The sequence below is a fragment of the Dryobates pubescens genome, chromosome 10 (genome assembly GCF_014839835.1).
Source record: "Dryobates pubescens isolate bDryPub1 chromosome 10, bDryPub1.pri, whole genome shotgun sequence".
Classification (NCBI taxonomy): domain Eukaryota; kingdom Metazoa; phylum Chordata; class Aves; order Piciformes; family Picidae; genus Dryobates; species Dryobates pubescens.
Genome location: NC_071621.1, coordinates 25,585,273 through 25,729,451, shown reverse-complemented (window position 1 = coordinate 25,729,451; position 144,179 = coordinate 25,585,273). Strand labels below are relative to the sequence as shown.

The following is a 144,179-nucleotide window of genomic DNA, read 5'->3' as shown; positions in this document are numbered from 1 at the left end:
GAAACAATTCAGGTGAATCAATCGCTTTGTGTTACTCATCCATCTATACCTACAGACATACACACACACACACAGAGTTATAAAAACACCTCACAAAATCTAAATTAAGCACTCAGAACATTTGAAGTTACAGGTGCCAAGTATTACTACTGATAATGAGCTACTGGCCCACAACACTGCTCATGCCAAGAATCATCAGGGAGCCCTATCAAATCATGAAAATAGAAGCACAAATTCCTTAACTGTGAAATCATCAGATTACACTACAGCCTGGCTTTTTTAAAGCTGGACCAGTATTACCAGGCATTACTCACAGACAAGAGGAAGATACAGAGCAGGGCGTTAAGTACATCACCAAGAGGAGAAGAAAGCTCCTGGAAGGACTGTGAATACAACTTAAAGTCGACATTCCTGTAAGCTATTAGGTCATCACATAGTCCACCTCTCTACAGTGAGCTCTCTGCTGATGCTGGGGACTGATCTGTTTACATCCCTCTATTTCATCATTCTCCTCAAAACCCCTTGTTTTCCTCTCACAATAAAGGCTTACAGTTTGTCCTGTATCCTTTCCAATGTGTTGGACACAGAGTATCCCCTCATATTACTCATCTTCCATCTGCTTGGAAGGCAAACCCTTCAGGGCGTCAACATGTTAATCTTAGTTTGAAGAATGTGCAGAGACAAGATAGCAGCATTCCTACACTCAAGTGCTAATAGCACTTTTCATCAGTTCTTTGATCTGAGGACAAATTGCAGGTGAATAAAGCACTGGCTGTGCTAAAAAGACAAGGGATACTCTGTGCTGTCACTGTTTTTTTGTTCCTCTTCTGGTTCTTTAGCTTTCACAAATAACAGAACTTGGCTCATTGATGCCTAAACCATTTCCTTTTATCATTTTGACTTCACAAGGTCTGCAAGAATAGTTGTATTGAGCTAGCAGGCTTGGACCCTGTATGGCAAGCTTTCCCAGTTATTTGCATTACAGCATGTCTCAGATGAGCCAGGTGCAGCACACCTGAGCACAGCTGTCGTCTTCTCGCCTTGACACACCAGCCCTGCTATACACAGACACACAGGGACGTGCACATAACTAACACAGGTCTACGCACTCTCCCTGCACACTGAAGAGGCTGCCCACACACTAAAGGACACTTTCATAAACAATGCAGTGTGGAATGCAGTATGCTTTAAAGTGAAATATATAATCGTCAGTGCTTCTTCCTCTGAGAACACACGGCTGTGCATGCCGAGGCTGTACTTCCAACAGCATGCCCTGGTAGCTCATCTGATGGGACACAGAGAGATGCACTGATGAGGCTGCAGCAATCCAAAGCATTCTAAGAAGTGGTTACTCTGTCCTGGAGGCGGGAGGCAGCCATAATATTCATTTGTCATCTCTGTCAGTATGATTCATGCTGAGCCTCAAGGGCAAACTCTTTGCTATCAGAAGCCACAAAGGAAAGTAGCAGCAATAACTGTCCCCCTTTGGGACACATACCTCAGCTCTGTAAGGAATCTTGCTGATGTCAAGAGAGATATGAAGTCCACCTCCTAGATTTGTATACTAGGTAAGTCTGTTCTGGTCTGATGAAGGAGTATTTGAATGTGTAAAGACACCAAACATGGTAGCTGTAAATGATTTTTTCTTCACATGTTCCTAGACAACACTGTAACTGCTATGACTATCTCTTGCCTGTGAGGGTTTTAGATCAGAATGTGTTCTTAAGAACACTCATGGGATCATCTGGTTTCATACATACATAACTCTCTGTTGCACAGTAATAGCTTCTAAGTTTTGAGTCTTGCCAGTATGATGAAATTCTTGATAATGTTACCACTGAAGTTAAAGCAGAAGGAAAAGGATATTTGAAAATCTATTTCCATACACTGATATACAGAATTCAAACCCAGATTTTATTAAATTCTCAAACTGCAACTGAAAAGTTCCCCAGCAGCTTTACATGCTTCCTAATGAACCAGAGCAGACCTACTCTATCGTAGAACAAACAGTATGACTTTGTGGCACCTCAGGGAGGCAAACATCAATTGCATGATAAGCTTATGTTCTGTGTACCCTAAAAGCAAGGGTGAATCTTCAGCTTGAATGGCAAAGTGTTCAAAACAGATGCATGCATTGGAATGTTAAGAAAGCAAAACCAACCAAACAAGAAAGACAACTGAGTAATTAAAATGTTAGCCCAGCAATAATTTTCAGCCCTTTCAGCTCCTCAGGACTCGATGTTTTCTTTCACTTTAAGGAATTAAATCTTTGCTATCCAAAGCAAAATACAGTTCAGTGATTCGGTGGCAGTTCTTTTAAATTCTCCTTAAGGCCCAGTTGAGGCCACAGGTACATTTCTGCATGTTTTAGGACAGAGCTCTTCAAATGGCAAACTGGCCAGTACTACTTTGTCTGTCAGGTGGTCATCCTGGAAGGCAACACTATGGGAAATGCCTTCTTAGGGTTTTTGATAATAAAACAGGAAGACGGATAGAAAATGGCAGATGAGCTATTCCTTACACAAGACCATCACCATTTCCCACCACATCTGAAGCATTCCTGAGAGTAACCACCTGGAAAATGATGTCCATTCATCTTTCTGTCTTCCTTATATGTGGCTACCCTCAGAGTCTCCCAGGAAAGAATGGACTTTATTGAAGACCTCCTTCCTGTCCAAGGATTTCTCTTGTGTAAACTGAATGAGCTTTCTCTTCCTCAGCTTTCCTCATCTCTGGACATGCCTCTCTATCAACTATGCCAGATTTAACATCCTTCCCAACAAAGTTCTTCAATTTGAGCTAGAAGGAAGGTGCTGCTAAGGTGGCTGAGAAATTTGTGATGTGAAAATCATTTGCACTCAGTAAACTCAATTAATGACCACACTTAGAGATCTATACTACTGTAATCAGATTGACTGAACAGATTTCTTAAGCCTAACATTGACAAGACCTTTAAAGTCTAAATGTTGTCAGTGACACAAGAGAAATTCCTTGTCCAATGAAACAGGCCCCTGGCAACAGCTCACCAATCCATTCAACTCTTTGTCCACTAACCCCTCTGCAGCCTGTGATAGCACCGTGTGATTAAGCAGGTTCAGCCAGTCAGAGGATGGTTATTTGTCTGCTTAGCCAATTTTTGAAACTGAAAGAAGATAAAAGCAAGAAACTCTAGCCAAACCAGAGTATATCCTGATCCCAGATCAAACACATTCTGCAGTGCTGGTAAGTGCCAGTATCTGAATAGAAACAACTCTTGCAATGCCTCTTGTCAGCTGTGGTCTGATGTTTGCTGACGAGGCATACACAGGGCTCAACTCCTCCAATTTGCTAATTTACATGAAACAGAGTTGAAGCAGACTCGTGGGGAGGAGTGAATAAACTTCTTCTATCTTGTCCCAAGCTACTTCTGCAGTGTACTTAAACACAGATGAATTCTTAGGAAGTGAGTTATCTCACAACTCCATAGCAATTACCTATGAACAAGCTTTTCCCTCACAGTAGACTTGAGATGGCTGAGCTGACTTGCACAGAAGGATAAACACCGCTGTGCACAAGGACAACTTCTGCAAAGTAGGTGAGCTGCGTTCAGCTTCCGGCCCACCTCATCTTGCTGGGCCATATTCACAATACTGCCAGTCCACTACTTCTTACCAGCAAGGACTCTACTTTCAAAAGCAGATCATTGCAACCAAAGCCACAATTTCATAAAATAAAAAAGCTCCTGCTCACCTGGTGAGGTCTGCTTAATTACACGCACGATCTGCTCATTTCTGGGATCCAAGTAGCTCATCTTACTGATATACTCCAGAGCTGCCTCAATGCTTCTGCTGCCCGTCTGCTTCAGTGCTCGGACAGCCATCTCCTGTGCAAAACAAACAAGAATTGAATCACATCAAGACAAAACCCAAGCACTGGACTGCAGGCTAGAAAGCAGTGATCATTCTCACATTTATAGAAACATTTTATAATTCAATACACAGAATTCAATACATAGAATAAACCAGGTTGGAAGAGACCTTCAAGATCATCGCGTCCAACCCATCAACCAATCCAACACCACCCAAACAACTAACCCACAGCACCAAGCACCCCAACAAGTCTTCCCCTGAAAACCTCCAATGATGGTGACTCCACCACCTCCCCAGGCAGCCCATTCCAATGGGCAATCACTCTTTCTGTATAGAACTTTTTCCTAACATCTAGCCTGAACCTCCCCTAGCGCAGCCTGAGACTGTGTCCTCTTGTCCTGGTACTGGCTGCCTGGGAGAAGAGACCAACATCCTATTCACAATTCACACCAGATCACAGCAGTCTGAAGCCAAGTGGACTCATATTTTGCAAACATTTGCATGCCTTATACAAATCAGAAATTAAAAGAATAAAAGAGCAAAAGCCACGACCTACCCAAACTCTGGCAACTATAGAAGTGTCAAATGGAAATGTGTACCTTAAATGTCCTTAAAATAAGTTCTGAATCAGGTCTGTCAGAGGCAGCATGGTTTGACATAAGATGAAACAGAATGGAAATTTTAGCTTTTGGTATTTGAGAGCATGTCTCTTAGTCATACCTGAACACTTTGAAAGCTTTACCCTTTCAGAGATGCCACAAGAAGCCGATAAGGCAGGGGTTGATCTCTGTTTACTAAAGTCAATGGAGAAGAAAGACTGTTTTCACTACAGCTGGGATATCATTCACTACCTGTTTGGAGAATGACTCTAGGCACAGTGGACTGCATGTCACTGGTTAGTCTTTTTAGTTGTATTTTATTGGGTACAAATGGATCACTGAAAAGTTGATATGAGTGCCAGACCTACAACCTGTAAACTAAAACTGGGGCAAACATGAATGTTCCAGTTAAACTACTCTAATACAACCATGGTTATCATCCCCTGCTCTACAACCAGCAAGACACACACTCCTGCAGATTGTTTATACTTCTACTTATGGCTCAAGTATATAGGATGCCTCTCAACAACAACTCCAGCCTTCAGTTGCAAAGCAAAACTCATGAATCCTCAAACAAGGCTGTATGGCCTTTTCTGAAACGATGGAGGAACTGACATTCAGAGCTTTAGTGTTGAATTCAACTAACTGAACTTTACTCATCAAAAATTAAAACATAAAATAGATATAACAGGAACTAAACTGATCTTTGGTGACAGAAGATTGGAGGACTGATTTGAACTGGACTCCTAGCTCTTAGAGGGCAAAAGTTGGATGAAATGAACATAAGCATCAAAGACTCGCCTGCAAATGTCAGATATCGTATCATCTTGCCACTTTATTGCCATTTTTAGGGATGGGCCATCTGTCATCACAACCTGCCCACTGAGTGCTGAATCAGATGGAGTTTATGACTTCTTGGCTTGGTTTACTGATTGCAGATGTGTTGGCTGGGTTGGCACAAATGCACTGCTCTCCCACAGGTCAGTTCTGCGCACTGGCTAACAGTCAGGTAGCCTCAACATGTATGTCCTTTCTCCATGCCATCAGCAGCAAAGAGCAACATTGCTCAGCTGAACTGCAATTATTGCAAGTATCACTAATTGCTTACTTAGAAAGGGAGGATCATGTCAGATGACATTAATTCACATTTAGAACAGAGCCACACGCTGGCACTTGGCATTTTGCTTTGCTTAGCTCAGTCCCCTCCTACTCCCCTCAAAATGGCAGCATTTTCTCCATTACTCAGAGGTTCTGCTTGGGGAATAGCTATAGCAAGTCTGAATATTTTTCATACAATTTATGACTCATAATTCATAGAAAGGCAGTAGTTGGTTTCACATTTCCTATAGCTGAAATATTTCACTGGCATCAACACATTACTAAGGGCAATTTTAAGTCAACAGAAAACTATTATGTATGAAGGAAAGAATTTCCCAGAATGTGTTTTTCCCCTCTTTCTTTTTTCTTCTTCTGGTTAAATTTCTAAAGTATTAACAAATTCACATCCTAGTGCTCAGCATTCTCATCACCCAGGGACTCTGGGCTTTACAGCCCAGTTCCACAGGGCTGCTAACACACTCTGCCCATTTACACCAGCTAGATCTAGTCTTAGGTCACAAGTCTTAAAGTTTCCTCAATCGAATGCGCTCCATATGCACATTTGGACTAGCTTGGATGTTGTTTGGGCCTTTTATGCTTTGTCTGCTGTGGAGTACCAAGAGTACAAATACTTGGTATTCATACTAAATACTTGGTATTTAATGGTACTTAATGATTAATAAAATAGCCCATAAAATAACCCATAAAATGTGTTTCTCCTGTTCTTAGCTTTGTTGGCTGTAAACAATTCCAAAGGGCTAAAATAGGTCAGCACCATAGTGACAGCTCTGAAAACATTCCTCTCACCTCAGTACTGTTGCACTACTTTCTCCTTTTTTGCCTGTCAGAAACACAGAATAGACGTGACACTGTTGATGAAGCTGCACATCCTACGTTCAGTAGATATTGTAGGGGATTCATATTTAAGCTCCAGTGGGAATAATAGGAGAGGAAAACCCCAGGTACATCTCACAGTGGTCTGTACAATAACCTAAGGGGGTCAGCAAGAGCTTGGGACCTACAGATGTGTCTCCCACAATCTCACCCCTGCAAGCCCCCAGTGCTGCAGCAGCCCTGTGCTCCAGATTACTGCCTCTCATCTTTCATCAGGTCAGCTCCCACCCTCCAAAGGGTTTGCTCATTACATACCCTGTTTGCTTAGCATTTACATTATTGCTGGAAAAAATGAAGCAAGTTTTTTGCAGTTCAAAAGAACACCTGTGATTCCCTGTACGCCCTCCCATACCACTGGCCATTTCTCTCACAGCTAACTTGAGATACACATAAAGACCCAGTTTCTCATGCCAGTGGGCAAAGCCTTGCATCACTTCCATGCACATGGAGAGTGACCAACAAAAGATAAACATTTCGTATGCAAAAAGAAAGGGCTTTTCTCAGAATCAAATCACATACAATTCTCCACCCAGGAAGCAAACTCCCTCTGGAAGCATGCAATACTCCAGGACAGTAGAGGTCAACAAGAAGCTCCAGCACTGCTACAGAATCACTTTGGTTGGAAGAGAACTGGCTTCTGCCTCCTCTGCATTGGTCTTCCAATCACCATCCTTGGTGCCTACAGCCCTCTCCTCTCTGGTAGCCGCATGAATAGAGCTCTACTCGCTCCAGCATCTTTTCATTAGGGATGAGGGACAAGATGACGTATGGCTGAGGCTCACAGAGGGTGTGCTCTGTGCTCAAGGCAGCTACTGACTAATGGGGCATGATGGCCCTGTCCTTTCTATAAGAAATGCAGTGATCTGCTGAGCAAGAGAGCATGGCTGGGATGAGGCAGTGAGAAGGGCAGGCCTCCAGAAGCCTGATGAAGGGGAAGCTGGCTCCCTGCTGGCAGCAGGGGCCAGAGGCTGGGCTGCATTTGCAGAAAACTGAAATAAGGACTGTTTTGAAGGATGGGAAGAAGGGTATGAGGTGGATTAAGCACTGACAGCAATTACCCTTGTTGGAGAGCAGAAGCTTAAGTGAGATGGAGGGTGTTTGTGAGAAGCAGCAAATGTCTTAAGGAGAAGAGAAATCAAAGCTGACATCTTTCAGACTGATAATGTAGACAGTAGACAGGCTGAGGAAACAAGAGGACAGACACTGGGCAAGGATAAAAGCATGCAGCTACACAGCTAGAGCTGTAGTGATTTTACACCACTCTAACATAAGTACGTTTGAGAAAGAGATAGGAAAAAAGACCAGAAACGAGACCTGGAAAAAAGAAAATCTGCTCAGAGCAGTATCCAACACCAAAGCATTCAAATAGGCACAGGATCAAATCCAGCTCCCATTGAGGTCAACAAAGATTTCTCCATTAACTGCAAGGTACACTGCACCAGGCCCTCCGCTTCAGACCGTTTCCTTTTCACCAGGCCAAAGCCTGTCAGCTGCAGTATGGTTTGAGAAACCTGGCCACTGGCTGCGCTCTGCTAACCCCACAGCCAGCTGTCAGGCCGCAGGGAGAAACACAAGCTGCTGGCAGCACGCACAGAAATCACAAGGGAACAGAGCGGTCCTGGCCCCAACTCATTCTTTGCATTCTGTGTATTCCCTGCAGAGGATTCAAACATCTCTTTTTGCAGAGCTTTTATGCACCTTTTTTGCTTTGAGACATCACTAGTGGTTGGTGCAAAAAAAAGACAAACCAGAAAAAGTAAAGGTGAAAGGCTGCAAGGGGAAAACATGCTGTTACAATTAACTCTAATAATTTAGCAATTAATGTTACAGCTGCAATATTAAAATGAGGTTTTAATGGTCAGCTGTAGTTCTGAACAGATCTAATGGAAAACCAAAGTCAGGCCATGAACCATAAAGCAGTTTGAGGCAGCTCTGCAGGATCCCAAATGTCTGGGTTCTCAGTGAAAAATGGGGAGGGGGCTGTTTCCCAGTTGGTTCCTACAGTGGGCTACCTGAACCAGACAGCTGCATGGTCAACACGCTCTACATTATTTCCCCAGCCTTGCACTGATAAAAGGCAGCTTTCCATGAGATTTCAAGCTTTTGCTAGAAGGAAGGACACCTTTGTGCTCAGATGCTCAACAGGGAAAATCCTTGTTTGATGGTAAACAGATATTTGGATGTGTGCACATACAGACTTCATCTCGCTCTGCAGGCAATGTGAAAGGCTTTCCCCACGTTACCCTCTCGCCTGGCTGTACTCCACCAGCGTTGGCAGAGGCTTGCGTTCTTGCTGTACTACAGGGTTGTCCAGCAACATTTTTCATTCAGAAAGCTCCTTGTTGCCAAGATGCATTTATCATCCAAGTGAAGATTGCACAAGAGGTTACAATAAGTAAGACTTTTTCCCAAGAACATTGTGTCTGAAGGACACAATAGGTCCTCCAAGATTTGGCAAGAGCAATTAATTGCTAACAACAACAAAAATTAATTGCTTGCTTTCCATTCACAAACAAGGATGGGCGACAGATGCAGGAAACAGATATAAGTCCCCTGCGGAAGGGAAAAAAAACCAAAGTTCATGCCGGAAGAGATGATCCAGAATTGATTACAAACCTTTCTATGATAGCCCACCATTGCAGGAATTTTCATTCATTATTTTAGACATGCAAAGCCTAAGACATTCCGGAAGGTATATATCCAATACGCTCCGTCAGGACTGCTGCAGCCCCCAGGAACAGAAACAGTTATTTTGTAATATTCTCTCTCTCTGCCTATTTTCTAATTGGATGCTTCATGCAATTCTGTGCTCCTCCTTTGCCTGTTTTCAGGTTACTGACACCAGGGGCTAAATTTTGCCCACAACTTCCCATGCCTAACTATAAGCCTGATTAAAATGTTCTAGCCACATAATTAAGAAACTATCCTGAGAATCATTAGTGCTCATCTGTTTTGGTGTATCAAAGAAGCAGGAAACCTAATGAGTGACCATTTGTTTTCTGCAGGACCACTTAGTCCATTCATAAACCACATAACCCACTCAGAATGGAGATCTACCCCAAGGCTAGTTAAAAGTTTTCTGCCCCCACTGCTCCTGTTATGAAGCTCCTCCAAAGTTATACTGCTCTGGCAGTGATAAAACTCCCTCTTACTTTCATCCCAAACTACACAAGGGCATTTTATTCCCTCAACCTTTAGTTTTGATTCCTTTTAACTTTAGCACAGCTCTGCTAAGGGATGCTTTCAGCTTGGCCTTCTGGGCTAAACAAAACACATTCTTTTTCACCCCTTGTGAAATAGGCTCTTAATTCTCTTTATGGCTATAGTAATCCATCTCTGTATTGAGAAAGATCAGACTGGGACATGGCTTTGATATGAACTGTACACACCATCTTGATGACATGCAAACACTAGTGGAAGAGTTACCGTTGTGGTAAAGTCATCCCTTTCCTTTGTTGATTTCAGCAGAGGAAGTTTGACTTTGGAGCTTTAATTCTGGCTTTTAGCCCTTGCTTACAGCATTTCTACCCTTTATGCTCCTGAATTTCTTTTCAGTTCCGGTAGCACTCCAGCCCTGGAGGTCATTGTTTTGGTCAGTCGCTCCAGCCCAGCTTTGCACTGACTCTCCATTCACACTGTACATTGTCAAGGTGCTTCCTCTTTTTTTTTTTTTTCCCTTTCTTTGGTGGTGTTTGTTTTTGTTTTTATTTTGTTTTCTTTTAAAATTTTAATACCAGACTTATGTTTTTAGTATCTTTATCAATGATCTGGACAAGGGGATTGAATGCATCCTCAGTAAGTTTAGAGATGACACTAAGCTGGGAGGGAGCGTTGATCTGCTTGAGAGTAGGAGGGCTCTCAAGGGATGTGGACAGACTGGATCCATGGGCTGTGGACAGTTGTGTAAGATTCAACAAGCCCCAGTGACAGGTCCTGCACTTGGGTCAAACAGTCCCATGCAACTATACAGGTTTGAGGAAGAGTGGATGGAAAGCTACCCGGGGAAGACCTGGGGGTGTTGATGGAATACAAGCCAGCAGTGTGCCCAGGTGGCCAAGAAGCATCCCGGCCTGTATTGGGAACAGCACGACAAGCAGGACCAAGGGAGAGATTGTATCCTTTGTACTCAGTGCTGGTGAGGCCACACCTTGAATATTGTGTCAGTTTTGTGCTCCTCACTACAAGAAGGACATTGAGGTGCCGATGCATGTCCAGAGAATGGCAAAGTTGGTGAAGGGCCTAGAGAACAAGCCTGAGGAGAAGCAGCTGAGGGAAATGGGATGGTTTAGTCTGTAGAAAAAGGAAGCTGAAGGGAGACCTTACTGATCTCTACAACTACCTGAAAGGAGATTGTAGCAAGGTAGGTGTCAGTCTCTTCTCCCTTAGTAACAAGTGACAGGACAAAAGGAAATGGCCTCAAATTGCACCAGTGAAGGTTTGGATTGGATATTAGGAAAAATTTCTTCACTGTAAGGGTTATCAGACACTGGATTAGGCTCCTCCAGGGAGATGGCTGAATCCCCATCACTGGAGGTGTTTAGAAGATGCAGAGATGTGGTACTATGGGACGTGGTAGACTTCGTAGAGTTAGGTAACGATTGGACTCAATGATCATAAAGGTCTTTTCCAGATGACATGCTTCTGTGATTCTGCTAATGGAAAAAGTATGCAGAAGAGACACCCTGTAGCACATAAAGTTGGGGCACACAGAAAGAGAATCCGGAGAGGTGATGAAATGAGAGACTCACTAAGTTAAATCACCAATAAACAACTGAGTGTAAATTAGGAATTGGGAATTACAGGTAAGGAGCAACTTTAACCAGAAGGCTTTTATGCAACATTTTCAAGGGATATTTGAAGAACTAACAAAGGGAGTATGCCCAAAAGGTAGAGGGAGGTTTTTGGAAATGACACAATGTTCTGGTAAATGTCCTATCAGAAGAATAACACATACAAACAAAACCCACATGACATTTCCTGCTATGCCACTGCTTATTCTGCTTGCCTCCAAACTCTTTTAGTCCCCTGCAGAAGGCAGGTGTATTTACTGTTCTGTGTTTGTGCAGCATCCAGTACAATGGGGTCCTGCTGTTGTGTTTATGGCAGTATGACAGCTTATTATTGAAGTAAGATAACCAAGTCCAGTCCAAGATATTCAACTTGGAGTAGTAGGCAAAAAGATATTTGGCAGGATAAAATGTAAATTCTCCTTGGTCCCAGGATAGAAACTCTTGTACTGCTAACACCACAAATCAGTCCTGAAAGAAGGTAGCCATAACCCTCTAAGCCACAGGACATGGTGCATTTCCTATAGCTTACAGAAGAAATGAGGCAAAATAAAATAATAGTAGCTAGAGGCTGAGAGGTATATTTTGATGATCAAGATGATAGCTGTTCAAAATATTTATGGTATCTTTTCAGATTAAAACCAGCTCTGGATGATTAAAAAGCAAACAAATGACACAGGAAGATGAAGCCAACATTTGGAATTCATCATGTTAGGTTTTGTATTTTACTACCCCTAGAACTAATACAAAGTTCTTTGTAAGTATCACCAAAAAATCAAAATAAATGGGCCATCATGATGCTTCTCTACTGGTTTTCCTTAGATTCATGACTAATCAAAGCTACTGAAGTTCTTCCAAAAGAAGAAAAACTACTCCATAGGCTTAGGAGCAGAGTATTTATAAAGAACAACCACCATAACACCTTCACCAGCTTGGAAAGGGCAAGACAGAAAAAAACCAACCAAGAGCTAAGAACCATAACTGGAAACATGACATAGCTCCTTCATAGGTGCCTCAAAAGGCATCAGTTACCTCAGAATACTTTTGAGCACTATGCAATTTTTACCAAGAAGCAGTATGTAACTTATTTTGGGGGGCTTTGTTTGGGTTTTTCTGCTCTTGTTAATGTTCCCCCACTGCAGCTCTCTGAAAGATACCCTGTGTTTGGCCACGGGCATCTCGCAGAGGACGCATGCCATTCCGCCATGGTGCATTACAGCCCTTGTGCTCCACGAGTTGTTCAAATATGGCTCTTTGCATGGAAAGGAGAGATACAGGCTTCAGGCTATAAGCCAATCCAAGGACCCAAAGTTAAGACATTTGGAAATAAACCAAGCATGGCTGCTCAACATATTTCCAAACAAATGCTTGCAAAACGAGGGAGTATTTATAACAAGGCATCTTCAGACAAAGAGCATGTACGTAAACACTTCAAAAAGCTCTGATGAACTATTCGAGAGATGCAATCTGTTTGAAAGAAAAAACATGCATGCAATGTCAATTTTCAGATCCAACTGAAACATTTAACCAGACAACTCCTGTTGATGTCCCAGAGTCCACATGTGTAGGTACAGAAATAGAGATGTATGTGTGCATGTCTGTGCATGTGATTTTGTTGAAATTAACCCAATTTCAAGAAAGACTGTGGGCCATTCAAAAGCAATGTATTGAAAAAGATGTGACACTTTCTTTCATGAAGAAATAAGGCTCTTAACTGGATCTCCAGCCAGCCAGGACAAGTAATTGCATTATATATATGTACATCTATTATAGCATTTCCGGAAGCACATCAGGCTTTATGGAAAGGAGTTGGAAAGAGGAAGGCCTGCTGGAAGAGGTCCTGCCCTAGGCAACAAACCTGTGTTCTGCATGAAGCTCAACTGGAGCAGTTGCAAACAGGCAAGGAAAGAGAGACCACAGCATTAACAACAATAATGGAAAAAGAGTGAAAATAATCAAAAGCCATCCTGCATGCCCTCCCCCCCTGCCCTTTTTCTTTTCTCTCCAAGCAGACTGGGAAGCAAGAACAAAACTGAGCAGCTCTGTCCCAATCGGGACACAGGCATAACAGGAAGAGGAGCAGAGAGCCCCATCACAAAAGAAGCTTAATGGATAGACCTGAAGAACAGTGACAATGAGCCTGTTGGGTCCAACTCATCTGGCCTTAGAAAAAGCACATCTGTGGCTGAAAAGCTGGTGGTAGAAGCCTAGTTTCCACAGGTATTTGGTGGAGAGAGTGACACTGTTGGCACCCAAGATACATCATGCTGCTTAACCCAGAGGCTCTAACACCTCCTTCTGAATGCACCCACTCTTTCCCTCAATTTTTGAAGGAGCACAGGCTCCTAAGTTAGCAATCAAACTTGGCCAACACTAGCAGGCAGCAGTAGTATCTCCCCGAGTACAGAAAGACCCCAATCTGGAAAACACATGCTTTGCTCCAGATCTCACTTCAGAACAGAGGTGTAAGGAGTGAGTACACAGCATTCAGTTTTTAACACATTCAGTAGTCCAGGACTATTTATATACCAAAATTCAAGGGCTTGGTTTGCATTAATGGCGAAATAAAGGAGAGGGGGGGAAATGTGTATTTGTACATCTTCACTGCTCGCTTGTGCAGGGCTTGTACACTAGCTGCACAAATCCTTTCTAACATGAAGCCACCTGAAGCCTTCTGCAGCGTGCTGTGCCCTACACAAACACCAGGAAAGAATTCTATTCCAAAAAGCATTTCTTATTTAAAGCAGCACAAACAGTTGCATATACAGCCATAATTGTTCCTCATTATTTTTTAAGCCTGTTCACTGGAGAGCTATTTAAACTATTTAGAACTCAGCCTAACCAGATGACCCACAGTGGCTGCATCAACAGATAGAAAGTTGTACAAATCTCTCCTAATCTTTCTTCAGCATGGAAGCAGAGGGAACTCAAACCAGGAGCACTATTATGTGCAGGTTCAGAAATCTTATACTGAAGCCAGATCATGCTATATAAACAGCATTTATTAATCACTGCATTGTCAGGTTTATGTTACAGAGTAGCAAGGAAGGGCTTTAGTTACGTCGTGCATGTCTGAATGCACCTGCACATGCAAGTGTGTACATAGCAGCTTTCCAAAGGTGCTCTTTTACTTCCCTGAAATCCCCTCATGTTGGTTATAGGAACAACGAACTTTTCCCTCTCTGGACATTGTTTGTTAGCAGGTTCAGTCTGAGCTCCAGTTCTCTCCTGTCCCTCCTGACGGGCAGCCACTGTGATGACCTGTACTCTGCATTAAATAGGGAGGCTTGAGAGTTTCTGGTGTTCCCACAAGCCAAGCCAAAGCACGCCATGGCACTATTCATCAATATGTTTAATATTACTAAGGTAACATAACATCCCACAATAGCTTTTGAACTCTGAAGAAGAGGAAACAGTAATTAGGAAACAAATGAGTTGTCCCATATCAAGAATCATTATCTTTCTGTAATGTTCACTGAAAACCTCTTTCAAATTCCTGTTTATATTATTCAATAACTAGACACGTTAATCAAACACACCATCCCTTTTCCATACCAAGCCTTAACACTGGGCAAGCTCTGAGGCTTACCTTTTTAACTCAAAGAACAAGCGCTGCCCATCTCGTCCTCCAAATCAAATCCTTTCTACAGAGCAGAGAATCTAAGCCAGGGAAGAGCTTGTTACCAAGCCTCTGTATTTGATCCAAGTTGCTTAAATCTTGAATACAATACCTCCCCATCTCCCTGTCTTCCGCTCAGAGTAAAGCAGTCAAGTTGATGCAGCACTGAGTGGCAGGCTTTGCCAAAAGCTATTAGCAGGCAGTATCAGGTGTTACCACCTTTATAAATAGGAGGAAGACATGCATGGGACAAGAATCTTCAAATACTCAGTCACCATCTGGCTTGAAACCTTCCTCTGGATTGGAATGATTTGCATCCAGAAAGCAATAACGGATCCAGAAACTCAGTTCAGAATTAAGCTTGAAAAGACAAGAACAGGAAGCATTTCCCTGTTACTTCTTCATAAGGTACACTGAAATCATTAGGGGAGCAAGAGAGGTGCTGTGCATTTCACCAATGCAATCAGTATCACCCAACAAAATGGGCAGATTTCAGCCACACTAATTTCTCCTTACTCTACTCCTAGCCTTGTCTGACACAAATGAGTAAAACGTGCAAGTTTTGCCAACAGTGCTGACATTAATACCAATATAAGTATTAAAGGTCAGTTTAACAATAATAATATACACTACAGCAGCCAGTATGCAATCAATACAAGCTCTCAGGGGGAAAAAAAATCCTAGCAAGTTGCCTTCTGGAATTTATTGATTCCACTGAAATCTTGCAAACTCTCAACAGACTTAGAACACAGAAAGCATCTTCAGAGTTGAGGCAGAACTGGACACAATCGTGTGGGGGGAAAAAGCATTGCTGTTTTAAGAAAGACACCCCATTATAGCTGCCTTTCCAACTGTGCACCAGGATCCTCATACATGAAATCCAGCCACAAAAAAAAAGGCATCTGCTACTCTGCACTCTGGGGGTCCAGGAGAGTGCCTCTACACTCAAGGTGTGCAATCTTAAAAACCCAGAACTAAAACCCATCCTGATCCTGACAGAATGCATCTTAAATTATTAAATATATGAAGATGGCAGTTCCAGCAAAAGCATCACCTTTCAGTGTGAAGTCCACTTGCCATTTTAAAAGCACTATTTAAACTCTTATTTATTCCCTTGGAATCAGGTTCTTTCAGGTTATTTTGCCCAGGTGGGATGTTTTGTAGTCTTAGTTTTACACTTATTAGTAATCACGGCACATTTTCTGCAAGAGTAGCACACCATCCCTGCTGGCCCCCAGACCCACTTTTCACATACTGAACTGTCTGACCACATCCTTTTTTGAGACAGCAGCTTCTTACTCTATCAGAGCAAGTAAATCAAGCTGGATAGAATAGCAGCTCAGTGAAGGTTTCACGATGAGCTTATTCCTCTTCATTAGCAACAAGTGATGTGTTTGCTAATTTTATTGCACATGGGTTAGCCAAAAATGCACTTGGCTGGCATTACATTTACAATAACACTATTTGTGTATCAAAGCATGTTTTCCCAGTGGCTGAGGACACTACGATGAGGGTATCCCATTGCTCTTCCATCTACTATAAAGATGCACATATATTGAGTTATGTATAACAGAAGGTTTTTTTAACGCATATGCACAGAGCTTGCAAATGATTTCTTAGCCAGACTGGATACAAGGGACTTGTAAACTGTATTCAGATTCATCAAGAAGAGTTATGAATTTTGTTGTCCAGGAATAAAGCCCCAAAGCAAAGAATTGTGTCAAGGACTAGAAGAGCTTTTTGTGCTGCCAAAATCAGCCATTCCCTAGAAAGTTGCAGGGTGCTGCAAATTTGCAATGCTTTAGTACTGTTTAGTGCATTTCTCCACATCCAACTCTACAAACAGAAGTTTGCATCTATTTCTGTTACGTGTGCCTCTGTCATTTTTACAGAGCACTGCCTTCTTAGGGTATTACAACTTTTCTTACATTTCCTAAGATGTTAACATTTTAGGAGTGATACTCCTGTGCTTGTGGGTTGGTTTTGTTTCGTTTTGTTTTCCCTTAGGGGGTTTGGTTTGGTTTGGGTTTTTTTTTTAGTTTTAAAGCACTAGAACTTTCAAGTGTTGCTTTAAAGCCTCTTCTTCAAGGCAAGAAAAATTCAAATAAAGACAGTACAATTAAGTTGCCCGTGCATTTTCAGGGTCAAACACTAATATAATTTCCAAACAAGGTTCAAGCATATTCCTAACATGGCCTTCAGAAGTTCAGGAGAGCTGTGTTCCCCTTAATTTTCCTTTGGCACGTACTTGAATAGAACTATAAAACCTCCATGATATCTGGTTGGAATGCATTACCACTCAACTGTTCTCTCCCTTGAGTATTTATACCACAATGGGACCCCAACTGACATCAAGCAGAAATGCAGAGTCAAAAAGAAAAAAAAAATCTGCAAAATACAGCTCCTCTGTGAGACAAATGAAGGCTACTTCTCTCTCAGCTCACAGTCCAACATAACATGTCTCACGTGACTGGAGGAACATCTGGGTTTTATCTTGAGATTCCTAGTATTTTTCAGTACAGACACATACACAAGCAGAATGCAAGTGTGCTGAGCAAGACAACTTGGCATATTTATTGCTCAAAAAGCAGGAAGATGCAGAACATTTAGGTACAGTATTACTTTAACAGTTGGCATTTTTTAATGTTATGTATTAGCTACGATGCTGTATATATACTTTAAATTATCATTCAAAACTATAATAAAAAGGCATTTACCTTTTAACATTTTTAATCAATATGTTCAACCTTGTAACACAATACACTCAAACTCTGCAGCACTAGGGATCTCATTAGACATTTTCCAGAGGTCTCCATGCAGAGCTTAGTTCCATTAACTCTATCAAATACACATGTATAACTACAGGTTCAAAAATAAGAATTCCTAAACACCACCCACTGCCACTTAATGATTTTTAATACTACAAAAGTACCCCTTTGTACCGAATGCTTGATACTACTGCTAGTCACTGCAGCATTCTGCAGTTGCAAGATAAAACTCTCAAATCTACCAGTGCTAGAGGCAAAAAAAAAAAAAAACAAACCAGAAAAAGAGAAAGAAAACCCCAGCTGGATAAAATATCTTAAGGTCAGGCTTTTTACATGTAAAGCAGCCGCAGCAAAATTATTCACATTCTTAGCACATAGCTGACCGGGACAAGATTCCACAGAGAGGTAAACAATTCCCCCGAGAGAGCAGCTGCATCTTCCTCAGCTTGGGAGCTACAAAGGGGAGGGAGAAATGCCCACTGGGGTGCCCAAAACTAGCCAGAAGTGGGAAGAAAATGAAAGACTGCTGCTGCTTTATGGTAATGCGTCAGATGGCCTTTCTTTTTCTGTGTTCAGTAAGAACACAAAAGTGTAAAGAGAATTATTAAAAACAAACAACAAAACCAATAAAAAAAAAATCAGTTGATAACACATACTTTGATCTATGTCCTAGAAGAACCTTGTAAGAGCAGTCATCCATGTCCAGTTCAACATAAAAGAACAGGAGGAGAAATATTAGATAATATTGAACAGAACAACTAAAGAATACAGTCATCTATCTGGCTTTGCTTTTTATTGTGTAATTATTTTCAAAAGTATATTTTGAAAATACAGTAACATTCCTTTCTAGGTTTCCATAATATCTCCCTTAAATTGGCCTTGTTTTATCTGGAATTTCCTTAACAGCATCTTTACTCAGTTCACCCTGATGTTATTTCTGTTGGCTGCCAGCCAAGCAGCACACTTTAACAGTCAAGACACACAGTACTGAAGAAATATCTTTCTTGCTCCTCTCCATTTATGTGCAAAGGCTGTGATAGGTATTTTAGGTTGTAAGAAAATAAATCCTCTTTCAAGATCCTCTTTAATGCCATCCCCTTAATGTTAGTATCTTCACGCAAGCCTACCATTATCCATCAATGAGACCAGCTGCAACATGAAAAATTACTTAACACTAGTTTCAGCATTCATAACTTAACAGTAATTACATATCATTCACCTGCAAGTGTGCCAGCAGAAAACTACTGCATGTCCCTGACTGCCTCTCACTGTTCCCTGTGCCAGAGATATGACCTGTTTCCCTCTTGCTTGACCACACTGCAGTTCACTCACTGACGGAGACAACTGGGTTAGTATAAACCTATGAATTAGCTGTGGAAGCTAACTCAGCTCATTTTTACCCAACTGAGGTGGGGTTAACTCCAGCAGCAGCTCGGCTCGGGCAGTAAGACCTGGGTGAGGGGAAGAGTAAGAAGAGACCTCACTGAGCAGATGGCTGTCTCTGAAGCACAGCTGGAAGCAGAAGAACACGCGAGCGCAGGCTGAGCTTTCTCTCAGCATTTCCTCTGATGGTGGTTGACAGCCAAGGCAGCTGCTACGCTCTCAACTTCTCTTTTCTTTTCTGTGCCCCCTTGTGATACCCCCAAATTGTTCCTGTGTCACTCCCACCTTCCCCAAAAAGTTATTTTTAACCTGGATTAACTCCCTGATTGGTCTCTGCTCAGCTCCGCAAACACTGTGCTGGCACAGCTTGTGGGAATGAACCAGAGAGGAATGAGTAGGAAGACAGGACCTCTTGGAGCCCCAGCCCAGAAGTCTCCTCATATCAACCTACAAACTTCCTATGTGAATGGAATAAAGTTGTGATATCTCAGATCATAAGGTTTCTCTCTCTCTTCCCCTCTCCCACCCTGTTCTGCTGCCTTAAGACAGTGTTTAATTGAAGGATTTTGTGTGCTGGTGTCATATTAGGTTTAACCAGCTAATCCCTCTCTTTCTTGTGCAGTTATCACCTAATATTTCAAGGCAACAAAAGGACATTTTTCAGAAATACATTTGATCATCTTAACAAGATGTAGCCATGGGGAAACAGTCTTACATGGTGTGCTATAAATCAGCACATTAGACAAGTCATTTTAAACCGCAGGAGGAAGAAAAAAATATCTCACTGTACCGAGCCAGTAAAAACCCTGTTACACTGACTCTAGATGATATTGGACCTATTCCATAATAACTATATTTCTTTGGAAAATATATTTTGAACTGTAAAGAAGTCTGAACTTGATTAGACTAAAACGAAGAAGAGGGAGGAAAGCAGAGCAGAGGACATGATTCCACTTATCCTTCCTCCGCAGCTGAAGTCACAGAAGAAATCTTGAGAAAGCAGACAAAGAAACCAGTCCCTTGACCAAGTCACTCAGTGTTGACACGTTTACTTGTTGCCAGTAATCCTGGCAGTGGATCAGTGTTCCTCACAATGTTCCTCCCTCTTTCAAGCCTTTACTTAAACTTTCATGAGACTTGTTCCCCAGTGCTCTCAGCCTACATCACTTGATAGGAGAACAACTGGAAATTGTTTTTCAGGTTTCATTATTATTACAGCATATACTCAGCTGCATGAATACTGTTCAAAGACAGCAACGTGTTTCTTCTGAGATCTTTAAAGGTGCAAAATATTTGGAAACCAGTAAAATATGAGTAATCACTTTTCTTCCTTGAGAAAGCATTCTTAAGAGTCAGGTCTGCAGCAAAATCATGCTAGGCAAAATTCTTCTCAAGTATTTCAGACATGGCACGAAGCCTGCCCAGTGCTTTGAGAGGGTAACACCAACAGTAACAAGCACAATGCTACAGGATAGTGTGGAAGGAAGGCTTCAGAAACTAGGAGGCAGCAATATGCAGTAGTGCACCAGTGTATGTCTGTTTCTGGATGATGTAGAAAAAAAATATTTTCTCTGCACCTTTCTGACAAAACTGACAAAGATAAGGATACATGTCTGGTTAGGTAAATAAGTTCCAAGTTCCTAAAACTCTCCTGTGAGAACTGGGTGGAGACAGTACTCCTGCACTACAGGTTCATGAGCAGATCTGTGTTCATACTCTTTGAGCACACCAAGCCCAAACCAAAGCTAAGCATCTACAGTAATGACACATGGAAACGGTCCCTGTATTTTAATGATTGACTTCATGCTACATCAGTAAGGTCTGAAAGGTTGTCTTGGAGCTCCAGAGAAATGCTCTTTCCTCACTTCTATTATGCATGCATCTTCCTTGGGTTCCTGTGTATGTGCACACTGCCTTGGATAATGCTGTGAGACACAAAATTAGAGAGGCAACGATTCCTGAACAGCAGCATTCAAGAAGACACTCAGCTTCCAACATCAACATTCACTTCCTGTAACAAGCATTGCAATTGTCTATTCCTTTCCACTAAGGCATTCATCAGCTTTTAGAATTGTTGACATTGATTATTTTTCATCAAGCTTTCCAGTATCTGCCACCATCTTCACAGATTAACCTCAGAGGCCAATGATAAACAAGCTTAGAAGTACATAAACATTAGAGAACTATGTTTGAAAACCTAAAATTAGGCTTTTTTTTTTTTCCACAACTGAAATCTGTAGGATTTATGAACCAGAACATGCAATATCTGAGATGTTGGAACTATCCAAAGTACTGCCAAGCAAAGAAAACAGTAATATAGTAGTTCCATATGCAGCCTATTATTTGAGTGACTACAGTGATTCTTGTATATCAATTTTAATAGTCTTTTTTCAGCTTTCAGCTCATCTCTGCAAAGGGGTAGAACTAAGAATCTAGAGTAGAAGTAATCAAACCTATAATAATGACAGCCTACATCTTATTCCATTTCCTAAATGCCAAATGAGCTTCCAGCAAGTATTACAATGCTCCTAAGCATTGCTGCCAAGCAGCTTCTGCATTCTTTCTAACCTGAAGCATATGGGCTGGGACATCCCACAGTCTGACCCCTCATTTACTCCTGCTATAAATATTTAACCACATTTGCAATACAACTTCAAGCTCTCCTCTTGAAGAACATTAAGTAAGCAGACAGTAAGAACAGCAGAGATATATATGTGAACAACAGAAACACTAAATATGATTATGCTTTTCTCTTCTCCATGCTGTAACCTTCCTACATGTTTACCCAGGAACACCAGCCCAGGTTTTACCATCTTCTGGGAAAAGGCTTCATATTCTGCAGTGATGTTGCTACACACAGATTAACTGTGGCTTTGTATTTGATTATTGCTGTGATGGAGCAATGCAGATGTGAAACTCCAGGTGAACTCCAAAACCCTTGTTAGTAATTTTCACTGGGTACATGTTCCATACCACACCAAGCTTTTCTCCCATTCTAACATGCAGGTCATAGAGCAAAGATCCTATTCTGCCATGTTTTCTTATAATGCTATTACAAATGCTTGGAAAACTCTGTGGACACTAATCATAATTTAGAGAAGAAAGAAGGAAAATAATCAGATATGCTTCCAGTTACAGGAACACCTTAACTAGTTATTAATTGTCACATACAGTTGGGTTTAACTACCCGTGCAAGCTGAAAACCGAGATACTGATATTAAATAAGATTTGAACAGATTACCATTTCAGGCCAAAATTTGTGCCAAAACCTAAGCAAATGGACTTTGCATGTGTATGTACTGATGGAAATCAAGGGCTCTTAATGGTTGAAATCAGCAGCAAAGCTCCAGCTTGATGCAACCAATAGGAATTTTACTGTTGTTTACCATGAAGACAGAATTTCAGCCCAAAATTCTTCATATTCCAGCACAGTGGTGCTGAGGCTGTAGTCTCAGTCTAGGTATGCACCATTGATCTGCAATCCCAAAACACCACTCTTTCCAACTTTCTCATTCTGGGCCCCTCAGTTTAGGAAGGACATCGAGACACTTGAACATGTCCAGAGAAGGGCAACAAGGCTGGTGAGAGGCCTTGAGCACAAGCCCTATGAGGAGAGGCTGAGGGAGCTGGGGTTGTTTAGCCTGGAGAAGAGGAGGCTCAGGAGTGACCTCATTGCTCTCTACAATTACCTGAAAGGTGGTTGTAGCCAGGAAAGGGTTGGTCTCTTCTCCCAGGCAACCAGCACCAGAACAAGAGGACACAGTCTCAAGCTGCACAAGGGGAAGTTTAGGCTCGAGGTGAGGAGAAAGTTCTTCACTGAGTCATTCGTCATTGGAATGTGCTGCCCAGGGAGGTGGTGGAGTCACCATCCCTGGAGGTGTTCAAGAGGGGACTGGACGTGGCACTTGGTGCCATGGTCTAGTCATGAGGTCTGTGGTGACAGGTTGGACTCTATGATCTTTGAGGTTGCTTCCAACCTTAGTGATACTGTGATACTGTGATTTCATCACATTCTGCACAGCAGTGCCCAGAGATCGAAGTCAAGTTCTACCGCAATCTCAGTTTGTGCAAGATCTCCGCATTTTGCCTTCTGACCAACCATCCAAGGGATTTTGTTGTTGCAGGTGGAGTCTGAGGAAGAACACTGTTACTCAGTAGCTGATGAAATGAAAAGGCCTCCCCACCCCCCCTGCACTTCCTGCAATGCTCCATACACTGAAGTCATATACCACTACAAGCTGGATTGCAGCTCAGTGCATTCCACTGCACTTTGTCACGCTTCCCTGACCGATAGTATGCCAAAAAATGACTAGCTTTAACAGTTTTCTGCTGAATAAAAGAGCTTTTGCAACTCTGAAACAGAGCTAAGTTTTTAATTCATGTTAAATCTGCTTTTCTATTCTAAAGAAATATTTTAAATGTTGTCTGTTACTCCCCTTCTGTGCTTTTTTCTTACTTCTCTAGTGACTTTTATAAAGATAAAGGGAAAATGCAAGCCAACTAAAAAACCTTAAAGAGACTCTAAAACATGACTAAAGGAAGTAAAAACATGAACTAGCAAAATATGAAGATGAAAAAGATTCATGTGATGTTCATGTAAGTCTAGGAACACATGGCAATGAGCCAGAAGATTCACAAGACAGCTACTATAGAGCACAAAATCAAAGAACAGCTGGACTATATAAACAACCAAAGAGCAACATTGTCCAAGATTTGCACATTTACTATTTACTCAGTGCCCAATTGAGCACAATCTTGCAGAATAACACAGGCTGCTCCTGCTAACATCACTCTGAGCACTGGTAGTTCCAGACTATGCCTTAAGAAACTTCTATAATCTGTTATTCAAAATCCATGCCTACAGTTCGGGGACATGATTATGAGAAAACTGTAAAACTAACTTAAGTACTTAACAGTGTGAAGTGCTTTTTAACTCAATGCCTGGCTCCCCTCCGTAGCAGAAGAATACCATCATGTGGCATGTGCACCCAAAAAAGGGATCCCACTTCTCTCCAAGCCAGTTAGCTTGCTCAGCACATCAAGAACTGTTGGCGGTTCCAGCCCATTTTTGGAACAGAGGGTTTCACCATCCAACCCCATCTCCAGGCTGACCTGGAAATACGCCTGCCCCAATTGCTACTCATGTATGGAAATAATAAAGCTATTTTTACATGAAAAGCAAATCCTTTATTTTCCCAAAACCATGAGCAGCCATTGTAACAAGCACAGAAGCAAAAATTTAGAGTAGAGGAGACTGTTACCTACAAATACAAATAGCAATTAAGCCTTGTGAGCAGAGCATGTGGGCAGGATGAGGGGTTAAGCAAGCTTTAGAGAGCTAGTACACAAAAACACTGAAAAGAGGGAAGTGGAGAAGAGTAAAGCTGGAGCTTTTAAATTCAATAACCTAGGAAGGTGGTAAAGATGCCTCTCTTCCTCTGCACTGACTGCCAGCTAGAGCGAACAGCAGACATTTGCTGTGGTGGGGGCACTACTGGGAACCCCACGCTGCTCTCCCTGGTGTGCAGGAAGCAGTTTTGACTCAGGCTGCTGTTTCTTCCACACTGCAGAGCTGAAGAAAAGGAATTCCTTATGCCTGAGCATAAGCCCTTGCTAAACATGTATTGGTTTCAGCCATGGAGGCAGCTTGGGAGCTGAGAGACCAAAAGAGCATTTCAGTGTGCATGATTAGGATTTTCATCCTTAAAAAGTACATCCAATTTTCAAGGCAGATACTTCATTAGCACTAATGTTCTTTCAGTAAAAAAAAAAACCCACACAAACCAATTTTGTCACTAATGGCTGAACTCAGCACTACCAGTTCTGTGTCCTGATTGCCCTTTTCTCCAAGTAAATGCCAACCATCATTCTCTTTGCTTGCACATTCAGTTCCTGCTTTTTACCCAGGGCTTCATCCTTGTTATGCTTCCCATTTGCCCTCATGATTATCAGTTACCACTTTCCTGTCAGTGTTTAAACTTCAGTAGTAATACCTCTTCTACCCATTAGTTGCCTTCAGCTGAGTGGAAGTGGGGAAAACAAAAACAAAAACAAAACAAAACAAAAAAAACCCAACAACCACCAAAAAAAGTAAAAATTAATTCATTTGAGCTTCTTCCCAGACTGGGAAATGGTGAAACTACTATGCAAAAGTGGTAAACCAAACCAGATCTGTGGTCTAGTGGCAGGGTTCTCCCTAAATCCATGGGCTCAAAGGTTTGTATATAAGAAGGGTTGATGGTGCCCTGCTATTTTGTCACAGGGTTTTGTCTAGTGCTGAGCAATGGTCCTGTTTCAAGGTAGTGGAATAGGTGGAGAAAAAGAAGTTTTATGCATAGCTGAAAGTAAGATAACTGGCCTCCCCTACATGCTGTGCTAATGCTATGGATGCTGTTCAGCCCATGTAAGGCAGGGCAATGACTGAGATCATACTCCAGTAGACAGTGGCAAGCTTGGAAACCAAGAGGAAGTAAATGACTCTGCAAAAAACCAAGGAATCCTGTTGAACACATAGTGCTGCTATTTGCTCAAAATAGTGTTCCTGGAGATGCTGAACACACAGCAGGACGTTCTGACCTTCCCAGGAATTTGGAAGAAGGCAGCTCTGCCTCCAACACCAAAGCACTGTGACAAACTGTACTCTCCTTTGCCTCCTGAGCAGAGGTGTTCCAGGCTCAAGATGCAACAGCTTCTACCTGGCAGTAAATCTTACTCATTTCTGCATAAATGTAGAGCAGGGCCTGCAACAGCAAGTTCTCAACCTCCAGCAATTTCTAATACTTACAAAGCACTTGGAAAAGTGGAACTGATTTGTTACAGAAGGTTTTACAACACCAAAGCAGTACTGAAAAATACTTTTTCTAAGTTACTTTAATGTGGCTACAAACCCTGCAGGTTCACTCCTCAGTAAACAGGAGAGATGGGAGGTGGGAGGAGGCACACCAACGCAAATGAAAATTCTTGTGGCTTGCTTTTGAATTTGCTGGCACTTCCCAGTGTGATTTTGCTTTTGTAGTATGGGGAGTGGGCTTGCCACATACCCTGACAGTGACTAATGACATTTGCCTGTTCATAAACTCCTTGTAGGCTCTAGTTCTTTGATTTGCACCTCTGGTCACTGCATCCATGTCTTTGCTCCACCATTTGCATAACTGCAACACCACATGTGTTTCACAGGTTCTTCATAAAACACCTTGTAGAAAGCAGTCAATGAACTTAGTGCTCATAATGGAGAGTATAATAAAGATTTTAAGAACAGGAAGGATGGCCAAGGCGCAAGAAATGATCACAGGAAGGAGATGGAAGTGAGTGTCCAGCATAGTAACTGCTGGAGAACTTGAAAGAAAATTTGAATTCCACAGCCATCTGGTTGCTACCATATTTGAGCTACCATTACACAGGCAAACAGGGGATCATCTAAAAGATGCTGGACAATCAGAAAACCCAAGCTCTCAAAAGGTGGCATGCACATGGAGAAAATTATTCAGCAGCCATTTGGAGCCAGGGCAAAAATAGCCCAATATGGAGTGGATTTGTCTTGATTCAAAGATCTCTGTTATACGGCCACATATTTTTGTATTTTTAGTTAATATGCTACAGGGGCAATCAGAGATTTTGCTCTGTTTGGAAAACCAGGATATCCTGCACATACTAATATTTCCAAGGCTCTGGTTGCTTTCATTAATATATTTCATGCACCTTTATCAGGCTGACATCTGGCAGGAAGGTGGAATGAACACAGCGAGTGTGGCAAAACTAGAAGAAAAGCACAGATGGGACAGGTGGAGAGTTTAAGCACAGCCTATGAAGTTCTGACACTACACAAAAGACGTAGAAATGAAGATATATGGGATATGCTGTCAAAGTCACATTACAGTTGCATTTCTATTTCTTTAGAACACCACATCAAATTTAAAATTAAAAAAAAAGGTTGAAGTCTATAGAAGAGTTCTCTATTAATAGTTTGCAATTATTAGAAAAACTAACTCATTTAGGATATTCAGAGGCTCGGAGAAAAGCATGTAGGAAGTGTTGAGTATTGTCAGTGGAAAAAAAAATGCAATAGGACGACAGTTTAAGGAAGGTATGAACTTAAATAGCCTTGCAGATATTTAAGAGTTGATACAGTGGAAGAACACAATAAACAGGGGGAGAATGAAGCTGCAGAGCAGCAATAATGAGCTCTGAGTCTGCTGCTGTTTTAAAATAACCCCATTTCAAGAGATTCATAAATGGTGGATGTAACGCAAGGCTAACCATATAAAGACTTACACAGGAATAATTTTACACTGCTATCTGTTCTGATGGAGTCAACCTCTTTGAAGGACAAGAATTTAACTACGTTACCACGTAGCATCAGCAGTCTTATTTCCCACTTTAAATACATCTGAGAAGTAACACACCGCATCTTTGCATGCTTGTGCTGAAATCAGTCATTTACAAACGATGCATTAGAGCAACAGAGGATAGAAAAAACAGTTGCAAAATGCTTGGTCATTCAAGCAATCTACATTTAAATCTAATTATTTTTATGTTTACATTATGTTTATATTTAATAATAATAATAATAATAATAATAATAATAATAATAATAATAATAATAATAATAATAATAATAATAATAATACAACCAACCAGGTTGGAAGAGACTCTCAAGATCATCGCGTCCAACCCCTCAACCAATCCAACCCACCTAAACAACTAAACCATGGCACCAAGCACCCCATCAAGTCTCCTCCTGAACACCTCCAATGATGATGACTCCACCACCTCCCTGGGCAGCCCATTCCAATGGGCAATTACTCTCTCTGTATAGAACTTCTTCCTAACATCCAACCTAAACTTCCCCTGGCACAGCCTGAGACTGTGTCCTCTTGTTCTGGTACTGGCTGCCTGGGAGAAGAGACCAACCTCCGCCTGCCTACAACCTCCCTTCAGGTAGTTGAAGAGAGCAATAAGGTGCCCCCTGAGTCTCCTCTCCAGGCTAAGCAACCCCATCTCCCTCAGTCTCTCCTCACAGGGCTTATGTTCCAAACCCCTCACCAACTTTGTTGCCCTTCTCTGGACTCGTTCCAGCAAGTCAACATCCTTCCTAAACTGAGGGGCCCAGAACTGGACACAGTACTCGAGGTGCGGCCTAACCAGTGGGTAGAAGACAACAGATACCGCAGTAAGTTTCATATAAGCACACATATGCTGATAATAATTAAAAGACAAAGCAGCACAGAGCATAGTTATTTTCAAAGGCTGTCCCTGCCATAGGTGTTACCTGATTTACAAAGCTACAGGTACACAGTGTTCCTCAGCTTCAGCCTTTTGAAAATTACCTGACCTAGAAATAATTGTTTGTTTATTTTTAAAGCATTTTCATATCCTCTCCTGTTCTCTTCAACCTTTGCCTCCCTGGGGAAATATCATTAATTGCTTGGATTCAGTTAAAATTAATAGCACAAGTTTCTCATCAGAAAAAAAAAAACAATCTCCTACAGTTCAGGGAAGCAGAACACAGCCTCAAACGTCAGAATCTTGTTTACTCGGACTGAAAAAGAAATCTTCAGTGGATTCTATGGACTAAGTTCTTCAGAAACTGCTGACACCATGCAGACACTGCAGTTGTCACACTACATATATGCACACATGCATCTCTTGGATGAAACCTGACTTCTATGTGTCAATTGGTGTATGAGAATTTTCGCAGTCCAGATGGCAGGGTGTACTGGTTTCGGCTGGGATAGAGTTAATTTTCTTCACAGTAGCTAGAATGGGGCTATGTTTTGCATTTGTGATGAAAACAGTGTTGATAACACAGGGATGTTTTAGTTACTGCTGAGCAGCACTTAAACAGAGTCAAGGCCTTTTCTACTCCTCACACCATCCCACCAGTGAGTAGGCTGGGGGTGCCAAAATGTTAGGAGGGGACACAGCTGGGACAGCTGACCCCAGCTGACCAAAGGGATATTCTACACTATATGATGTCATGCTCAGCATATAGAGACAAAGGAAGAAGGAGGAAGGAATGTCAGGAGTGATGGTGTTTCTCTTCCCAAGTAACTGTTACACATGGAGTCCTGCTTTCCCTGTAACGCCTGAACACCTGCGTGCTGCAACAGTATTTTGGGTGATCAGCAGCAGATGGGTAGAGCAGGCAGACAGCAAGCTTACTTTCACCAGGCATGTAGTTAAGCACCTTCTCAAAATGGGAAATTGGGATCCCTCTCACGTCTGGACAATGACCCTGCTGCTGCTATGGTAGGATGACACCAAACACCACAATACCACAGCAACTTCAGCCTCTGTTTTGGTAATCAGAGGCATTTTAAAACTCAATTTCAATTTTTTCCAGAAAGTCTGGGAATCATGAATACCTAGAAACAAGGATAGGCATTTTCCACTCTAAGCCTCAGCTCCAAGCAATATATAAATGGCTGCTCTAAGCTACACTCACAATTAGGTCATGAAGATAGAAAAAATGAAAAAAGTGTAATGTGTTTCATAGGCTGTCCATGTGAGTTACATAAGGATAAGGCCCAAATTAACACAAACATCTGTAACTTTAAGCAAACAAGACTGCCTTTCATAGATTTTGCTAGTGTGAACTACCTTTGTTCCAGCAGTTCTTGATTGTAAAGCATCTACACAACTACCTGAAGGGGGGTTGTAGCCAGGAGGGAGTTGGTCTCTTCTGTCAAGCAACCAGCACCAGAACAAGAGGACACAGTCTCAAGCTGCACCAGGGGAAGTTTAGGCTCGAGGTGAGGAGAAAGTTCTTCACTGAGAGAGTCATTCGCCATTGGAATGGGCTGCCCAGGCAGGTGGTGGAGTCACCGTCCCTGGAGGTGTTCAAGAGGCAATTGGACATGGTACTTGGTGCCATGGTCTAGTCATGAGGTCTGTGGTGACAGGTTGGACTTCGTGATCTTTGAGGTCTCTTCCAACCTTGGTGATACTGTAATGCTGTGATACTCTAGAGTAGCTGCAATCCAGACAGAATTCTTTTCAAAGTCAAATACATGAAAAGCTGTTAATTAAGGGACATAATATGTGAGCAAACCAGAAGATGCAGTGACCAAGAAAGCAACTTGAAGGTCTCTTTCACACCTCTCCTTGCCTGTTTTAGATAGTGCTGTGCATATGCATTCTCAAGTCACAGAAGACAGCCAGTACCCGAGGAACAAAGAATGCGTGTGTTGGAGCCTTATTTACACTGTATCGAGGAAATACACAGACTACACACATGGGACATGGTCAGTCTATAGGAGTTGTCACCACCACTACAAGTAGCTGCTCAGCAAGATGTTGATGCTGTGCCCAGGGGAGCACCAACAAGCTGCGGTCTGCTGTACCACATGATCAACCTTGCAACTGAAAAGCACTTCTGCTGTGTTTTGTAGCACGTAACCTTCAGAGCAACAGCATCTGATCCTCAGTCCCTACCCTCCTGGGCATGACCATTCTGGTTACAGTTTCTCCTTCCAATAGTGGTCTGGAAAGAATTCAGCCAAGGTATCAAGTATTTCCAGAAAATAAGCACACATTTGTAAACACTACCATGCATTCAGAAAATGCAGTCACAGGAACTTCATTCTGCCCTTGTGCCAATATAACAATCCCTGACAATTATATGTTTTAAATAAAATGAAAGAAAAAGTAGTTTAGTTCCCTTCAGTTTATCAGATTATGCAAGTGAATGCCTGAGTAGCCTCTAGCAGTAAGCTCATGTACATGGTGATGGTACACAAAGTAAAGATGAAAGTCTCCTTTATTTTTATTTTTTCCTGTCAACTTAGTTTCAGTTCTGCTGATCAACTAATTCCAAAAAGTGTGTAAAATAATTTTTTCCCTAATGCTACAACATTAGGTGCCTTTGGCCATGCTTTAGGGTGGTGGTGAGGGAAGCAGCAAAACCCACAAACCCCACTCCATATGAGGCAAATACCTGTATATCACATAATATCACAAGAAGTAGTCATGATCTTTTGTTTGCATTCCACTGATATTCAATTAACAGCTTTATCATAAGCTTTTGTTTAGTTTAGCAACCATCAGAAAAGCATTCCTATCTTGAATTACACAAGTTCCAAGTGCACAGCTTGGATTACCTCTAAGGACTGCAGCATGCAAAAGCCTGGCCTCCAGTCCTTCTACTGACAAGGTAGTGTCATTCCAATTTTTGAAGGGAAAAAAACCCAAGAAAACAGACAAAAAAACCCACCAACCAAAAAAACCCACCACTTCCTCCCATGCAGAGATGGTATTTTTCAGTCTCCACATAAAATCACGTTGGTTCCTCTCAGACACAAACTGAAAAGAGCTGCAGAGATCTAGGCTTATAATAATGGGGAGAAAAAAAGGCAAAAGGAACAGTTACACCCTACTACTATTGTGATATCAACTTCCTGTTACAATAATGGCAATCTTTACTGCTGAGCTTTTTCTCTTGAAAGTTAATGCTGAAGTTTTAGTTGCTGTGATAAAGCCATTTCCTTTATTATTAAAAAAATAATCAAAAAATCCACAGCTCAACCTTCTGGCAATTACATTTTAATAAATAAAATTTAAGTACCCAATGCAAGCTTAATCCTGCAGCCTCTTAAAGCACTGAATCCTTTTAAGCTTTTATATTGACTCTCAAGCTTCTGGAATGTTATCTGACATGAGGACTAGGGCAACATTAGTTTAACACAACTCAAGACTTAGATTTCTATGACCAAAGTTTGGCATCTGATTCCTCTTCTGCTATTCCAAACATAATCCTACTACCAAACTGGTAAACTATAGAATAAATTGCAAAGAAAGAAAGGAGACTAACAAGAATAAAGAGCAGAGTTTGAAATATACTGCAGTCTTGCAGCATTACTGCCCACCTGTCAAGAAGCTACATCTTGTCCTGTGGAAGCATAGCCAACCACCTACTGCCAACAGACAGACCCAACTGCTGCAAAAACGCAAGTGTAAATACAAAATTATTTGTATTATTATGCAGGATAGGCATACTCCAAGCCACACGCATGCAGAACAAAGCCAAGGGACCTTCCCACTGCATGAACTGTGTCACAACAGAGATTTAATTCAATAAGACAGCATCATCAAGAAAAGAAAACAATAAAAGAACACAAGAGACAAGAAATAGGATACAAGAGAGGTGTTGGCAGGGATCAGCTCAAGAGCAATCCCTGAGTCTTGCTTTCAGCTCCTGGAAAGCTATAACTCACTGTTTTTTCTGAAATAGCTAAGAACTGAAATGACCTAAGGGGCTAACTTCAGGTGTGTTCGTGGGAAAACACATTCCCTTACATGCTTTGATGGAAGAATACTGGTTGATACTAGAAACTCCTCAAAAATGAGAAAAGTTGAAACAACAAAGAGAAGTTTGGAAGGAAAGAAAAAAACAAAACCAAAATTATAGAAGAAGGTTATAAAGCAAGTTCTCAAGACATCTAGCAAACAGAAGACATGACTGAAGATGTAAGTTGTTCACTTGAACACACAAGGGACTACTGGCCTGAATTATAAAATCTACTTCAGTTGCTAAAATAAAATCCTTCTCCTTGCAGTCAGTGAGTGTCCTCATTTGAAGGCCCCTTTTTTCTCTCCTTGTAACCCAAGAATACTTTTAACCTCCTAACCTGCAACATAGCTTGTGATATTTCTTGCCACCTTTAATACATCCCACAGAATAACCTAGGCAATCTCATGAAGGGCTTATTCTTCAGTCATTTTTCATTAACAAAACAATCTGGACCCAAAATACCCAGAAGATGACCAAGATGTTCATTGCGGAAGTTGCTGTGAATAGCTGGGCAAGTAGAACTCAGCACACATGGAAGTTTACCCAAGCAAAAGACAAAATTTTGTTACAGGACAGGACAATGTAATGAAACTCATTCCCCCATCTGCTCAGGGATATTGCAAAATTTGCTGCCCTTCACCTTAAAGGCAAACTGACTATTCAGAATTGCCCTCTTAGCAAAAACATCACAACACATATTTTATTACAAGCAAAACTAGAGTAATGAATTGTCTGTTACCAAACCAAAACTGCATTGTATCTGCTTCTTCTCTTCATTCCAACAATAGGATGTGAAGTTATATGGCTTAGTAACATACTGCTAGATGGCACACAGAGTATATGTGACCAAGCATAACCTACATAGAAAAGAAAAACCAGAATGCTAGTTCCATATATAAAATACAAAAAGAATCTTCTGCCCAAGCTGTTTGGCATAGCAGAATTTCCCTCACTTAAAGAAGTGTGAATGTTTGTTCAAATTGAAATAAACACTCTATTCCTTGTTCTCAGTGTCCCAACATCAAGCAACAATCCCAGATCAGGGCGGAATCTTTGCCAAATAGGTTGAATAGAAAGGATGGAATCTAAGATCATAGAATATAGAATCAACCAGGTTGGAAGAGACCTCCAAGATCATCCAGTCCAACCTATCACCCAGCCCTATCCAATCAATAAGACCATGGCACTAAGTGCCTCATCCAGTCTTTTCTTGAAGATCTCCAGGGACAGCAACTCACCACCTCCCTGGGCAGCTCATTCCAATGGCAAATCACTCTTTCTGTGAAGAACTTCTTCCTAATATCCATCCTGAACCTCCCCTGGCACAACTTGAGACTGTGTCCTCTTGTTCTGGTGCTGGTTGCCTGGGAGAACAGACTGACCCCCACCTGGCTACAACCTCCCTTGACTGGCTGCCAGATGGATGTGGCACCATTGACCACCACTCTCTGGGCCTGGCCCTCCAGCCAGTTCGTGACCCATTTCAGAATGAATCCATCTAAGCCACGAGCGGTCACCTTTGCCAAGAGTTTGTTGTGGCAGACAGTGTCAAAGGCTTTGCTGAAGTCCAGGCAGACTACATCCACAGCCTTCCCCACATTCACTAGGCAGGTAACCTGATCGTAAAAGGAGATCAGGTTGGTCAGGCAGGACCTGCCCCTCCTAAATGAAGAGATAGAAGGAATCTTGGAATGCAGGAAGAAGGAATTAGAAACAAAACCAAATCAAACAACAAAACCCATCTTGTTTCTACAAAGCGAATACCATGAGCTCAGTGTAACACAGATGACAAGATGGTCAGCTTGATATTCTTAGACACATTACAGTGCCTACAAACATCATTCCACTTCCTTGAAAGACACTATAATTAGTGTTCAAAGGACAGATCTGCCCCTTTGGAATGTTCTGATATTGGCACAGGTGCAGTGTACATGTTTTTTTACAGAGATATTTATAAAAGCACAAGGACTTCTCCACATATTCACAAAGTTATTCAGTGTACAGTACATGATGCATGTTCCTGGAGGTACCTGGCCTGTAAAAAATCCCAAACCATCACTTTTTCTTAAAAATAGCTGCCCCAACAATGTCTAGAAATCTTCACCCACAAAAGGAACCCTTGCTCAAAGAAAAGAAGTTCACTTGAGGGGGACAAAAAAAAAGTGTCCAGAGTGTAATGTTCCACAGTTCATCTAGAACTGCTGTAGCCCACTCTAAATTACAATGTCAGAGGCTGGTTTTGCCCTAAGGAAGTACAGTACATACAGTATGGCCCATTCAGGTTGCTGGAATGCCACTGATCATATGCTCAATTGCATCTATTCATTAGAAAAATTCAATCCACAACAGCAGCTGCATTTATCACCACACCCCAAACACCATCCAGTTGCCCCAGGTGATTCCAGCGGTTTACCAGCCCAGAAGACAGCCTCTCCATGCTCCTGTCCTTCTGCAGTGACTGCAAGTTACACTTCCAAGCCCAAGGAGTTCTATTTACTAAAGCACAGTATATTAGCAGTGCTTTTGGCTTCAAGTTGTTTCAACAAAAAAGGTCAGGTCTTTTGCTGGCATGTTCTACAAATTTCAAAACAGTTTATGCTGCCCTAATTATTTTTGATTGAAACTTACTAAATAATTACCGATGAAAAGATGACTTAAGCAAACAACAGGGAAGTTACTCTGTTTGTCTGAGAAGAACTATGACTAATTATGTGTGCAATTTTGTTTTGTATCTCGTAAAAAATATGTAATCCTGGCTTCTTTCAGGTCAACAGCAAAGCTGCCATTAAGTTTCATGGGCCAGATTTCACTACAAAACCATAAGCTACACAGTAGCTGAAAAGAAATCTTTGTGAAAGAACGTGGGTCATTTAAAAGGACACTGGCAACTTCCTAATAGTTTTTTTAAAAGCACAAAAGTTTTCATATGTAACATATGGTGACCTATGAAAGAGACAACAGTTTTGTATTTACTTCATTAATTACACTACATTTTATATAATCATTCCTACAGAACGATGTCCATGTAGTAGGCATTTAAAGGCTTTGATACACAAGCAGAGACAGGGTAGCTTGGGGTGGCTGATTTACTGCACATCACGCTCTGAAATAGTTTAGCATTTGATTAAAAACAGCTCAGGCACCAGGAGGAAAGGAAGAATCTAAAGGCAGTAATCAAGGCTGTCCCCCTACACCTTGCCATCCCCAGGACCAGGTACTAGTCACATCATCTCAGGAAGCTCCGTTTATTCACAACCCTCCAGGACAACCAACCTTCCTATGGCCTGGACTCACATTAGGAAACTCATAATTTTTAGCCACAAGACTCGAGTTCTGGAACTCTTATCTGGACTGCAGCCAAATGTGATGCTGCACACCAAACAAACCTAAAGGACAGGTCCAATAATGCAGTCTCCAGAGAACAGGACATAGCTAGTGAGCGAAGCCAAACGCAAGGATGGAATAAACACGGACAGTGAAGAAAAAAAAACCAACAAACCAACAACCAAAAATATGCAGCCACATTTAAGTAGGTAGCAAAAATCTCCACATCAGCCAGAACTGAGTCAATTCTCAGTGCTCTGTAAGAAGCAATACCACTGTATGAACACTGAGGTCAAAATAGCTGAAGATATTAAAAGCTTTGCATATATAGTACATTACACTGCCTTTATTACCAAGGCATTTTAACAGGTGCTTAGGTATTTCTGGTTTATATATTGGTTTAACATTTCTGTGCTGTAGTGTGCTCAAAGTACTTTCCAAGTTTTCAGTCCAACAAGCCTGTTCTGTGTGTGAACGACTTGTTCATGTAACCTACTAAATGCACATTTCCAATCCAGAATCCAGCTGTGCTCATTTAACCTTGGCTCATATGCACAGGGAGTGTTCTCATTCTAAACAGCTAGGGAAATTTAGAGGGTAGAGTTCTAAAAAACACTGTGTTTTCATGGCATGCTTAATATCAGAGAAATCCATGGTTCCTCCAGTTAAATAATTCAGTAGAGCATCTTTGTTCACTGGACTAGGAAGCATTTAGTTGTACTGAAGTATTTCTCACAGGATCTGCAGTCTTCTTTACCTCATACAGCATAAACCCTTTCAAATAGAAATGACACTAATTAATGTCTATAGAGCTCTAGAGAAATGCAGGCTGTTTATAACAATGTCTGATGTTTGTTTTGTTATAGAGATTCAGAATGTGGCCTTAGGAGAGTCAAAACTCACACTGCCATAAGTGAATGGAAGTTCTGAAGTCAAGGAAATTACTCTGAAAGCACTTCAGTTTTAAATCTCCAGTTTTTGTCAAGGACTGTGACAAGTGGAAACATTTGTGTTTGTCAACAGCTGCCATTCAATAGCATGGGGAAAAAGGTTATTTCCACAAAAATCAGAATCTGAACACAAAAGAGCATTTCATCTCTAAAGAAGCAAAATTCTGAACTACACATGGACAGAGGTGAAAGTCAATAGCAACAGTGGAAGCACATCCAAGATGAATGCAGCTTAACAGAAAAAGACCATGTTCTACACTATATGAATGGTCTTTGAATTAAGAATACATTCTACCATCTCAACTACAAAAGTAAGCATCTCTGTGCCAAGTCCCTCACCTGAGACAGGGCTACCACCTCTTGATAAAAGTAGGGAAGGTGAAGAAGAAAAGGGGTGCACCCAACTACTGCAATTTGCTGGACATCCAGCCTGTTCCACTAGCTTGTGACAAACAGCAAGTAAGCTTCCTCAAAGACCGTGTACTGTCTCTGCATTTCTTCTAGTTGCTTCTGACAGTGGATTGAGCTCAGATGAGGTTAACAAAATTCCACCCTATTACTCATAGCTAAGGCTTGTTCCAGTATAAGAGGGGGGAAAAAAAGGGGGGGGGAAGATGAGCTACCCTGTTCATCCTTATATATTAACTAAAGAAATCATAAGAGAATTCTAGAGGTCACCATAACCCCCTTTAACATGGCTCTGATAGTCATACAGCAACATGACTGCCAGAAGAATTGGTGCATTTTGTCAACTGGCAAGCTTGATAGCTTCCATCAAAATCCTTTTTTCAGTCCTGAGTATGAACTTGTTTTGAAGGCAGTGGCGATCCCCCCTCCAAACGCATACTTACCTGATCGCAACCCGCATTCACCAGTTCCTGGAGCATCTGCCTATTTACTTCAGCAGCTGCTGTAGTGCTTGACTCATTAGCAAAAGGCAGCAAAGAATATCTAATTTCTCGCAGAGCTTTCTGATATGGTCCAAACTTAGGTGTCTGTCTCATCTGCTGCTGCCTTGCAGCATCCTTCCCTATTACAATCTTAGGGTCCAGAGAAGTTTCACTGCCCGGTCCAATAGGTAGTCCCTGACCTGAAGATTTGGATGGTTGCTTTAAACCTTCTCGAATCTCTTGTAACCTTTGTCTGCTGTTTCCAGAGTATGTCGTAGCAGGAAAAGTCTTTGGCCTCATTGTTAATCCAGTTTTTTCTGAGCATAAATACAGCTTTATTCTTAGGTTTTTATATTCCTTTATTTCAAAGAAGTGTCACTTGATGGTATCAATTTCTTGTAAACCATAATCCTTTGAAGAGAAGAAAAGGCAAAATTCCCAAGAAATTTCTGCCAATGTTTTATTTCAGCTCACGATCTTCACGTTTTCTACAAAATATGAAAATCCTTGGAATCACCATTTTGCAGACTGACTCTGTCTGAAACAAAAGAAAACAGAAGTACATGCAATTAAGTTGATATTGTAAATGCCTCTGAAGGGACAGCGTGACATTTAATCAAATGAAAGTGAATCAGTTTAACCTATTAAGCTGTCACAGATGGATTCCCTTTAACAATTTTCACTTTATCTGTTTTCAAGAACAGGATTATGAAAGACTTGTCTCAACATTATCAATAAGCAATTCATTTTTGGTTTAAGTTTTATTATCAAAACAAATGAAAACAACCCCCTTTAAAGCTATGTTTAATAATTTTGCAGCACTTAATTGTGGCAAGTCTCCCACTCAATTGCATAACCAAATCTTGGACAAGTCTATCCTATTTCATAATTAGGGAAGAGTATGCTCACAAAATGTTTTTCCCCCGCTTAAGATTTTGTTTGTTTTACACTAGCTGAGCTCAGTTTCAGAAGTTTGTGAAAAAGATTTATAATGGAAATATTGATGACTCTAACCATAGCAACTTCTAGTATTTCAGTAACAAAATTAATAACAGAAAGACAAGGTATTTTGCCTTTCCACATGAATATCTTAGCAAAGCCTGAAGGTAAGAGTTCTCCCCAGAACTGGAAATGAGAAGAGGCCAGAGGGTGTACATAATATTTCATCAGCCATGCCTCATAAGGAAGAAAGGGGGGAAAGGGGTAGATGGAGCCCCTCAGCAGCAGTAGAAAATGCAGAACCAGCTCAGTTAGCATCCCAACACAGAAAAAAAGACTTTGAGACAGCTTTATGCACCTCTTCTGACATGCAGCAGAGAAAAACTAGGCAGCAGAGCTGAGCTACTGTGCAACCTGCAATTTTCATGCAGCATGAATTTACAGTAAGAAGCCTACTTTAACTAAGTCTTCATGGCATCACAGTAACAGAAACATTAAATAATGGTGCAACTGGAAGAGGATTAAAAAGATGGGTTACTCAGAAATGTCATCTCGCTATTGATGCTGCTTACACAAGTTTGCTTCTGCTGATGGTACTAGTACTTGCAAAGTGACTCCTGAATGGTGCTTGAGCTACTTTGTTGGCAAGGTTAGAATTTTGTTTAGTTGTTTTCAAATTGCAAATAGAGAAGATGGTAATACATTGTGTGTTCCTTTCACTCACTCAGAAGTCAACTGGATTCCTTTATTTTCTTTTTAGAAGGCACTTCACCTCTCATCATAGCACATTTATCATTGGAAGGAGTTTCTCCAGAAACTATTTTCTTTACTTTCATGTGTTCATACAAAAACTCAGCTTGTTGTGACAACTCTTCCTGTGATAGCTATAGTATTTCCCAACAAAACCACCATTCCTACATATTTACCATTACTTTTGATTGCCAAACGAACAGCTAAGAGAATATGGACACATTCAACTCTGAAGCCTATCACCTCTTCCACTTCAAGCTCTCCTCTACAACCATGAACTAACAAAGAGTTATGCTAGACCCCAGATTGTTTCATGATGGTTCACCAGTTTGAAATGCAAAAGCATAGATGAATCACTTGAGATTAATCCACAGATCCACCTCTTTTGCTAATATTTAAATGCTCAGTTAACTAAAAAGACATGTACAACGTATATAAGGTCTTGAACTCCTCCCCTTGGTACTCTCTAAGGATAGCCTGCAGCCCTCATAGAGGACCAAGAGCGAAATAAAGATCCATGTGCACACCAGCCAGGTTTGTCCCTTGTTTTAAGGGAAGTGATAAAGCTCTCCATCTAGATTTTGATATTTCCACAGACAACAAATCAGCTATGAGTCAATAACAGATCAAGTTTTCACTGCTTTCAATGAAGACAAAAGCAGCTGAAGGATATCAAGAACAGATTTTTTTTCTACTTAGAATATAGCAGAAGATAATACAGAGTCTTGTTAAAAAATACTACACAACAGAATTGCAGTCATTTTAGTATTACATCATAACTAGCTAGTGCTTAAAAGATACAGAGCAATTAATTGGTCTTTGACTGTTTTTCTTTTCCTGACAGCAGCAGGCACCATATGGCTGGGTTTAGGAATCTGAGTTGTTCTTCCTTTTCAGTCCCTGTGCCAACCCTCAGGCCTGGGACGTGCTGGAAAACCTTGCAACACCCCCCAACTTTTTTGCAGCAAAGGACTGCTTTCCTACTTACACACATGCTTCGCATAAAGAACTTCTCTGACCTTTAGCCTAAGCTTGAGTCTAATAATGCTAGGTCAAGCCAGCTGGCAACTTCCTCAGCTTACATTTACAATACTGCTAAACCAGAAAGAAATGTTGATCGTTTAGACAGCGTGAATGAGAACAGCAACAATGGTAAGTACTGGAGGTAACTGCAAACTTGTTTCAAATTTTACAGAAGAGTTTTTTAACTAAATATGTAAGATAAGCCCATAAATCGGAACATTCATTATTACAGATCATTTCTAAAGTAAGACAAACTGCCTGCTTTTTAAAATCCTCCCATGATTTTCATTTTAAGCAAAAAATAAAAGGGTTATATGCTTTAAAAGATAGGTAGTGTGTCTAATTCTGTCTAAGCATTTGTGGCTGTACATCTGGACTTGGGTAACTCCAAATCCTTCTAATCTGCACCTTGCCTACAGCTTGAATGTATCAATAGCCTTCCTGCCATCACAAGAAAAGATTTTTCAGGATTATTTTTGCACTGCAAACCATTCTGAGTAAAAAAATCTGAAGGTTTTATTCCAAAATGTTGTATGTTCTGCACTAATTAGAAGCTTGTCCATTGTCCTGAAGATAAAATATTTCAAGTAAGAGCAGCATTACTTCAATTGCACCAAGTCAGACCAATTTTTGAACAACTGATTTTTCTTCTTCATTTGAGAAATACCTACAGCTGCTCTGGCAGTAACCAACCAACCAACCAGACTGAAAATCACAGATTCACAGATTGCATCGGGTTAGAAGGGAACCTCAAAAGTCATCTTGTCCAACCCCTCTGAAGCAAGCAGGAACATTTCCAACTTGATCAGGCTGCCCATGGCCACATCAAATATTACTTATCAAATTATATGCTGATGTCTGTTGTCCCAGCAGCACTAGCTATTCACTCTCTTGCTTCTTCATTCACCAACAGGCTGCATGTGCTACAGTATTTGTGGAGCTGGGACATATACAAGAAACTAAAGCTTAGTTGTGTTTCAAGAGCTAAGTCCTAAACCCTGAGCTACAGGAACAACTTGCTCCATATAACGGTGCAAGCACTGTAGTAAGTTGAACTGATCACTGCAGGAGTAAAGTTTTAAGAAACTGCTCTCAATTTGCTTAGGTTTTATTGGATCACAAATTTATGCCAGCAGGAATTGTCCACTTTGTGCCAGATGTCTTGGATTGTTGGGAGGAGTGTTTCAGGTATTTCAGTACTATACAAACTGTGTTTCCCCCTTATAAGCAGGCACCCAGAGAAAGTGAAAAGAAGAAAGCGAGGATTTTCTCCGAAATTATTGCTCCTCACCTTCCCACTGCTAACAAACCTATCCCAAAGTAACTCTGTGCCTGTGTCCCACTGTCCAATCCAGCACTGTGGGAAACGGCAACAGCTCACCTTTCCCATCCACAGCTCACCGGCAGTATTTGACCGCAGCGCCTGGACACTTTTTTGCGTCATTTGCTCGAGTGTCGTATGCCGGGGATGGGGTATTTCAACACACACACCACTCACGAGGCAGCAGAGTGTGGCGAAGTTCTGAATTTTGGCAGTGACCTTCAACTTACTGGGAACTGGAGGGTCCCCGCCGCAGCCAGCGGCCACCTCGCGGGCTCTGGATGCCCCATCTCGGCTCCCCGTGGCCCTCACCTCCAGAAACGCCTCCCTAGCGGGGTCTTGCTCAGGTTTGTGGCCTCCAACCCCCGCGCCGGCCAGGAGTACCCCCGAAGAACGTGGGTGTCCCAACCCCTTCTCCACTAGCCCCAAATTCACTCCTTTCGCAGGCAGAAAGCTCCCAAATGAACTCCGGCCTGCAGGGGCACCCCGCGGAGCAGGTCTCCACAGCGGGGGGGTGGCCGGGCTGCTCAGTCCCGGGGCAGAGGCCTCAGGCGGCCGGGACCCCCCTCATCCCCCGCCTCCGCCCCGCTCCGCCAGAGCTGGGCTGTCACACGAGTGTCCGGAAAATGTCGGAGGGTGCGGGCAAGGTGCCGAGGCTGTCCCCGGCAGGGACACACACACACACGGGACGTTCACTCCCTCTTCAAGGACCGACTCGCCTTCGCAATCCCCTCCGCCCCTTATACACACGACTTTCCCCTCAGGGCGCAACAGTTGGGGGGTTGGGGCGAAGCGCTCTTACCCGGGTGCGAGGGGAAAACCGCGACGCCGCGCCTCCCCACACAAACACACACACACGGCTTCGCTCACCTCCTCGGGGGCGCCCAGCACCTCCGCCCGCTTATCGAGGTTGAGGGAAGCAGCCGTCAAGAAACGGCTCAACGGCGGCGGCGTCCCCGACGGCGAGGAGCGATCTCCATCTTCCCCCTTGTCCGTCCCGGGCGCCGAGTGCGGGGCGCAGTCGGGACATTCGCTACATTGTTGGCATTCCATTCGCGTCACGTGACCCGCGGCGCCCGCGTCATTCCACTCCCGCCCCTCCCAGCGCATACCAGTGGGGGGAGGGGCTTGTAGGGCGGGAAGGGCCGTTAGGGGTTGTCGCACGCTGAGGGGATCAGGGGACTTGGAGAAGGTCGCGGGCCGTGACCTTCCCCGGGTTTCCCGGTACCTTCGGGGTACCTTCCTCAGGTTTACAATCGGCTTGTGACACTTTTCCTTCAGAAGCACATACACACATAGACAGAGTGTTTTGGGGACAGAGGTGGTGAGGGAAATGGCGCTGCTTCCGTTTGTTGAGGTGAAAAAGGCTGAGATAAGCGGTTTGGAGGTGCCCGTCCGCTTGCCAGATGCCCCAAACACATTTCAAGCGTGAATTTTGTGGTAGTCTTTTATTATTATTCCTTCTACGCTGAACTAAAACCACCCTCGAAGTGGCAAGGTTGTCATTGCCTGTTTGGGCTTTTCTTTTGGCTTCTGGTTTGTTGTTGGGCTTTTTTTGGTTGTTTTTTTTGTTTGTTTGGTTGGTTGGTTTTTTGTTTTTCTGAGGGAGGTTACTTCTTTTTTTGTGTGCTTTATCATGTCAAGGGAGCTATGAGGTGTTGGAAGAGGGCAGCCAGGGAATTCATATCTGGATCAAAAATGCGGGCTCAAGTGGCAAAGGGTTTTTTTGATGCAAAGCTTGTGTCTGACCTCATTATAGATAGAGCTGCCTGGATCTGAGCCTGTTTTTCATGAAAGCTGGAATATTCTGACTTTAGATACCTCTGTGGACTTCAATAAAAACTCTTATCAATGAGAAATAATCCCTGAACACCCAAATGCAGCAATATTTGGCTGTGGGAGGCTGGCTCTAACTCTCAGCATGACTGTTACAGACACTAGCCATAACCAAGGAATGCTAATACAGAATAAGAATTCTGAAAAAGTAAGCTTTCCTAAATATATATATATATATATATATATGCACATATATCTTTAGATTATTAACATGGAAAAGATGCCTGCAGTCCTGAAATAATACTTCAAAATTCTTGAAATCTTATTGCAGAGCTGAGAGGTGCTCGTGGTAGAGGCACGCAGCTTGGCAGGGAGAACATCAGTGCTGCAGATGCTTTAAGACGTGGTTATCTTGAATCGTGTGACCTGTCCCAGTGTCTTCAACAGGACTGAGAGCACATATAAAGAGAAGTCTGTGAGTAACTGCCTTTCCTATATTTAGCTATATTTACAGCCTTTTCCAAGCCATGGTAACTATTTTTATAAGTAATCATGCTCATGGACAGTCCTATCTAAGGATATTTCTCTCAGCTTGCCTTTTTTTGTTTGTTTGTTTGTTTAATGCTTTCCATGAAAACCATCAATAGTGCTTATAAATGATGCTGGTTCGGGAGGAGAAGTGGCTGCTAGTGGAGTGCTACATCTCATGAGAAAAATGCAGCGTGGTGTACAGAAATTGTTTAGTGTCTCATCTGAGGGCAGCCAGTTACCGTATATAAATTACTGTTGGAATTTCAATAGTGTCATTGACTGGAATATATTGTGGGCAACAGGAAACCTCTGACTCTGGAAAGCTAAAGAAACCTATTAGATTTGTTCAGAGCGGATTCTGATGTTGGCAGACTATTGCAGGGTAATGTGGTTCATTTTGCAATCTTCAAATACCTGCAAAACTGAAGTACATCTTAAATGGTATGACAGATGCAGCATGGCTTCATTTTCTGAATTACTGCTGTGCTTCCCCGATGAAGCATAGCAACATGATTGCCCAATCTAGAGATTGCTCAATGGCTTGAGACCTTTCCCCAATAAAGTTCAAACTGGTTTAAAAGAACAGCATTGAGATAAAAATTGCTTACTCTGTGCTGATACAACCTTTCGTAAGATTTGGTTGTCATCCACTTTCTTAAATCTAGGTAAAACAGATCTTTTGCTTTATTTTTCTCCTTCAGAAATGTTTGTTTTCCTTTTGCATTCCAATCCATCTGGGAATGAAACTCAGCTGCACTAGATCACCTCCTGGTTCCAGCCAGCTGCACTTTCTGAATTTCATGCATTTGCATAGAGTTGCTTGGTTTAAATTCCTACTAGAAGAGCAGTGGGTACAGAGAAATGGCTTGATTCTGCTCTCTAGAAAGTACCTTTATTTGGTTGGTTTACCACAGACTTAGACTGCTTTTACTTATTAGGAATCACATTTGTCACAAATACTAAGGAAATGGAATCCAATTGGGTTGCAGCATGATATAATTCTGTTAAAACATTATTTGATCTCTGAAAGTCTTTGGAGATTACTGTGCATCAGTCAAATCTTTTCTTCCAACTGTGTTCTCCACAGTAAGGTACCTCCTGAAGGAGTGATGCTTCCTAAGAACAACATGATTTGTCTGTATGAGCAAATCTGCTCTCAGACTGGAGCATGAGATAATAATCTACCATGAGTAAGGCTCAATGTGTTTATATTCATGCTTCTGCTTCAGTGACTCTGCTGGATCTATGGTGATTACAACATTCACCTCTTGGTTTGCCTGAGCAGTTGTCTGCCCCACTGTTTGGGTAAGGTGGGAGGGACCACGGCTTCACCGTTGCACATTTCTCACACCCATCTGGGACAGTAATGGAAGTGGGAGCTCTGTGTATCTGTCCGCTGGCATCTAATGCTGTGAGCTGCCTTATTCCCTCCCCATATTATTGTTTAACTGTTTGCCACAATTTGACTCATCATAAACTATTGTATTTGGAATCAGTTACCAAATCATGTTGCTAAAAATAATCCTAGCAACCAAATAACTGCATCCTTTGTACAGTACCTGGGAGACAATGAAAGCATGAACCCGTTCAGAAAACTTGAAAATGGAAGGTAAAGTAGAATATCATCATCAGCATCTAGTTCTCTGCTAGTCTTTTTAAAAAAAGAACACACACACACATGAAATGATTAGGAACACATGAGCATGTGTGTGCAGACAAAGAATTTGCTGACTGACCTTCTTTATTAGGACATGTCTAGAACGAGCCACTGTGACACAAAAAGAATGATGTGCGAGATAAAAAGACTTTGGTAAACAACACTGAAATGTTCTTGCTTTTATGTATTGATTTTCTTTGCACAATGATATGGAGAATCCTTTTCCCAAATCACCAATGCAAAACCAGCTAGAAATATGAGTTCTAAGTCCTCCAGCACATTACAGACAACACAACCCATTTATGAATATGATGTGTCTGTGCAACCATGATGCAAGATTTTGTTTATGGCTGCCAAAGCTAGGCTCAATGCTTTAATAACGGAGTGGGTGAAAAAAGAAACTCTAACCAAATTCTAACTACCGTTCAGATATGCTTCTTTTGTCAGAACTATGTCTATGTCATCCCTCACAGCATTCTCTTGTGGTGGCAAAAGTGTCGGTACATGAAAGCTGGTACTACAGAAATACATTTGATTCAGCAATAGGACAAATCTGGGAAACTGCCTCAGCTTTGCAGAGGAAGCATGAACCCAGGCTGAGATTAACTGAGTAAGGTATTCTGGATGTTCAGACTGCTTTTATAGCCCTCACACAGAAGGCTCAAAACTGAATTTCACAAGGACCCAGGTTCCTATGTACTCTGCCCCCAACCCATACTTTGTATCAATCATTGACTGCAGCTGGAGCCCAGTCGGCGCCGGTGAGGGCTGCAGGAATGTTGGGACTTTGGAATTTCACCAGCACAAGCCAGTTGTGGTCTCCATTTGGGAATGAATTCGCCAAATTTTCAAGTCTCTGCAATCAGCTTGATGGTATCACTTTGTTTAGATGCAATGCAGATGGCTTTTGAACTTCACAGCCCACAGATTCCAAAATGTGAGGAAAAGTTTTTAGGTATCTATAGGCAGTGCTCTTTCGGTCCTGGGGAAACTGAGAAGGGGGTAACGCAGGATACTTGAAGACCTGGCATCTGGTGAGGGCATCCAGCGACCATCAGTCTGGCCTGTAATTATCTTTTTATCAAAGGCATGCCACAGCAGCTGTTGGCATCTCCCAGCGTAACAATACCCCCACCAGAACTCTGCCCTTCCTGCCTCAGACTCCCAGAAGGATTCACTCTCCAGACAGAAAGAAAAGGTGTGAGAGGAACACATGCGCATTCAAAGCACTTGGCTTGGTGCAAAACATGAAGGACTCTGGAACTGTTGAGGACAAGGGTAGCTTCCCAAAATGCCTTTGTGGGGAGGACAAAGAAAGTGAGGGAGTTGTGAGGAACCCCTACCCTGAGGGAACAAATTAGTACTCCTTCAGTAACCTGAAGAAGAAAATAGAACAGAATTCCCAGACCTACTGGTATGGAGGTGAGGACTTGGGACAGGGAGACTCCTAGAAGAGTACAGGATGGGAAAACAGCACCTGAGCACACAGGTAGGAATAAGCTATGTGTGTCCAGCTGTCAGCCAACTGTCCCCTCCCCTGTGTACAGACACACACACACACCAGGGAAAGGGCATTTTGCAACTGTAAAAGACCATTTGAGCCTTCAGAAAGGTGATACTCCAATAAAAGATTTCATGTTGCTTTGGGAGGACGGTAACCAGGTCTGTTGAGCCAAAGATAGCATGGATCAGCTTTTCTCCATTCTCTGTCCCACTTCACGACAGTGAGCAAACCATTTCACTTCTCCACCTCAGCTTACCTGTCTGAAGCAAAGAGGAATGACTCACATCTTGGAAAGACTGGGAAATTTCTGGATGAATAACTCTGTCTGTGAGTTATCATTATGTTAAATATTTGATACCTCAAAGCTCAGCCTCGTAATTTAGCTTTAATTTAAGAGAAAGTTACGTTAATTTCTCCAGTAATTTACTGTACCTCTTTAGAAAGCCTGGCATTAAAGTCCTGTGTATCTCTTCCCCTGAGAAAATTAGCTATTTTAAAGAATCTATCAAATTTGCACTTTACATTAGACTGATCTTTCCATTTAAAAACTGATGGCTGCGAAAGTATTTATGTTGTCACCTCTACAATAAATGATACATATTTTGAAGTGAGTTTATCAAGGAAAGGATGTTGTGACTACCTTTCATCTGTTAACCTCACTCCAGTGTTGTGTTGTTTTCTGTAGCCAACTTTGAGTGCAGGAGATAAAATCTTATATTTCCTGTGATAAATTCGGTTTATGGAAAATCTGAAGTCTGTATTATGTCAGTATAAAATGACACATGCTTTGTCCATTGAGTAATTCATACATAAGAGAAATCTGAGATTTTTTTTTTTTAGATAAGCCCCTGGAAGAAGAGACAAAAATGACCCATGTGGCAGAGACCACAAACTACTCAAATGCAGCCCCAAATAGCAATGAACAAAACTTTCTTGGAAATTAAGATTTTCAGTTAGTTACCTGCTTGCAGTTAATGCCTGGTGCCTAAAGCTAAGTGTCACATTCGCCAGGAGCACCACTAGAAATGTACCTACTAGACAGCTCACCAGAGAAACTTGATAGACAATTGCCATTAGGGAGACAAATTTGTCATGCACATACAGCAGGGGATGCACACCTCGGGGTTAGTTAGAACCCACTCCATTTGGCTACAAACCAAACTGAATCACAGGCCTTTTATCACAATTACTCCTAACTCTTCTCAGAGCAAAAAACAAGACAATTTCAGAAAGCCTCGGGGTGTCCACATCTTAAAAATTTACAAAGATATTTCTTGTCCTAAGGAAGGAAAAGAAGCTATGGTTAGAGAGGAGTTTCACAGGGTTTCAACAGCAAGGGCCATCAATCCAATATCCTTGGAAAACAAAACTAGACACGCTATAACCATCTCAGCTAGCAAACATATACATGGTTCTCTCCCAGCTAAAGGGTAAAATTGAGTCAGAAGTTAGTCCTTTTAACAGACTGCCTTATCAGAAGTGATGCAAGGAAAAGGGCAAGAAAGTATCAGATTAAATATCATTTGAACACATTTTGAGTTCCCAACATAATGTGCAGTTTGTGCTGGATGTGGGACTCAGAGGAAACCATTCCTCTTCTGAGATACTGTTGGATTGGCCAGTCTGTAAAAGCAGGGAAGAACAGTTGGAAGATTATCAAAATAATAGTGACCATGGTAATGAGTTTTGGATCAGATCTTTCAAAAACACTTGCATCTTTCTCTTTAAGCCTGTCATTATGACTGAGTCAGTCCAAAACAACAACAACAAAAACACTCAGCAATGAATTTCAGTTGACTGAATTCTGAGAGAAAACTGGATGTAGAACAGAATAAAGGAAGGGATAGGATAGGGAGTGAGCACCAGGATTTGTGCAGAAGAATTATTAATGTGTATTCAAAGACAATTAAAATAATAGTACAGATGGACAAGGAAGTACAACCACAGATAAGGAAAAGACACATAGTGCAGAGGAAGAGAACTAGAAAGATCGCAGACTGACATCAGTAATGTTCAAGGAAAAAAGGATGGGCCAATCTAAAACACTGAAATCAAACTGTAAGAGATCGAACTATGTGCATTCATACATTCTAGATACACTGAGAAAGACCACAGTGGAAACAAGGATAGATATCAGCTATAGATAGGAGTGGTGAGCTTTTAAAAAAAATAAATAACTATACCTCTTTCTAAAAGACTTGTAAAAAAGTCTGATTTTGCATCAAAGAATGTGGGAAGTAGGTGACAGAGTGACCATAAAAGAAGCAGAAGACCATGCTAACGCAAGGCATGTGGGGAACAGCTACTAAATGAGAACATTCCAGAGAAGTATGGGGCAGGTATCAGTTAATCTTGCTATATGTGATGTTACTCTGTAAGGCTGCAATTGTTCTCTAAAAAACCCACATAATAAGGGATCACCTCTTCAGAGCAGAGGTTACATCTTCATAGATAAAATGGACAGAGAAGTTGAATGGAGAAACGTGGCTAGTCTGCATGAATGTTCGCTAGGAATCCAGCAATTCAATGGCAGAGCTAGGACCAGAATCCTCATTTACTGAATTGTGATCAGCAATTGCATCATGTAGTCAGTAAAAAAAAAAAATTAAAAGCATGCAAAGCATGAAGAGTCTGAGGGGATGTCCAGTTTCTCAGTTCCAGGCTATTACTCAGGCACAAAGATCTGGGGGAAACCTTTAAATCTTTGGTCATGCCCTAGACAGTCTGCCAAAATTCAGATCCTCTCTACTTAGCCTCTCTGACACACGGTAATTTTCCAGTGGTGCTGTAAGCCTATTGCTGCATTTTCCTAAATCAATTGGCTTTTCATGGTGACTCTGCCAACTGAGCTGGCCTTGTGTTGGCATAACTGCCACAGCTGCAAGACAGCACTGAGCAGCACTACAGTGTAAGGCAGCAACCAGTGTCTCACAGCACCTCTTGAGCTCAGAACATAGTGAGGTTCCAGCACTGTCCTGTTCAAGGTCTGCCCACAGAAGCAGCACGTTCTCAGAGCTCCTGCAGAGCCCAGCACTCAGACACCACATTTCTGGCACCCTAAGAGAGGACCTGAGAGCTGAGTAGTCGTGCATTGCAGCTGTGAGGGGCAGGGCTCCAGGGGAAGCCTCTCCTGTTTGGATTGCCTGCAGGAAGGAAGTGGGATAACATACAACTTGGCAAGGCATCTCAAAGCAGCATAAGAAGCTCTAGTCAACAAACCTCACATATTTTCTTGAGGGAGAGAGAAGGACACTAAGTAGAGGAAAAACTAGTCACACCTCTGTGTAGTCTGGGAGCTGAGATCTTGTGTGCTTTGCTCTTGTTTACATACCTTTATCATCAAAGAAAGACACCAGAAAACTGAGAGATGGTATTTACTATTGTCTGAGGAGAGCGACTTGCATGAATAAATTAACTTGGCCTGAGTCCTATAGATTTGTTGGTATAATCAGAAGCAGGATGGAAAATGGGGGGAATTATCACCCAGCCTTTGCAATAGGAACAGAAAATTGCATGCTGGGACAGGTGATCTGTACATGCCACACGACCATTTTAAAGACAAAGTTTTATGGAAATCATGTTCAGCGTTACATCCACTAAAATTCTGAGACCCTTGCGTAGGAGACTGAAAAATTACCAACTGTACATAATGCTCTGCTAGAGTATCATCATGGAATAATGTAACATGAAATAGCATCCAGACTGAAAGGCTTTCCACTCTAAAAATGCTTCACCACTGCATGTTCCCATTTGATGACTATCATTATCACTGCATGCCTCCTGGCCTTCCACAGAGTCTTTCAATCTACATCTATTCCAAACTTTCTTTCCATACCAGCCACTGCTTTTAGCTCACTTCAGGAACACACATTACTTATCTAAAGATCTCCACAGCAGTCCTAAATATACTTTCAGTTTTTAGCTATTTTCTTTTAGACTCTCCTGTATGTTACCTTTGCATACTCTGCTAGAACTCATAAAATCTCAACCCCATGATTAAAGAAAAAAGGCTCTGAATGTCACAGGTATTCATTGCCAGTCACTAAAACTGCAGGTTGGATAATCTGCAGGTGAGTTGAAAATAATTACAATACAGAATTTGATTATAATGAGAAACACCATTCTGAGTTTGTAATTTAAATGAGTAAAGTTTTCTATAAGTCTTGGAATGTGATAAACACATGAATAGCACTATTATTATATCGTAAATCAAGGTGAATAGAGTCACGGAAGTCATAACAAATTATTATAAATCATGCCAAACACCTCAAGTGGTCTTTGCTCTTCTATCACCATGACCATAGATCTTCTCTGTGGTCTGTCCATTTCTGGCTTCAGGTACTGTAATTAATTTACAGTTACTCTCCACACTCCTTTGTGTTCCCCTTAGCCTAACAAAATCAGTCTTATTGCTCTTCCATATTTTTTCCATTTCTCATATGCTTGCACATAACTCCAGATGCTCTAACACTCTGCAATGCCAGCCCCTTGGTGTGCATGTAGTGAAAGAATAGGCTCAGGCTGTGCCATCAATTTCTATGCACACCAGACATGTTTACCTGTGATATGGGTGTGCAAATTTAGAAGTTACTTTTTAAGAAGCCTTGTGCAGTGTTGTAAAATGCAAGCAAAGCCTGTGTCTGTGTGCAGTGTGTTTTCTTGACTACTTGCAACTTCAGTTATTGCTGTTCTTCACTTTGTGTCCTTTTGAAATATCATATTAATCCTCATGTTGGCGTATGTCAGGAGGTGCATGCACAGAGTGGGCAACAACAAATGTTGGTATTGACAACACCACTCAGCTTGGTATCTGCAAACTTGCTGATGGTGCACTTGATCCCACTGTCTATGTCATTGATAAAAATATTAAACAGCACAGGTCCCAGTATGGACCCCTGAGGGAGACACCACTTGTCACTGCTCTCCATCTGGACTTCAAGCCATTGAGCACTACCCTCTGGAGGTGACCATCAAGCCAATTGCTTATCCACTGAATAGTCTACCCATCAAATCCATCTCTCTCCAACTTGGCAAGCAGGGTGTTGTGGGGGACCATGTCAAAGGCCTTGCAGAAGTCCAGGTAGATCACATCTATAGGTCATCCCTTTTCCACTGACATAGTCATTTTGTCATAGAAAGCCTCTAGTTTCGTCAGGCAGGATTTGCCCCTAGTAAAGCCATGCTGGCTGTCTTGAATCACCTCCCTTGTCCTCCATGTGCCTTAGCGTGACATCTAGGAGGATCTGCTCCACGATCTTCCCAGACACAGAAGGTTTAGGGAAGATTTTTATTATTTTGTTTTATTTCATGTAATTGGTCTCTCATTAGAGGCTTATTCAGAATTTTTTAGTGTCTGTCTCAATATCTTCTTCTTCTTGAAGTAGTCCTTGTTTTTCTATCACCATGACTACAATTCCTCTGTATGCTCTGGTGATTACTTGCTTCAACTACTGTAATTTGCCTACAGCTACTCTTCAGGTTCTTCTGCAGTCCCTTTAACCTAACCAAAAGGTTGTTAATCTGCATTGCTCTCTCCCACACTTGAAGGATACCATCTTGTTTCTTAATCCTGTCCTTGGCTCCCTGCCTCCTCACTCGTTAGAGGTTTTATCTTTATTTCTCCTTTTCCTCTATTCCTCTTGCTTCCTGTGTGCCTCCCAATGGTCTTCTGGCACAATACCTTTTGTTTCCTCCCAGCCTCTGTTCTGTAGCCTGCCTTTATTTTGCTAGCTGCATGAACTGAAGTAGAGGGAGAACACCTACAAGATTCCTTGACTCCTTAAGGTCATCTGTGAGAACAATGGCAAATTAGGAAATAAACCCCAGTGTTTCTGAGTGGCATCCAGTCACTCATCCCAGGACTACTCTCCAGATCTGTCCTTCAGACCTCCTGCCTTGGTGATTCATGGTCTTTGCACGATCCAATTTTTCCCTCAAGACAACTGTCTCATGTTTTTTCTTGACTGTGTTTGAATTCTTTGGGGGTTAGATTAGTGGTTTTGTATTTGCAGAGCACCCAGTTCACCTTTATAGTGTCATATAAATGCTTATCCCATAGTAACTGTAGTAGTCTGTGCCTCAGACATGCTGTACTGTGCTCTGTCAGGAAGCAGACAGATTTCTGTGCGTCACACAGAGGAAAGCGACAGACTGTGTTTGCTCGCTAATTAAAACATTTCAGTGACTTTAGCCTGAGCAATATAAAATTGCCTTGGATAGCCTAAATGTGCCTCAATTAAGATTTCAGATAAGATCTCCTGCCAGAACTCAGAAGATGCCCTGGTAACAGTGACGGTCAGGGCAAAGTGCTGGCTCAGAAGCATGGGAACAGAAAGCATAACCCTGTCTGTTCCCTCATGTTCTGGAGCTTAAGGGACAAATATTCTTAGAAAACTCGGTGTTTTGAAGGATAAAAAACCTCTACAATTTTTCTGGATTTATTGTTGTAACAGGTTCAGAGGTCCTTCCACTAAATTTGCACAGTGTTAAGTCAGGTAGTGATGACTTCTGTCCTGAACCAGAAGTGTTTGCTGTAACACACTGCGTTAAACCCATGTAGCACCTAACTGCCTCTTTTTTTCATAATTATGCAACTGGGTAAAGAATGGATTGGTCTTGGTCCACATCATTATACCCATCCTCATCAGAACCAGAGTCAGTGAGTGAATATCAAGTACATTTATTAAGGGTGGACTTTAATAATGAAGGTGAAAATTATTTATATTGACTTCAGGTCTTTGGTGTTTGCCTGTCTGTTCAGAGCCTAAGCAGGTTGCCCAGAGAGGCTGTGGAGTTTCCACCTGTAAAGATATGCAAAATCAGTCCTCTTTAATATCTTTATCAATGATCTGGATGAGGGGATTGAGCACACCCTCAGTAAGATGATAGATGACACCAGGCTGGATGGCTGTGTTGATCTGCTAGAGGGTGGGGAAGCTTTACAATGGGATCTGGACAGGTTAAACCAATGGGCCAAGGCTAATTGTATGAAGTTCGACAATACCAAGTGCCAGGTCCTCCACCAGGGTCACAACAACCCCATGGTAAGCTACGGATTTGGGGATGTGTGGTTGGAAAGATGTGACTCAGAGAGGGATATTGGTTGACAGTCAATTAAATATGAGTCAGCAGTGTGCCCAGGTGGCCAAGAAAGCCAATGGCATCCTGGCTTACATTAGACACACTTGTGGCCAGCAGGAACAGGGACGTCATTCTGCCCCTGTACTCAGCACTGGTGAGGCCACACCTTGAGTACTGCGTTCAGTTGGGCCCTTCACTACTAGAAGGACATTGAGGTTCAGGAGTGTGTCCGGAGAGGGGCAGTGAAGGGCCTGGAGCACATGGCCTGCGAGGAGCGTCTGAGGGAGCTGGGGTCGTTCAGTCTGGAGCAGAGGAGGCTGAGGGCACACCTCATTGCTCTCTACAACTACCTGAAGGGAGGTTGTAGCAAGGAGTGGGGCAGCCTCTTTTCCTTGGTGTCAACTGACAGAACTAGGGGAAATGGATTTAAGGTGCACAAGAGAAGTCATCATCCCTGTGAGTGTTCAAGCAGCCTGTGGACCTAGTGCTTAGGGACATGGTTTAGTGTTGACCCTACAATGCTGGGTCAAGGGTTGGATTTTATCATCTTTAGGGTCTTTTCCAACTGGGTGTATTCTGTCATTTTGTGACCTGACTGCACACAGTCCTGGGCAGCCTGCCCTCGCTGATCCTGCTTGAGCAGGGGTTTGCGCTAGATCACCTCAAGAGATCTCCTCCAGCTTCAGGTATTCTGCAATTCTGTGAGCTTGGCCTCATCAGGTTTATATTTCTGACATCCATATATTCCTCCCATAGAGCAAAGAGAACTCGTACATGGGACACAAAGCCCTTTGTCTGGAATCAAAGCAGACCGAGGGGAGGAGGACCCCCATTCATCCTGTACTGAAAGTTCAGCTGCAGAATTGTACTTTTCCAAACTTTATTCTCGTATTCACATTTTTTATGACTAACACTTGGGAACCCAGAGTACAACAGGCTGAATTTATTCATAGTCTGAGAATTATGAAAGCACTCTCTGAGACAGTTTCCTCTCACATCACCACGCCATTGAAGGCAGCCCTGACCTTTGCGGACCACCCTCTTCAGGAATGGAGGGTTATTCAACCTGCATCCTGTTTGAGAACCACACGCCCCTTCTGAGTGGCCGGCTCACCGCTGGAGCAGGGCCTGGCCGTTTGTTTCAGAGCTTTCCCACTGTGGAGCAGCGCTCCTGAAGTGACCGGTTGTGAGAGTGTGACCCCACTCTTCCTGACAATGGGTCAGAACCGAGCTCCCTCTGGGTGTATGCAGCTAAAGCAAAACTGATCTCACAAACCTGCAGGCAGAGGTGTCAGCAGCTTGGCTGGCATCTGAAGGAAAACACACCCTTGGGGTACAGCCTTGCATATCATTTAACCTCAGCTGAGTACGTGTAGGAAGCAGTGATCTGGCTCCCTCTAATCCTTATTCAAGATAAGCCCTTTGAAGTCCATGTATGCTGCAGGCAAGGCCAGCTTGGCATTTTCGCCAAGTCGGTGAAACGTTTTGACAGCCACTGCTTTCCTTTTTCCCAAAACAACAACTGGCTCTTGTTCTGCTTATTTTAATCCTGGAAAAAGCCTTCATCACATTTCCTCCTTGCTCTGCTTTACTACGAGAGAACACCATTGCCACCACAATTTCTCTCATGCATGAATACACAGACTCACTGCATGCAAATCTCCCTTTTCTCAATGTCCAGCCCTGCTGGGTTTCATGGTACTACCAGGAAGAGGCTAGAGAGAGCAAAGCAGAGCAGAAAACGCACTGTGCTTGCTATTCCTCATACTGAGGAGAGTCAAACCAGTCCTTCCTTAGAGGGAATCACAGGAATGTAAGGCTGGGAAAGATCTCATTTAGGCTGTCCTTCTTCACTACAGCAGATTTTTGTCTAGTCTTAAAAACTCCAGTGCAAACATTCCACACATTTCTCCTTTGGAGATTGGTCCAGTGTTTCATGTTGTATTGGAGGCTCTTACTTGAGCCTTCCATATTTGCTGGGTGTTTTCTTTTTGTGCCCGCAAAAATTACCAGCATGGATTTCTGAGCATTGTCTGTATCGTAGCTTGGTTAGGAAAGCTACACATGTAGAAAACCTGGACACATCCCCAGGACCTGTACTGACCTATTGTGCAATCCGTGTGCAGGAAACCAGACCAGGAAGCACTGATCTTATTCTATGGATGAAATGCAGATACTTGGTGAATACACAGTAAATTCATGGTGTCCCAAAAGTGTGAGACTGACTACATAAAAGAAACATACCTGATTACAGAGAGAGGAAGAATTGCATTTATCACATGAGCACTGCAGAGCATGACAGAAGGCAGCAACACACTGAAACTATGATCCTGAAGACATGCAGCAACAGTTGTGCCATGCCCAGGACATTAGGCACCAACACTGCTGCAGTATCTTGGGTCCTGCTTCAAGCTGCACTCATCCTTTGCGGCCAGGCCCAGCACTCCTGGGCCTCAACCATCTCATTCTTCTACAATTATTTCCCTCCCCACCCCACTAAGTGAGCATGTATTTTGCAGGGACATTCTGGACAGAAGCACAGCAGCCCTATGGTGGCTGCAGGACGTTGACACACTTGTGCTTCTCTTAAGCACTCTGAGGTGCTGTGCCCTATTGCCTGCTGCAACCCTAGTGCTGCACCGCAAGTGAAGGGTGGCAGAGCACTGGGGTAAAGGGGAAAGCCAAATGGTACCAAGTGATGTAATTTTGAGAAGCAGTACTTCTTTTATTGTCTTCCACCACTCTTCACAGTCACGTTTCTATGACCATAGGGTGGCCTAGAACTTGACCTAGGAAAAGGGGAATTGCACACTAAGTGATATTTTGGTTTTTGCTTGGATTGTTTTTACTTCAGCCAACAAGTGGTGTGCTGCTGTCACTGAAGATGCCATTTGACTGTCTCTGAGCAGAAGTGAGTGGCTTAGACTAATGCTGTGTCAAAGACTGTGGCCGAGGTGGCACACTAACACCAGGGATGCCTGTCCAGCTTTATTATCCCCCCACTGCCATGTCTCTTTCCCCTTGTCATCCTCTCCACTGCTGCTTGGGTTTGTTGCGCAGTTCCATGGATGGCTGTTTGGTGAACCACCAAGGGGGGTATCTGAAAATAATCCATGAGAATAAAACCAAAAGGGATAATTTTCATTGTCATATCTTTCTCAGTGGGGTCTACTGGAAAGGTGAAGACCAACCAGGGAATGACTTGGTTTACTCTGCACTGCTGTCAAAGGTGGCTCTCCATAATTTTGTCATGTGAAACCACAGCCTGAACGCAGGCAGTTTCCTCACACCTAAATTAACAGTACACTCATATTTTGTATCCTACCACAGTCTTCCATTCTGAAGGGAAGGCTGGTAATTCTTCTTGAAAATTCACATTGTTTTGTTAGCAAATAAACCCATATTTGACAACATCTGCCATGTCTGCCAGATCGGCAGGGCTTACTTTCTTTTCTCTGGCTCTTTTCGCTGTTATTTTTCTCCTTCCAGTGTTCCCTTAATTTAGACTAGACTCCCCTGTAACAGCAAATCAGTGACTTGCTTTGGGCAAAACAATTTGTACACTAGATTTATTATCTTCCTGCTTGGATGTCCATCTTGTAATGTCTTCCACATCCAAGCCCATCCAAGCTTCTTTCTCTCTTTTTTTCTCTTTACTTTGAGCTTAATGTTTTGAAGGAAGTTGATCAAACTGAGCATTCTTGTGAATTTGAGCTTGTTTGCCAAGAATGTGATTCATCCCTCTGTAAGGAAAAGTGCTGGCAATAAAACATTCCCCATTCCCCCCCTTTTTACATGCAAAATACTGTTTACTGCTCAAAACAAGCAAATCTATCTACACAGAACAAACTGTTATGCTATTAATTGCACGACAACTAGAATTCTTAAAATACCTTTAAGCTCTATTCTTAGAATAACAACAACAACAAAAATTAGCAGCAAAGGCCTTGAAAGTGATGAGATGTAAATTACAAGCACTGATGAAGCACAATGAAATGGCATCTTGCCTCATATCCTTCATATTGTTACCTTACCTTCAGCAGGACCAAATTCCAGCAGTTTTTCCTTTGCGCTTTGTGTTGCAGATATTTTAAGAACCCTTTGGGGAAATGTAAAATAATTTTTGGGGAAACACATGTTATTTGCTTGAATGGAAACACTGCAGGAGCTGAATGCTCTATTCAGTGGCCAGAGTTTAATGTCCTAGGTTGTCCCCTATGGTGGTGTTGGTGTGGCAGGATGGGCATGTGCCTTGGTGCCACTTAGCCACCTGCCCTAGGGGGCCTGTCACGGCTTCATTCCCTGCACACAGACACCCTGCCTGTGACATGCCCATCTCACTCCTCTCCTGCTGCCGTGCTCCATCAAGCAAAGGGTTTTCATGTTCATCAAGCCGAGAGCCTGGCATTCTGCACACGCCTCTCCAAGGAGTCAGAGACCTTGTTTATACTTCTACAGCAAAAAAAGATAATTTAGGATTAAAGATGTATTGCTATAGTGAGGAAAGCAGGATTCATCTTCAAGGAGTCTCCTTTCAAAAACTATGATGCTAGTAAAAGACTGCATTGCTGTTTGTCATAGTCTTGGCTTTGCTTCTGGCTGGACTAGGAAATAGCACACACAAAGGAAAGTGTCACATGTTTCAACAGTGTCCCCACAGCCTTGCTTGTGCTTCATCATTGATACGCAGGTAGAACCAATAACACTTGCACCTGAGATTTTTCAAACCTTTCAAAGACCAGGTGCTTTCAAGTACCTTTATCATCTGCTATCTCTGCCAGCTAGTCACCAGTAAATGCACTCGCAATCCTGATCCTGATAGCTGGGAGCATGTGATTGCTGTTCTAGCAAAGAAGCCTGGACTCATTCAGTCAGCCTGAGGAGACTGTAAAATCTCCTGCAGTTCAGCTGTCAGCATCCAGCATATGCAGAGCCATAGGAGCTGTACAACTCACAGCCTGCAGAGAACAGGAGAAAGATAAACTTAAGAGCCTCCAGGAGCAGGTGCATTCTGGGTGGACTTTCATCACTGACACCTCAGAAAATTCTCAGCTTAGGAAAAAATGTTCAAAGAATGTAGGATGTTTAAAAAGCATCCATCCAAATTCAGGCAATCCTGAGTGCAAACGGAGTGACAATTCCTCCATGACTGACCAAAGATTTTAACTTCCATCTAAACATAAAATAATGAAAAAAATGTGTAATGTGTTTGTACAGCAAGACATTTGCATCTGCTGGCCATAGTTCAAAGAAGAACACACAAATCTTCCCTCTTAATTTGCAGCCCAGGATGGATGCACACTCATCCCTCATTTCTGACTAGTCTTCCTGTTTTCTGATCAAAAACCAATTAATAACTCCTACAGTGTATCATTTCATCTTTGATCTTGGCTACAATCCTTTCTGAATCTCATTCATATTACTGGTTGAAGCACATTTGAGCAGTAGCTCATTATTTTTGGGGGGGAAGCCAGACCCAATCCTGAAACAATTAACCAGCTGCTGGACTGTCTGTACTTTTAATGGCATTTTAAGATCTAGCCCATATATCAGAACTTGTATGTAAGAATTTAGCTACAATTGTGCTCTGTGTTCTTAATATTTCACTTCAGTATTTTCAAACCTTTGTGCTTAGCTAATCATTAATCTCTAACAGGCAGGGAATCTACCTGTACCTCCAACAAAATAATTGTTGCAATTCTTGTATTTGAGAATTTCACCTCCTTTCATATAATGATGTCTCTAGTATTTGACTGAATAATATAAGATCTCCTTTTTAAAAGCAACAATAGGTGATAATGGTCTTTTAAAAACCTGCATTAAATTGGTGTATCACCTGGCAATTATTAAGTCTTAGTATTCCTTAAGCCCAGCTAAAACACCAGAACATTTTTTATCTTCCTTCATATTGAACAAATCTAATCTAAAAATCATTTCTCCTGCTTTTCTATACCCTGAAGTTTTAGAGACATGAACCTGAATTATCCTTAGCTTTGTAAGAGGGGTAACAAAGAATAAAGCTGACTGTGAAGTAATGTCAATCTAAGGGATTCTTTTGTTTGTTTTGGTTTTTTGTTCTCTTGGGTTTTTGCCTCTTTTTTGTTGTTTTAGTTTTTTTGTTTGTTTTCCTTCTTTCCAATCAGTTTGTTTTTTAACAGAGTCTTTCTTTGCTTCCCTTTTCTTTATTTGCAATAATTTCCTCCCAGCAGTTCTGTGTGGCACTTATTTTTTGGAAGGCTGTACTTTCTTACAGATTTTCTGAACACACAAGAAAAGAGCACTGCTCACAGCAGTCTGAAATACCACAAGTCTGTCACACTGTCACATAAAATGTCACATTATACTGCTTGGCAGGTTATGGACAGATGCCATCTGTCTCCAGCTGAACCACTGCAAGAGGATGCCTTTTATCACCATCACCTATAACCCACTGATGTGCTAGCATAGCTACTTGTGTGAACTCTTCCTTACCTGTTCCAGGCAAGAGCAAGAGAATTGTAAACAATTTAAGTATGAGGTCTTTGCTAACCTCTTTCATTGCAATAGCTCTGTGGAGAGCTCATCATGACCAGTTTGGCAAGACTGCCAACTGGAAAGGAAAAGAAAGAAATGTGAAAGCAGTGCTTCTTCCCACTTGCACCCTGGCTGCAGTGTGCACCTCTGTCCGTGTCCTTTTCATTGCTCATCTACATCCCCAACATGCTTCCGCTGCTCTCCAGCAAGACTTCAGAGATTTGCAACGAAATGTCCTTTACATCTCCCTAGAGCCTTTTGCCACATACAAAATGGAGTATAACACAGCTGATGAAAATAGCCATCAGAGATTGTTCTTTCTTGGTCAAATGAATAGGTGTGCACAAATTTTCTATCCACTTTTCTTTCAAAGCTGTTGTGGTCTGGGGAGCTGAAGGGATTCTGCCTTACATTCTGCCTACAGGACATTCTGTTTTACTGGCACGATTCCCGCCACTATCGTTACGATTATGTCAGTGTTTCCACTAAGCACTGTGTCTCTGAGGAGCTTATGGTAACCAAGCTGTCAGAATTCATTCTGGACTCAGACTTCACATACTGTAAATTACCAGTGATGGACATTTCCTTTCTTTAAAACCCACAGAGTTAATTTATATTGCAATACACAGAATATAGTATTAACAAAATAATTTGGTTTTATATTGCATTCTTTTTAAATGTTGCAGGTAATTTACTGCAGCCAGAACATTTTGGTAGTAAGTGGCTGCTCAGGAAAAAACCCCAAACCAAAACAGAACAACTTCCCCAAGAAGCTACATAATTGTGTTTTCTGACCTGCTCATTGAGCCACAAAAGTTATTTCTGCAATGTGGATGAGTTGCTTTGGGGTGCTGAGGCTTGGGCTTATGTTTGACAAGGCTTGCCACATGGAACTATTTATTTGGAACAAAGTTTTGCTTGGCTGTTCATGATGATGCTTCTGAAGGCAGGACATGTAATGGCTTACATGACATCAGCCTTTGTTATGAAGAATATGCACTGCTGGCTACCTGGGGAGGTCCCAATAGACTGGAGGGTAGCAAATGTAACACCCATCTACAAGAAAGAAAGGAGGATTCGGGAAACTATAGACCTGTCAGTCTGACCTCAGTACCAGGGAAGGTCATGGAGCAGGTCATCTCAAGCACCATTACACAACATATTGAGGACAACCAGGGAATCAGGCCCAGTCAGCATAGGTTTATGAAGGGCCAGTACTGCCTGACCAACCTGATCTCCTTCTATGGAAGGATGACCTGAGTGTTGGATGAGAGCAAGGCTGTGGATATTGACTACATAGACTTCTGAAAAGCCTTTGACAGTGTTTCCCACAGAATTCTTGTGGACAAACTGACTGCTTGTGGTTTGGATGAGCACACACTGTGCTGCATAAAGCACTGGCTAGGCAAACAGGCCCAAAGAGTGGTGGTCAATGGAGTTAAATCCAGCTGGTGGCTGGCCACAAGTGGTGTTCCTCAGGGCTCAGTGTTGGGACTGCTTCTGTTTAACATCTTTATTGATGACCTTGATGAAGACATAGAGTGTCATCAGTAAGTTTGCAGATGACACCAAGTTAGGTGGGGAGGGAGGGATCTGCACGAGGGGAGGGAGGCTCTACAGAGGGACTTGCATAGATTGGATCAATGGGCCAATGTTAATGGGATGAGGTTCCACAAGGCCAAGTGCCAGGTCCTGCACTTGGGTCACAACAACCCCAAGCAACACTACAGGCTTGGAGAAGTGAGGCTGGAAAGCTGTCTGACAGAAAGGGACCTGATTGACAAGCAACTGTATATGAGCAAGCAGTGTGCCCAGGTGGCCAAAAAAGCCAATGGCATCAGGAATGCTGTGTCCATCAGCAGCAGGGAGGGGATTGTCCCATTGTACTCAGCTCTGGTGAGGCCACACCTTGAGTATTGTGTTCAGTTTTGGGCATCTCAATACAGGAGAGATGTGGAGGTGCTGGAGCGAGTGCAGAGAAGGGCAACAAAGTTGGCGAAGGGGCTGGAGAATAAATCTTATAAAGAGCGACTCAAGGATCTAGAGCTGTTTAGTTTGGAAAAGAGGAGGCTGAGGGGAGACCTCATTGCTGTCTACAACTACCTGAAAGGACATTGTGGAAAGGCTGGTGCTGGTCTCTTCTCACAGGTAATTATTGATAGAACAAGAAGGAATGGCCTCAAACTACCACTGGGTAGGTTTAGACTGGACATTAGGAAAACAAATTTCACAGAAAGAGTGGTCAGGCTTTGGAATGTGCTGCCCAGGGAGGTGGTTGAGTCGCCAACCCTGGATGTGTTCAAAGGTCATTTGGATGTGGTGCTTGGGGATATGGTTTAGGGGTGAACTGTGTAGGGTAGGCTTATTGGTTGGACTTGGTGATCCTGAGGGTCTTTTCCAAGCTGAATGTTTCTGTGATTTCTGTGATTTTCTTGTAAACATTCCGTGGGGCTCCATGGGCCTCAGAACAAAGCAAAATAAATAAGCCTCTTTACTGTGCAGTACCAGACAGGATTTATATATCAACAGCTCTGCTGTCATTAAAGAATCAGCATGAAATGAGACAGACATGGGGAGATAGATTCTTTGTAGTAAGATCTGTCATCCTGGGGCAGAAAACAGAGAAGGAAATACCTGTTCTGGGTGTATGGGATGCAGCTTTACCCACCTAGGATTTTCAGTAGCAACTGGAAACTTCTAGAGAGGTATGGCAGGCTGAAGAGAAGCACAACCAGAGATCTGCATATAAAATCAATTTACTTATGTCAGATCTCTTGGAATTTTCTGCTTTAGGATGAAAATCTTACATTCTATGGGAAAAGAAAAGAACAGATATTTGGGGGAAGATACTGGAATAATTATCCACCTAATACGTTAACACTTATTTGTGGAAATGTTCCCACCAAAGCATGAGCAGAACTATGTCTATCTGACAGAGACACTCACCTCCTTCTCAGACTTCAATGTTGTGTTCAAGGATGGGTCATATTTACCCAGGAAGAAACCAGGGAAGGGATTCTCTGCACAGGAAATGTGCCAGATAGTAAGGACATCTCTCACAGGTGATGATATTGTGAGAGGACACGCTGGCTTTGCCATGCAGGTTGTTTGGGGCATGGTGCTGCTGCCCTCAGAGCAGCCTCCGTGCTCTCAGGGCAAACTGGTTAGCTCAGTGGGTGGCAGCAACAGCCCCAACCTGGAAATGCACCAGCAATGAAACCTTTGCACTGGGTTTCACAGAATCACAGAATTATTGATTGGAAGAGATCATCAAGTCCAGCCTATGAACCCACCACCACCACATCGACTCAACCATGCCACATCCAATCTTTCCTTAAACACCTTGACAATGACTCCACCACCTCCCTGGGCAGTCCATTCCAATGTCTAACTACCCTTTCTGTGAGGAAGTGCTTCCTAATATCCAGTCTAAACCTCCCCTGACACAACTTCATACCATGCCCTCTCATTTTGTCACAAGTTGCCTGGGAGAAGAGCCTGACCCCCACCTTACTACAACTTCCCTTCAGGTAGTTGTAGAGTGTCATAAGGTGCCACCTGAGACTCCTCCAGGCTAAACAGCCCCAGCTCCCTCAGCCTCTCCAGTTCCTTCACCAGTCTTGTCGCTCTCCTCTGGACACACTCCAGCACCTTAAGATCTTGCTTGAAGTGAGGGGCCCAGACCTGCACACAGTACTGGAGGTGAGGCTTCATCAGTGCCAAGTACAGGGGCAGAATTCCATCCCTAGTCCTGCTGGCCACACTATTTCTGATACAGGCCAAGATGCCATTAGCCTTCCATGCCACATGGGCACACTGCTGGCTCATGTTTGGCTGCTGTCAACCAGTTCTCCCATGTCCCTCTCTGACAGGCTGCTCTCCAGCCACTCACCCCCCAGTCTGTAGCACTCTATGGGGTTGTTGTAGCCAAAGGGTAGGATCCTACACTTGGCCTTGTTAAACCTCACACCATTGGCCTCAGCCCATCAACCCAGCCTGTCCAGGTCCCTCTGAAGTGTCTTCCTACCTTCCAGTAGTGAAGCTGTCCCAGTGAAGGGAAACAAATATACAAGTGAGGATAGGCAGGAACCAGTGCTGCCAACCTATTTGCAGTGAATTAGAGGCTGACAAACTTCTGATGTTGGTTGTCCTTTCCAAAAAACATATCTTGTACATGGTTTTTAAAATTTCCACTTACTGCAGTGACAACATATTTATTCCTTCCCTACAGTGCACAAACATTTCTGTACTGAGGTAATCCCATACGAACGGTAGGGGGGAAATCAAGAATCTATGGCAAAGTATTACCCAATTTATAAAAGCATTTTATTACTCTATTGTGTGTCTAAAATTTCTGGAACATTGTAGCAGATGTATTTTATAGAGAGATGACAACACGTTTTAATGAAATCCAGGTTTAGATTCTGGCAACATTTCTTCCTTGATTTTATAGTTTGTAACTGAGTCTACTACCCCACCAGGAAAAATCAAGAGAGTATTTGGTACATCTCACCATCACACCTTCATGTGTATTTGTACAGAGAAGAAAATAACTCTGTGTGACAGACTGGGATTTACTTTTTCTTTACTTGAAACCAAATGCTGTCTTCCTCTGTTTACAATTACAAGTTCCAGTTGGTTCCGGTCTCTTCCAGGTGAAAGTCAAGGAGTCATTACAGTTTTTGCTGCTGAACCTCTCTGTGTAATGCACTGTCTTGCAGATTTAGATTGCAAACACTTTTATGCTGGCTCAGCCTGAAGCACTGTGGAGCTGCTCTCCAGCTCTCTCCTCACACCATTCAGGAAATGGAGACAGAGTTACACTTTGCATTCCTTATTGGTGCCCACTGTAGGTAGCAGCATCCTAAAGAAAAGAAAAAGAATAAAAGAAAAGACAAAAAACAGAAGAGAAGAGAAGGAGAAGAAAAGAGAAAGAAGAAAAGAGAAGAAAAGAAAAGAGAAAGAAGAAAAGAGAAGAGAAGGAAAGAAAAGAAAAAAGAAAAGAAAAGAAAAGAAAAGAAAAGAAAAGAAAAGAAAAGAAAAGAAAAGAAAAGAAAAGAAAAGAAAAGAAAAGAAAAGAAAAGAAAAGAAAAGAAAAGAAAGGAAAAGAAAAGAAAAGAAAGGAAAGGAAAAGAAAAGAAAAGAAAAGAAAGGAAAAGAAAAGAAAAGAAAAGAAAAGAAAAGAAAAGAAAAGAAAAGAAAAGAAAAGAAAAGAAAAGAAAAGAAAAGAAAAAAGAAAAGAAAAGAAAAGAAAAGAAAAGAAAAGAAAAAAGAAAAAAGAAAAACAGAGCCCCACAGTTCCCAGTTCCTGTAGCCAGGTCTGTCACCAAGCACTTGGAGCACTGTGAGCATCCTTTATGAATCCCCTGCCTGCCCGGATGTATCAGGTTCAATTTAGCTGCTCAATGTTAGTTTGGCTCTGGTGACTCCAGATAAATCACAATAAAGAAACCAACCAAACAAATTTGCTTTATGAGAACATTTCTGACACAGGAGTAAGCATCTCTGTCACACTGTGTTTCTCGCTCAACGGTGTGTGGATGCTGGAGCTTTTCATGCAAACCACTGTACACATTTAAGATTAACAAAACCCAGCAGGAATGTCTGCCTGACATATTATTCTTGGAAATATTTTTTTCTGAAACTGAAAAAAAAAGCAAAAGACAAAAAAAAAAGCATCCTGAGCATGGTTTTTCAGGAAACATCTGATGCAGGATATTTCTATCCAAATGGCAGAAATATAACCATTTGGCAGCATCAACAAACAACTTTACACGAGGTCTTAACGCTGGCAAGTGTAAGGTAGCTTGTTTACCAGGCACAGGAGTGGCTCTGCCTCGCACACCATGTCTGAGTCCTGGAGGGGACAGTCTGCAAGGCTGTTCACGCTGATTGGTGCTCCTATCATGGTGACAATTTTACAATACTGCATAATAATAAATAATCCTCAAAGAGTTTTTAATTAACTTGTGGTCCCTATGACTTTACAAAAGAAAGAAGAAGAAAACATGTATATAATCTATACACAGGTATAGATTCCTCCCAAGGCAGCCAAGTCTTGGTGCTCCTGAATTAAGGCACTGTCTCAAAGTCTCCCATGTGGTTGACACATGCAGCGACAGCATTTGTCAGCAAGGCAAACGAACATCCCACTCCTGCCAGTCTTTGCCTCACCGACTCATTCACCTGCTGGCTCACATGCAAGTTGAACAGGAGCACAGAAGCCCAACAGTTATGGTGAGTTTCATGGGCCCACATAACCTCAGTTAAAAATAGGTCAGTGAACAAGAACTGAAGTTTAAATGAAATCAGAGTACTTCTCTAGCAGCACTGTGAGCTTCTTGAAATCCACACAAACTTTGGTACAAAACACAGGAAATTAAAACAGTGTAATGAAATCTACTGCACACAGAGGATTCCGAACATAAAATGTATCTGTAACGTCACCATGCCATAAAATGTAGGAGATACCAGTAATCACATTTGTAAAGAAAATGCAATGGTGTTCTTCTACCACCAGCTAAAACCAGTTTGCAGTAGAAGCTCCATGAGATCTAAGACTTTGTTCACTAAGGTGATTGTAAAGATGTCTGAAAGAATTTTTGTGCTGTTGCCAGAACAGAGCATCTGGACCTTCCACTATGAGGATGAAGACCAAGTCCTCCATCAAACAAGCCTTATTGGATACGTACAACCATGAAAAATTAAGGAGTGGTGTGTAGCCCTGGTTGGGAAGAACTCTATCAAACACAGCCAATGGCCAGAAGCCCTGGGAACCTGAAAACAGCATGCTGCAGAGGGTGCTCAACATGCTCAGCATCTTTGACCTGAGATTCAGCATACTTATGGGTCTCAAATGTGCAGAGTTCCTTGTTCTGGTCATCTGTTATGATTGTCCTAATTTTTGGGAGGTTTACCTCAATGGTTGATAGCCCAGGTCTAGTTGTGCCATTCTGTTCTGTATATTCCCAAGGAGATATTTATTTACTGCTGTTCTGCCTAGAAAGTTTGAAGTCACCCAGTATCAACTGCTCCTTTCATTCTTCCCTTTCAATCACAGACTACTTATGGTAAATATTTCATAGCCCAACAGGCTACTTGACCCATGATACTCTTCTTTATATGGCTGTGGCAGCTTTGTCCAGTCCCACATCCTAAAGATACCAACACACCATCTCATTCATACCTTTCCTGAATGCTCCAATAAGCAATTAAAAGTTCACTATTTTAATAACCACTTAAATAGGAATGTGTGTTAACAAGCCTTAAAAAGGCAGTTCACACTTCTGAAACCATTTGTCTCAGTTCTCTATAGGCATTCCTATCTGAAAATGCTTGATTCATATTTTGGATATCTCCTTTACAACAACAAAGGCTAGAGATTTGCTTGTATATACAGTTTTATTCTGCCTTGCTACCTCAGTGAGGAGCTTTCATTTTTTCTATAGCACATGCATATAGAACTTGCACAGAACACTGTGTCCTTGACAAGGGACCTGTCACCCCCACAAAACCTAACAAAATGTGAAAAAAGGGTGAACCAATCAACCATCTCACTACTACTGTGGGGAGAGACCATATTCCATTCCCACTGTCTCCTTCCATCTCACAGCTACTCCTGGGCACACTCTTCCACCACTGGAAGTTTTTAAGGCCAGGCTGGATGTGGACCTGGGCAACCCGATCTAGTGGAAAGTGTCCCTGCCCATGGTGGTGGGGGTTGGAACTAGATGATCCTTGAGGTCCCTTCCAACCCTGACAATTCTGTGATGATTCCTCTTGCACCGGATCTAACAAACATGGAATCAGTTTAGAAAGTGTCAAATGCAACAAACTGACAGGAAACCAGCCCCACACTGGGTAGTTTTATCTTAAATTAGGGTATTTATTATTGGAAGCAGAAGGGAAAAAACCTTTACACAACTGTCAGGACAGGCAACAAGGAGCTAAATCTCACTCCTTTGGCAAGTGTGAGCTGTTGGACAGCTCAGGTACACTGGGACCTCAGCCTAAATTGGTGGGAATCCAGTTTACTGTTATGCCTTGCTTAACCAGACAGCACCGTCTCCAGAAAAACCTGCGTCCCACAGTACAGGTTACAAATCACATAACTGCATTTTCACTTCCAAATAGTTTTCATCTTTGTCTTCCAAATACATACAAATCTAAGATTTTAGACTGAAAATAGTGATTGCTAATACAGTTGATGAATAATAAACTGTCATGCTTCAATTTACTGAAAGCTTAAGCCTACTAGGTAATTTTTCCACATAAAGCACTCAAAAATTCTAGCAGAAGGAACTACTTATATTCATAACAGCTTTATTTGTTAAAGCTGTTCCTTTATGTTACCTGATTCTAGACATAAATTCCTTTGTTTTGGAAATGGCAGCTCACATATTGAGCCCAAAGCATGTATTATCTGGGCAGATACGAATAATTTTAGCAGTGTAATAAACTATTGTTGCCTGGGAAATCAAATCCTGCAAATTGTGGCAAGGCTGAGTCATTCTCTTTGGTAATAAAATGCTGATATGCTGTACCTTAATGTAGGTTAAAACCTGGACAATACTATCCAGGCTACCTCAAAATAAAGTTAATAAAGGCTGAAGGTAAACTCTAAGAGGTTGTTGGTTCTCTTGTCTTGTATTAGATGTGCCATCAATCAACATTTTAAGCCAGATGCTGATGGTTATATCAGAAGTGAACTGCAAGAGCTTTTTTCCTTTGATGTATAACATAGACTCACAACCTTTTTCTTTTTGTTTGTTTTTCCCCCCTTTATGATGTACACAAAAAGCTTGTAAGTAAATATATTTTTTTCCTTCTCCATGTATATTTTTAATAGGTAATACAGTGGAAGCTTACATCTACAGTTCTGAGGCTGAGAGCTGGGGTTGCTTAGCCTGCAGAAGAGGAGGCTCAGAGACCTTATTGCTGTCTACAACTACCGGAAGGGAGGTTGGAGCCAGGTGGGGGTTGGTCTCTTCTCCCAGGCAACCAGCAGCAGAACAAGAGGACACAGTCTCAAGTTGTGCCAGGGGAGGTTTAAGCTGGATGTTAGGAAGAAATTTTTCACAGAAAGAGTGATTGGCCATTGGAATGGGCTGCCTGGGGAGGTGGTGGAGTCACCCTCACTGGAGGTGTTTAGGAAGAGACTTGATGGGGTGCTTGGTGCCATGGTTTAGTTGATTAGATAGTGCTGGATGATAGGTTGGAGTCGATGATCTCAAGGGTCTTTTCCAACCTGGTTATTTCTAAAAAAACCCACAAAACCAACCAAACAAAACCCACACAAACACCCCACCCAAACCCCCACCCTCTCAACATTAAAACAGTTATCCCATCAGAAATGCAGATCTTTCTACTACTTATTTTGTAAGATACAACTGCAGACTCAAATTGAACCTAATAACTAGATTCTATTACTGGAAAAACAAGACCACAAAATAAAAGTATACATGTGACCTTTCCTGACTGTCATACTAAGAGAAGCTAAATTTTGTGTATGATTTACTCCTAATTTATTTTAATCAACTGCAAGTTACAGTGGTTTTATTATTTAGCTAAACTAGATAACTGTTTAAATGTCTCCCTACAGAGAGAAGGGATTATTTTTTAAGAGGCAGTTGTATCAGTAGCTTATTAAAAGCTTTTTTAAGTATTGCAAAAACAGGCAATGGTCAGAACAAGAAAAGACCCACAGCAGCGCATCTTAACTCCTGCCAAGTTGGGAATCTGGACAATGCAATACTCTGCTCAGATCAGTGATGCTGTCTCAGGGGGTTGCAGGTTCTGGGTATAATCACATAAACTCCTGTCAAGAATTATAGAACCGTAGAACATTAGAGGCTGGAAGGGACCTCCAGAGATCATCGAGTCGAATCCCCCTGCCAAAGCAGGATCACCTAGGGTAGTCCACACAGGAAAGCATCCGGTCGCGTTTTGAAAGCCTCCAGAGGAGACTCCACAACCTCCCTGGGCAGCCCGTTCCATTTGCTCCGTCACCCTCACTGTAAAGAACTTTATCCTCATATGAAGGTGAAATCTTGAAGCAATTTGCACGAATCACGCTGCACTGGGATAGAGCCTCGGCTAGCACAGGGCCCTGGAACCAGCCTCCGGCAGCTAGCGCCTTCACCGCTCGGCCGCACAGGAGCCAGGTTGCCACTCACTGGCGATCCGAGAGTACGTTGCGGAGCTAAGCTGCCGGGATCCCGGGGAGCCACCACCCCTCTCGTAGGTGGGAGACTGAGGGCCGCGGCCGAGCAGCGCCGACCATCTTTCCCCTCAGACCTCGAAGGGGACAAGGGGGGCGCACAGCTACAGCCCGCGGCCGCATCTCCTCTCCCCTGCAAGCACCTCTCAGCCGCGGGCTGAAGCAACCTTAACCCACCGCAGCCACGCCTGCCAAAGCCCTCCCCCTGCCCGCGCATCTCCCCCGCGCCGCCCGTGCGCATGCGCCGCATGCGCCGCCTCCACGCCCAGCACCGCCCCCGCGCGGCCGCTGTGGCCCCTCGCTTCTCTCGCGAGATCTGGGGCGTCCGGCTGTTTGTGCGGTGGGGCAAGATGGCGGTGGAGTCGCGGGTCACGCAGGAGGAGATTAAGAAGGAGCCAGAGAAGCCGATTGACCGGGAAAAGGTGCTGGAGGGGTTGCTGTGCGGCTTCTTACGCTGCTCGCGGGCGGGGCATGGCGGGTACCGGGAAGCGGGGCGGGAATGGGTACCACGACGCCATAACGCGTTTGGCTGGGGGGGAGGGGTGAGGGCGTTGGGGGTGGCGAGTGGGCGCTCAACCTCGCCCCGTCCCGCAGACGTGCCCGCTGCTGCTTCGCGTCTTCACCACCAACAATGGGCGGCACCATCGTATGGACGAGTTCTCCCGTGGCAACGTGCCCTCCAGCGAGCTGCAGATCTACACTTGGTGAGTGTGCGGCGGCCTGGGCCTCTCCACCCAGCCATCGGGCACGGCGGCCAGCGGGGCCTTGCGGGCGGCAGCTCCAGGCAGTATCAAGAAATTAGCCTGCCTTTGGCTCCTGTGGCTCATGCTTGGCTGCACGAACGAGTTCCATGAGCTTTGTTCCAAGCGGGAAACGAGGGGAGGTTCTCATGAGGGCAGTTGTGCGCTCAGCTGTGGTGGCAAGTCCGCGGGGAAAGGCAGCTGCCCCTGAGAGCGCTTCTGCTTGCAGCCGTGGCGTCTGTGGAAGGGCAGCTTGAGCTAAGAGTTGGTTGCCGCAGACTGAAACTCAGTGCGGTTGAATTTCCCGATTACTTACGCATGTAATAAGAGGCTGATGCTGTGGCATGTCTTTGGTTATCACAACGAATATGGCCAATGCAGAGGCTAGTAAATGATTAAATTTTGTTCCAACCACCTAATTTTTTCGGTAGACCTATAGAATAGAATTAACCAGGTTGGAAAAGACCTTTGAGATCATCAAGTCCAATCTATCATCCAACACTATCTAATCAACTAAACCATGGCGCCAAGTGCCTCATCCAGTCTTTTCCTAAAGCCCTCTAGTGATGGTGACTCCACTACCTCCCTGGGCAGCCCATTCCAATGGCCAATCACTCTCTCTGTGTAGAACTTCTTCCTAACATCCAGCCTAAACCTCCCCTAGTGCAGCTTGAGACTGTGTCCTCTTGTTCTAGTGCTGGTTGCCTGGGAGAAGAGACCAACCCCCACCTGGCTACAACCTCCCTTCAAGTAGTTGTAGACAGCAATAAGGTCTCCTCTGAGCATCCTCTTCTCCAGGCTAAGCAACCACAGCTCCCTCAGCCTCTCCTCACAGGGCTTGTGCTCCAAACCCCTCACCAGCTTTGTTGCCCTTCTCTGGACAAGTTCCAGCAAGTCAACATCTTTCCTAAACTGAGGGGCCCAGAACTGGACCCAGGACTCAAGGTGTTGCCTAAGCAGTGCTGAGTACAGGGGCAGAATGTCCCTGCTGCGGAAGGCTTGACGCGTTAGTGAATGGTGTGTTGGTGTAAGGCAGAGCTTCTTGAAAGCGGAGTGTATTTTTGCATAGTCAGGTAGCAGTGCTCTAACAGAGAGCTGCTTTTTACAGTTTTCACATTTACTTTAGGGAACTGCTTTGGTCTGCATTGCAAAACATGTCAGGTTTTGTTTATGGTGTTTCAGAGAATGCTTTTGAGAGTGAGTTATGGTGCTTTTTAAGTCTTATTTTCCTTTCAAGGTGTTTGTTAGGGTTATAACATTTACGCTGTATGGCTGAATAAATCCAGTTTTGTGGCTAGCAAAGCACACAGTTCTAATTTACTTCTTAATGGGATTTATGGACTCAGTCCAAGCTATTGATGGTGTCAGAACTGTTGGCCATCTGCAGAAGTCAGAATGGGCATTGTCTGTCCACACACTGTTCTTTGGTTGATTGAAGCTTGGAGTGACTGTACAGTCTGTATAATCAGAGCTGCTTTAGTTGTGATGATTGAGTCCTTTTGTTCTGCAAATTCTAGAAGTGAGCTTTAGCCTTGGTCTGGGTGAAGGCTGGGAGAAGGAGGAGTGCTGCCTGCCAGGGCAGAAATGGAAGTCTTGATGGAAATGGAAAACACTACTAATGAGGTGGTGGGGTCGCCGACGCTGGGGGTGTTCAGGGCGAGGCTTGACAGGATGCTTGGTTGTATGGTTTAGTTGATTAGGTGGTGTCGGATGATAGGTTGGACACGATGATCTTGAAGGTCTCTTCCAACCTGGTTAATTCTATTCTATTCTATTCTATTCTAATGTTTTCATCTTTTTTGTTGGTTTTATTTACGCTTCCTCTAATACTCAATAAACTCTTATAACATAGATGTCAACCTAAGACAAGGAATCTCTCATGCTGTTCATTCTATAAATGCATGAACTCATTTAAAAAAAGGCTGGCCCCCACTGTTTAAATGGAGACTTTTCTGAGAGAACTGGAAAAGCAGATGTTGAAGCTTAGGTGGAGGCAATATGTCTTAATATCAGAATAAATTGGAAGTTAGAGGCTATGTTTGCACTAGACCACATTGCCTCCGGTGTAAATGGTGAAATCTCCCAGATGCTACAATCAATAACTGGAGCAACTTCTTGTCACTTGATCATGAGTTCAAAATGTATTGTTTGGAATTGTGTAGTTGTGAAATCAGTGGCTTGCTATGATGCTGAAATCGCTAACATCTAACTCATTCTTTGGGTATCAGCAGGAAGTGTATAAAGACAAGGAAGTGTATGGCAGAGTTGTTGCAATATATGGATCTGAAGGGGGAAGCTTTTTCTCTTGCTGATGTGTTTCAGAGCATGAACCACTTTGGTTTGTTTGTTTAACCTAGGATGGATGCAACTCTGAAAGAACTGACCAGCTTAGTGAAGGAAGTTTACCCAGAAGCACGGAAGAAGGGCACGCACTTCAATTTTGCAATTGTTTTTACAGATCTCAAGAGGCCTGGATATAGGTAAATGCTGTTTCTTTCCCAGGTTAATAGATGGTGTCAGGCACTGGAGCAGTAAATTATTTTTCATTAACACTGATTTTAAAGTTCAGAACCCACATGATAACAGACTGCCACAAACTCTGACTTTTGCTTAGTGACCATCATTAATTGTGTTCCTGTGTGCTTGGAAGCTTTGGTTGCTGTATTGGCGACCAGTCAGGAGACAGACCTGCAGCTCAAGATAAGGCTTTGTTTCTGCTGATACAGGGTGTGATAGGCCTTGCATCTGGGAATACATGTGAATTTTAGCAGTGATCTTGTTGCTAACCTCTGTCAGCAACCAGTGGATATGTCCTGGTCTGTCATCTCTGGGCTCTTTTTCTGGATCTATATGGGAAGGAGCAGGGGGGTTTCTCTCTAATATATAACTTAGCATGGTAGAAGGTTCTCCTACCCCACTGCCACATTAGAAAGAGGATTCAGTGTAGGTTTTCTTTGTGCATCTGGTACTGGAGAGAGAGACCCCAGCATCCAGTGTACACAGCTGAATATCTGTCCAGTGCGGAAGATGGCATGGGAAGATTGTCAGGACCCGATTACAGTTTCTGTTTCAAACTCCCAGAGAGATTGATGTCTGACAACTAAATTGCTTTTTCTCTCCTACCTGCAGGGTGAAGGAGATTGGTAGCACCATGTCAGGCAGGAAGGGCACAGATGATTCCATGACGTTGCAGTCTCAGAAGTTCCAGATAGGAGACTACCTGGATATAGCAATTACTCCTCCAAACCGCGCACCGCCCCCATCGAGCCGCATGAGACCATACTAAAGTGTTGCTTCTTTGTATGACTACACCTTCTGTTTATTCCTACTTGCTGTTCTAAAGCAGGCTCATTTTTGTTTTTGCTTTTTGTTGCTGAGCAGGAACACCTGAAGACAAAGCTGAAGCATCAGAAACGAATGTTAACTTTAAAACCTTAACTTTTAGTTCCTTTAGAAGAAACACTTAACCTTTAGCAGTGCCATCATCCCGTCCCTGATTGCTGTAGTTTGAGCAGTAAGTTGGTGTCTGGTGTTTCAAGATTTCCATCTAATGCAACCTGAAGGATTACAGGTATCTGTAGTTCTGTCTTGCTTGGAATAAAGATTGATGTTGTTACTCTTTTGATAGTGTGGTGCTGTTTGGTTTTGTCGGGTGGTTTTTTTGTTTGTGGTTTTTTAAATGGACTTGTGCAGAGAAATTCAGAAGTTAGCTTGTAAGCAGAAGTAGAAATTGAAGAAGGGTCAAAGCCTTCATCTGGGGTTATTGAGTAGGGAGGTAGGTGGTCAAGAGGCTTTTGGCTTCCAGAACTCTTAAGGAAGGCAAGTCCTGTAGTCTGTTTGTTTCCGTTAGTTCATCTAGTGAATGCATACAAATTTGGACCCTACTCTGATCATTCTGAGCTTGACAAATCTCACTGTGTAGCCCTCCATGAGATGGCTTTTCACTAATGCTTGCAGCTTATACTGAGTACCAGTTTCTCAATTTACTGTAGTTTTTGGGTCTTGGGGCAAAGCTAGGGAGCTGTGAGTTATCAAGGTTCAGGGATGTTTCATATTAAGTTACTGATTGAAGATTGAGGGTGTGATGGATGTCAAGCAGCCAGCATCTAGAATCTCAAGAGGAAAGGGTAGTTAGAGTTCTCAGTTGTCCATGGGGGACCTGGATGGCTGGTCTGTGTAATGTTGCCTGGAGAATAAAAGTCCTGCCCCATCTCCCGGCAAATCCTGTCGGGCAGGATGGAGTTTGTGACTTCCCTTAGCTCAGTGCTTGCCAGTTCTGTCTCTGCAGGGGGAGATGTTGAGACAGGCACGTGTCTCGTCTGAGCGGGCTCCAGCTGTCCTTGGGCTATGAGCCTCTGCCAGCTGACCATGAGCATCCAGCTGGTCTGGAGAGAGCCAGGTGCTTGCTTTCTGCATGTTGTGTCCCTGTGTACGGAGAGGCCTTAGCAGATCAGAGGCTGAGCCTGAAGTAAGTGTTCTGCCTTCTGAGGACAAGGCATGTCTTCTCTCATGAGCTCTGATTATGTTTTTTTCTCTCAGGAGTCCCTAGGTGTGGTACAGCCTGAGGGATCTTGGGCTGAGTTCTGCCTGTAGTTCACCTTTTGTCTGTCCCCCTTCTCTGGCTTCTGTCTTAGGGAGTTCCTGTTTTAGCCTTCATGAATGTTTTTTGTTTGCAGAATTAAATGCATCTGAGTCACTTTTTTCCCCAAGACAGGAGGCTGGAAAGTGCACCCCACACTTATTTCAAGAGTGCTCAAGAAAATGTAAATGCTTCTTTACAAAGGCCTGAGCTTGGAAGTGGCAATGGAGCTGGTCTAGTGTGGCCATAAGTGGGATGGGTGGGATGTTTAGCCAGGGTGAAGGGGATGTTCTCCATGATACTGCAGCTGTGAGGAGCCCTAACAGCTTGGTGATTTCTGTGTCACTAGGAGTAGGTTTGTTCAGACTTAGGGCCCTTACTGCCTGTGTGCTGGATCATGACCATCAGATCAGCAGTGCGATTTTTTTTCATCATCTTGCAGACCTGAGTGGACAAAAAAGTGAAGCACTGCAGCAAGTGGCCTAGAGAGGTGGTAGAAGCCCCTTCCCTGGAAAGGTCCCGTTGGAGAGGGCTCCGAGGAGTCTTACCTTGTTGAAGATATCTCTGCTCACTGTAGAGAGGTTAGACTGAATTACCTTTACCAACCTAAAGCGTTCTATAAGACCACTGCTGAATGGCTGGTATGCCACAGGGGATCATCCATGCAGCCAGGTGAGTGCGGCGAGTTGTGCAGTAACTAGCATGTAATCATAGAACTGCACAGCCTCCCACTGAAGGCAGGGACAGAGCTGCCGTTAGGGTTACATGTGAAGATGGGCATTGCCTCACTTTGTGTCCTGGTTTTTGCTTTGTGTTTAAGGATAATTCTCATGTAGTCAATATATAAGGCAACAGCAGCAAGTGAGCTTCTCTGTGACTCAGCTGCTCTGGGAAAGGGGCTTGGCTGTGCTGCTGCAATGGGAGATGAGATGTGGCTCGGTGGCAGCTTGTTGCCTGCCCAGCCTGGGGCAGGTCTTCCCACACCTCAGAAAAAGAGGACCACTACCTGGCAAAATCAGCAGGAAATGAATGTGCAGAACTGCCTTCAGTAGAAAACACTTGACTGCTTACGTGTAGAGTTAGCATGCCTGTCATGGAAGTAAAAGCCTCAGCTGACCTCACCCCAGTTGCTTTGGGGTGAACATCTCTCAAGAAGGAGATTTGCCCTTTAACACTTGGATGTCACACAGAAAGGTAATGCAGAAATGAAGAGAGTTCAACTTTATGTACCTATTTTTATGGGAAAAGACATTTCAGAGATCAGTGTAGCTGGGATCAGGGGGTCCCTGCCTTAGAAATCCACTATGCAGTCAAGGCCGACGGCAGCAGTTTTAAACTCACCATCGGGATACAGTGAGCAGCTATGAAAGCAGACAGCACCACGGTACAGCCATCCAGATGTTGCAAGAGGTGGAGTGATAAATGAAAAGTTGTCATCTGGTGAACTCCTATTGCATAGGAGGGCATTCACTCACAGTAACAAGGGTTGTGTGTATCTCTTGAAACCATTGTTAAAGCTGCCCTTAAAAAGAGCAAAGTATGTGCAGAACAGAGGTTCGGGGAAATGAAATCATGGTCTCCAAACAGCGCCCAGAAAGCAAGGCGGTGTAGACAATACTAGATCCAGATCCCCAGGACTTGCTTTATTTGCTTTGCAAACAAAGCAATCCTTGATGAAGAATCTCCATCCCTCATCGAGGATTTTTTCCCTCTTCTTTTTGGATGCTGAAAGCCTTAAGAGACACAACTCTTCCATGTCTGCACTTTGGCATCAGCAGCCCACCCCTCCAAAGCTCGCCGTCTCCTCACTGCATAAGGCAAAACACGAGGATGAGTTTTCAACAATGGTTTCCTGACTTCATCATTGCTGAGAGGCAACCCCCTCACACAGCACCCCAGACAGCAGGCAGCTCCTGCCTCCTCCAGGGATACTGCAGCTACACACCCATGCCTGTCTCCAGCTCCTGTGATCACTGGCCCTGCCAGCTGCAACTACGAGCGGGGATCCCTGGCAGGGCCTGGAGAAGAGCCCCAAACCCGCTCTGTGGGATGCAGCACGCTCACATGAACCCTGCTATGGAACCAAGGCTCCTTTGCCTAATTTATCTTTTTTTATCCTCAGTGGCAGTTACTGCAAGCTGCTCTGCTCCCATAGGTATGGCTTCATGTTTCTGTGTTCCTTCTTGAGTGCCTTTCCAGGCATGGTTCATTGTCAAGGATTCTCTTCTCTGCTTCCTCAGGCAAACTTTGGTCTTAGAACTAATTTTTTTCCCCTCCTTTTAACCACCTAAACCACTGTGGTCTTCATTTTAATAAATAGAGAAAGGTATAGCAAAAGTGTTATTTTTTTCACACCAAGAAACCCTTCATGACTACCCTGGTACACTGTACACAGGTGTTGCTGCTGCTGTTGATCTGTCTGACTAGAGCCGGTGTAGAGGCTTAAGCCTTGCTTTACAGCTCTAGTCAAAAGCAGGAACAGCCCTGATACAGCAGGAAAACATTAAGTGTTATCAGCAAGTTCTCTTGCAATGGAAAGCTGAAGTCTCAGAAACTCTGTTGTCAGAGCAGATGAACAACAGCCATGGTCATGTTCAAAGAACAGCTGAACTACAACCTGCCAAAACCAAAGCAATCCAATTACCTCTGCTCTTGCCTCAGCCTCATGTCTAGACATTACAGCAGATCAGCTGGGTTCAAAACAGCATTGGTTCCTCTGACAACAGGACCCTGAGGAACATGAATGGTAAAACACCCATGTTGTGCCGTGCACAGCAGGCACTGCATCCAGCCAGGACCTGTGATGAGAAGCAGGTGCCTGGCTAGTGCACTGGGACAAGGTGCTGGAGATAAAGTGTCTAAGGGCTGGGTTCAGAGGGGCTGGGGTTTTCAAGACCCTCCCTGGGGTATTTTCAGTCTCACAGAACTGACAGGCTTAGGTAGATATCCTTGCCCAATACCTCACTTGACCTCTTTAACGCAGCAAGAAAATCCAGTGAATGCTGCAAGTGACAGCTTTCAAGGGCACTTCTGGTTAAGGTCCTCCTAGTGAGGAATGAATTCCCCACTTTGTTCTTCAGGCAAACATGTCTTCAGGCTTGAGAGACTTGGGGATCTTTAACAGGAGCCCAAAACTACACCTGGCCCAGACCACCCTGTCTGAATCTAAAGTTTACTCAAGTCTCGGTGCATGTTTTGAGAGATCTGCCAGCACAACACTGCTAAGCAAGAGATAGGACTAAGCATAACTGATCCTTTTGTTTCTAGGTTTCTGCTGAGGTTTTCTAGCTGAAAGCCATGGAGTACATGCCCACGCTTCAGAGAACAAGATAGGAAAGCCCCAACAGTGGTTCTAGGTAGGGCATTTGAAGAACAGCATCAGGCACACACTAGTCCCATACCACTGGCAGCTGGGGCTGTGCACTCTTCCACAGTCCTTGCCTAGCCTGGGGGCTACTGGCAAGCATGCCACACTCTTGTTGCCTTTGGTTAAGACCTGCACTGGAGAGCAGTTCTGAAAAGGAGGATGCTTGAAAGGAAAGAAAACACAAAAAGTACTAAAGGTTTGAAACCCAGCCCCACTAGCACTGCATCACAACAGCAAACAGCTAGGAACAAATTGCAGCACTCTGCCCATCTAGGGCCCTCTCCCAAGGGTGAGGCTTAGTGTAGTAGCTATATTCCTTCCAGTCTACTTCATGCACAACCACCCAAGAAATTTTCCCAGGGAGAATAAGGGGGGATTTGGGAGCAGGACTGATGTATCCTGAAGAGGAATTGCTTCAACTACCATGGAAGCACTCACAGGACAGCTTCAGGGAACAATTGGCAGACAGGATACAAGTCACAGAGCAGCTTAATCTGCCAGTGATTGCCCTTTTCTTGCCTCAACTCTTGTCAGTGCCCTTGCTGGTGAGCAGTGATTTGGGTCAACACATAGAGCCTATTATCAGTTTAACCTTATAAAACAACAATTAGTTCATGACGGTTGGGCAAGGACCACAGGCTTCCACTGCAGTCACACTGCAGTGATGCAACGAAGGATGTGGCACCTGCAGCTGGGGTAAGGAAAGGTGGGACCATGCAGCAAGGCCTTAGATTGGTTTACAACAGTGCATAAGCAATCATTAGGGAGTATAACCAGAGGGCTTTAAGCCAGGAATACATTATATCAAAAATTATGACAGTATTTGAACACCTTTTTTCTGGGTATTCTGCAAATTACCCTTTCCTTGATCTCCTTCCAGGAGAGACACTTGTGTAGCAGAGCATCTTCTAGAGACCATTTCCTCTATGTGCTATTTTAAAAGCATCTCTTTGACAAGATCAAAGACATTTGCAGAAGTGGCTACTACTGTAACAACAGCACAAAGTTTCACATTTAAATTGATAAATAATAGAGGCAGCACTGACTTATGTCTTCCTGGTAGGTTGTATTCCTGGGGACTAATGCAGTTCCATAGTGTGGCTCCTGGATGTTGTCACCATTCCTTATAAATGCCTTATTGCTGTCCCTTGGGGAAACAAGGTACTCCCAAAACAGAAGGCAGCCCCAACATCAGCTGCAGCTGTTGACAGAAGACATGCACCCACCATGCAACATCTGAATAATGACAACAGGGAACAAGGCAAGTATCACATCCTAGAGAATGCTTACAGAAAAAAGAAGCATCCATGATGCTTTAAAGAACCAAGGAGCCTGGACTCCATTTGTTGCTCTACTGCTTCATAAAAACACCAGTGAAAGCACACTGGGAGGGACTCTGTGATGCTTGTCATTTATCCACTTGACAGCCAGCAGGGAAGTTTCACTTCACTGCGAGATCTGTATTTGTGTTTAACCTCAGGCAAAATATTTCTAAGCAAAGAGCACGCTGACCACCTTAGGAGGCTTTCTGGGCAGAACTATCAGGATGATTCTTTGACAACAAAGGGGATTAGGGAAAGAACTTATTAGCTGACTCACTCACTCAATAAATAATAATAAAAAAGATTAAATACCACAGGAAATAAAGAAGAAAAGGACTGCAGTGCAATGAACACTGAACACCCAGCCCAGACTGCACTTTTAAAATCACCTTGCAGAGCTACAGCATTTGCCACTTATTTAGCTGTTTATCTAAACTACACTTCCCCACAGGCCAGTGCTGTTAGCAGATTCAGCCCCCAACAAACCACCATGTAACTTTCAGGTTGTTTTGCTTTATTCCCACTCTGACATGTTAATTTAGTGAGCAGCAGGACATGCCTTTCTTCAGCAGCAATACTGGATTAAATGGAGTTTTACCTTCCTCTCTTTGCTACATCCTTGATTATTACAGTGTTTGAACTTGTGCCATTTATCAGCTGGCCATGGAGCCACCTACGCATGAGAACTGATCTCTGTAGGAGCAAAAACCCCACACTAATACATCCCCAGCACCCCAAAATGAACAAAACTTCCCCTCTCCAGCTATTTTGGACACAGATCAGTTTCCAATACTGTTCATGCTCTTCCCTCCTCCACCTCCAATAATCAAACTACTGCTAAAGTAATACCTAAAAGAGAATTTGTATCTTGAAGTATTAACTGAATGCCTTTCCTATTAGTTAACAAAATAGCTAGGAAAGGTATCAGAAAAAGGCTTAATAGGCAAGAAAAACAATGCAAGTAGCCCACAGTGAGAACCCCAGCAGGGCTAGGTACAACTCTACAGTTCCCTAGTGGGGAAAAAGGATAGTGGAATGCAGTCTTGCCAAGTTTAGGGAAAAGCCATTTACAGGCTCTTTGGGGAATTTCATTAATTGAAGGCAAGGGGAAATACAACAAGGTTCATGACACTAGTGCTGCTTGTTCTGTTTCGTGTTAAATGGAGTCTTCGGGGATATCTGGCTTGCTTCATGGCAAGAAAGCAGCCATGAAGTGCCAGGGAAGGAGAATGTAGGCTATGAAACTCCTCCAGCTTAGTGTTGGTAAATCTGCCTGGCTGAAAGGTTCTTGCTCTGGAGCAGAATTCTTTGTGCCTTCTTAAGACAACTAATTTCCACTGCTAGGATACAGTCTAAGTGGTTTTATTCTGGCAGAATGGTGGAAGCAGGCCTGGCCTTTAGTCCCTGAAGGAGCTGGGTTAGACCAAGTAAGTCTTTTCATAGTAGGAAATGGTTAGTTTTCCAAGTAGCCACCCACTATACAACACAGATTTATTTAGCATTTAAAAGCACTGATCAAGCTCAAATACCCACACATAGTAATACATATATTTTTAAACAGAAGCTATCACAGAAAATGACTGTGTGCTCAGGCCAGAAATAATACAAACCAAACTTCTCCAGTTAAGTTGATGTACACTTGCTCTGGAGGATGACTGGAACAGCAGGAAACCAGCTCCATCACCCATTAGGTTTTAGCCAGAGCAAGTAAGCCTAAGCACCAGGAGAGATACTTCAGGGCATCTCCGGCTGTCTTTATGTTGTGAAGACTTGAAGTGGAGCTGCATATTACACTTCTCCCAGTCTCCTGGAACAGTCTTTCTCATGTGGTGCATGCTGGCCCTCATCTGAATAACAGAATTTTAGCCATCACAGGAAGACTGTGTACAGCTGGTAAGAATAGTTCTTGGAATCACTGTAAAGAATAGCTGACACTGTAAAGTGCAAACTGGCTCCAAATAAAGGATAAGGAGATGGGATTTCTTGTAGACAGAAGTACAATCTCTACCAGAAAACCAATCCTAATTACTATGACTACTAGATACCAAAATATTGCCAAAAGGCTCTTTCCTCCTACCAGTAACTTCTTTTGGGTTTTGAGCTTATGATGATTCAGTGGCAAGATTCATGAATATGAAAGTCTCAGCACGAACTTCACCTTGATCTCAGATGTTTGCCTTGAAAAATCCAGGGTATTCTCTGCAAATACATCCAGAAGGGTTCATGAGCTTATTGTCTCAATCATCTTTGGAATTAGAAGACACACTATCAACATTTTTTATTTATTTTTTTAACTCTTGAAAAGAATAAAAGAAGGCTCAGGTAAAATAATTGCATAGTTTGATTTGACTACTCCAAGTGGATTCCAACTCCAAACTTACTTTTATCAGCCTCATTCTGGGGCTGTTAGTGATTATTATTTGACTCCGTACATGTTCCTTGTACTGACCCCAAGTTTAATAGATAATCACGACACAATTTACATTGCATTGAGTTTGGAATGTCTACACTTGATCAACAGGTCACAAAAACTTCTTTCAATTTAAGTGGGTCAAATATTTTTAAAACTACTGTTCCACTGTCTAAAGATTAGTCCTATCTATTGTAGGCTAACTCCATCTCATGTGTTGTTCATGATGTGGTTTTCTGTTTCAAAGAACGTTGGTTTTGCCAAAGCAACCGTGAAATTGCTTGTGTCACTTAAATTGGTCTCTCCAATTTCTTAGTATTATTACATAGAATCAACAAGGTTGGAAAAGACCTCAAAGATCATCAAGTCCAACCTGTCACCCAACACCTCATGCCTACTAGACCAAGTATCACAGTGTCACCAAGGGTGGAAGAGACCTCAAAGATCAAGTCCAACCTGTCAAAAAGCCACTGTCAGGAGTGGGATTTGAACCCACGCCTCCACATGGAGACCAGAATTCCCAGATCCAGGAAGGAGCTCCAAGCCTTGAGTCTGGCGCCTTAGACCACTCGGCCATCCTGACGCTAAAGTGCCACATCCAATCCCCTCTTGACCACCTCCAGGGACGGTGACTCCACCGCCTCCCTGGGCAGCACATTCCAATGGCTAACAATTCTCTCTGTGATGAACTTTCTTCTCACCTCGAGCCTAAACTTCCCCTGGCGTAGCTTGAGACTGTGTCTTCTCATTCTGGTGCTGGTTACGAGGCTACAACCTCCCTTCAGGTAGTTGTAGACAGCAATAAGGTCTCCTCTGTGCCTCCTCCAGGCTAAACAACCCCAGCTCCCTCAGCCTCTCCTCACAGGGCTTGTGCTCGAGGCCTCTCACCAGCCTTGCTGCCCTTCTCTGGACATGTTCAAATTTACTCTGGACACATGAATTTACTCTGAAGAAAGCACTGAGGTACTTTGATTTTACAGATAAAACAGTAAAAGAAAACCCAAAAACCAAACCAAACCATCTACCCTATTATTTTTTTTCCTTTTAAAGCCGGCACAACTAAAACACACAATCCATTATAATACTTGTTCCTCACAATCAAGGCAGTCAGATATCATGCAAAAAATAGTTTAGTTACAGCAGAAAGAGCTACTTGGGTAGCTGAAAAGCAAGTAGCAGCATGAATTTCATAATGCATTAAAACATTTCTGGAGCTTCTCCAAATTAAATTACTTGACCAACTGTGTAGAAGTTAATACCTGTTCTCTTTGTTGCACTAGTGGTGGAATCACTTTCATATCTTGTAGTACTTCTTGCCTTGGTCTCCATTTTCCTTGTCTGTAGAAGAGTCTGCCTTATGATTATACTTGGACAAAATCTAGAGGGAATGAAAAGGTAATGAAACCAGCATTACAGTTTATATCTTCTCATTAAGCAGTAGAGAATTTTCTTTTTGAAGACGAAAGGATTGATAGAATTAACCCCTTTTCATTTTACTATTTTAATATTGAAACTATTTAGGGAGGAAAAAAGTATATTAGCTAACCTGTAGGACATCATCTGGTATCCTTGTTAATTCTGGAGGTGGAGGAGTATCGAGTAATTCATCATAGGATTTTATTTTGGGAGGAGAAGGGTCTCCAAAACGTTTAAGATAGTTGTCAGACCTCACAGCAAAAGGAATTCTATCTTCCTTGGGTTTTTCATTTGTTGTATCTTTCTTTGTCGCTGACTGCATCTTTTCCCTCTGCGGTACTTGCTGCAAAAGAGGTATTAAATGCCTTCAGTTAAAGTAGTTATAAAATTACCATTAGAGAGATTTTCTACAGTGAGATAAGAAAAAGTAACACTGGAATGAAAAACTGCTTATGGTAAAAGAAGTGTGTGAAGATGTTCAAAATTGCTGTTTACTACCTTAGCTTCTCTTACTAGCCATCTCGTTTCAAAATCTGGACATCGCGGAGTTTCCATCCGACTAGGAGGAGGCAGCTCATTTGTCCCTGTTGACCTTGAGGATACTGTACTATTTGTTTTGGGAGAGTGTTTTACATCAGGAGTACAGAACACAAATATCATAGGAGAAGTCGTCCAGTCAGCTGCTGCTATCAAGGGAGGAGAAATAAAAATGAAAGTGTATACATACATAAGTATAAATATTATTAGTTACAGTGCCCCAGTTTAGTTTTGTAAGTCTATTAGCTTTTCATAGGTTTGCCTACTCTGATACTCCTGTATCATTTTAGCTGATATTTTCAGTATGAAGAACCAACCACAGGACAGAACTGCATAAAAGCAGCAAATGCAAAGAAAAAAAGCAGTAAATCCAGTCCATTACTAAAAATAACTGGAAAAGCCCAACTAAACCATGGCTTTAGCCTCTCAAATATTCAGTTACCACTATGTTGGCCCCAAGATACTCTCAGTTTTTCAAGAGAGCATGCTTAGTTTCCTCTCAAAAGATGTTTTAGCACTGCCTTGTTAACCTCTTTGAAAGCAGTTTCTTTCCCATCCTTAAACAGATCTAAGGGGTATTCTCAGAAGGAAAAAAACCCCAAAAGCTAAGTTGGCAAACCAGAAATTTTATCTGAAGTAAGGATAAGTTGCAATTATAAAGTCGTGGATCCCTTTGGATAATTCTAGACAGCTAAGAGTAGAAGAATGAGCAAAGATTTATACTCAGGTGAGAAACTTTTCCACAGAACATAAAATCTCTTTTTTTTTAGACATTACTACTCACTGACTGAGTCTGGATTAACAGGAAACGTAGTTTAGAAGTTTGGTGTGTGTTTACAATGCATTTACATGTGTATTATGCAAAAAAAGAGCACAGGTATATTTATTTAATGGATTTTTAACTTACCATTCTCACCTGGCACCTTTTGTTTTGGCTTAGGAGTGACCATGATTCTCCTGGGTGTCACTTCTGCTATTTTCATTTCATGATCGACATTTTTAACGAACCTGAAAAATCAAACCCCTCAATTAGCTCTCAAAACCTTCTCCAAAGGAGACAAACAAGCAGAAAAGAAGGGAGGAGGAAAAAAAGAAAGGAAAAAGGATAAATAAAAGGTTACCACCATCACCACCACCACCACCAGTAGTGTGTCCAGGTCAGGGTAGGATAAGTATTTTTTGTCCCAGGTGGTCAGTTTGGTGTTACAGGTACAGTCCATTTTACTTTGAATTATCTGTTGCCTACAAAATTCTGAATGACAAACTGAAATCCTTTTTGGCTTTTAATCTACTAACACTACTGTGAACACTAAGAGACTTTAAAATCAGTTTTAAAGTTTAAAGCAGATTACTTATGCTGCTCACTAGCTGACTTCAGAGAGAGAAGCCATTTCATAGTATTCCAGGAAACTGAAATTTAGAAACTCTTCATGTATATTCATGCTGCTTTAGTGGAAGGAGGGAACAGGTAGTTAAGAGACAACTACACATGAAAAGTGGAAGCTTACCTAAACGCCACACAAAAATATAAGGAAATTATTTTAAATGCTTTAAAAGTTATCTTAATTATGAGAGCCACATTTAGAGCTTCCCTACAAAAAGCCTCAGCTTAAAACACAGGCAAGTTTTTTGTTTGTTTTTTTTTTTTGCATGCTGGAATGCTGGGACTACAAAACATCAGTGGTTACAGCATTCGAGATGTGCGTGGGTGATGGGGGAAATGGGGCATCAGCCAACTCCCAGTGGTTTGATACGTGAGATCCCTTCTTGGCAGCCTGTCGTGGGCTGCAATAGCGAGGTTCAGAATTGCAATAAACTACTGTTGCTTTGTGCAAAAGTCTGCAGGTTTTGGATTTGTAATGTATTATTTTTTTTTCCTAAGAGTTTTGGGTTATGGGGATTTTTTCCCCCACTCACATGCACCACCTTCTCCACCCCCATCTCATGCTTTTTTGGCTGCACGCTTGAGCAGGAGCCTGGAGGTGAAGGCAGCCATGCTCTCCTTTAGTGCCTCAGTGAGAGATTGGAGGTGGACAGCCCTTTGGTTTCATCCTTCATTGGCTTTTCCCAACCCCTTCAGTAGGAAACAACACCCTTACAGATGGGAATAGAGAGGTTTGGGGAGAAATTATGACTGTGCTTATCCCAAGAAAGGTTGGAGCAGATGATCCTTGAGGTTGCTTCCAACCTGTGTTCAAGGATTCTAAAAAAACAAATCCCATAAACTTGAGGCAGTGTATTTTACTTAAATGAACATAGCTCAAATCTTGAGTTAAAAACTCACGAATTTTTCAAGTCAGTTTTGCTTTACAAATGTTATAGATACCTAAACCCATATGAATTTCAGTTTTTATAATGCAGAAGAACAAGCATAATAAACACTTTGTTCAGATGCTTTCCTTTCCCCTCTCCCCCTTCTTTTCTTTCTTAATTACTACTTTGCAGTACATGCATCAAAATATACTGGGTTTTTTCACCTGCTTCAAAACTAAAAACTTGAAGAACAAAGTTGGAGGCTACTAAATATTTTAAGAACTTTGAGATGAGCTTTTAAAGTGGTTTTCACACAATGCACAGCTGCTAGACAGAGTTCAGCTAGGTACAAGACCCATCTGGCACAAGCAAGAAATATAAAGGGCTGTCTCCAAGATCAGAACTATTACTTTCTTATTACTTAGCAGGCTAAGCAACCCCAGCTCCTTCAGCCTCTCCTCACAGGGCTTGTGCTCCAAACCCCTCACCAGCTTTGTTGCCCTTCTCTGGACACATTCCAGCAAGTCAACATCTTTCCTGAACTGAGGGGCCCAGAACTGGCCACAGTACTCAAGGTGTGGCCTGACCAGTGCTGAGTACAGGGGCACAATGACTTCCCTGCTCCTGCTGGCCACATTATTTCTGATGCAGGCCAGGATGCCATTGGCCTCCTTGGCTACCTGGGCACGCTGCTGGCTCATGTTCAGCCTACTATCGACCAGTACCCCCAGGTCCCTTTCTGCCTGGCCGCTCTGACCCCAGCCTGTAGCACTGCATGGGGTTGTTGTGGCCAATGTGTAGAACCCGGCACTTAGACACGGGACTCGCACGCTTGAAGAAGGGGAACAGCAGCAAGAAATTAGTACAGAGAGAAGAAACTACAGAAAATTCCATAGAGAAACAATCTGAACTTAAGCAATTTACTCACTTTTTGACTGCCTGAGCAGTTTTCTGAATAAGTGACATGGTATAATCTTCATTCATGCACATGGTATGTTCGCTAATGCCAAAGTGTTCAAGCTTTGGTGTTGCACACTCATAATCTTCCATTTTCAGCCTACATTTAGGTGTTTTGGGCAAAACAGAAGGAGCTGGTGATTTCAGTGGAGTCCTGTTATTTGAATCATGTTCTTGACATGCTTTTGTTTGGGGTTGTTCTTCCGCTGCACTCCAAGGCCTGGAGAAAGCGTACTGTGAAAGACCAAAGTCAGAAAGCTGGGGTTCACGCAGCAGGTCTTTGGGCACCAGCGGCTTCTCAGTACAAGCTGGAGGATGATGTGCATCATCTGCTTCCTGTCCGTCAGATTTACTCTGGACAGACTCTGCTGAACAACTGTTATCTTCTTTGTTCTCTTCTGTTTGAGGAATGTAATAACAATTAAAAAACTGTCAGAAGTTTCCCCTTATTAAACAAACTGGGACTTCTCCACCAATTTGAATGTTAAAAAAATCTATTATGGTAATAAAAAGATTCCTTGTTTCATTTTAAAGCTCTGAACCTGAAGCAACGTTATGGTTTAAACCCCGATAGCAACTACCTACCATGCAGCTGCTCACTTACTCCTCTCCCTTCCCTGTGGGATGGGAAGATGAACTGAAAAAAAGAACTTGTGGGTTGAGATAAGAAATTTATTTAACTAAAATATAATAACTAGAATTAGAATTAACCAGGTTGGAAAAGACCTTTGAGATCATTGAGTTCAACCTACCACCCAACACTATCTAATCAACTAAACCATGGCACCAAGCACCCCATCCAGTCTCTTCTTAAACACCTCCAGTGATGGTGACTCCACCATCTCTCTGGGCAGCACATTCCAATGGCCAATCACTCTTTCTGTGAAGAACTTCTTCTTAACATCCAGCCTAAACCTCCCCTGGCACACCCTGAGACTGTGTCATCTAAACAGTAATAGTAATGAAAAGTAACAAAACAGAGAAATAAAGCAGACAGATGATACACCCCTTCAATGATCAAGTTGATACTGCTTGCCACACACCACCTAATCCCCATACATGCTTCTCTTATCTCATTTGTGCTGCAGGGCATATTATGTTAATATTTTCTCTATGGTGATATAAGTTAATGGAATCATCATATATGAATATCAACAAATTCAGGTGCGGATACAACAGTTTACCACGTATAAGAAATGGAAGCAGTGTAAGTCTCTGGGATATGAAGACACATTTGCTAACATGTTTTCTGAATACAACTACCACTGGAAGGCAAAACACCCCATGCCAGGAGATCTAAGTTTGTATTTTGGATTTTTTATGGCACCAATCACAACAGAATCCTTCATGCTCTGGAGATTATTATAAAGTAAATAACACAGATGTACCTCATCTCTTAGTTCATGGAAATATACACAAAGATCAAGAGAGAGAGAAATATTTCACAAAATTACATTTGTCTTCATAAACTTTATGGCCAAGAACTATTACCTGTAGAGTTTGTGACAGGTGGATTGTAGTTGTAATTCTGGAACACCTCTCTTATTTTTCCAAGACAGGATGCATTTCTTTGCATCAGCATTTCATTTTCCTTCATAAAATCATCAATTGCTTGTTTTGAAGAGTAACTCTTACAAAGACTGGCATCAAAGTCTTCCTTTGGGGGCAGAGGGAGGGAAGGGAAACACAGAAATACTTATTTTCAGACCACCACATGGCAGTTGTTTACACATGAAGCGTTTTGTGAAGAAGAGCTGAGGACTGAACTTCAGATGAGGATAAGCAGCAAATGTATGTCTTATCTGTATGTGAAAACTAGGTTACCAAATATCTGAGATATATAGGGCATAAGTGTACATAAAATTTTGAAAAGCTACACTAAACTGATGGTTCACACTTCAGCTCCTTACTGATAACCTCTCAAAAATGTAAGCTTTTACTCCATAAAAATAAGAGATAACAGCAGTTAATTCAGACTCTTGTTCTCTGCATACGATCGACACAGACCAGATAGTAAACCTTACATTTATACCCTAGCTTCTTTCAATTGTTTCCATAGCCCATTTCTCCTACTTCTGTTAAAGAAATAAAGAACATTATTCACAAGCCTAACTGAGTAGTGGCTGAAGGTACTGAAACTTCCGTGAAGACTTTTGTTTTATTCTTAGTGCTAGTCACTGATCAGAAACAATCACAACTCTTCTCCAGGATGCTGCTGATCCTGAATCCTTCTCCCCAATACCTGTGCCTTGGCACAGCTACAGCTTCCCTGTTACCTTTGTCCTCTTCTGATCTGAGTGAGTGGCAACAGTGACTGCAAACTAACAAATGCTGCTAAATCTACTTTAAGTCACTCAAACGTTTTTGGGCACTACCCTGACATTCACTGCCACTATGAGGACTTAGAGGTAAATTAATAAATTAAGGGTCAGAACTGCAGACTAATAGCTGTATTGTGCTTAATGATTAAAAACCACCCCCCTCTCCACTTTTTCAAGGAAATGGCTTAAGACAATACCTTCAGAGTCTTGATTTCACTATGGAGGTCATGCAAGAGGCTTACTGGAGATTCATCTTCATTGTCTTTGATGTGCAGATTCACAAAAAAAGGATTAGGAGAGGAAAAAAAGAGAGACCAGTATTTTAGTACACATCAGAACATAATCTCCTACATTAGAGATGCTGAAGTCATGTTAGAGGAAGAGACAAGACTGAGAAAGCCAAGGAGAAACTAGCTCATATTGAATACCTTGCACAGCATGAGATTGCTAAATGCACAGAAATTGCATCAGCTTCCATTTTACCATTGCAGCTAATGTTGTAAAAAATGGTCCATAGCAGATGTTGCTACAATAGGTATGTCCCAGGGCTATCAAGGATCATTTATGCTAAATTTTTACCCTTAAAGAGCTTGAATGTGAAACAATAATAAAAACGGAGAAGAAGTTGTATAGACACCATGGAAAAAGACACATGGACAAAAAGCCTAATTCTTCCCTTTTGTTTGCATGTGGGCAGGTGTTGATACTGTTCACTTACACAGGCATCAGATGGAAAAAAAATAATAGTAAAATCAAGGTTAATGTAAAGAGTGTGAAAGAAGACACTTGCTATGTGACAAGGCATAGCACAGCAGTAAGTCCTACCAGAAGCTTGAGCTACCTGAGCAGAAGGAAAACAAGCCCTGCAAATGCATTTTCCTGCCTCTATTCATGAAGAGTAATTCCCCATTCATCCTGTGATGAAAGCTCACCTACACACTCACAAAGGCATTTGGAAGGGGCTGCCCAAGGAGGTGGTGGAATCATCATTCCTGAAGGTATTTAAAAGACGTGGGGATGTGGTACTTAGGGACCTAGTTTAGTGGTAGTAGCTCAGCAGTAGTGGTGGGGTCTAGGCGAGCAGTTGGACGTGGTGATCTCAAAGGTCTCTTCCAACTTCAACAGTTCTAGGATTCTATGAAAGGACCTCAGGGACAGTAAGAGTGTGAGCCCAAATAATACCCTGCCGAGCTACTCCCAGGCCCATCCTCAGAGCCATCATCCCACTAAAGGCTCATCCACAGTCCGCTATGGTAGGCGAGCAGGAATCCAAATCCATGACTGCCAGGGAACAACCGCCTCCAGAGCCATCACCCCTAGCATCCCGGCGTGGCACCCATCACCGAGAGCTACCCCCCCGATCAGCTTCCGACTCGGGGTCCCTGTCCGGTGGGAGGGACATGCCTGCGGGAGCCCCGGAGCAGGGCCGCCACCGGAGGAACAAGAGACGCCCTCAGCCTCTGCCTCAGCCTCTGGGGACGACGCGAGTCCTGCGCTTACCCGTGTCCTGTCTGCGTAAGGCCTGGTCGAGCTCTCTGGCCGCCTTCTCTAGCCTAAGGCACAGGTTGCGCAGATCACTGAAGAAGCCCCTGGACACGTCCATCGCCCACGGGCAAGGGGAGCAGTCGAGGGAGAGCGCCACGGGGCTAGGATCGTCTAGAGCCCCCCGATTCGCATCAGACACGTGAACGGCCGTTAACAGCTGCCCAGGAGCGGGCTAGGCGCGACCCAGTAGAGAAAAGGGGAAAGCCGAGCGGGGCCGGGGCAGGCCGCATCCCGGCCGCGAGGACGGTTACTACCCGCCGACCGCTTCGAACCGCGGGCGGCGCGCGGCCCATTGGCGGCGCGAGGCCCCGCCCGTCGCGCAAACTCTCGCGAGACAGCCGCTTGCTCTCGCCCCCCGCCATCTTGCCGTGACGGTGGGGGCTGGAGCCGGAGGCGCTGCCGGAGTGGGTGAGTGAGGGTGAGGGAGAGAAGGGGCCCGCTAAATACAGGACTTAGAGCGCTACTGTGGCCTCTCGCGCTGCTTCTTTGCCCTGGGCGCGGCGTGGCTCTTGGCAGATTGGCCTCGATCTCGCTCGGGTTGACCTAGCCCTAAACCGGGAGATAACCCTGGTGGGGAAACAGTAGCGCTCCGCCCTGCAGGCCGAACCCCTTCTAGAGCCGGCGGGTGTCCAGCAGCCTGTGTAGCTCTTGCGGCACCAGAGAGCCCCGGTGGGCAGCCGTGTCGTGTCGCGCGTCCGCTAAGGGCTAAGGGCGAGCAGCTACGCTGCCAGGGAGACGGGCACTTCGGCCGTGCCCTCACCTGCCCTGCCGGAAGGGGAACTGGATACCGGGGCAGCAATAGACCTGCGAAACCCAACAGCTTCACTTCTGAAGTGAATCAGAGCGCAGCATTAGCATGCAGTTGCACCAAGCGAATGGGTTATGGCAGGGCGGCTTTTCTCAGCGGTAGTACAGGTTTATGCCGTATAGAATAGAATAGAATAGACCAGGTTGGAAAAGACCTTCAAGATCATCGAGGCCAACCCATCAACCAATCCAACTCACCTAAACCACTAACCCATGGCACCAAGCACCCCATCAAGTCTCCTCCTGAACACCTCCAATGATGGTGACTCCACCACCTCCCCGGGCAGCCCATTCCAATGGGCAATCACTCTCTCTGTATAGAACTTCTTCCTGACATCCATATTGTATACCAATAAGCTTACGGAGAGGCTGTAGTTCAAAACAATACTGAGGAAAGGCCTTATCTAGATGCAGAAGATAGACCTGGATGTACCCCGTGTTAGCAGTTAGCTATTTGAAGAAGAAACAAAGTGAATCTTCTGTTACAGTATCTGGGACTGGGTTTTTCATAAATGATTTAGGAAGTATATGCATTAATATCAGTGTAAAGATAACTGAGTAAACTCTCTAGATAAAAGAAGATTTATGTTTGTCTGGTCTTAAGTTTCCAATATGTCTGTCATCATACTGCCTGGGTAGTGTTTGGTTGTATCAGATTCTGAACTTCAGACTTCACTTAGCTAAAAAGTGGTGGAGTGTGTGCAGTTTTTGATTGTTGCTTGTTAGACTTTTAACTTGTTTCATTTGTATTTTGAGGCGTGATGTTTTTAACAACAGTATTGCTCCGCAAGAGAATTCCTGGAAAACAATGGATCGGAAAGTACAGGCGCCCCAGAGTGGTTACCCTTTCCATGAAGCAAGCCATGATCCGAAGGCTGGAAATTGAGGCAGAGAATGAATATTGGCTGAGTCGACCTTACCTGACACGCCAACAGGAGCACAAACACAATGCAGAAGGGAGACAAGCAAGATGGGAAGCTTTCAAAAGCCGGATGATGGCCAAGTTCCCTGAGCATAGATACATCAGTGATGATTTGAACCACTTAAATGTGACAAAAAGGTGGACATCTTGAATAATACAGCATATTTTTTGTGTGTATTACACACTACAGTGGGATCTACTGTTGTACCTATTACGGTAGTTTTGTAACTGAATATAGCAATGGTGGATGACAAATGAGACTGCTACAGTATATAAGATCTTCCATTAAAAGTAGTCCTACAGAACAAGTATATGTTTTCTTGTTACTGTCTCCTTACAAAAGGAAGTTCCTTTTGGGGCTCTGCCATCTGCCTGCCTTGTGTTCTTCAGGGGTTTTGTATGAAACAGCCTGAGTTACGAAGTACAGTGAGAAATGATTTGAACTAAATATGACTTCACAAATTTCCTTTGGAAAGCTAGGGGAACAGACCTGTTCTGTTTAAAGGGATTGTCTGCTGATAATGAGCAGATGGCTTTTGCTACTCAGTCTTTTTTTCCCTGAAGGGCTGCTTTTGTGTTCAGCATTATTGAAACACAAGTCACAATACTTCACAGTGCTCACTTCATCAGGAATGCAGGACCAAGATGAAGTAGGACTAGTTAGTTGTGTGAGACAACCTCACACAAGGGTGTAAGATGTTCCAGTTTTTTGATAAACTCTCTGGAAAAAAAATGTTGAATTTAAATGCCAGTATCATTGTCCTATCAGTGGCAGCTTGGGTGCTACTGCATTCTCACAGAGATGATTTCTGATCTCAGAGGGACGCAGCTGAGGCCTGTGTGAGTGGCTATTTGATTTCTTAGTCATGTTTAGTGTTCTGAACAAACAGTTAGGCAGAAGTCAGAGGTTTTATTTTGCCCTTCAAGATCAAGTGACCTGCAAGGTGTGTCAAGACTGACTGTGTAGTCTTAGGTTTGTCGCAACTGCAGTGTGAAAACTGGAATAGCTAATGAAGTGTTTCCCATGCAGGCAGTTTTGCTCTGATCTAATACACACATGCTACAGCTAAGCAATTTTCAGATTCTTTCACATACTTTTATTAAGTTGATGTTGCATTCAGTGATGAATGCAAAAGTCCATTCATAGTTTATCACTTTGGAAAAGAAGCCTGAAATGGTACAACTCGTTTATTTAAACATGAACTATACTCCAGAGCAGTAGGAACAGGTCTCAACACTGACGTACAAAATCTTGAATGCACTTCCAATGATTATAAATGGCTTAAGATAACACTTATGGAATAGTATACAGAGGGGGAAATTGCACAATACAATTAAAACAAGAAGGAACTTCCAGGCGAAGCGATGTGATTTTGTATTTAATTCATTTATAAAAGCCCATTTTAAAAAAGTTACTTCAAGTATTAAACTATAAATGGCAAGATGTTTTCTCTGTGCATAGGACTAGTCCTATAAGTAACATATAAAATACAATAAATATGTAATTATTACATATATCTTCTACACTTCACTTCAAACTTAAATACAGCTCATTACAAGTTTAGGCAACACAATTAAAAACAACTATGTGGAAGCAGAACAGCTGGGACATTGTGATTAGTGCAAATGTTGATGACCCTTGCTGGCAAATACAAAAATAATTGCAGAGATAACCCAGGGATGTTTTAATTCATCCAAGTTAAGAAGGGAACAGAGAGGGGGGCAGACTTCACAGGAAAGCTGCCCCTTTTCTGTGATAGTTTTATGATTGTAAATTACTCTTCAGAAAGATTTTAAGTTTCTCACAATAAAGCTAATAGCAACAGGTTAAGGTGTAGAAGAAACCAGAGAGGAACATGCTAAGCATGTAAGTTGTCAGCTATGCAATGTAAACACATGAGAATCTGCATATCACTATTAATGCTTTGGTGCCAGTAGAGGTGATCCCAATACTTCATCCCCAACACATCTGCTTGACTGCTGAGCATGTGTGCTCTTTCTTGGAGCAGGGAAGGGGAAGAAAGAGGGGGAGCCCACCCCCCCCAAAACCAAAGAAAGCAATTGTGTAAACATCAGACTTCACTGCCTAATGGAAACAAGATTCAAGTAATTGATGCAGAAAACAAACAGCCAAACACCAGTATAAATCAGCATTAAACCTAACTACAAGTGCAGCTTCATTATGTTTCATAACAGTTATGTAATTAAGAAAAATGCATATAAAAAGACATCCATATATACAAAATAAACTGATAGAAATGAGTGTAGTAAATATGTTCAGTTGTAACAAATCACTTTATGTGCAGCTGCTCTCTTTGGTGCCATTTAGGGATAGAAGAGCTTCTGATGTTGTACACCTTGCTACTTTTTAGGTACCATGAGAGGTGTTCTTGATCTGCACTGAGTTAAAGCACTCACTGTTGGGAGCCTCTCCTGAATCCCCCCATTATATGCAATTTCAGATGGTCTCCTCAGAGCACATACACTATGAAGCTCAAAGTTCTTAGGCTTTTTAAAATAAATATCATTGTTAGTAAATATGGTCACTCAGTGCTCCAGATCCAGGCAGATTAGCTATGCATCTCTTGGTAAATCTGCCAGATACTAACGCTGCTACAAATGCTTTCTTCCTCCTCTTGGGGCTCTGGTGAGCTACAGCCACATCATACTTCAGGGAGATCAAAAAGTTCTTAGGAGTATTGAATAGTACTGAACTTAACCAAAACCTCTACACCCCGAAAGATTATTTACAATATAAAAGAGCCACACAAGATCACATGAAGAAAGAAACAGCACCTGAAAACTGGCATTTAGAACTGGAGAACAGGACCAGTTTCTGAGAAAAGTGTACCAAAAGTAACTTGGGACCTGCAAATTCCACACTGGAGGGACAGCCGTAACAAAAATGTTGCCAAAATTTCTACTCTGATCACTGAAGACAGAAGTGCCCAACCCCCCCTCTTAAATGACCCTCTGAATATTTGGGGTAATACTGCAGAAAGTCAGTTCTGATAGAAACCTACAGCTCTTCCTGCTCTCCTCCCACAATATGCCTTTGGTAAAAGCAGCAACCATGTGTATGTCATACACTCCATGACTAAATAATCATAAGGGAAAAAACCAACTTAGTAGCTGCGTAGTTTTAAATATTTCCTGTTTATGGCTCTCCCTGCCTCATCTTCCCAGGGACAGGTTTATCATCTCAAGGCATGTCAGAAATCTTGCCCTTTACCAGGCTTCTGTCCTCACACCGAGAGCTCAGTGTAATTTTCTGTGCATGACTCTGTGTATGTGGACTTTTTTAAAAAGGAAAAAAAAAAAGCAGTAAATACTAAAAGCACAGTTTGTAACTACAGCCAGCGTCAGTTCCGAATTACAGCCAGTGTCAACTATTCTACAGTAACTGCAGTATGGCTTGTAACAGTAATTATTTTGATGGATCTAAAATTGTAAGGGCTGTTATTTTTAGTGACAAGCCAGGTATTTTCATGACTTGATACAAAGCAGGTTAAAGCACAAAACCAGGAGCTATGTAACCCACCACCCAAACCAGTTCTTTTCTCAGGATCCATCTCTCTTCTGGTCTCCTGAAAGGTAGGACTACTAGAAGTTTTCATCTCTGCAGCACATGGGCCAGAAGGACCCATGTCCTGGAGTTCCCTTACAGCCCTGCTACCTCTGCTGGCAATGATACCCAACTCTGAACTCAACAGCTTCCAGACAGCTGTTTGTCCTCAGTATCTTTGTAACCCTTGGCTTATTCCCTCATTTTGCCTACCATAGTGTTTGATACAGCATAGAGTGCTCTCTGCAGCCAGGGACTGCCAGGAAAACTTGTCCCTGCCCTGTACTCACTGGTGTGCCCTTAAGAGTTGATAAATACGGTTCTCATACAGAACTTCATTCCTTTGTATCAGTCTGGGGGTTCTCTTAGGAACCAGTGCCCCAGGGGGAATAAAGGGGTAGGGTGGTGACTTCAGAGAAATCCTATCTGAATATTTTTATCAGATTTCATATTTGTAAAGTTGATTTTCAGTAATGCCTGCCTTTGTACCAACAGTAAGTCTGGCCTCAAGGGTATCTTAAGTACACAGCTCTCCCTTTCTCAACTGCAACATGAGAAAAATCTGGGACAAAATGTACCCAAGATCTGCATAAAAAAAGTCAGAAATGTCAGCTTTTCATGGAAAGCCACTAAAATTCCCTTAGATATACAAAGAATTGGTTTCAGAAGACCAGCACTTGATAAAATGCACACATGGAATTAAGCCCAGTCTCTTTACTTGCATTTTTTCCTGAAGATTAACTGTCCTGACTTAAGGAATCACACAAGTTATACTGATTTTAGCCCACAGCACATGTACATTCGTATGGGGATAGATCAAGCACTTTGGGGGTGGGGAAGAGACCATATTGCTGAATCTGCTATTTCTCAGAGACAGATTTTGCTTATAGTTCTGCTAGACAATGAGAAGAAAAAAACTAAACCTTTCAGATTAATGTGTAGCAAATGTTTTTGTAGCAAATGCAATGTTTCTTGTGCAAAGTTTGAAGAAGAAACATTCTGCAACTTTCATAAAACATGCAAGTGTGGATCATTACTTCTGTCTCAAGAACATTCAACAGTGACCAAGTCATGTTCACAGATTCTCAAAGTGTTCTTGTTCTAGAAGATGAATAGATGAGAAAATTTTATTCTCTCCAAAGACAAAAAATACTTGTTTTTAAACCTTAAAGTATAGCTGATACCTTAGCATCTCCATCATAAACAGATTTGACTTAAGTAGCAATCAGTCAGAAACTGAACAGGTTCCTTCAGTCCAGATTATCAGCTCAGTCTGTATCAAAATTGCTCATGTATGTTTGCAATCAGCATCAGCTGGACATCAGAACAGTTACAGGGAAAACAGTATTTGTCACACAGAATTCCAATACCACACAAAGACAAGTAAGCAGTCTTCTTACAGAGTGAGTGGAACACCCCTCTGCCCCAGCAGGTGTTTGCTGTAGGTCTTGAGCATAGCACAGACTGTATTCCTCACACAGGAAACACATTTTGCCTTTTGTGAACAGGTACATTGCTGCACAAAGCACCCTGTCTTTAGAGACCTTGGCATCACTTCAACTGGTCTTGAAAGCAGCAGACTAAAGCACACAATTTTTCAGTGTGAACACATGTGTGATCCAACATTATTTTCCTCATAAATACTTGTTTAAGTGGTACTTAGAACCAATAAAAACTTGTGTCTTTATTAAAAATATAAAACAAAAGTATAAAACAGTATTTGTAAACCATCAGGAGTCCCATAGAAAAAGCACTGCTCTTCTAGTTCTATCTTCTAACGATACATGACTGCAATAAGCTTTTTCTCAAGGGTACTTTACCATTTTGTTACTGCTTCATACAGAACACTGCAGACATTAACAGAAGATGTAACAATTGTTAATTCCTTTCTGGATTGGTCTTATTGTTTGCTGACAGACAACGATTGGAAAGTAATAATCCACATCTTCTCAACTAAAATCCAAGTCTGCTTCAATGAGCTCTGTTCTTGACATGGTCTTAAATAAATCAAGTTAAAATGATGAGTGGGCTCAATCTTATATTCTAGAAAGCATCACCCCAGTAAGAGGCTTTTACATCATTGGCATTGCCTTGCTCCAAAGCACAGCTAGAAGAAATCCTCAGTCCTAAAAGACTTGGAGAGCTATGATCATGGGGTAAACTGGTTAGTAGTATGAGGAAAGAAGTCATCATCCAGTTCCTTCCCCATCACCTGGAGTTTGAACTACATATAGTTGCACTTCAGATCTTCAGACTCACCCTATGTTATTCCCCACCCCTCCACCCCCCTTTTAATTTTTTTTCCTCTTTCCCTTTTTTCTTTCTTTCTGTACACTGGATACTGGCTATGGAAGTGACTTCTGCAGTCCCTAAGGTATGAAGTTTGCCCATGGGGAGGTAGTAGTCTCTGCAATCTACCCTCACCACTGCAGCATAACAGAAATGCATAGTTCCCACTCTGGACCTTGTGCATCCAAGCAGGGCACTTCAGGATTTGGCCCTTTGGTAGCAATATATAATTCAGTGTTGCATAAATGCACATTAAGAATCTTAAGGCATGTCTTAACTTCCCTGCTCTGCAATAGTGCTTACATGAATCCATTGTACTGTGCAGAAACTTGAATTTCTTGTCTCTTCCTAAAATGTACACGGTCCATTTTCACTGATCAACTTCTTCCAAACAAAATTAAGTAATATTCAAGCTCAAAATGTGTTGCAGAAACCTAGTGAAACAAAAAGATAATTAGTGGAATTACATTATTAGCTTTTTAAAAGCAGATCACAGTTCAATGAAGCTAGGTTACATGTGATTCACAGGCTCCTGATTCAGGAGAACAGCTAACTTAAAACTCATAATAATTCTGGGAGGTGTGGGGTTTTTTATTTTTGTTTTAAACCTCTTACGTTTTAGAAGATTATCTGCACTAAGAATGTCAATCTGTCACCACTGACCTGTGGCTAAAATCTCTTGGATCCCAGATTGGCAAGAATTGCTCATTCATTGTGAATTAAATTGATAGATATGGGGGATACAAATTACATTTGCCTAGGTGAGGTATGGGAACTGCTGGCTGGGGCACTGGCTTTCTTTTGCAAGTCATGCTCTTTTCTCTAGAATAACCTGGGAACTTCACTCGTCAGCCATGACTTTGCTTGCTTCTGCTGTATGTTACAGGCATAAAATTGAAAACCACAACCCTGTCTGTTACCATTATATGAGCTCATGCATACCAAAATGCTTTTGTGTTGTCTGCAATTGTGCACTATTTACACAACTTCTAAAACTACAGAAGCTTGGGCAAGCATGATACAAAGTACACAATCTTCCTTTATTAATTTTGGCCAGACTTTAGAAAGAAAAGGAGGTCAGAAAGAAAATTCAACCCTAACCATTACCATTTAATTGTCCAGCTTAGGACAGGTAATGGTTAGAGCTGCCTCTCTAGGTCAGTGCAAAAAAAAAGATTAAGATTAAAAAGATTAGAAAAAGATTACCTTTTTCTAATACTCTATCAAAGGCTGCTGGGATTAACTACTCTCAGAAGATACCTATTCTTTTCTATAAAGTATAGAAAATCCTTAGCAACCTGTTCAGATCAGGTTAGTTTTTGTACAGCTAGACGCTGAAAGAAGTCCCTTGCTAGGGAGATTCATTTGCACAGCTACATAAAATGTTAAGTTGTAAAGGGAAAACTCATCATTGGCAGATTCTCATGGTTAAGTAGGTTTTTCAGAAGTAACATAAACTAGTCTAATTTTGGTTTTATATGAGTTTACACTGAGCACTCTGACTAACAGTCTGCACCACCTTCCACAAAGACCTTTTAGAAAGTTTTTAATTTTAATTGAAAACCAACCCCTTCCCCTATCAAAGAACAGGTCAGAAGTCTTATTTAAATAAAAAAAGAGGAAAAAGGAAAAAGAGAGAAAAAAAAAAAAAGGAAAAAGAGAAAAAAAAAAGGAAAAAGAGAAAAAAAAAAGGAAAAAGAGAAAAAAAAAAGGAAAAAGAGAAAAAAAAAAGGAAAAAGAGAAAAAAAGGAAAAAGAGAAAAAAAGGAAAAAGAGAAAAAAAGGAAAAAGAGAAAAAAAGGAAAAAGAGAAAAAAAGGAAAAAGAGAAAAAAAGGAAAAAGAGAAAAAAAGGAAAAAGAGAAAAAAAGGAAAAAGAGAAAAAAAGGAAAAAGAGAAAAAAAGGAAAAAGAGAAAAAAAGGAAAAAGAGAAAAAAAGGAAAAAGAGAAAAAAAGGAAAAAGAGAAAAAAAGGAAAAATAGAAAAAAAGGAAAAAGAGAAAAAAAGGAAAAAGAGAAAAAAAGGAAAAAGAGAAAAAAAGGAAAAAGAGAAAAAAAGGAAAAAGAGAAAAAAAGGAAAAAGAGAAAAAAAGGAAAAAGAGAAAAAAGGAAAAAGAGAAAAAAAGGAAAAAGAGAAAAAAAGGAAAAAGAGAAAAAAAGGAAAAAGAGAAAAAAAGGAAAAAGAGAAAAAAAGGAAAAAGAGAAAAAAAGGAAAAAGAAAAAAAGGAAAAGAGAAAAAAAGGAAAAAGAGAAAAAAAGGAAAAAGAGAAAAAAAGGAAAAAGAGAAAAAAAGGAAAAAGAGAAAAAAAGGAAAAAGAGAAAAAAAGGAAAAAGAGAAAAAAAGGAAAAAGAGAAAAAAAGTAAAAAGAGAAAAAAAGGAAAAAGAGAAAAAAAGGAAAAAGAGAAAAAAAGGAAAAAGAGAAAAAAAGGAAAAAGAGAAAAAAAGGAAAAAGAGAAAAAAAGGAAAAAGAGAAAAAAAGGAAAAAGAGAAAAAAAGGAAAAAGAGAAAAAAAGGAAAAAGAGAAAAAAATGAAAAAGAGAAAAAAAGGAAAAAGAGAAAAAAAGGAAAAAGAGAAAAAAAGTAAAAAGAGAAAAAAAGGAAAAAGAGAAAAAAGGAAAAAGAGAAAAAAAGGAAAAAGAGAAAAAAAGGAAAAAGAGAAAAAAAGGAAAAAGAGAAAAAAAGGAAAAAGAGAAAAAAAAGGAAAAAGAGAAAAAAAGGTAAAGAGAAAAAAGGAAAAAGAGAAAAAAGGAAAAAGAGAAAAAAAGGAAAAAGAGAAAAAAAGGAAAAAGAGAAAAAAAAGGAAAAAGAGAAAAAAGGAAAAAGAGAAAAAAAGGAAAAAGAGAAAAAAAGGAAAAAGAGAAAAAAAGGAAAAAGAGAAAAAAAGGAAAAAGAGAAAAAAAGGAAAAAGAGAAAAAAAGGAAAAAGAGAAAAAAAGGAAAAAGAGAAAAAAAGGAAAAAGAGAAAAAAAAGGAAAAAGAAATAAAGGAAAAAGAGAAAAAAAGGAAGAGAAAAAAAGGAAAAATAGAAAAAAAAGGAAAAAGAAAAAAAAAGGAAAAAGAAAAAAAAGGAAAAAGAGAAAAAAAAGGAAAAAGAGAAAAAAAAGGAAAAAGAGAAAAAAAAAGGAAAAAGAGAAAAAAAAAGGAAAAAGAGAAAAAAAAAGGAAAAAGAGAAAAAGGAAAAAAGTGATCCTAAAGTTACTGAGCTCACAAAACTCAATTTTTTATTTATTTTAACAAAGACAATTCCTTCCAAGTTCTGTTTCTTTTCCTTTTCTTTGAGGAAAAAAAGGGGGCAGAGGGTCGAAGGCAAGGGTGTGTGAATGACTCAGACCTCAGCATTTACAGTTGCTAGTTGTCCTCCAGAGAGAAAAAAAAATAATGCTTGTTTTTCCTCCAGAGAGAAAAAAATTAATACATCAAGAGAAGTTTTCATACATGCAGAATCACTGGTATTTCCTAAATGCAAAGTGCACACAGAGCTTTTTCATCTAAGACTGCTGTCAATTCCAGCTGTGACAAAGTAGTACCTATGCCTTTTTACCTACTGACCTTCCTTCCTCACTTGCACACAGCTTCTTAGAGAGCAGTGTACAGCCCACCAATATACAATTAAGACAGCTGAACAGTTCCTTAAGAACAGTGTTTCCTCAAGACTGCACTTCATCTTGAAATTGCCTATTTAGTGGATTAGATTATTTTCCCTGGTCAGGTAACAAATCCAGCACTATCCACTTCAATTCAACTTACAGGATTAGTCTGACTCAGATCCAGCCACCAGCCCCTGTTTCCTGTACTACAGGATTACTCTTGTTCTTGTCTTCTGGACAGCCATTCTGAATTTTATTTAGACTTTTCTATTACTCATCCAATATCAGGACACTCCACATGCCATGACTAGTGACTTTTGACTTCAAGATGATGTCTGGTTTTGTTTATGCACACATACACAGAAACGGCAATCAATTACGTTGGTCTTACCTGTTTTTCACTGAGATGGTTGGTTAGTAATAAGCTGAGATCAGCTTTCCAATGAAACTATAATATGCTTTTTTGCACCTAAAATGTGAGAGAATCTCAATTATGTGTTTTTGCACATTTGCACAACAAATAGCAGAGACTTCAAACCAGAAAGCACATTAATCGTGTTGTGCCTATTTTAGAAAAATCTTTTCCTCCCCCTAATCAAACACAAAAAAGATCAAAAATTGCAGATCAGGAAGGGTAAGAATTATCTGTCCATTGCCTTAGTGCGATAACTTGGTTTGTAGGAGAGAGAGCATGAGACACCAATTTGCCTTAACTTCTAAACATGCTGACTTGATTCTATGGAATAACTTTTCCTCCACTTCAACCAATTCCTAATGACTTTTTAGGCCAAAAAAAAGGGAACACCCACCACAAACGACAGACAGAATCATCAGAAGTGTTACAGTGCAGGCTAACCTGTTTTAACACTTTCCTCTTCGGGGCCACTTTCCACCCACTGACAATCACCAGCTAGCAATCGATTTTGTGATTCACTGAGTGGTCGAGTAGGAAAGGACTGATTGGTTCCAGAGCTGAAAAATAAGCACACTCAACAGGAATTCTGTAATGGTGGTAGATGTTTGACATTTGTAGAATAATGAAATTGTTTTAGGAGCACAGCAAAAAAATAGTAATCTACACTGACAACTACAAATGGCTCATGGCCCCTGGCCCCAGCTCTGATTCTCTATCTACAGGCTTATTCCAGTCATCAGTCTAAGCCCTTACCTGACATAGGCCATTCACAGCTCTCATGAAAAATGGCACACTGACAACAGTGCTACTGCCACACAGTTGAAATAAAAATCTAACCAGCAATGTCTGTAAGAGCAACCTAATGCTACTTGATCCCATCAGTAAATGCTAAAAGCCCTCTGTTGGATATCTTCCTTATGCAAAAGGATAGTCTGCTGTTTGCACAAGGTTCTGCTCTTGTGTAAATTCCACAGGTTATACTGCACTGGAAGCAACTTCTCAGTACTGCCTTTGAAACCCTCCAATGCCTCCTAACTCAGGTGACTGCTTGTGGTGGGTTAATGCCCTTTTCTGAAAACAAAGCTGGGTGGAGGGCTTGCGGGTACTTTACCTTCCCTGTGGGGCGTTTTCCCCTAGGAAGCTGAGTCTGTTCCACTCCCCCCTCCCTACCCAGCTAGGGTATAAAATGCAGGACGTCATAGCTGTTGGGTCTCCTTTTGGCTCCTGCCTCTGCTGGATGAGAGCTGCTGCATCTGCCCTCCTGCTCCTCAGCCACGTGGCCGGACCTGATCCTTCTCCCTGCTGCCTTCACACCTCCTCAGAGAAAGACTGGTTTTGTATTATTCTTTCTTGTCCCCTTCCCATCCATCCTTGCTCCTTGCCCCTTGTGAACCTTTCCTGTTATTGTTACATATATATGTATATATTGTTTAAAGAAAATTCTTCACCTCTCTACTTCCAAGCCGACTCCAGATTATTGTTTAGTGGATTTGCTCCTTACCCATTTTTTCCCCCCTTTCTGTTTTGGGGGGAGGAGGGGAAGTGGGGGAGAGATTCTCAGCCTTTCCCCTATCTGGGCTTTTAACTCCCAGCTAAGGCTCAAACCACTACACTGCTGTTGACAGTTACCTTCAGCTACAAAGTCTCCAAACTGTACATAAGACTTCTAAAATGTCAAATGTCAACATCTGCAGAAGTTTAACATACTCCTGTGTCTTTGAATCTTAAGCAGGCTTCCTGGAAATGCACTGAAGATACAAATTTGGAGGGATAAAAACTAACAAGCTAAAACTCCCTCCAGTGCTAAAACCCAGCAATAACCACAGTGATCAATCTATCTCTCTTGCTAACCATGTCTCAGCACCTCTAGTTTAAGCACATTGGAGGAGATTAAATATAAATAATACCTTGCCTCTCCCTTATTCTAGTAAGCATCTAGACTTTGTTTTCACTATTCAGTCTCCCCTTGGAATTTTTTATTAAGTGCCTATAAGCTCTCTTACTTCTGTTATTACTGTTTCCTTAGAGCAATATCTTCTCTTGTAGGTCAAAGCCTGTAAGAAAGTTTCTGCATTCAGCAGCACCATTTTTTAAGTCTTGATCTATTCTGTCCTTCTCTGAAGACTTACAAACTCAATCTGAGTCTTTAAAGTAGTACAAAACCCCCAAATATTTTGAAACAATTTTTTCTCCACATGAAATACAGAACAGTACAAAAGCATTATCATAAATGCTATAGTTACCTTTTGGCAGATTCATTTTGGCTTGGGACAGTAACTTGCTCTGGATCCATAATCACCAAACGAGTTGGAAAATTACACCCATCACCCAAACTAAACCAGAAACAAAGATTCAAATCACTGATTGCAGTTAAATTAACTGAACAAGAACCTCTGCAAAAGGCAAACACTACAGGCTCAAATAAATTACTTGAGTGCAGTGTTGAACTCCAGATCAAGACAGTTCTACCACTACACCAGGCAATCATTTAATTAAATCTTGGAGCTTAAATGACTCCCATTCTATCACTCAGTATAGATTGCTGAGCACAGCACTAGTCTATGTATTTCACAAACATCACTGTGTTTTGGTAGACTATAGCCTTAGTCTTCCCCTAAATTACTGTGCAGACATAGTCTGATTATCTGGTCTATAGCCCCAGAAGCTACAGCATAAGTAATATTCTGGTGGTCATTCTTTCCCTTCTGCCCATAATCTTGAGGTTAGCTAAGGTTATGCAAGATAAAACATGGTGGCAAAACAGACTGATCCATCTACAATATAGCTTGTCTTGAATCACATGAAAAGCCACAGTATTTGAGCAAAGAGGTGAGGCAAGTTACGATTGCCTTACCTCTACTATTTGCTAGCAGATCTCAGCTTCACAGATTCACCAACATTTTAAACAAGCCCCTAAAGAGGTGTTAAAACACAGCTCCTACTTCGTGTTATGACTTTTGGGAGCTTCTCAAAGCTTTCCAAATGTCTGTATTTGGAAGGCCCTTCTCAATAAGGCCCTTATCTTTGAACAAGAACCCTGAGTTTGCTCAGTTTTTGCCTGCACATTTTCCTTATACCAGTATTCATCATGCAGGATTTGCAAGTTGGCTTTTCAGTTGTGCTTTAGTTCTTAGGAGAAGAAAAAGCAAGACCAAAGTCGAGGAAGCAAAGTGAAAGTCATGAAAGCCATTTATTCCCTAATTCATTCCCATTCAGACTGAATACCTGGTAAAGATAGGGATTAACCAGTATTTCTTCTCATCTCCGAAAACCTCCCTGAGATTTTTGCTGCATCCAAGAGAAAAGCCATTTTTATCAGGGCCATTTCGAAATGTAGGTGCACGAAATGTTTCTGTAAAAGAAAAACATACAATGTCTCTAAAGTGATAAGGAGCAGGAGGAATGAATAAACAGCCTCTAATTTCTTTATTGTGAAAACAAGTGTCAGGCAAGCTGAGACAATCTTGATGTGTGTTATGGGGAAAAAAACACCCAACCTTATTCTTTAACAGAACATTTTCTCTTCCAGAAGCAATTTACCATGAGCACTAGGTCTAAACCCAATCAGGACAGCTTATTCCAGTTCTGCCAAGCTCTGAAGTTAAGAGCATCCTGCAGCATCACAGAAAGACAAGGGCTATTACATTAGAAAAGTAAATACTTCACAAACTATAGCAAACCACTCTCATTTTTCTAGTCAGTCCAGTTACACCCTTGACCAAGAACTGAGGGGACTCCTTGCTTTCCCCATAACAACAGACACATCAAAAGAAAAAAAGGACTTAACCCTCCTGCCAAGCAATGACAAAATTCCTTTTCTTTCTTCAAATAATTCTAGCAAGCTGAATTTTTTTTTTCCATTTTCAATCAACCAACTTATTTTTGAGGATAGAAATTTAACTTCCGCCTCAAGGTTTAAAATTTTGACATGTTAAGTTGCAGAAAGACCCACCAGCCACTTCCTAATAGTGATGTCAATTTTATTTCACAGGATTTAAGAATATGCTTCTGGATCTAGCTCAAAATGTTGTATGATTATAAACAGCAGAGCCTCCACTTTAGCTGGGGCCACCCAGCTGCCCGAAGTACAACAGGGTTACTAGCAAGTAGCAATTTGTGTTACATACTCAACAATATATCAAACCACAACAGAGATCTCGAAAAACCAAAGAAATTAACATTCATCATAAATCTTAATGCTTGACTGCAGCTGAGGACCTACACATTTTCCTATACATTTCACTTTTAATTACTTTCACCCAATATGCTTCTTATTGCACAATATTTAAAAGTTCTGTTCACATGCAGAGGCATATCCTGTAGGCCTCACGTTCTCTTCAACTCGTTTTTCTGGTCAAGGGACAGTTTCATACTCTAATTAACTGACCTATGGTTGATCTGTTTTTGCCAACTAGCCAGCAGTGGTAGCTGAAGAGGGACAGTATGCTGATGAAGAACATGGCTGCCACAAAGAAAAGGAACAGGACATGGAATTTTGCATGTGTATCTGGCAATTCATTCTGGGGAAAAAGAGAGAAAGAAATTGATGTGTTAACATTTTTTAACAACTAATGGAATATTGCCTCTAAACACTTCCTGCCACACCCATTCTGCTATAGGTCTTTCACTTTAGGTTTCCCAAAGGAAAAAAAGTGTAAGCCTGGCTTTCTTTTCCCGAGTTTAGTAGCATACATTTGTCTATTTTTAAATGCACAGGAGGGGGCAAAGAAGAGAATTTCCTATACTAAAAACACGTGAACTGTGCAGCCACAGCCAGAGAGACATGGGGAAAACATGTTCACTTTTTCACTTTCTTTGAAAGGAAGAAAATACAACAAAAACATCCAGACCCTTTCCTGCTGAACCTTATTCTGAACTGGTATAAGGAATGTAAAGAGAAGTGGCTGTCATATGTTTCCAAAACTGCACAACTGGGACGGATATTCATTTTTGATGATCTTTAAGGTTTAGTCAACAAGCAACATGTAACTAGCAAACCAAATTTGCCATGTCTGACCGGGAGTGATTCACCAGATCTACGTGAAAGACAATTTCAGTACAACTATCATGTAAAAAATAACTCCCTGCCCATATTGGATAGTTGATTCCACCCCCAAGCCCAACTATTTTTAGGCTTGCACTTTCAAGAGGCCAACAGGATTTGTAATAATACTGTTCCAGTTTTATATCCTCAAAATCACAGCACATTTAAGTAGCTGACCTTTAACAAGCACTATGAAAGCAGAGAGGCTATTTTCAATCAGCTGTTTAGCTAGCATTACTGCCATTACTTTTTCCATTAGCTCATTCAGTACACTCACTTATCTAAGGCTGATTTTTTTTTTTTAGACTAAAATACATTTCAATCAATATTAAGTGCACAGAGGCATATATCTCTCTCTGTACGCTGCCTATGTTCATAGGCAACAGATCACAGATCTCCTTCCTTCGGTGATGGTGTAAATAGACACCATGAATGACCAGATTAGAAAACTTACAGTAGGCACAGTATTTAAATAATTACAGCAATATTGGGGTTTACCTTTGGACAATTCTCTGCAGCTTTCCTGCGGCAAAGCTTTGCGCAAACAAAGACAATTTATTAAACACTAGCATTATGTTAAGACGAAGTGTTTGAAAACAGCACAGGCTTTGTTAAGAACAAAACGGTTGGTGTGCACACGTGCTCTTGCATGTGCCGAGTTCCAGTGCCCATCAGCAGCCTCAGCTCTCGTTCTCCGAGAGAACAGAGGAGAGAGTATGTAAGAGCACACTACTAGCTTAAAGGCTTGAAGTCTTCTGACGAAGCATGGAAGTATTGCTGCTCAGATTGTGGCTAGATCACCTTCCAGTGGTTCCTCTGCTTGAGCAGCATGACTACACCCAGTGCTTTCTTTGCTATTTGTTTCCATCACAAATAAGCTTTATGGGAATATGATCAAATTGTTCACACAAGTCTGAAAAGCTCAGAATATTCCAGAGGTGTAAAGCAATGGTCTATACATTACAAAATATTTCTGACTTTAGAACATATCTATGACCATGAGATGTAGTTTCAGTCAAAACCATAAAAATAGAATAGTTTTCTTTGTCAAAAAAAGGAACCCGTAACATAATAGTGCAGATTTTTGTCTTCCCAACATCCTTCAATACTGAGACATGTTTGTGGGCTACATTGTTAGCATAAGATCTGAAATTTAATCAGGACTTAATACAGCAAAAAATAGGAATGTTTACCTTTTGAATTTCAAGCTCTACACCTAAGAGTGGTATTAGCTGTCTAAGCTAGAAGTTGGCAAATCTGTTGTAGGCAAGATGACATTAATCTGTGCAGAAAGCCTACGCAGAGCCCAAGCGTTTACCTTTGTGTCAGATATACAAAGCACTTTCAAAAATGCTGGCTACCACTAGGTCATGCTACAGCCAGCAAATGACAGCAGAATTCAGACCTCTGAACTCTAAAGTTCAGTTTACTCACTGCCTGTTTGTTGTTGTTTTTTTAATGCAATTTTAGCTGGCTCATTTGTGCAACAGTCCCTCTCCCTCCTGCTGTGAGGGTATGTTGCATTTTGCAGTTCCTTGAAATTGAGGCTACCAAAATACATACTCCAATTTCTGCATGTTCCTAAGCTTCATGTTAAAGCTATGATGACTTTTCCTACTAACTTCTATTTCTATGCTGCTTCTGGAATTGCATATTTAAACAAAACAGTTCTCTAGAAAGAAGTGGGTTGATGGGTTGGATGCGATGATCTTGAAGGTCTCTTCCAACCTGGTTTATTCTATGTATTCTATGTATTCTAAATCTCAGGCTAGTTGATTTTGAAGCTCAAAGAGCAGGAGCAGCTTTATCTTTGTGTTTTCTGTGGGCCAGAAACATGTATGTTTATTTCAGCTCTTATAATTCTTTGAATTATGCATGATTAATCTACACGATCCCCAGGGAGCATTTACCTCTTCTGACTACCCAATTTCAGCCACTGGTTTTAAACTTGCAGGAGAACTGTAGAACTGAAGCATCTTTCAAAAAAGGTCAATTCCTTCCTGGAGAGAAGCATGCAAGTTTTGAGCATGTATAACAGGCTTATTCACAGTTGGGCTCTAGCAACAGTTCACATGCCACAGCATGTGAAGAAAACAGTGAAACTTCAGACATCAGTTATTTAAAGTCATTATGCTCAGCAGCAGCACAGAAGCAGACTCGCGGGTGAGACAGCTTCAAGAACCCACAACAGGAACCAATTTGCACAATAAAATTTGTGCTGCTTAGCACACGTAATAAGACTGAAGCCAGTCTAAGGAGTCCCCTACAAACTCTTTCACAAGCTGAGGGTCATCTGAGTGTACAAGGTCATAAAAAACTCCTAACAAAACCCACAACAAAAAAAGTGCTATCAGAGCTTGACTTGTTACTTACCTTTTAGTAGCAAGATCTAGCTTAAATCTACAAAAACTCAAAAGTCCTGGTAAATGTCCTTATATGTATATGCAAGAGTAATGAGTTCTAACTAAGGATTTGGAATAGCTATTTCCCCCCGCCCCCCCCTTTTTCTTTTTTTTGAGTATGGGGGTTTGGTGTTTGGTTGGGGTTTTTGTCTGTTTGTTTGTTTGCTTGTTGTTAATGTAACCAAGATTTCACAGAAGCCTGTGAGATCTACCTGGAGCACCCATCTCAGCCTTGAATTAGTTACACTCAGAATTGCCAAAATAGTTTGGAGGACAATGAAAGCAGCTGGAAAATACAGAGCTTTCAAGGGGGAGGGAGCGTGGCAATAATCAGAGCAGACACAAATAACGCACTGGGAAGTACCACCATGCACTATGTAAACAGGGCATCAAGTACTGGGCGTTCAGCCAGTGCTGGTGCTTGTGTCAAATCCATTTGGTGAAACAGAGGTTTTATCAGCTTATTTTAACTACTTATTAGATAGAAAAAAAATTTCATAAATATAGGGAAAGTAGTTATAAGCAAAAATAAAACTCCATCAAAAAAGTAATTCATGTTCCCTTGATTTACACAACAGAAATGAACAGCTCCATCCACATGTAATCCTGTGGTAAATATTTACAGCCAGTGTGCTTGTTCACTGTATGCACAGTATCAAGATCTTTCTTCAGCACTCCTGCATACAACATAAAAGACAGGATGTAGAAGTCTTGCATGGGCAAGTGACAAAGACTTGTTTCAACACAAGCAGGTGTGTGTGTCTTACAATGTTTGGAAGGATCTGCATATCTGTGTTGTGTCTCTACAGATGTATTATCAACAGTGCAAAAGAATGGATCCCTAAAATTTGTGTAGTTAGCTTATATACCATCACAACCTCATTAATACAAGTTCTGAAGTGACCATAGATACAATCCCAAGGAGAAGTTCATCTTCCATCTGAGCACTGGATATAATCAGCAGTTTGTTACACACTTTCTCTGAAAATCATCTATGGGGTAGCAAAAAAAGAAACACTGCCTTCTGAGTGTATACTGTAATACTTCTGATAGTCAAACTTTAGGGGAGAAAAAACCCAACATCTAGAGAGCCTCAGTGGAAAATGTCAACAATAACCTCTCTGATGCTGTAGCGAAGTCGAGCATTAGCCATACAACAAGTGCTCAAGCACTGACTGGCAAGTATGTAAGAGCACATCTACAGTTTCATTAGAAATTGCATACAAAACACTGGAAAGCAGCCAGGCAGATGTTTGGGAGTGGCTCATTGACAAATTAAAAATGTTATTTAAGAGTTGAGCAAGACTACACAGAAGAGTCAGACCTTTTAATCTGAATTATCTGTCACACCACAGCTATGACCAATAAATACATTTATAGTTTTCATCTCACACAATACTGAGAGCTCAGTTCCTAGATAGTTCCTTGCTCTCTAGTGACAGGCCACTACAGACAACTGACAGATTAAGAGAAATATAGTACTTGGCAGATCAGACCTACAGGTTTATATGAACGCAGATAAACACACTTTTTGCACCGTTTATCCTACCTGTCTAATGCCAACTGTCTGAAAGTACAGCTATTCTGAATAGAGCATCAAGCTTCTCTTCCCCTGACATGACAGCATCTTTTTGCTCCAATAAAGATAATTCCTACAGATAATGACTGCTTTTCCCAGTCACTCTGACAGCAACTAGCATCTAAAAAGTACGTGCTGTTATTTACTTATAAAGATGGGATGGAAGGCTTTCCACTTTGAATAGTTTTCCCATATTAGCTAATGGAAACTGATTAAGGGAATTCTGACTGTAGCTCTTCTGCCTAGAGACAGGAAGGGACAATACAAGGTTTTGGAGACAAAAGAGAACACCACCAGAAGACACGCTGTTCAGCCTGAAATGACTGGAACAAAACTGATAGGAGGTATATAACACTGATGTTCAAGGACAGCTGCTCTTTGCATAAAATCTACTAAAATACATGCACATGTATTCATCACCTGACAACTGGTAACAGTTGCAGGGAAGCTGCATATCATTAACACTGTACATATCTTAGCATTCAACTTTTATCAGATTGATAAAACCCATTGGTATGAAGTTTGGACATGCCTATGTAGGGTCTCAAAACCAGCGCTCAGTGAGTTCCCAAGAAATGAATCTACCTTATCTGGTAGCTGATTATCTGCAGACCAGTCTAGGATAACATAAAATTGTTATTTGTATTTCACATTTTTCAAAGTTTTTCTATACATACATATGTGTGTGTGTACAGAGATACATGTGTATGTAATTGTCTGCTACTGCCAGTTCTTTCTGTATCTACATATCTATGTTGAATAGTCTCAAAAAACCTTGAGCTGTGCCACTCAGTTTTGATGGAGCAGAGAAATTGCACAGTGTCCTCATGAGAGCTTCTTCCCTCAATTACTCATCCTGGGCAGTGTAATACATTTAATTTATTAATATTCAGAAAGCTCTCCTGCTTCAGTCACTTTTATTGATGTTTTCAATGTTAATGAACTATGGAACAGAGTAAATGGTGAGTGACAACATGCTGATGCAGCCTCTAATAACACATGCAGGATTAAACAAATGAATAACAACAACAAAAAAAGCCTTAGAACTTACTGTCCAAAACTTTATGAAGTACTGCAAGACTGTAGCAGCAACAAATAGACAGTACAGTAAGGAATACATTAAAAACAGGAGGAAGAATTTGTAGTTAGAAAATCCCACACAATTATTCACCCTAGAAGGAGGGGAAAAAGAAAGAAGTTACTATGATATACAGAAAATAAAATAAAACCCAATACATTCAGCTTTTGTGGAGCATAACATACACATGATGTCAGTGGTAGGTCGAAAACAGTCTGGCACTTGTACTTCAGAAGCATTTTAAGACATCATTTAGAATAGAGTCTCTTCCCTCAAGCCAAATGATCTGTGCCTCTTGCATAAATTTTGCCCCCTACAAAGCACTATAGGACAGGACATGAGCTGGCAAAGCATACAACACACGCAGTCTGTGTAGGAAGCATCTCACACATTGTGAACTAACTGCAGCCATTGCAGAAGATAATACGAGCCTCTACATCACTTTCAGCAGATGCTGCTTTGGTTACAAAACCACCTTCAAGTCAACTACTGATAATGGTATTTTTACAGTAACTGCAGAAAATATTTTACTGACTACCAGGGGAGTACAAATTGCAGAACAGAAGACGTCTGAGGGAGTCTAATGTACCATCCAGAACCGAGAACTGAATTTCAGTGTAGGGGGTATCCCATCCCCTGCTAGCCATACCAAATTAAACAGAAGAAATTAATTCCATTTCTCATAGGTCTTGTCAGCACCTGGGTTTCTCTGTATGAGGAGAAACTGCACAATTTGGCCTACTGGGCCTCCAACAATGTATGTTGCAACATACATTAGGAATAAGACTTGTTTTCATACATCAAAGTCTCAAGAAGTTCTATGAAAAGGAAGTTTTACTTCAAAGTTGCATTTTTGAAGCAGCATCTAAATTCACCATACTATACAGAGCTATTTTTTTGTTTTTATAAACTTACCAGGGACAGTGGTGGTCCATTTTTAGTACACATCTGAAAGAGAGAATTTCCAGCAAGTTAAAGCAAGAATCATATTTTATTTCTAAGACACACACTTCTAGTTTCTACAGGTTTGAGTGTCTCTTGGTTTTGAGTTTGTTTGGTTTTTTTGAAGGGTTTTACCCCAGTGTCTCTTTTTTCAAGTCCTTCTCAATTATGCCAATTCTCTGTGCTATAACAGCCATGCTTTCACCCAAAAGGATCAAGTGAGATTCAGAAGAGTTATGAAGAGAGTCTTTTAAATGGAGAGCATTACTGAGAAACATCATGTAACAGTTCATTAAGCCATACTAATTTTATGTTCCCATTGAGAGGAAACAAATCCAAAGGATCCTTCAGAGCTGCACGGATAAGGTGTGTTAGCCTGGCATTCAATTCAGCTAAGTTTACTTTAGGGCTATTTTTCCTAGCTTCTTGCTTGTTTATTTTTTATAGCTAAGGGAAAGAGCAGCACATCAGGTAATCTGAATAGTCCACATGCCATTTTCATGCAGTTTTATTATAATACGAGATACGAGACATTTCAGACACTTAGATATTCACTGTGTTTGCTAATAAATGTGACTTTAGCTAAGAATCATAGGACTGTTGAAGTTGGAAGAGACCTTTGAGACTAAGAGATGCATATTAAGTCTTCCGTGCCCTCACAGACTTCCCTGATGATTCAGACTGCTAGGGAGTAGCAGTGATGTATTTGACATGGTTAAAGCATGTGATTCCACTGTCAATCTCAAAGATAAAGATTTTTAGCATTACTGCTAGCACATATCTGTTTCAAAGCCGAAGGAGAGTTCCATAATAAGCATTTGCTGGTGCTGGTATCTCAGATCTGCCTTTATTTTCAATTCTTGATTTTAATTTTTAAAATTTTTCATTTTTTAAAAATATAAGCACCTTTTTACAAAGCCACAAGCAGGTTTCCTAAAATGTTCTGCCACTTTGGACAATGGGGCTGCAATAATAATATTGCCCCAACAGGAGGAACTTTGGTCTTTCATGAAATTCAGGTACTGAGGTCTGAGAGAGTAACAAATAGTAAATGTTGGTGTTAATCAAAGGCTGACAAGCTGGAGCCACGAGCACACTGAAGTGATGATCACAGGAGAAATAAACCTCATCATTTCACATTCAGTAACTTACATGTCACATGCAGAACAATGGTGGCAGCGGTCAGGTTTGATTAGCTGGCATCGATCGCAGTATCTGATTGCTGCATTCAAGTGGCAAGGGTCAAGTCATTAAAACTCATGTAATTTTACAAAAGGTTTTCCCCCTTAACATGAACTGAATCTTAAAGAGCTTCCTCCCCTCCCCTTCCACACCTATTCTCACAGACCTTTGCGTACTGCTCTCATATGGTTAAGTACTTCTGAGTTTAAGAAACTTAACATACAAAAGCATTTAAACCACTTTCATTACTAAATGGAAATGGACTCAGAACAGTACTCTCTTGCTCCCCAGTCTTCCCATCTTTTATCTTCTGGCACTGATCCCCTATCACTTCTTTGCCTTCGCCTCTGGACACGGTATTCAGGCATCCCATTGTGAAACTACATTGTTTCAGGGCATACTTTCTGCGTCAGCCTTCTCTATCTTCTTCAGCAAGTAGCGATCTAGCAGGCTGTTCAGAAAAATCAGCTCTTCTTCATCTTTCTGGGATATTTTTAAACAAGCCTTCAGGCTCTTCTCAATGGAAATAAGATACCAGCACATGCAGTTTGAAAGGAGGAGGAAAACCAACACCTACAGCTAAGAAGAACTGCTAAGAGCTGGCAAGCACTTCCCAGACCACTCTAGGAACTTAAGACTAGGATTCCCTTAAGGGGAGGTTTGGACTCAGAAAAGCCAGGTGTCCCTAACTTTCTCTGGAAAGTCACAGTAGACTTAGATTGAGTTATTCTGAGTAAGTTTTATTTTTTGAAAGCTCTACAGGGTGGCTAGTTTCAAGAAGGACAGACATATATGTATATATAAACACACATATCTAAAAGCTAGATTTTAAAGAATATACATATGTATAAGACAGCAGTTTCACAGATCATTCATATATAAGTTGGAATTAAAATGCTTCTATGTATTAAAGGCAAATACAGAAATAGCTCATAACTAGCTTTATACTGAATTACAGATGGGAATGAAACATCTATTCACCCTTCAATTCTAGCCTGAAGTATGAGGTTTCTCTTGATATGATAAAGCTCAAAAAAGAAGTTTAAAAGAGGGACAACAAATTATTATACAACTGAGTAAAGTTTGATTTCTCCCCCCATTTTTAGCTGTATTTGCTGTACTACTTTGCCATGTTTATTTTGTATAGCTAATAATTACCTATAAATGTTGTCAATCAGCTGCTCGCTATTCCAAATACTATCTACCTACTGAAGTTCCCAGACAAATGACTCCAGTTTCTCTTGGGAGAAAAAAACCCAATAGCACAAATAACAAAATAAGGTCATGGCCTTTGCAATATATGCTTAATAGATTGTTCCTCAGTGGCATCAACTGAATTTCATTTCATCTTCAGAAGCACAGAATTATCTTTATATCTCACCTCTCGATGCTGTTGTCGTATAGATAGGCAAGTCTTTAGCAGCTCTTCTCAAAATCTCCTGCTGGGATTCTGGTCTCTCTTCCTTTTCATATTGTTCTTTATCAGCTTTTGACAAGCAGAACTAGGAAGGAGAAAGAAAATGGAATGAAAGAGATTAATTATGGCAGTGTATTCTAGTCAATCTCCAAGGAAAAGACTATGTATCTTAAACCTATGTCTTTTAACAACCCTTACTCACTGACCCCAAAAACCCCACATAGAAAAGCATGCTACAAGAATTACAGGAGATTCTTAGAACTCCTTGATGATCCTGGGCACATTTTAAAGAAAATAATCTTTACCTCTGCTCCATTATCTGTAGCCTTTTCCCTTTAACACAAAGGAAAGCAGAGACATAGGGGAGTTTTAAGGCAGCCTAACATTTCCTTTAATTCCTGATAAGAGTATGTTATCTGTCAACAGGAGGAAGGCAACAGTCCTTTGCTGCTATGAAGGCCTCTTACCCAGTTCTTCTCTGAGAGTTAGAGAGGTGTGCAAACCAGGATGGGCTAAAACAAAGACAACCAACCAAAAACCAGTTGAGGGGTCTTCATGGCTTCAGCACATAAGTTGAAAGAGTTCAAGTGAAGTTTTTATTTGGGAGTGGTCGTCACTAGTCTCAAAATCCATGAGCTGTACTTAAAGGCAACTAAAGCAAAGCCTGTGAAGTTTGAGAGAGTTACAATTCTGAGTAATGCATAAGAAGCATTCCCATTGAAGCCTCACTGAAATGTAAAGCTTTACCAGAAGAACCTAGAGAGGTCTTACTTGTGAAACACTCAAGTTTGGTATTCATTGAAATTCTGAGCATTACCATTAAGCACCACAAAACCCAGTGACTGTGCTGACAAGCCCCTGTGGTATTTTTCTGTTCTGAAGGCACTTTTAAACTCTTGAGCTTCCTGCATGGACTACAAGAGCCCTTTTTATAAGCATACATAGCCAAAGTATTCATGGTAATGAGTGGAAAATGCTGTGTGTGCAGCTGAACAAAAATTGGATTAGTGTGGTTTTAATATGACGATATTTTCCTACCAAGAACATGTATATGATAACTTCACATGGATTTTCCTCTCGTCCTGTATTTTTAACTCTTTTGGATTACAGTCAGCTGGCAAGCAACAATGAAGACTCCACTTACAGAAAGGAGGAAGCAGTAAGGCATTGCTGCAAGTTCTCTATGTTGCTTCCTAGCCCACAATGCAAACAAGTTGCCTCTTATTCACCCCAGTTATTGAGCCAACCCACTATTCACAAGGACGAAACATCAAACATAATTCCCTTTAACCCTAGTTTCTTATTTAAATCTCTGCAGTGTGAAATTAAACTTTAATATTTCAGTCATCACCAAGAGTGACCTAATTTTTAAATCTTGATCTCTAAAATAGGTATTTACTCAAATACAAAAAATGGAGATGCACACATCAGAAGTTGAAGACAGATGGTGCTAACAGTGGTGCAAGCAGTATGTTTCCCTTCCTACCACCCTTCTGAGTCTGCTAGATGACCCAATGCTTGCCCCCATGACTTACAATCAAGCAAAAGTTGCATTAAATATGAAATACTACTTCTATACAGCAGTTGTATAGGAAACCATTAAGGCACAGAAAAGGAGCTCAATCACATAATGTAAAACTTTTTTAATTTGTCCAAGTAACATCATAATATGACTCCAAAACTACAGACAGGATTTAGCTTTTCCAAAGAGCTGTATTTTGGTTGCAATTTCAGAAATTAAGGGTCATGAGAACACAGACTCTTTGGACAATGGCAGGATATGTTCAAAGACATCAAAAGTTGTCTGTTACCACACAGCAAACAGAATTTTCAATGAGGATCCATCAGTTCTTATTGAAAACAGAAAAGAGTCCCTTTGTTTCCTTCCTCTTTCTGGATCTTGCATAATGTTGATTGTTCTTTCTTCTGACAAATGTACAGGGATTACACTATGACAACAGCAGCTGCAGAATCTTTTTATAGTTCAATAGTAAGATCACAGGATACTATTTGTTTTGCAAGAGTGGCTAATTTGAATGACTGAAAATATATACATTTACACTTATACAATGGGGAGATTCTGAAGTCAGGCTTTGCTTTTTAAGTACAACCAGCATAAATTACTGACTGGTACGTGAACAAAAGGAACTTGCTCAGAGAGAAAAAGTGATGGTGAGCTTTTTTGGTTGGTTGTTTGCTTTTCTGAATGTGTTTATTTGCTGTTATTGTCGTTCCCCCTCCCCGCCCCCTTATTTCCCTTTAAAGCCATCTGTAAAAGAAAATTGTACTAAATCTGATCTACTGCTACACTCGATACAGGAAATAGTCATTACATGTCATATGCCCAAATCATCCCTCACCAAATATGGAAAGCTTGACTATGATGTAATAAGATCACAGGATACTATTTGTTTTGCAAGAGTGGCTAATTTGAGTGACTGAAAATGTCAGACAGTGGGGAGATTCTGAAGTCACGCTGTGTTTTTTAAATATATCCAGCATAAATTACTCACTGGTACATGAACAAAAGGAACTTGCTCAGACGTAACAAGATTAAGTACTGTGACAAGCAGACAGTGAAAGTTACTAGGCATTACCTTTATGAGCGTCTCTGTTTCCTACAGCTTTAAAAAAAATGGAATTAGACAGTTCCAACCACGTTTTAATTAGCCAACTTGCTTAACTTTATCATTTTCCTGTTGAACCATTGCAGATGAAAGTCAAAAAAACCCACTGTGAAGACAAGTCCCTTTGCATTTTTAGGTTTAATAATTCAATACCACTCTTTTTGCTTAGCTAAACAGCAGAATATTCTTCAGCTTTTTTCACTTTACATTCTGCAGCTTTAAGATACAGATCTCTAAGGCATAACTAAGCACTGCAGAGCAGTATTTGCTTTTCCTTAGAAGTATGGTTTCGACTCCTTTCAAAAGTGTTTAAGGTTGACATTAGCACTGAAAATCAGACTTGCCAAAAATAGAATATAAATTCAACTCCCATAAAGCAACCAAAGCTTTGAACAGTTTAGCCAATTTAGAAGCTTTATAAAACCAAGGAAGGGAAGTATTTTAAATTTGGTGCCAGTATTTAATCCTTAAGATACACGAATCTTAAAGGGAAAACAAGGTAACCCATCTCAGGCTTACTGCAATTTCTTATTCAAAGCAAAACTTTTTACAGTCATTGTACATTCTTTTGCCATTATATAAAGGTCCTTTATGTACTCACTTCTCAACTGCCCCTAAACCTTAACCCTTGACTTAACTCAGTGGTTCAGTGCTCCAGGTTATGATTATATATTGACCAACTAAAGGTCAAAACTGCCTAAAATGGAAATAGAAAGATGTTGTCATGGTACTTGATTTATTTGTTTTAAAAAAATATGGGTTTCAAGCCAGTTACTTCAAAGCAAAGCACAGTACATGACTACTGAAGTTGTGATGAATTAAATGCACATTTCCTGTAAGGAAATGTCATTGCACAAAATACACAGTATTTTAAGAGTAACTTCATCATTTTCATTCATGATGCACTGTCATGCAGTTCTATTTTAGATAATGAGAAGGGAAAGGTGAATCATGCAGTACTGCTAACAAATTTCATCACTGAAAACAGTTCAGCTATTTATAAAAAAGGCACTGACATTTTTCTAATGTTATATTTACCTCATTAGATGGGGATGCAGGAGATGTGAAAATTGTCTTCCAATAGGACCACACAAACATGAAAAATGACAGATGAAAAACCACAAGGTAGACAACTGCAATAAAATACAAATAAGAGTTTGGTGAATTTAGCTGAAAAGAACAATGGGGAAAACAAAAAAAAGGGGGGGGGGGCGGGGGGAAGTATAAAAGAATGACCTGATCAAATTACATTAGATTAAACCCTTTTCCCTGGGTAGACTTGGCACTCTAGGAATGCTCACATTTAAAAATGTAGTAAAAAAAAAAAAGAAATCCCCAAATGTGATGGCTACTACTCTTCAAGGATATAATATGTTTTTAGGTATGATTCTGAAAGAGACTTTGAAGGGAAAAAAACCAGACCAACAAAAACCCCTCCCAGAACTGACTACAGCTTCACCTGTGGCACATGACTAATTTAGATAAGACGATGCTACAATTCCCTTCTAGATTCTACTGAAGCATTTGATAACTGATCTACAAAATTCAATTTAATATCTACTTCTAACAGAAACAGCATGGTATTGTGCCACTATAGAAGGCACTGGTCATCAATGACAGTACAAACCAGAACTGCACTCCAAGATGAGAGCCAGATACAAGTTAAAAACTGTCTGGTTATCTTCTTTCAGATCATCAGAGTCATGCTGTTGTGGTCACAGTAGTAGCAAAATGTAGGTGGCTTTAGTAGGGAGTTCAATCAATATATGAATGGGTCTGTATAATATGGTTGCCTTAAGGACCAGAGACCCTGAGCTTATGACCCATGAAGCTTTTTCCAATCTTGTTTCCTCTAACAGTTTCTTTAACCATTTGTCCAAGAGGAAACAGATGAATTGTGCTAGAACAGCAAGTCTTAGAAAAGAAGTCATGCTAAATTATCTTCACTTACATTATCTTCAGCTGCAGGAAGAAGGAAATCTGATCTCCTTTCCTGTGCACGTAAAGAGAGCCCTTTAAGAATCTGTATGGCATGCTTTATAGACGGCAGAGGAGGTTTTCAACTTTGGGAACTTCCAACAGCTCAGAAAATGCTTGTGCACAGCCAAAGATGTGGTCCTAATTTATAATTTTTCTCAATTTTAACTAACCAAACAAAAAAACCCCCAACCCAACACTGTATTTGAGCTTTCTTCAGAGAATTACACTTTTTACCCTTTCTTCTGACTCCTCCAACCTTACTGATTTGGCAAATTTTCAGCCATGGAGCTGACTGAAAATGCAAGCAGCAAAACCTTTTTCTAAAGTGATCCTAAAATAGACTTGCTGATAGGATAGAGCTTGTGTACAATTGTACTAGGCACTGCACAATTAGAAGTAGTATTTGATTAAAAACATACTGTACACATTCAAACATAATGTGGTTAAGCAATTAAAGCATGGGAAAACAGTTTGTAAAAAAGAGGAGAAACAGACACAATTGGAGTGGAATCAGCTGCACAGATCAGAGTTCTGGGGAAGAACAGAGAGAGAGGAGCTGAATAGAAGGAAAGAGGAAATGAGATACAGAGAAGGGCAGGGCACAGCAAAACTAACTTAGACAGTAATCAGTTCCATCCATAAAAACCAGCCCCAGAATTCAGATTCTTTTGAAAGATTATTTTTAGTGCACACACAATACTTTACACAGCAGAACCTCAAAGTCTTGTCACAGGCTGTAAATGCCCCAACACTGCGCAGAATAACAGGCACCAAGAATGGCTGCAGACAAATCTGTGTCAGTGCTATCAGTACTTACTGGAAAAAGGCTGCTGGTTAAAGTGTTCTTGCAAAAAAAAAGAAGATCTTGAAATCTGTTACCATCATTAAAAGCTAAGGGTTTGTCCTCAGTAGCCAAACAGGCAACTCAATGAAGAGCAAGACTCACATGTGATGTGCATCACCCAGACTCAAGGAGAAAGAATCTGCAACTGGCACCCCATAGGGGCTGTGCACTGAATAAATTCTTGCTTCTTTTCCCACTCCTGTGTGCCTGTTCCTACTGTGAATACAGGCAACTGTCCTGTTAGTGCTCCACAAGACATGAGAGGGAAGGAGAACACAATTTTTGATAGCTTTACTTTGACAGTCTATCTACCCACGTTTTGGGTAGCAGTATGTCCTCTGCAGACTACCCTCCCTGAAGCATCTGGCATCAGCATTCAGTACAGATATTAACTAGCCTCATTCTGACTCAGTTTATTGTCTTGTTAAGTACAATCTAGATGGAAGGCATGTCAAAAACTGCAAATCCCAATGTCTGCCAGTTCAGCCAGACTCGGAGTCATGAGGAAGTGCTGGCTAAGCTAAGAGAATCCAGGACTCTTGGTGTCATGCTATGACCAAGTGAAATAATTTTTCTGTGAAGAAACTGATGCATATTAGACCATAATATATATCCTCAGGAGGACAATGTCTTAAGACATGCTCTTTGAAGCCTCCTAAAATATGCTAAGCCCTGCCCTCCAAGATTTGCCCTTAACATCCTTTTACAATTTTTAAAACAACACTACTTCCAAGACAGAGTTAGATTACAGAAAGGTAATAACATATAAGAGAAGTATATTATATTGTTAAGAAAGATTCAGAGTTGACTTTATTCCCCTATCCCAGTGGATACGAATCTAGACAAGACTATGAAATTACAGTTAGGCTTAATGAGGTGAAGAAATCATCACTAATTTAATCCAAAATTGTAATTAAGTACTGGAGTAAAAGGATTTGAACACACTACAGTGAAATATGGGGTAAAATGTATTTGCTAAGATGTGCATTATTGATTTCATGTGCGTGATTGCTGTCAGTGCTACTGGTACTTTTGGCCTGTTGACTCTTCTGATGTTTTTTTCCTGACTCTTGTCGGTAGCTTCTAAGAACTTTCTTAAAGTTATGATAGCTTTCATTTCAAATGAAACAAACACACAGACTTCACATCTCATTTGAAGATTAACCTCCACGCTAAAGAAATTAACATATATAGGATACCTATGACATGCTTTAGAACTGAAGGTGCAAGAAGTGTGCAGGTGACAGCTATTAAAAGCCTAAGTCATGTTGCAAGAATTATTGTCAGTCTCATTAATTAAGCAAGATTTTTATTCTTTGGTAGACTGAAGAGCACCTGCTTCAGACTATGCACACCAACATTACTGCTCTGCCAAGTTTCCTTAATTGGGATATGGAACTTGTCTTTCTGGAATAAATTAGAAAGCAAAACTTATTCATATACAGGTCAACAGTAAAGCACAGCATTCATCAGCAGAATATTGTAAAGCTGAGGTGAAGCACAGCTGTGTAATGAAATGTAAAAATCCAGTCTAAGACACAGGTCCCATATTGAATGGCTTACAATTTGTTTTTGGAGATTTTCCCACTCTCTCACCTCTTCATTAGAATATGAAAGAGGACAGATGTCATCAAGGTTCCTTCTCTTCACAGTGTTCTGCTGGATGTTTCCCATTGGGAAGAAAACTGCTATATCAATTTAAAATTCTGTGTTCTTTTACAAACACATTCAAAGAAATGAGAGCCTCTTACCAGTGGTCTCACACTCTGAAGACAGCCCTCTGTGGACAGTCAAAATGTAAACTTATGCTTAGCCTACCACTCATCTCCTCCTATAATATGAGATGAACTCCCAAACAAATATCCCATCAATAATTTGTATTTCTACAGGAAAAAAAAACAACACTATAAAATATATTGTATTTTGAACTTGTGGAATTGCATCATACTTTAGATTAGTTTTTGAAGTGGATGAGCAAGTGATTGTCATTGCGTGATGCCCAGTGACGGGACAAGGGGCAATGGGTGAAAGCTGAGGCAGAGGAAGTTTCATGGAAACACGAGGGAAAATTTTTCATTGTGAGAGTGATGGAACACTGGAACAGGCTGCCCAGGGGGGCTGTGGAGTCTCCTTCTCTGGAGCTATTCAAAACCTGCCTGGATGCATTCCCGTATGACATACTCTAGGTGATCCTGCTCTGGTTGGACTAGATGATCTTTCAAGGTCCCTTCCAACCCCTAACATTCTGTGATTCTGCAATGATGGAAGGTTTTTTTTGTCAGTTTGTATCTCTAAGTATTACCCACTACTTGTCAAAGCCAATACAAAGACTTAAGGAAAGTTTGTTTTAAAAAAGCCTTAACTACTTGGCCTGGAAAAAAATTCTAAAATGCAGCCACCTTTGAAACAGTTGTGTTTTGCACAGTCCTGAACAGTCCTAAAAAATGGAGTTCCAATGAATTTGGTATGCTGTTTTGAAAATAGCGAGCTGTAGAACAACAATTCTTTCTCTTCTAGGAGTCTTTTGGGTTACAGGGTGTGTTTGAGCATAAACAGAAACCTGACTTGTGAATCTGCTGTGACTCCTTCTCTCTTCTCCTTTTTCTGCTCTTAGAGGGTGGGTATTCACTTAAAAATACTTGCAAACCTAAATCATATTTGTGTTACTCACTGGTCTTGTCATCATCCCAAACTCATGGAACTAGAAGCTAAGCAGACTCAATCTCACAATATTTACCTTGTTTCTTAGCACTAATCTACTCACTAAATATAGCTTACACAAAGGAGTATATTTGAATTCTATGTCCCTTAAGATGTGTGCAACAAAACGATTCACATCTTTAAATAAACAAAACAAACAAATAAAATAAAATTACCTTTTTCTGCAGTTGAAGAAATAGTAACTGGAAGAGAAAAAAAAAGATATGGTAAGTAAATTTGTATTGGAACAAATGTTTGGCTAGAAGTTAGATATAGGACACAGCTGACTTGTTTCAAATTGTAATTCAGGTTTTAGTAGAGCCTCTCTACCCTTTTCTGGGGTATAACAGGAATTAGTATTCCTCCTGTCAGTCCTTGAGGCTTGGTGAGTCAGTGGAAGAGCTTAAGAGATCCAGTTCCCTGTATTAACCAAGCAAGCACACTCCTTTTCACATTCATTAGATCATAATGTAAGCACATTCTGCTTTAGATATGCACCTACAAATGTTTTCTGAGTCAACAACTAGGCCAATACATGCAACATTGGAAAGCAGAAAATTAAATGAAAGTTCTTAGAGAAGTCACTGTGAGACTGTTACATGTAACCTACTTCCTTCTCTTGGCTTTTCCCCACCACTTCTCTCTTCGCATCACACACTACTTTTCATGCCCCTTGGCCCTGAATGCTGCAGGTATAATTAAAACTTCTCCACTTCCTTCTTTCCTACAGCCTCATCTCCTTTAAACCCAACAGCAAATTCTATTGTTCAAATCTACTTTTGTATACTGTCTGACTAGTTGCAGTACATCCTCCTGCCCTCAGGCTTCTTCAAAACCTTCACACTTCATTCATCAGTTCAGGTTAAGACGCTGAACAGAGAGCTGCTGTACTTACTGGGTTGCTTTTTTCATATCACTTCTCTTATTGGATCTCTTCCTCAGACACTGAATTCCTGAAATTCAGTGAGTAAAGGATCTTTTCTTGACTCTTTAAGTTATACAGCAAATTTAAGCTTCTGGTCATCCGCACGAGCGAAAGGTTACCAGAGCACACCCTGCCTACTTCACTCCACATCGTTTTCTCCCTCTCAGCTCTGATATTTCCACAGTCATTAGTCCTCGTGCCAGCTCAAAAGAGCTTTTTCAAAATGCAGGCTTGAGTGTTAAATCCACAGAGCTTCAGTATGCATTGCAGACTTCCTTCTGAAAGGTTACTTTGGTCACAGAGGTGGCATGCATGCCACTTAACTGCAGATATCTGTAGGAAAAGGATCTGCAACTGTATTATGCAGCCATTCCCCATTTTATAGTCCATACAAGACAAAGAGGTGACTCCTCAATGTACAGATAATCTCTTTTTGTTCAGGTATGTGGTTTTGGTTGGGTGGAGGGTTTTTTGTGAACTTGTTTTTACTTCTTCCCTTCCCTCTTCATTAAAATATCTGGTCAGCACCCTCTATCTGTCCATAGGAGCTTCTACAAAGTTAATGGAAAAGTTTCAGTTCCTTCCACTCACAGAAAGAAGAAATTCCCATTTAGAATAGAACAAGGGTGGCTTCAAACTAAAGGAGACCATATCCTAAAGAACAGCTGAATTTGACATTACTTGCATATACTTGCACACCCTCCTCCCATGTTCCTGTCTGAAACATGGACACAAACCATACAGAAAAAGAGACCCTGAAGGACATGATTACCTGCAAATTATGCAGGTAAATATAACAAGTCCAGTTGTGTCATGACCTGCTCTTATACTTACCTGCAGTCTCAGCATTACCTCACTGCATGGTAGAGGTCACATCATTTTTTAAAAGTATATCCCCTGAATGGTTTTGCTTGAAATTTTACTAATGCTTTTTACCTCCAGGTAGAAAGGTTTCAACACAAGGAGAAGATAAAACAATTAAAAAGGTGAAAGTGAAAAATATCTGCTGAACAGGGCTGCTCGCTCAACTTAAAAAATAAGTACTAAAAGTACTTCATCTAAAGCTTTGTCTTTGGCTCCTCATATATCTTAAGTAAACATCTTTGCAGACAGATGGACAAACAAGTATTTCCCTAGAGAGGAAACATTAAAAAGTTCTTAATTATCCTCTTATGGGATGGGAGAACATGGCTATCTAAAACAGGATAGGAAATTTGTTGTAGGCAGTTCTGACTAAAGTACTTCACAATCTGCAGCGTCATTTCTACTCTCAGCACGAAACAAAATTGTGAGCCAAATTTGATGTCTGAAGACTCAAAATAATTAACAGTCTTTATGTGTAGAAAAAGACGTTTTAAGATTATGTTACCCATGAGACTTCATCAAAAAGATCCCTAAGTAAACCTCAGAAAAATTAATTAAAGCTTCCTAGCACCAGGAAGGTATTTTTCTCTGTTGCATCTAGGTCCCTTAGGTCAGAATGCAGTTATTAGACTGCGCAGAACAATTTTATTTTGGCAAGTTCCTGCAGTCTGAGGTAAAAAACAACACTGAAATGCTTGTACTTTTCATCCTGTCTTATCATTCTCAAATAAAAAAACCTGCCAGTTTACACAATAAAGTGTTTCTGTCTCTTTCACTGCTGTTATTCTCATTGTCAGATTATATGAACAGCAATCCTACTGCTTGTTCAAATTCATCCAGCAAATGACAAATCAACAGCTTTATAGGATCTTTATACCGCAAAGAGAAGCCCCCTTTGAATAAGTTAATATTTAATCTTCACATTAAACAGACTCTCAAGTATTTGCTGGGCTGGCAATGTCACGAGCAACTTTATACCATGAAGAAATAAATTTCAGCTTGTGAACTGTGGTTCAGGAAAAATGCCCTTACAGAACAAACCTTGTGTCCCACCATCCCTGGCCTGTAGTTTAAAGTAACAGGCTTAGCCCTTGATTACTTTTCTCCTGTACTGCTTATAACTACTCAGATACTACCATCAGCTAAGATACTGCCATCACCACTAAATTAATACCATCTTCACTTCAATAATTTCTAAATCACTGGTTCCTGTTTAGAGGGTGGGAGGAGGGCCTTTTTGCTTATTGATATTGTTGTGAGAAAGATATGCACTACTTATGATTTATATATTAATCTTGAGATGCAACAGCACTATACACTAGATTAGGTGCATCAGCACAAGTTACCGCCTTTGGTACTGCAGTCAACACAAACCTGCCCAAATTTCAGGAATGTAAGCATTGTAAAACAGCTGTTCATTTGATGATTTAAAAATATATCCCCAAATCAGACTATTGCTCATCTACAAAGGGAAAATTAAGAGCAAACATTTTCACTATAGCCTCATGATTTCAAAGGATTCCGCATCCTTAAGGGTCAGTGTTACAGTACTGAGCAAGTTGAACAAAGTGAAGGAGCTCTGTCTGACTGCAACATAGAGCTTTACCTTGGCTACTTCAGAGTTTCCAAAATCATCCTAAGAAAGAAGCTCAGCAAAGCCTGCCTGCGAAGCGAGGTAAATAGGTCTGCACTGAACTTCATGCTCTTGCCACTTGTCCAGGGACATACAGGCCAAACATGCTTTGCTAGCCAGTCCTGCTCCACTGAGCAGCTTACATGCTGGACCTTCCAGTGCCTTGGGGTCATGAAGCACATAAAACTAATTATGTGGTCTCACTCCAAAATACACAATATAGCCTTTTATGAGGCTGGTTTCAAATGTACTTTTTAACTGTGTCAGCTTAGAGGGCTTTTTCCTCAAAATGCAATGAAAAAAGGTTGTCTTAGTTTTGATTTAAACACCTAGCATGACCCCTGGCAACAAAGACACTTTTTCCTTCATGACCATAGTTGTTTGTTACACCTCTTTCTAGATACTGTTCCCTACATTGTTGACTGTTATCTTTTCATCTCACCTCTGTCACAAGAATGAAAGAGGCGGAGGCCTAAAGGTTATCACAGGAAACAATCCTGCAGACATAGGGACATCATTAGCTGTACAACAAATGGGACTGGGGGGGAAATGTCATTTGTTGGAAACATTCTTCCTGGAGTATGAACTGACAGAGGTGTAAATTTCAGAAAGCTTTGAGAATTTCTTAAGCTGCTTCAAGGAAATCTCCCAGAACATCTTTGAAGAACAATCAAGGGAAGTGGTTCACTTTGAGTTTCAAGCTTATTTTCAGCATTGGTGTGAAGTGCTCAAGCATCTTCCAAATCACTGCATAATAGGAAAAATCCCAAATCTTTCTACTGTGAGGCAAAAGGGTAGACTGATTTGCCAAGACCTTGCAAGAAGCATGCTACAAGATGACACATTTGCCTTCAACTTTGGAACAGTAAAACCCCACCAGTCTACAAAACCCACACACCACACCTTCCTATTCATCTAGAAGGAATATTCTAAACAAAGCCAGGTATGCTCCTTGCAGAGCAAGAAATTCCATTGCAACTAAGGTAGAAGTATAGGAAAAGAAAAGAACTGATCTTGTTACTGATTTGCCATGTTGATTTCCTTCTGTCCCCTCCCACAACAGCTCCTAGCAGGAGTCATACTTCAGGTACTACAGCTTTTCCATGAGTCTCAAGAGTAACACTGACAGTTTGGCTGACATTCCTCATGGGTGGGAAGAAAGAGTGATAAATGTGAAACTGCAGCCATTCACCACATGTATAGCCTTAACTTTTCTCAGATTTCAAGGAAAAGGATTAAAAAGTATATATATACACACACACATTTCCAGAAGTTACCAGTAGTGAAACTCAGCAGAAACTTCCAACAGGCACTATTCTATCTGCGAACTTAAGCACCACAGTTTTTCACTTCTTCAGAGAATGGTGTTTAATTCTCATTTGCAAATGCAGACCTTAATCACTCAAAAGAATATGGCAGAATCATTTCTCACTGACACAAGTGGGACAGATGAGTGAACTTCCTTGAGCAAATACTGATTTGACTTCTGCTATGCAGCAGCACCAGAGCACGAAGACCTTAGCACCTCTTCACTGCTCTCTAAAAGCTGTAATTCTATGAACTTTCCACACTGAGCTATTTCTTATTTCCTGACTGGCAGGCACCCACTAGGTGCTTTTCTTCCTAAGCAGCAGGGAGTTGTTTTTAGACAAATGACTCAAGATGACTGAGTTGACAGCATCACGTAGCCAAAAGCCAACGCAGGAAGATCCTGCCAGGTCCCTGCTGAAAGGCTATGGGGGCCCAGGAATTGCACAACCCACTTGCCACCAACTGGAATGAATGATTTCTGCAGAAATTGATCCATACAAACCTAGAATTGGTGCTAAACTGATGTATTTTTTAACTCCAGGTTGCCAGGAATAGGACAGAGGCTTTCTCTCCATGCACTGCTGGTTAACTCCAAAAGTGAGGTTTTATAGAACAGTGAGCAGGAGAGGCAGCTTGACAAGTCTTCATGCTGTGCTGGGATGAAGAGCAAGCATCATCACACTGTGTGCCCCAGTGGTAGCGCTGCTTGGGGATGGTCTGCAGTGTGGGTACACCATTGGCCAGGTCTAACACTGTGCTTGACTTAAGAGACATGCCCTCTGGTGGACAGGTCCTGCTGCAGGGGTGTACGAAGTTACCCCTCTTAACCATCTACACACTCCCTGCTATGGTAGAAAAACGGCAAAAGCAAGCACTTGCCTTCCTGAACACTTCAGATCAGGTTTGAGCTACCGATGAAGCAAGTTTGAGTCACTACAAACAGTAGGAAGTTGCAGTGATGAAGAGTGAATGGCAGTGAATGACCTCTTGCTGTCCTGGGTTACGTGCAGTCTGTCATAAAAGGGAAAAGAAACCCTCCCAGGACCACCGAGGCCTTAAAGCAGGACTGTCATTTCCACAAGCACATGAGCTAGAGGCCAAACTCCTCACACTGTGCACAGCAACATCACTTGAGTGAGCTATTTTGTGACTTCAAGTGATCACAATGTGATGCCTTAAAAGGCACTAAAGGGAGGGAGAGAGAAACCTGGGGTGGAGGAAGAAAACTGCAGTCAGTGAAAAGACAACTCACAACCTGGATGCTCTGTTGTTCATGGCCACCAGATTTTCTCTGTCACTGCCATGCCTATTACTACAGGATTCAAAGAAACGTTATCACAGGGACCAGGTAAAACTAATATATATTTCAAATAAGGCAGCTCACACTGCAGTGCAGAACTTCTCTGTTATTTGTTACAAGCCATTGTTATGATTTGTTGTATGGTTAAAACAATACTAACACAATTCTTTTAAAATAACAATGTAATTTAGAGCACCCAGAGGCTTTCTGTTAAAAAACATTCTCTTATCAGAGTAATAATGGACCTTTTTATTAAGCCAAGGTCTTTTCACCCTCAGTGCAGTGAGTACATGTATAAATACAAACAGGGCTACAGCAGAAATTAGCATAATCAATGCAGGATACTCCTTGGGTACTGAGTTACATTTAGCAATGAATTAAGCTATGACAAGTGGAGATATTTCTGCTGTATGTGCTGGGAACAGTAAATTTTCTGCCACCACTTCCACGGTTCAGACACACAGCAACAAAGGTAGCTGACTTTTGGAATTCACAAAATCCTACAGATGCTTCTTACTTCTGCCTCTGCATAATATTCTCCAAAACTACACTGAAAGTGTCCTAAGGATTTTCTCACTGAGGGTGTCTGCATGTTTTAAATCATTTCAAACCCCAAAGTTACACTTGCTTAGCATGCAGGATCAAGTGTTGCCAGGTCTTAACATACTATCCCAAACATGAATCCACACTGAGAACCGAAATGTATTAAGAGATTTATTGGTCCAAACAACTAAAGGCTTCTTCTGCACATTCAGCTGCAGCAACATACCCAGTTTGTTGTTCCTGAAAAGCCCTATTCCCTGAGAAGCACTACTCACTTTCAATTTACCAGAACTCACCAAAGAAACCAGATGTAACTTGATTTTCTTCACTATTGCTGCTACTCATTCTATTTACATTTTGATGGATTTTAAACCCAAGCAGTACTTCTACAGACTTTCCTTGGCTGCTTACACAAATGACTAGACTTTGTTTAGTTCTTTCCCCAAAATTCTAGCCTTATAACAATAATAGCTTTATCACTCAGTAGTCTGGAAGTGCTACATTGCTAGTATTGTTTCTAGTATTGCCTTTAAGCTATCAGACACAGCCAAAAAAAAAAAAGAAGCCCGGTTTCTTCTGGAAGGAGAAAGAGAGCTCTTACTTGCACAAGTCACTTAGCTGCATTCCCTCGGGCACACTGGGGAGCAGGAAAGAACAGAATAGGCAGAAAGGCATGAAAACTCATAAGCATTTGAGTGGAGCTAGCCTGTGTCCACACCATTAATTAATTACATTTACATTTGAAGGAGGCGTATTTACACTCAGGCTGGCCAGATCAAGCTCATAGTAACACTACACGCCAGTGTCTGGATATGTGAAAAGGCTTTTTGTGTCAGAAGTAACTCCAGTGGTTCGGTAGTTAAGACACTCCTAGGACACTTGCAAGAGATAGGAGAAACAAACAGGATAATCAGCTTGTGTTGACAGAATGCTAGTATCAGATGTTGTATGGTGCTGCCTTATACACCCTGCACAAGATTAGATGTTCTGAAGGTAATACTAGAAACCATCAATATATTTAAAGAGAAAAAAAACCAAACCAAACCCCCCACTCACTCAAAACCCAACAATACAAAATTCATTCTCATAATAGATTTTTTCAGGTAATTAAGAAAATTTTTTTGCCTTCCCCCCTCCCTGCCACACTAATTCGTGGTTGTGACTATCAGTCAATCCCTGCCTTGAATATTAAGGTCAAAGCTGAGTGTCTTATGGCTCAGGATGCTATTGGTAAATCCATGTACTTCTACTCTAGACAGACAAATATAGAGTCTTAGTCTTTATTTAGGTATTCCACACAGATGTGACAGTGGGAGAGCAGGGGTGCCAGTTCTTGGAGAACAAAAACTCCAGACACAGCTGCTGGACCTGCAGACATGAACCATCAGCCAGTGGTGAGAACTGTCAGCACACAATAGGGATTTGCCTTGTTAATCAGGCACCCTTCTTGCATTTGGCTTTGCACTCTTCCAAAATCAGCTGTCCCCTTACTTACCGGCCCTGCTTGCAACAAGTGTTTCCTCAAATATTAGGATAAAATCTCCTTGCAAAACTCCGTGGATAAAAATCTCCTTGTAAATCTCATTGCAAAGGATTAGGCACTCTTTTCTCAGAGAAGGATTTCACTGCTGCTAAGTTCATCAGGTAATGGGAGAAATCAAACTGCCCTGGAAGCTGACCTCCTCTCAGGCAGTAGGTCACTGGATTCCTCAAATGAAGTTTTAAGTCAAAATTTTTGATTAAATTTGTTAGTTTTCATTGGTATTTGGCACATGAGATTGAACACGGAACTACCTATGATGAGAAGAGCTAATTTTCTGCTGGTGACACATTAAGAACATAGCAGTCAGAAAGGTAATTTACATGAATAAGATAATAGCAAGCTTCGGAATAGAGCCCTTTGAGGAAGTTTTGTTTTGACAAAATGTCTACTAGTTGTGGGAAAGCTTAATGGTGGGGAATTACTATCTTCAACATATGGTGTTGTAATATTAATAAATATTTTTTATTTTTAAAATACTCATGGATTAAGAATGATTCAAAGACATCTCATGGTGATTTACAGAACCAGCCCATATAGGGCTTATTAAGCTCACTGACAACAAACGTTGCCATCTTTTGATGCTGGAGGCTTTGCTCCGTACTCTTTTTTTTTTTTGCAAAACAAAATGTCTCTCATTAAACCTTGAACTAGAATATCTAGGGACAAACCCTGACTATAGCTAAAGATACTTCCTTCATTTTGCAAAAAGGAAAAAATAACCAATGACTCCCTAGGAACATAACAAAAGGTCCAGGTGCTGCAGAGGGGAAAAAAACATCAGGGATAACAGGACGGAAAGTTCTGACTAGAGGACAGGATCAGGAGGTCATGTTCTTGTTGCACTGGGTCTCATTTAAATACCATCTGCTACTATCCACTACTATCACTTAGTAACATGAAAAGTGACAGCACAAAGACTTCACCAGCCACCACAAAGGGTGGCTCCAGAGTAAACAGAGGCAAACATATAGAGGAGCATAGCCTATTTGTCCATACAGCTCTCTCATTCAGTAGATACTGCTTCCAATAAAGAAGTAAAATCCTGAGAGTTCACCTGCCTGCTTACAGTTCACCACATATTCTTGGAAAGCATTAACTCAGAACTTTGTAAAAAGGTCATCTGAAATACTACAAGTCCTAATGCAGCCTGTGCCATGAGAAGAAACAGTGCTGTTTACTACACCTTGGAGATGTGTTAGGGCTGCCCTGGAAAACCACTGGATGTAACACTGCAGGACCAGCAAATTGCCTAGCAAGAAATGAGTAAGAGTTTGATGCATGCATGACACCTACTAAGAGAATTTACTTCTGCTGTCATCTTCCTAGGATATGATGTATCATAACACAGTTGCAAGAACAGGTACATTTGCAGGTGAAGTAGGGGAATGTGGCACACTGGCAGAGAATAGTATTTGTGAAGAACAAGAAATTACAGCTACTGGTAAGTCAGGAACCACATTAAATTTTTATCAGGAAAGTGATTACTTCTAAACACCTAAAGATTAAGTATGAAGTGACTCAGACCCTTAAACCTACTGCCTCCTGGTCAGGAGGTGCAGCCACTCCTAAAAACTGCAGAAGCTTTGCAGCAAGAGGAGAGCACTGTCACACAGTAGGAGGCTATCACAAAATCAGGCAGCCCAGGCATGGCAGCATGGCTCCTGATACCCTGCATGCACCTAGCAGCTTGCACAGACAATCGTTCCTGCCACAAACAGATGCCTATGTCCTTCCTAACTGCTCCTTGGTAAAAAGGTTTTTCCGTGTGGCTTGCTGAAAGTGTGGGAAGTAGGGTGAAACATTAAGATACTTGGCAAGTCTGAGAATGTCAACAGAAAAAAAGCTATGCAAAAGAGGGAAAGCTACTGAACCTACTGGTCAGTGGTGTTTAAGCTTCCCTTTGTCTAAATTCTGAATTATTAAAAAACATTCAAGCCTACCCTCTGCATCAGTTGCTGCTTTAGCTTTATCTCAGCAGGTATCTGCCCAACAACACAGAAAGTAATACCTCTGTATGCAATTACTAGGTTAAACTCAAGCCTTTAAAAATACTACTATTTAAAAAAACCCAAACAAACGAACATGAACCTTAAGGAGCACTAGATTAAATTGATATACACACACAAAATGCCCCCCCAGAAATCCTATATCCTGCATCCTTTTTACAGTATCTGTAAAAACAACCCCCAAACTAAACCAAACCCAACCTAAAAAAATCCCACAAAACTTTCCCTCCAGGTTAGTTACATGGTATTTTTCAAAACAGAATAGAAACATTTTGTTGTTTGGGGTTCCATTTCATGGTATCATAGTATCAGTCAGCGTTGGAAGGGACCACAAGGATCATCTAGTTCCAACCCCCCTGCCATGGGCAGGGACACCCTACACTAGATCAGGCTGGCCAGAGCCTCATCCAGCCTGGTCTTAAACACCTCCAGGGACAGGGCCTCAACCATCTCCCTGGACAACCCATTCCAGGGCTTCACCACTCTCATGGTGAAGAACTTCCTCCTCACATCCAGTCTGAATCTCCCCACCTCCAGCTTCATTCCGTTCCCCCTAGTCCTATCGCTATCACATTTCAATTTACATCTCAGTTGTTTGGGTTTTTTGTTTGTTTAATCCAAACTTGCCAAACCTAAAAGCAATGACAACTTGTCACAAAAATTGTTACAGTAAGAGGTTCTCTGCACACATGATATGACAAGGCAGTTAGCTGAGGCATGTAATAAGAGTTCTAAGTCTACCACAACTGCAAACCAGCTCATAAAATAACTATTTAGGTCTCTTCAAACTGTATCTGCTCCCCTCAAGGTTACTTAGATTTAATCCAAATGAAATTTAATCTAAATTCTCCCAAATAGCTGCCTTTTTTTTTTTTTTTTAGCCTATCTCCCTGCTTAGCACTTCACAAATACGTATCAAAATGCACAACTAAAACACTACATACAAAGCCTCCCTGAACATGCCTCCCTCTATCTCTCTGTAAATCACAGATGTGAAGCATGGAGCCATTTTAATCATAAGACAATGCTGCACCATATATAGCATCAGAGAGAGTGCTGCAGAAACTGCAAAGGGAAAGCATGCTGTTCTCGTGATCCAGCTCTCTTCCACAATCCCCTAAGAAAATTCTAATAGTCAGACGGGAACATGAATAAGGAACAGATGAGCCATTTGGTCTTAAAAAAAAAAAAGGAAAAGTAGAGGCTTGAAATACTGTGCAGAGGAGGAACTTGATTTTTAGCACAGATAAGACAAAACAGGCAAAGGTTACAGAGGAGGTACTGCACTGTGGATGGCGGGGGGAGGAAATCAAAGTTTTTCTTTTTGACTCAGGGCAGCTCATCCCACAGAAAACAATTTAGTGACAGTGGAAAGAGGTCAGATTGGAAAAGTGTCTGGAAGAACAAATGCATTTGTTGCAGTCTCATTATCCATTCTACCCCTGATTCACCTTGGTAGAGATTCATCTTATTCAAAATAGTGGCCTGTGGCAACTTCCCAAATTCTTTTATTACATTTCATACATACTAATGAGAGAAAAAGAGATAATCTTGTCCTATTACAGGAAGAATAGGGACCAGGTGGAGAGGAGTTAATGGTTGAATTGAAAACTCCATAAAAGCTGCCTCAGGAAACTCAGGAATCCACAGCTTATAACACTTGTAAAGAAAATACATGTTAAACCAGCATAAATTCTTACCATTTGAAAGAGACTGTTCAACAAAGAGTTGGCTAAATGCTGGTGTATTGAATGGGTGAAAAAAAAAAGAACATCATGACGCCTCAGCATGTGCAAGTGCACTTTTAGCCAGATAACTAGAATTTCTCCCACTCCCATTTTCCATCACAGGCAGTCTCAAGTTCCAAAGTAAAAGCAGGTACAGTGCCATCTAATTGTTTCACCTGCTGCAGGTGTAGAAGAGCTCACCTCGGGTATCTATGTAACACTGTAAATTCTTTGATTATGGACAGCATGTCTACACTAACCCACAAAAATAGGAGCTGATAGAGAACAATGTTTAAATTACTTATAATTCAGTAGACAGCAGAACCTGAAGTTCCCAGTCTGCAGACAGTCAATGACCTCAAAATTATGTCTACTGAAAACATACACTTGAAATTCTGGTCCATTTATACACAGCTGTCTGTTGGAACACTAGACTAATAAGTGCTGAAGTAACATAAACCCCCTGATCAAAAATGAAAGTGACTTTTTAGTTCCTTCTTCTGACTCTAAAGGCATACACAAAGCTCCTACTGTTTTCACCAGAGAAAAATTTGAGAGAAGTTATTTTTCATAATCTTAAATATTCATACTATCCAAGATCTTTCAAACCAAGAACAAAAGCATTGTAGTCCACATCTAAAAGGTGATCAGGAGGTGCTGCAGCAAAGAGTGATCACAGCTACAACAAAAGAGTAGCACCACAAGCAGAATTCCTGCTTTGACTCAGACACTTACACAACAACCTGCCTTCCTTAAGCCATTTGCCTCCCATATTTCAAAACCATCATGCCTGCAGACCAGTTTCAGGCAAGTTTTGAAGCTCAGTGAAGATCTCACACCACTGACACCAAGTACACGTCAGTAGGTTTCACCAAAGTTGTTGGATGGGTAGAAGAGACAAGCCCACAATCCCTGTTAGGAAACAGCTGTTATGAACTTAGGCACTCATTTTCTGCTTGGCCCGCTGGCAAGTTAAGCAACACCAAACTGGTCACTACACTTCCTTTTGACCAATGGTAAACAGGAATCAAGGAAAGATGCCAGCTGCTGCAGAACTGTTAGGAATGGTTTGGCAGATACAAGGGAGAACTGACAATAGAGGGCTGGGGTGGGCATAGCAGGTAAAGAGCTGCAAGTGAGAAGAGGGATGGAATCCTTCTGCTGGCAGAAAAGTAGGAAGAGCAGATAGAAGATAACTCCCCAGGAAACCAGGCTGACTAGTTCTGTTGCTCTTGGAACAATTTTTTTATACTAGAGAGCTGCTGAGGGAGCAGATTTTGTGCCACATAAAGGGCACAAGCCCACATGCCATTAGAAACTGATATAACTCATACAGTGAGAAGCACCCTATATGAAGATAATCTTTCTACTCCAGCTGAGCATCTAGTTTTCCAATACATCTGTATCCAGACTGAGCACTGCAATAAGAATTATACTTATCTATAATAATAGGAAATGTTCTCATTTAAGATCATAATATGCATGCTTGAGCTGAGAGACTACAACTAAGTGCATCCAAAGCAGTTCAGTGCCTTTGTTCTGAAATTCATGAGGCACGTAAATATAGTTAACTGTTACTAATGATTTAGCCTGTTTAATTTGCTACTCCTTTTCTTGAAAGGTTAACTGTCTTCTCCTATGGGAATGGTTTGTGCATGCTTAACACGCACAAGTTGCACTTCAGTGCTGAGACTTCAGCTTTTTCTGTAGTTTGAAATCACAAGTTACTGACACACTGCTGTTAACATCACCCTGCTGTTGCTTGATAGCTACTGCATTAGCATTTTCAGTAGAGATTTCTTCTGGAGGAGGCAGATGGAATTACCTTCCCTCTGTTTATGTAACAGTCTCTTCAAATGGGAGCATTACAACATATCACCACGTGCTTCTCATGTGGACTGTGCATTGGGGAAATCAGAGCTGTCTTCCTCCTGACAAGAGCTACTGCAGTCTTCTGCCCTAACCCAAACCTTTCTGAAAGTAGATACTATGGAAAAACACAACTAACTACTCCTATAGCTTTCAAAATCACATTTTCCTATACTTTCAATGGTTTGAGGCATGAAAACACTCATACAGTTACAAGACTAATAAACCCATAAAATAAGTAATTTTTCTTACAACTCTTGGCCCAGGAGAAGAGCCAGGACTGTGCTTTTCAGAACATATAGTTCTAAAGAAGTAAAGCTCTAGAAGATATAGTAAGCTATAGTAAAGCTACAGAAGTGAAACACTGACTTGAACAACATTTTAAATGCTTTAATTTTTAATTTTCAAATAAAACTAGCCAATAAACCTTAGCTATGATCTACAGATGACTCAACCAAAGTTAACTTCTTTCTCTTTTTCGCAGTGCAGACTTCATGACCAAATTCTGATAGCATTTTAGCTAACTTCACCCACCAACTGGTACTACATCTGTCAACTACTACTACATGCAGACTTGAGGATCTTAAAGGTCTTTTCCAACCAAAACAATTCCATGAAAACAGTGTCTTCTGAACGTTGTCTGGATAGCAGCCCATCACCTACAAAAGTGGCTGGGAAGGGTAATGATACAAGTCAGCACAAAATGAACCACGAGAGAAGAGCTCCACTCTTTCTGAGCTTCTGACGGATGTGGTAAGCAGACACAATCAGTCCAATTCACTAACAACATAATACAGCCATTGTTTACAAAAGCAGTGTTAAAAGCAAAACATGTTTTGATAACAAGAAGGAACACATGAAGTGGTTTTAAACAAATGAAAAGCATTTTTACAATATCCCTCGTGGATTTCTGTGTGCTTTCTTGCAAACAGAGCTCTGGGTGTATTACGTGTGAAAGGAAGAAATAATCTGGTAAGAAAGTGTTCATTCATGTTTTTCTACTTTAAAACATTTAAAATCTAAATGAGGATTTACCTTCAGTCTTCTGCAGTTCCTTCAGTTACACACATTCACAGAATTTTTCCATTCTGCTGACAGTCCCTCAACTTCTATACATTTGCTGGGGAAGGGCTGTTTTCACCTTTCCAATCAGCTTATTAGATGATATACCTGACGGATCACAACTACACACCAATAATGGTCTAAATAAGCCAGTGTTTGCCAGCATACAAAAGCAATGCTTCAGAGAGGCACAAGGATGCTGGAAGATTCCATGGGAGGAAACCAAGAAATTAGCTCACGAATCTCCTTTTATCTTATACATACCAGTCTTCCTCAGTGTTTACAGCCAGTATGTAAGTTATATAATATATGGTTATAGAAGAGGCACAACCAAGTAAATACATACTAGCAGTGAATTATAGAGTAAGACTGAGTTCATCAAACATCAAAAGGAAGTCATTGAGCATTACGTGAGCACCCCAACAGAGGAGGGTGGAGCATGCAACAGAGAAGCAAAACTGAAAGGAAAAGGATGACGCAATGAAAGTAGCCCAAATTTTACCATCTTCTACTTTGTTAGGAATCTTTTATGATGCTACATTAAGCTTGACTTCCACTTGATCTACTAACTAAATGTTTAGCTTTTAATACACGAGCAGGGATTCCAAGGAGAAGAAAAACCCCAACAATAACACAAGAAGAAATAGCTGGTGCAAGCAGCTGTTTTCTCCCTGTTTCCTTCTTAGGTTTAAAATCTAACATTAATCTTTAACAATAAGCTTTGAAGAAACACTTGCGTCTGTGGGCTTTCAACTTTGCTTTTCCTCTCAGTACTTGAAATTTTCTATTGTGTCTCCTCTCCTTTTTTCCTAAAGCTTCCCTTTCTCCATCTGTCTTTATTTTAGCCAGGCACACAGCAGCTGCATATTGTACCCTCTGCCAAAGCCACACACGTGCAACAAGCCATATGCCTTGCTTCTGCACCCGCCACACGCAAACATCTGCAGAGACCAGCATCACCTCATTCATTAGCAAAGCACTAAGGGCACATCCATGCTCTTCTCCACAGTACATAGAACACCAGTTCTCAAACCAAAATAAAACATAAAGAGCACTGAGAGCAAGTAAACATACCTACCAGGAGAAACAGAAAACCCTGTGTTCCTCTGTATGCTGGTTTGAACTCAGCTGCAGTTTAAAAGCATGCCAAAATTAAATAAAAAAAATCACCACCAAAAAAACCCTCAACACAAACCTCCTTTTCCTGTCTTTCCTATCCCTGGACAAGATGACCTTCTATCAGAAGTGCAAATAAAATTCATTACGATAAAGCAGTCGAACAACCCCAGATCCAAAACACACAACAGAAAACAAGCAAAGAATAATCACAGAAAAGGAAAATTCTGGGGCACCAAGTATGATTTAGACAGGTATCAACTATAAAATTCAGTGGCAGCAATAAAAATTGGTAATTTTCCTACTAAATTACCACTTTTAAAAAAAAAGAATACATTAAGAATAAAGCAGATGGGCAAGCAAAAAGCGTCAGGTATCTAGAAACCAGATTTATAGATGCCAGAGTGCTTGCATAAATAGGAGCCAACTCTTTGAATAATTTTCACACAAACGAAACCCTAATGAATCCAGAAGGGCTCCGTGAACCTCTTCTATCCCTAACCTACTCTGTGATCAAAACACAGAGCTGGGACTTGGGAGGTCGAGGTTCTATTCCCCATTCAGCCAGAGATCACCTGTGCAACCCTGAGCAAGTCTCTCAATCTCTGAGTGTTTGTTCTTTGTGCAAGAAAAGAAATGCATAGTACCTTTTGTCATACCAGACTGTAATGGGTACAGTAAACCTTCACATCACACCTGCAAAATGTGAGTCATGCAGCCCCTTTTCAGACTACTGTAACTACCCATGCCCCAGACCTCCAGTACTACTAAACATTGTCTAAAATTTGTTTATAGTTTCAAGCACTGTTTTCCCAGAAAGCCAGTACAATTTACTCACACAACTAAACCATATTAATCTGAAAAGTTTGGACAGACTGTCACATCGGGAATCCCCTGTCAACATTACATGTAATATCTCAAAAGTGTTATTTTACAATTTCTACTATTTTAAGTCCAAAAAACTTTTTGCCTGTGGTTTGTGTTCCAGTCCACAAAAGTAAAGCTCACACAAAAGGCTGTGAAATACCACGGGCATTCAGAAAACTTATTAAACCCCTTAACTCCTGCAGAAAAAAAAAGTAACATTATTTGTAATGAAAGGAGATCTCTACAAGTTTGCCCAGATTCAAAATACATGCAAGCCTGTTATTTCTAGCTACAGATATCAAAGCATGTATTTTACCCAAATAGCAAGGAACACATGGAGCTACAGACAGGGAGACCTATATGTAACTTAAAACAGTTCTCCGTACTTTTGATTGATTTTTTTTTCCTCATTTCAGCTTCCTTACTTAAACATGCCAAGGGCTCAGTAACACGTTCCTTAGTTTTCCTATGCTGCTTCCAAGTTTTACCACGTCTGACAAATACAGCGCATCACTGTGCCACTGCGCTCGCCGTGCCCAGAGAAAGCCAACATCTGCCCGAACTGAAATTGCCTCCTGAACACAGAAAAGGGTAAATATCATCCTGACCGACACTGCCCGCAGGTCAGATTTACATAACGCTGAGCCCTCGGTCCAGAAAGTCTTGACGCGGCCTGACAAAATCTCCTAAGCCCTAAATCCTTCCCCCTGTCCGCTTAAGTGCGGTGTTTTCAGACACTTCACACTTCAATGACACCGCGCTTCTTCATTAGAAGCGGGGGGAAGAGGGGGGGAAGAGATATAAATACACACAGAAGATAACCAAGGAGTTATTTGACACACCAGGAAGGCAGATTACCAACAAAAAAACAGAGAGGGGAAACTTCTCCCGCGGAGGCATGAGGGGCACAGACCACACAAGGGCTCCAGCAGCCCCCGCGGGGTCTCCGTCCCGCACGGTTCCCTGAAGAGTTCGTGCTCCTCACCGCCTCCTTGAGGGACCGGACTCCAAGCGAAGCGCCTGGACACCCTCTTCCCCATTCCCGTCCCTCGCTCCTCCACAGGCGGCCCGGGCCGGAAGCCCACCGTCGTGAGGCGCCTGAGGGCGGTCTCCCACCGACCTCGGCTGCGGCCCCGGGAGGGCGCCTGAGGCGAGGGGACAACAGGTAAAGCCAGCCGCGGAGGAAGCGCTTGAGAAGGGATCTCCTCTTGCCCGCCTGAAAGCAAGCCGGAGGCGTGCGAAGGGAAAGGAAACCCCGCCAGGGCGCAGGAGACCCGGAGGAGGCGGGTGGCGAGGGATCCTCCCGCACCCAGCGCTCGCGACCCTCCCCGTACACTCACACACACACAGCTCCACCACGTAGGCGTAGTAGGACCAGGCCACGACCAGGGCGATGAAGGCCACGGGCACCCAGGCCAACACCCTCTGGCAACACTTGAGGACGTGGGACGGCGCCATCTTCCCTGCCGGGCCACCGCAGGAGGCATCAGCGCCGGCGCTGCAACCGGCGGCGTCGGCTGCAGCTGCGGCCGCCGCTGCGGAGCCGGTCCCGGGCGGGCGGGCGGGCAGGCAGGCCGGCCCTGGGCGGGCCGCAGTGGGCGGGAGAGGGGCGGCCCCAGCGTTCGCCACCGCCTCCTTCCCGCGGGCAGCGAAACACCTCAGCGTCCCGCCGCCCTTCGCTGCCTCCTGCCACCGCCCCTCGCCCTCTGCCGAGCAGGAGGCGAGAGGGTAACTCCCTCATAGGAGCGGTCGTGGGGTTTGCACTGGTATGGCTGTTTATGGGCGGGATCCTCCCCAGTCATAAACCTCACTGTTTCTCTTTTGAGGTC

At 41.6% G+C, this 144,179-nt stretch overlaps 5 protein-coding genes and 1 non-coding gene across 6 annotated transcripts in view; 2 read left to right on the top strand and 4 right to left on the bottom strand.

Moving 5' to 3' along the window:
- Nucleotides 1-42,533, bottom strand: part of LATS2 (large tumor suppressor kinase 2) — a 52,202-nt gene extending 9,669 nt beyond the window's left edge. The window contains exons 1-3 of the mRNA XM_009903983.2: nt 42,352-42,533; nt 37,410-37,986; nt 3,730-3,862 (exon numbers count right to left, since the gene is read on the bottom strand). Of these exons, the coding sequence (XP_009902285.1) occupies nt 3,730-3,862; nt 37,410-37,748 (472 nt within the window). The 5' untranslated portion in view covers nt 37,749-37,986; nt 42,352-42,533. The remainder of the gene's footprint in view (nt 1-3,729; nt 3,863-37,409; nt 37,987-42,351) is intronic.
- A 28,518-nt stretch (nt 42,534-71,051) lies between these two features.
- Nucleotides 71,052-75,121, top strand: SAP18 (Sin3A associated protein 18). The gene is made up of 4 exons (XM_054164618.1): nt 71,052-71,183; nt 71,356-71,465; nt 73,859-73,981; nt 74,631-75,121. The coding sequence occupies exons 1-4, from the start codon at nt 71,112-71,114 to the stop codon at nt 74,785-74,787; spliced, it is 462 nt and encodes a 153-aa protein (XP_054020593.1). The 5' UTR covers nt 71,052-71,111; the 3' UTR covers nt 74,788-75,121.
- A 4,348-nt stretch (nt 75,122-79,469) lies between these two features.
- SKA3 (spindle and kinetochore associated complex subunit 3) lies at nt 79,470-92,287 on the bottom strand. Its single transcript, XM_054164515.1, is given in 10 exon segments — nt 79,470-79,609; nt 84,439-84,508; nt 84,510-84,557; nt 84,726-84,938; nt 85,091-85,281; nt 86,040-86,140; nt 88,311-88,740; nt 89,834-89,999; nt 90,861-90,925; nt 92,164-92,287. Coding segments are annotated over 10 exon segments (1,527 nt in total). The 5' UTR covers nt 92,267-92,287.
- On the bottom strand, nt 83,651-83,762 carry TRNAL-CAA (transfer RNA leucine (anticodon CAA)). The gene is made up of 2 exons: nt 83,725-83,762; nt 83,651-83,696 (listed from the first exon to the last, which is right to left on the bottom strand). It is a non-coding gene; the product is annotated as a tRNA-Leu (tRNA).
- A 264-nt stretch (nt 92,288-92,551) lies between the features above and the next one.
- Nucleotides 92,552-94,270, top strand: MRPL57 (mitochondrial ribosomal protein L57). Its single transcript, XM_054164696.1, has 2 exons — nt 92,552-92,616; nt 93,772-94,270. Exon 2 carries the CDS (start codon nt 93,777-93,779, stop codon nt 94,086-94,088), a length of 312 nt encoding a protein of 103 aa, XP_054020671.1. The 5' UTR covers nt 92,552-92,616; nt 93,772-93,776; the 3' UTR covers nt 94,089-94,270.
- A 5,521-nt stretch (nt 94,271-99,791) lies between these two features.
- On the bottom strand, nt 99,792-143,899 carry ZDHHC20 (zinc finger DHHC-type palmitoyltransferase 20). Its single transcript, XM_054164495.1, has 13 exons — nt 143,691-143,899; nt 125,761-125,787; nt 121,099-121,193; nt 117,398-117,518; nt 115,987-116,056; nt 114,808-114,840; nt 113,866-113,986; nt 108,177-108,309; nt 107,015-107,141; nt 106,033-106,122; nt 104,231-104,346; nt 103,766-103,843; nt 99,792-100,225 (listed from the first exon to the last, which is right to left on the bottom strand). Exons 1-12 carry the CDS (start codon nt 143,806-143,808, stop codon nt 103,806-103,808), a joined length of 1,089 nt encoding a protein of 362 aa, XP_054020470.1. The 5' UTR covers nt 143,809-143,899; the 3' UTR covers nt 99,792-100,225; nt 103,766-103,805.
- Nucleotides 143,900-144,179: the final 280 nt, after the last annotated feature.

Excerpts from the sequence above, each read along its gene's own strand:
- SAP18 (XM_054164618.1), top strand. The coding sequence starts at position 71,112 with ATGGCGGTGGAGTCGCGGGTCACGCAGGAGGAGATTAAGAAGGAGCCA. Across the intron at positions 71,184-71,355 it reads AGCCGATTGACCGGGAAAAG|ACGTGCCCGCTGCTGCTTCG; the intron begins GTGCTGGAGGGG and ends CCCGTCCCGCAG. Across the intron at positions 73,982-74,630 it reads CTCAAGAGGCCTGGATATAG|GGTGAAGGAGATTGGTAGCA; the intron begins GTAAATGCTGTT and ends TCCTACCTGCAG.
- MRPL57 (XM_054164696.1), top strand. The coding sequence starts at position 93,777 with ATGTTTTTAACAACAGTATTGCTCCGCAAGAGAATTCCTGGAAAACAA.
- ZDHHC20 (XM_054164495.1), bottom strand. The coding sequence starts at position 143,808 with ATGGCGCCGTCCCACGTCCTCAAGTGTTGCCAGAGGGTGTTGGCCTGG. Across the intron at positions 108,310-113,865 it reads ACTTCATAAAGTTTTGGACA|AATGAATTGCCAGATACACA; the intron begins GTAAGTTCTAAG and ends CTTTTTCCCCAG. Across the intron at positions 106,123-107,014 it reads TTAATCCCTATCTTTACCAG|TTTGGGTGATGGGTGTAATT; the intron begins GTATTCAGTCTG and ends TTTCTGGTTTAG.